This window comes from Fringilla coelebs (assembly GCF_963513975.1).
Source record: "Fringilla coelebs genome assembly, chromosome: 2".
In the NCBI taxonomy this organism is placed as follows: Eukaryota; Metazoa; Chordata; class Aves; order Passeriformes; family Fringillidae; genus Fringilla; species Fringilla coelebs.
In genome coordinates this window covers 56,669,280-56,813,458 of record NC_140029.1, presented here as the reverse complement: position 1 = coordinate 56,813,458, position 144,179 = coordinate 56,669,280, and the positions used below count along the sequence as shown (strand labels likewise).

The 144,179-nt window shown below is 37.8% G+C and overlaps 1 protein-coding gene across 1 annotated transcript; it reads left to right on the top strand.

The window, feature by feature from the left end:
• The first annotated feature begins 33,423 nt into the window (after positions 1-33,423).
• Positions 33,424-128,855, top strand: TDRD3 (tudor domain containing 3). The gene is made up of 14 exons (XM_084227179.1): positions 33,424-33,630; positions 74,543-74,627; positions 78,393-78,458; positions 81,950-82,110; positions 84,216-84,357; positions 89,454-89,525; positions 89,994-90,143; positions 90,815-90,955; positions 91,891-92,047; positions 92,685-92,810; positions 100,854-101,692; positions 103,615-103,740; positions 123,294-123,430; positions 126,748-128,855. The coding sequence occupies exons 1-13, from the start codon at positions 33,590-33,592 to the stop codon at positions 123,411-123,413; spliced, it is 2,226 nt and encodes a 741-aa protein (XP_084083305.1). The 5' UTR covers positions 33,424-33,589; the 3' UTR covers positions 123,414-123,430; positions 126,748-128,855.
• Positions 128,856-144,179: the final 15,324 nt, after the last annotated feature.

Genomic DNA, 144,179 nt, shown 5'->3' with positions numbered 1-144,179 from the left:
TTTAATTTAATTATCTGCTCGCACCTTTTGTATCCTTGTGTTCATTTATCTTAAATTAATTGTATCAATTTTCTGTTCTCCCTCTGCACCTGAAATTTTACGCTGGTTATGTATCCTTTTTATTTATCTCTCAATATCTTTTTCAATCCTGTTTTTATTTGCTATGGTCTTTTTCTCACTGTAGTGCACATATTGTTGGATAATACGTACCACCCTTGGATATGCTGTAATTGCTTTCTGAACAGTTTCCATTTCCTCCGTGTCCTTCCCTCCTCCCACACCTCCCATTAGGTGCTTAACCCACTGGATTGCCTTCAGCACTTCCCCATTCTTCTATGTTCAAAGTCCTTGGGGGTTTTTTATTCCTCTTGAAGGTTCAGTCTGCAGTAATGAATCCAACTGGATTATGGTCATTAGTGAGTCCTCCACCTCTGTCTCCTAACAGCTGCACAGTTGAAAGTCAGAACTTTGGTCTTTTTTGCCACCTTTTAATACATTGAGGATATAGTACATGGCTGTTGCTTGATTTATTTCTCTCATTGTGTCCCTGTTCCTGTGTGTCTGGGTAGCTGAAATCTCCTCTTATTAGTTTTGACATTTTTCTGTATCTCATATGCTTCTTGTTCTTTCTGATCCTATTTTTTTCTGGTTTATATCCAGTCTGTACTGCCACCCTATTGCCTCGAATTTTGAGCTATGATGATCCTTTCAAACAGCCACAAAAACTTTTGGCTTCTTCAAAGTTTTTGCCTGTTGGAAAGAAAGAGTTTTGAACCAAGCCATTACTACCTGAGCAGTGCCTGCCTTAGCAGGGCACACTCCCCTGCCTGCAGCTCCCTCTCACAGTGCTCTCAGTGGTCTGGCCCCAAATCAAACAATTAAGCACATGCTCAAGTTCAATCACATGAGGAGCAGCATTAACCCACCAGGACTACTTACGTGCTTAGGGCTGGCACAGGACTAAACTCTGTGCTAAATCAAAATGTTGGAGCTGTGATTTTCATGCGGCTTGGCTAATGAAGGCTGTACGTCCTGGCATGTGAAAGGTGCACAGTAACTCATTCTGGTAGACATGGGGGTGTGGAGGCAGAGAATTCTATCCCACATCTACGTCTCAATAGCAAGAGTGTCTGTGTGCACTTGTACACACACACGCACAATTGCAGGGAGCACAGCACTGTGTTTGAGAATATCAAGCACATTCTAAAAGCAAATGTCAAGAATCTAGGCCTTATTCATTGCCTGTGGATGCAGTAAAAAATTCCCATTGACTTTAGCAGGCGCAGTTTAGGGACTAAAACCAACGCTGCGACAGCATTTATCAAACAGCTCCATACCATGGACATGTCTCTTACTGCAGTCTGACTCTACTATGCCTTACACTGTATGCACAAAGTTTACAGAGAGCTGTAGGTTGACTTAGTTTCCTTCTTCTGGGTTATGTTAATGCCTGAAAAAATATTTATTTAAGCAATTATAAATCATCTAATTTTTCTAACCTTTATCCTATCTCCTGCTCAGAGCCTTTAAACACTACAGTGATAATCCTACTGAGCACTTAGATAATTATGTACCACTGCTTTCTGTCATAGATGGTTTAGCAAATAGTGGGCTTTTCTATGGTATCTTAGTTGCAGGGTGAGCATTGTCAAAATTAATACCCATATGAGACAAGGATATTTATTCTAATCTGTATCTTGTAGTTTTCAATAATGTTTTAAAGAAAATTAAATCACCTCTGAAAACTGAATTCTCAGGGTGAAATTGCATATTGTCATAGCCATGATGTGTCACATTCATTTTGTTACAAATGAATATATCAGCTTAGATTTATTTTAGCATGGCTTATGCTTTCCAAATTCAAGTTTTAAAGGTTCACTCTGAATAGTCTTTCAGCAAAATGCATCTGGAGAGACAGTTGGATCTCATTTATAAGCCTCTCTCCCTTTCTGCCTTATGCCATAATAAATGTTCTCAACTATAAGATTTTAGATGAGATCAATTGTACTTCCCTCTTATCCCCTTTTCTACTGGCAATTAAAAAAAAAAGATTATTTCTTTTTCACAGCTTTTAAAAAGGGAGGACTTACTGGATTCCTTTTTAAAAGTAGATAATTTAATAATCCTGAATTACTGCTGGAATTCCATCTGTAGGTTGGCATTTATTACAACAAGCAAAACTTAGAGGACTGCTCACATCACAGCTTCTTTCTTTCACTGCCAAGAACTATTTGCCATATCAAACAAATTTGCTTCCAAACTTTTCTTTTTTAATGTGTTGTAGTTTTTAATAGTTATCCTTGACAGGTGACTGCACAAAATGAAGTCTTAAAATGAATGAAAAGCTCCAGATTCAAAGTATTAATTTTTAATACTTCTGGATTGGGGAAAACTTTTAAATCTTTATCTTTGGATTAAATTGCTTAAGATATATACTATTCTTTTTAAAGTGAAGCAATTTACATCTCATGGCATAGTGAATAAGAAAATCCAGATGCAGACATTTAATGTTTGCCAGTCCTAATAAGGTTTTAACAAAGAGGAGGAAACATCAGATCTTTTGAGACTCACCAAAAGAGATTTCATGTCCAGAGAGGTCACTCAGAAGCTCGCTGTGGTGTGTCTGACTGGGATGGAGTTCATGTTCTTGCAGCAGCCTGTAGGGCCCTGTGCTTTTCATCTGTGGCTAAACCAGCACAGATCACACACCAGTGTGTTGGCTATGGCTGAGAAGTGCTCCTGCAGCAGCAAGGCCCTCTCTTGTTCCTTGTCTCTCAGCTGCTCCCCATTTCCCCAAAGGTGAGTAGGCTGAGGCGGGGCAGGAGGTTGGGAGGGGACACAGATCAGGAGCAGCCAGCCCCAACCGACCAAACTGACCAAATCAAAATGGAAAACAATGAAAGCCCACATTTTTCTGTGATTCCTGTGTAATCCCACAAAAACTTGTGGAAGCGTTGTAACAAAACAAAATAGCCAAGAATGGAAGGTGACATAAAAAGCAGACAGATACCCACAATATTTGCTTTGCTGCTCAAATACCAATGCCCGACATATATATTTCTCAACTTCCAATATTGCCATTTTGTGGTAAGATACATCAATAAAGTGTGAAATGCTAGCAAAGTAATGAAAGATTTTATAAAGGCAATCCAAAAATATATCCCTCATTGGCAGCAATGTGTCTATGCTTAGTATGTGATGCCATCACACGCTTTTTAAATTAATAGTTAACCATAACTCAACATATAACCACATAACTCAACATATTCTCTAAAAGAAAACTGGAGGGGAAAAATCTCTATTATATGACCACAGGGTTCATTTTCTCAGGCCTTCAGGAGTCTGAATGCTCTTTAGCCCTTCTAGCAAATATCCACAATTCTGTTTGCACATTCATTCCAGGAGAACTCTGCCCAAGCAAGTGAGGCTCCTGAAAGTGATTTTGTCAAGTTCTGACAATATGTTAGCTAAGAGTTAGAGTGCAGTGCCACTTTATGATGAATTAGGAGGTGACAGCAGCTTTCTAAGGGAAAGTCTGAGGTTTAGCTACACAATGAGCTTTCTGAGATATACAGACATACAGCATAGCAATGGCAGAAGGGGACAATCAACTTCCTTCATTCCTAGGTCAAAGCACTTTCCCTCTGCTCGTATAAATAAAGAATCTCTCTCTTGCAGTTGAGTACCATAATGGAAAAACATCTCAGTGTTTTTCCCTAATCACATAAATCAGTATAATATACATCCCTCTTGGCTGAAATGTCAACTTTCTGCAAAATCCAATCTATTTCATGTTTCTGATCATAATACAAAATTAATTGAATTTCATCTCAATGAGACTGCAGGTGTGGAATTACTCCCATCTAAATAGAACCACAGTCACAGTTTTTGAGGCAGACTCATCAGAAATCAATGTCATAGAGGTAATGGTGGTGTAATAGCATCCAGCAGGTGGCCTAGAGAAGGAGCTGCAAGGCATGGGGGAAACTACTAAATTGCCATCCTCTTTGGTAAGAAGAAAAGATGAAGAGAAAACAGGGAAGAGGAATCTTGCAGCAAGTGTGTTTCTGTTGAAAAACTACTTCCAGCAGTTCTATTAAATTTGCTACCAGTAGTTGCAGTAAATGCAAGTGCTAGAGAGACCATGAGGAGTGTGTGTGTGGGGGGAGACAGGACTGTCTTTTAAAGAAATTCCTTACATTTAAGTGATGTTAAATAGAATTTAGTGTAAGAAGGTATAGAAGCAATTTCCACTGAGCAGATCAGGAAAATACTCCTTGATAAAATCTAACAACACATTTCCCTAATTTCCTCCCATGCAAGGAGGGAAATGGCTTGGCATCTCTTGATAAAAAGATGAATGAGTGTGAGCGTTGAGTGTTCTCAAGGTCATTAGTCATTTTTAAAGAAAGATTCAAATATGGTTTAATTGTTAAGAGAAGGTAGAAACACTTATGCCATCTCTTCTGCCTGGTGTTTGCATGCAACTGATATGCTTAATGCTCAGGGGGGTTAAATGGGTGAGTGTCCAGCTGGGGGGTTACTCCCACAGGGAGAGCAGGGCACAGGAGCTGGCTCTGTGCACAGGCTGTCTCTTCAGACAGAGCGTTGCATGATCACAACTGCACTGCTTCCAGGGTCAGCACTAGTAAGTCAAAAGCAGTTTTAGCTACTTCTCCATGGCTGATTGATCAATTCATGACTCCTACAAGCCCGAGCCTGCTCTTTAGAGTGAACCGAGAGTCCTGGGGTGCCGGTTTCAGCGGCAATTAACTGTCCCTCAGCAGAACCAGCCGGGCTCATTTGCTCTGGCTCAGTCCCAGCAACCCGCTGAGCACCACAGGGCCAACCTCATGGCTTTGCATCATTCCTCCCAGGGCACTGAATTCCAGGAGGCTTATTAACTCCCTCAGCAGCACTTTGGGAGCAGACAGCCAGCTCAGATCTGCGGCCGTGCGCCAGAAACCATTGATCAGAGGGTGCTACAGGGCACAGCAAGGAGTCTGAGTCTCTTCTGTACTCAGCTCCATCTCATGCTGAATGCTGGCTGACTTCAGAGGCGCTTCTTCAGTATCCCAGCACTGTATTTCCTACTAATCATATTTTGGGGGATCGGCATTAGCGTGTCTTGATTTACCCCAGATAACAGAGAATTCAGCTGTAATATTTTTGGAGCTTACCTCATAGGCAGATGGAAGAGAGAATTTTTCCCAGGGTGGTTGTTGCGTGGCTTTGTGACCCTATAGTGATCTCAGCCCTAAAGCCTATCAAGTGGGAAATACAGCTGGATTGTGTTAACTGTACGTAGGCCACACAGCCCAGTATTAAGGCTGTGCTATTTAATCTTAATATTTAAGAAGCCTGCTGCTATTATCAGAGATTGCATATAAGAATCACCTCCAGGAGTGATCAAAGGCACATCTGAGGTGGACACAGAGCAGATAAAAGAATTGTCCCACCCTCCTTTTAGATTCTGCACACTCTGCAAGAGGAGGCAAGAACTGTCTGAGCTGGGTGTGACAAATAAAAAATCTGCTTTCCATTAGGTGGATGCAGGTGTTAAAAAAATTAGGTAAGGTACTGTATCAGCTATTCTATGCAGCCCCTGCAAACATCAAAGATCTGTAGGCCAAGAAGTAAAAGTGTATCCTTCTATTGCTTTTTTCTCCTGCCTTGTGTTAAGGGAATAATCCTTTCGTGTCCTGCCAGCTCATGAAAGCACAAAGAATGAATTTATGTGCTTGTGAAAAAAACCCTTCTGATAATACTTTCTGAAACCTTAAAATGAGCTCCCAAATTGGTCTTTTATGTGAGTAAGTGCTGTCAAAGTTACAGAAGTGCTTTCTGGAGCAACTCTTGTGTAGAAACCTGTCGTAGTAAACACTCTCTTATTTCTGTTGCTTAGTTTTTATGTTGTTATGTGCAATAGGGAAGGTAATAAGAAAAGCAAAAGAATAGCTACTAGAACAATTATGACATTTAAGAAAAAGGGAAAACAGCAGTGAAAATGTAGCTAAGGAAGCTTATTTAGTTGCCATATTTTCTAGAAAATATCCAGTCTATGCATTACTCTGTGAAAGCAGTCACAACAGCTGAATCATTGTCAGAAAATCCCTATTACTGTGGGAAAAAATGGGAACAAAATAGTTGTATTAAACTGAGACACAAACCCAATTTCTTTCCCAATACAGGACTAGAAAAAAAAATCCCACTTTTTTTTTGTCTCAGCCTCACAGCAGGATTTGACTCATAGTTGGGAATAATTTGACAATCTAAATCCAATAAGCATCAACTTGCTGATTTATTTGCAACAGTATTTTTAATTTGTTTGTTGCATTATCTCTGTTTTAGTTTAATAAGTAATGGTCTTTACATCTTAATGTGTTTATGAAATCTTTATATTGCAATCTAAATTTCTTCTAATTTACAATAAGGAAAACTGTAGAGAGTCATTTGTTCTTTCAAGCTGTATCTGTTTCAGCATGTCAAGACTGAAATATAACAGCTATAGTATTTGTGTACCCATTATTTCTCATCCTTATAATGAAAATGTTCAAAAAGAAAGGAACCGAGAGAAAGGAATTCTCAGTCTGGGGAGAAGAGAAAAAGTTTTCAGTGAAAAATAAGATATCAGAGCTAACACAGATGGCCTTGGGGAAAATCCCCTCTCACAGAAAATAGACAATGTATTGGAGTTGCTGAGATGACAGTGTTTGATTTGACAGGGTACATAGAACCAGAATCACAGAATGATTTGGGTTGGAAAGGGACCCTAAGGATGCCATGGGCAGGGGCGCCTTCCACTAAATCAGGTTTCTCAGGGACCAATCCAACCTGGCCTTGAACACTTGCAGGGATGGGGCATCCATAGCTTCCCTGGCCAACCTGTCCACTGCCTCATCACCCTCACAGGAGAGAATTTCTTTTTCACATCTAATCGCAATCCTTCTTCTTTTAGTTTAAAATCATTAAAACCATTTCCCCTTGTCCCATCAATACCAGCCCATGTAAAACTCACCATTCCTCTTTTTCAGAATACCCTTCAGGTACTGGAAGGTGCTATAAGGTCTCAGAGCATTCTCTTCTCCAGGCAGAACAGCCTCAGCTCTCTCAGCCTGTACTCATAGTAGAGATACTCCAGCCTTCTGACAATCTTTGTGGCCTTCCTGTGAATCCTCTCTAACAGGTCCACACCTTTCTGAGGACTCCAGATTTGGACATGGTATTCCAAGAGGGCTTCTTGCAAGGGCAGAGCAGATATTTCAGCAAAGTTGCACAGAAAACATAGATGTAGAAATGGACTTTTCCCAACAGCTAGTAGGAGTTTGTAACCATTAGCTAGTAGGAGTTTGTAACCATTAACTAAGGCAGGTAAGTATTAATGACAGCTAGGGTGCATGCTACTTACCCGCAGTGGATATCTCTGAGAAATGTGCCTTTATGTATTGTGTGCAAGGTGAGGCACAGGGGGGATTCCTTGCAGTTAGTGCCAGCTGACTGATGGCTCTCTGCCTGCTGGTGCCATCAGGAGTGACCTCTCACCATCTGGATAATGAACTGGGTTTTAGAGAATTGCCCCGAGGCTTCTCAGTGTCAGTCCTTATTACTGACAAGTGAACTCGCTACAAGTGAATCAGCTGCTAGCCAGGCTTGGCCAGTTTGGACCTCAAAAGGTCCGACAGTGCTGCTGGTGCTCACTGGCAGCACTGCATGGAAAAGCTCACGCAGAAGCCATGGAAACGGTGGAAACCTGTTACAGAGCACGGCAGCCACAAGTCCTCATGATGAGGGAGGTTCCCTCCTGTTTCCTTCAGCATGGCCCTTGGCTTTTGTTTTGGGTTTTGTTGTTGGTTTTGGGGTATTGTTTTTTTTTTGTGAGGGGGTGAGGGGGGGATGGTTTTTACACTTAAGGCATTGCTCAAGCTAAAAAAAAAATAAAATCCATAGCTGTCCAGTATTGGAGAGCATCAAATATATTTCAGCATTGGCTATTTGAGTACCCTGAAGAATGATTTAAAGAGAGAAATAACTAAGTGAAGAGAACGTCCAGGAGAAGGTCGTTCAAGGAATGACCACAAGGAAACCTCTTACCTTTTCTGAAGATGCGTTTCTAGAACCTGTTACTCCGGTAAAGTGTTTTTGTTTGCTTTCTCACAGCAGGGCTAAAGGTTGATCAGTTGATGATCTCTGCAGAAGCTTTACCTGTCTTCATCTTCCTCTAAACCAAGACTATTGAAATAATGTATCTGATAGTAGTTTCTCAGTATACAGGAGCGGTTAGTCAGTTGTTATTACAGACCAAAGAAATGTAATTAAAGTCAAACTGAAACAAAGGAAAAGCTGAAAGCTGAGTGCTCCATTAACCTGACATGCTAACCCAGATCCTGAATGCAATCTTAAAATTAAAAAGTATCATTTGTCTGGCTGCAATTATATTTGACTAATAGCAGAAATTTATTCTTGGTCTCATTCATTTTGGATTATCCCTATTTGTAAAATGAGCAATTGAAAGGACCTTGATCAAGGAGTATTTTTAAATTGTTTGCTTTTTAATGAGAGAAGAGAGATCAAACAGTAAGCTAGCTGTACCTCAGAGAAATGAATGTGTTAAGGGAGTGCAATTATTAAGGAGATTTTATCTGTGGAGAGGAGAGAAATCTGAAACTGCTCGTTCAGATTCCAGTCTACTTCACCTGTGCCACTTAGTGAGGCAAAAGCTTGACTTTAAATTTGTACTCAGTAGGAAATCTGCATTAATATAAGCTGACTAAAAGTGGGGGAATTTTCTGTTTTCTTTATTGTTTATTATAAATTTTGTTTGGGTTAGATTTAATAAATTGCTTCTGTGCAAACAGCTAACACATACATTCAGATAAAAAGAGCAGAATATTCTCAGTGTTTCACTGACAAGTGCAGTTAGGTAGCCCATTAGCACTTTTATCATGTGAGTGATAAAAGAGCCCTGGTAGGTCAAAATGCAGATTTCACCATTTGATGCTCCCATGGCAGAGCATCAAATGGTGAAATCTGCATTTGACCTAACAGGGCTCTGAGTCACTCACCCCGAGAGAGAGCTTCGTATTCCCCTCAACCACTCTTGCACACAGCTTTAATATCAGTCCTCTGCATAGCACACTCATACTGTTTGTTATATTTTATGAGTAAACCTTCCAGCCACGGGAATTTACAATTAAAATAATCTTCACGTTGAGGACATTTCTGATACTAGCTCTGTCCCTCATTATCCTACTTCTCTTTAAGCCTCTTAGATGTGAAACTGAAATGGTTAGTTATATGTGGTAAAACAAGGAAAATCTATTTTTATTTTCAGATGATGAAACTTTCTGGTGCATTGGCTGGGACTAAACTTGAGGGTGGTAAATTTTCAGCATGGTACGTAGGGAGTTAGCGACACGACTCATTAACATTAATTCCCATCTGTAAATAATTTTGAAATACTTTAACCAGCAGGGGAGCTATTTCATCTTTTATACTTAGCTGATTGTAAAAATGTATGCTGAAACCATCTGGCCTTAGTGTTTTGTTGGACTTCAAGCTTTTAATAGCCAGTCTGATTTCTTTCGCTGAATTGGGGTTTTCTAATCCCTGGCTCAATTCTCCTTCCAAACTAGGCAATACCGTGTTGCTATTTGTTTGTCAATCAATCCCTATCTCACCAATTGAGATGAATAACAGAGTTGCTATAAAAACTTAGGAAGGCTTTGGGCCTAATTCTCATTCATGCTAAAGTTACTTTACACTACTCTGGTTGCTCATTTACTGGGTGTAAATGCAATTTACTGCCTGAGCAATATAAAGCGACTGTAACATAAATGAAAATCAGGTCCCCTATGTTCAGAGCAGCTAACAAATTCAAATTGCTGAGTACTATTTTCCCACAGGAGCTAGTGTGCTAGAATTTCAATGCATATAAAGAATGCAACAAGCCAATTAAAAATGAAGATATTAAACGAGAAATTGAATGGTTATTTCTAAGGTCTGTTTGGAGAAAGTTGATCCAAACAATGAGACTGACTTAGCCCTGGCTGTTTCAAATATGCCAACTTCATCTAAAGTTCAGCCCTGAGTGGTGCTTGGAGATTTGCCACAGTACATAGAACAGACTATTCTTATTACTTAGAGAAGGAGGACTACATTTCAGAGGTGCATGCAGGGCTCCCTGACTAACCTGATAGCATTTCCCTCCCAGGGACTGTCACTGAGATTCAACTCTTGTCAACTACTGATGCACAATAGTGTGCTTTGGTAATGGTTGAATGAGGGGATAATGGCAGAAATGTGCTTACAACAAATGCAAAAGCAGGCACTGTTACCTCACTGCTTTCCCCACTTCTGAAGTCATGGTTTTTATTGCCTAAAATCTTTTAAAAATGGGCTTCCTTATAGTGCTCTGTAATGATAGTGATGGTCTGAGCCAATGCTGGTGGTCCATAGGAAGGAAGATATTTGATGGCATGTAGACTGTGGAGTGGGCTATTCCAGTTTAGACAGAGGTCAGTCATCCCCACGTTCTCCTTACACCTCTTACCCCTCTCTTACACCTGCGTATTCATATCAGCATGAACATCCACTTTGATGTGAAGTTCATATTCCTGTCCCTCTCCTCTTCTTTTGGTCTGCTGAAGACTCTTCAATAACCCACATACTAGTAAGGAGGTGTTCCACTGAGAAAATCACAGGCACAAGAAGACCAATTTGTGATTTGGTAATACATGAATCTGTATATGCCATAATTGTCCTCTTTGTTCTGTTCAGTACTTCAGACCTATAAATCTGTGCCTATTCTTCTCCCACCAGCTGCTAACCAGCTGATTTCAATCCTACCTTCACATTGCTGAATAGCACAGGGGATATAGTGTATATATCATCTTATACAAAGGTTAATAGCCTTCTGTTGTTGCTAAATAGCAGCCTGGTTGTGTAAGCTGGGGCTGTGTGAAGGTGTGCACACCACAGTCCAGATCCTTCCTTTGCTTCAGCAGCATTCTCACATACCGCGCTGTCTTTGCAGTACTCCTCATGATGAACAGCTCCTGAGGCTGGATTCTGTGAAGGAAAACCCACGTGGTTCTTGTCCTGAAGTAGCAGGTGTGTTCCTGTTGCACAAATAAACATCAACAAGCTTGGTCCATTTAAGAATTACTTTTGTACTTTTCTAAGGAAGACCTGTGCCTAAAATTACTTCACTGATTTTTAAATGAAATGCAAAATTCAGCCTATTGCTCCTATAAGGAGATGACAGGCTTTGTGCTTATAGCTGCTAATAAACAGAAACCTCTTATTCTTTGACACTGAGCATTGTGATTTACACCATTCTAATTGATAGTGGAATATTTTCCTAGTTCTCAGTTCAGATAAATCAGTGTAAGAAGTAAAATATTTTTGAGATGTTGCTCCTTCTATCGTAACTTTCCATTTTGCTGTGAGGAAAAAAAGATCTATGTTAAGTGTTTTAGAGCTAAGTTGATCATCATATATTACTTAGGCAGTTATGATTAGTTTTGCAAATGTTAAAATGCTATAACATTATTTAATGTTGTTGTGAATGTAGGAATTTGTAGTGCCATCTATTGTTGGAAGATATAGACTTGTAAAAGTTGATTTGCATATTCTATGGTAAAGGAGCATTAAAAATTTAATGTTTTACTGAGTTTTATTGCAAAATTATATAGTTTATGTAATTGTGTATTTGGAATGTTTGTACTTTGCATTCTTTGAAATTTGTCAGTCTTCACAAAGAATATCTCCGAGTTTTATTTTCATTACTATCTTGCATTTGAAACCAGACTCTATTTCAGTTTTAGATGCTGAGTAAAAGCTTGTAGTGATTTACTGTACAATAGGAAAGAAACCAAATTTTTGCTTGTTGAATGCAGTTTATTTTGATTGGAAGATTCTTCAAAAGTGCACAGTAATTCAAGCCTGACTGTTGTCATTCCTAAGCAGTGCTGGGGTCTGTTCCACCAATTGAGAAACACAGGTCCACTCTCAGGCTCTTTCCTTCGCATCTTTGTGGTGTTTGAAAAGTAGTCCTGACCTTTACTTAGAGCAGAGTGATGCGAGGCATGCAAGATGTCTGTGCTGGAGGGGCTGAGGGGCTCCAAATAGACCTCAGAACAATTAAAATGCCATTCCTACCTTTCACCATTGATGGAAAAGGAAACCTCTGATGAGCAAAGCTGAAAGAGCAGATGTAGAGACAGGGAATTTCTCACTCTCAGCACGCTAGCGAGCTGTTGCCTTGGGAGTTGCAGCAGTAATTTTTTTCCTGAGGGAAAGGTGAGACCTGTTTCCTACCACTGTCAGAAGCCCTGAAGAATTGCTACAGCATATCTGGAGCTCTGTGGTCTCTGGCTGCCACAACAGGGGATATTTGTCTTGGTGACATTTGAATGATGATTTCTCAGTGTTATTTTCCTGTATTGCAACTGTTTGCTGCATCGCCACACTCCATAGGAATAATCTTTGTCAAAACAGGGCCAGTTTTACTCCAGGAGTGTTAATCTGCCTTGGAAATGCCTCTAAGCCACACACTTCATCACCTGGCTTTTGGGGGCACTCCTGCTTTTTGGCTGCTGTTACTGTACAACAAATAGCAAAAAGATTTTATCTGTGTGAAGGCAGTGACTATCTACATCAATAGGTACATCTGCAGGATGCTGACATGGTTAGAAAGAATGCAGTCCAGCTAAACCCCTTTTTAAACGAGGCTAAAAGTCAGTTATGTTGCCCACAGCCATCCATTCCAACTTGGTCTAATCTCTTACTCAGTCTAATTTGGTGATGGTGCATTCCTGCCTGTCACTTCATCCTCCACTGCAATCCCCACATAGGCAGACATTCCTTTGGCTCAGCCCCAATCCCCTCAATATACCCTGATTTTCAGACGTGAGCACGTCATGACCTATGCAGCATTGTGCAGCTCAGCATACAAGGACCATGTGGAAAACCAGAGAAGCAAAGCCTAAATAAAGGCTTGTGGACAAAGGAGTCACCCAAGAGGGAAGAGAGCACTGACTTCCAGATAAGGCTTCTCAAACAGGAATGCTTACATTAAACTGGTTTTGTTTAAAAATACCAGCAACATTCAGAGCAAGGACCAAATCTTCCTCCCTGTGTTCCAGCAGAATGCCGAGAACACTTCCTGCTTTAGCATAAGAAGATCAGGCAGTTTGTGTTTTTTCTTTTTGAATATGTTGTCTTCATAAGAACAGAAATGTAAACTTTGAAAAGTTGTTTTATTTCTTTACCACTGACAGAATTATTTTTAACAGTTAAAAATAATAATGCAAGAAGAAATAGCTATATCACAGAATGATCAAAATAACTCTAACTGAAAAATATTCTATTTCTGAGGCAAAATGGCTTTCTTATGACAAATCAGCATTGCTGTTTTGCTTGGGGAAGTCACTTCATGAGAAAAACATAACATTTAAATATAGAATGATTTACTTTTAAATTACAAACTGTATGTTTTAGCTTTAAATGAACGTGCAATAATCCTTCATCTCCTCACAAATATATTTTTGTTTTTCCTTCAGTTTGTAACTCACAAAATATAACATTTTGGAAATAACACCCTTCTTTTCTCTTACAGCTCTATAATAAGAAGAATAGCAAGACACAATTCCACAGAGATATAGCTTGAGAAGTTGAGCTGTTTGAGACCTTTCAGATTGTTTTATTTTCCCCTGAAATTGATTTTGCAATCAGAAATGTCTTTGTTGTAATCTTGTTTATTTTTGAAAAATGTACATGGAATCCTATTTTCCTGAATATGGTGCAAAATAAGAAACAGATCTTTCCTCTGATAACATTTTACTCTGAATTCTCTTGTTTGTATTGCTCTCTGACTTAATTCTCTTGCTGTTTCCTGTGTTTTCCTTCTGGTGTACACATATGCACACATAGTAATTTCAACTCTGGTCATCTATTAACACTTAATCTGAACTTAGAACACAAATCCTATGAGGAGCAGCTGAGGATTTTGGGTTTGTCTAGTTTGGAGTGAAGGAGGCTGAGGGGTGACCTCATTGCTCTCTGGAGCAGCTTCCTGCAGAGGGGAAGTGGAGAGGGATGTTTTGATTGCTTCTCCCTCTGACCAAATGATAGGAAAGAAAGGAATAGTTTCAACCTGCACCACAGGAGGTTCAGACTGGATTAAGAAGCATTTCTTCATGAGAGGGAGGTCAAACACTGGAACAGGCTTCCTAGAGAAGTGGCCCATGCCCCAAGCCTGTCAGTCTTTAAGAGGTATTTGGACTATGCCCTTAATAGCATGCTTTAACTTTTGGTCAGTCCTGGACTGGTTAGTCAGCTGGACTGGATGATTATCCTATTCTAAGGTTCCATTGCACTCTGCCATCAGTAAAACAGTCAGAAATTGTACTGCTTCATTGTTTGCCTTAAATGAAATAGCTGGCCCTGCTAACCACATAAGCTTTCTAAAATCTCTGGTCCTGTATCAGCTAAAGACCTAAGAATTATAAGCCATTCAGCTTCCTGCATAACAGCTGAATTGTGACAAAACATTAAATTTAAGCTTTTCAGTTGAGATATTTGCCTTCCTTATGTTTTTATGGCACTTGGGGCAACCGACAAGATCAAGACTTGAGTGTGTACAATGAAGATTAATAACAAGTTATGTCGTGCCAAGTTTCAGAAAGAAAAGACTCTCACAGGCAAAAAAGAGTTATTAAACATGAAATAAAAAACCATGAGAGTACTCTAACTCCAAATTCAGAACCTTTTTGAAGAAGCTCATCTACAAACTTTAACTTCATTTTTAGCATTATGTTGAAATTTTTTGCTTTGGTTTGTAGCAATAGATGAGCCACTGTCATAAACATAGAGAAACTGTTTTTAAAAAAAATAAAATCTTATAAATGGCAGCAGGCAATTTAAGAAGTATAATTCCCAACTGTTTTGATGAAAAACATCTTAGCAGATTTTCAGTTGCAAAGTATTTTAATACCATTCTGAAATTGGATAGAAGTTAGATTGAGTTGATTCTTCACTCAGAATAAAATTACAAGTCTATAAGCACATTCTAGATCTGCTAGCTCAAATAATTAGGTGTCACAAGGCAAAACACAAGTCAGTGAGGAAGCTGAGTTTTATGGATCAGCTGTGTTCATAACCTCTGTGGGGGCAATCCATTTGACTGAACACTGCATGTGTATGAGATCCATTAGAAACACTTCCAGATACTCTAAATACATTTTGGAATGTTTAAAGGTACTTAATATAGATGTTGAAATATCTAATACCATTTGCAGTATTCCTTGTATTATACAGATACAGCTCATATTGGTTCCAAAGTTCAACCATAGCACCTCTTACATACTGATTTCCAAATTTAAGAGCCCTGTTTATATTTGTCAATATCTGACATCTTGAATTGTCAGAATGCCAGCTGAAGACATGTATGTATTCATGCTTGATTGGAGGAGATAATGGCAGAGAGCCTGAGCTGTAGAAAGAAAGAGAAAGGTACAGAAGACTGCCTTGGCTCTGCTTGGCAAGTATGATGCCCCAGCAGGGACTCCTGGATAAGACATTAATGTCATTATGGTTATGTATTCTTATATTTGTGCATACATCTCACAGATTGAAAATATGCACAAAGAACTGGAATTAGTTTTCAAACATTATTTGGGGTAATTTGAATTAATTTCCAACCCTTCTCTGTAAATAAAAATGAGAAATGAGGAAAACTACTAAGAATAACTTTTGAGAAATTAAAAAATTATAAGGCATATATACATGTCTTTTGCTGGAATGTCCAGTTTTACCCACAAAGTGGCAGGCAAAATCTTTCATGTGCTTAGCTTGAGAACATGAAGTTACATGCCCATATTTTTCTAGAATTGGGACTTTTTGAATACTCTCATTTGATACAGATCAAATTAGAGATGCTACAAAGATGATACACTAGAATGGTAGATTAGCCATGACTAACAATCTCCTACCCTGCTGCTCTCTCCCTGCTCCTCCTCAGTGGGACAGGATTAAAAAATAAGAAGAAAACAACCCATGGGTTAAGATGAGGGCAAGGAGATTGCTCACCAATGACTGTTGTGGGCAAAACAGACTTGATTGAGAAAATTAGTTAAAATTAACAATTAAAATAGAGTAGGATAATAAGAAAAATAAACAAAAACTAAAGCATTTTCCCACCACCCTCATCCCCCCTCTTCTCAGGCTCCACATCATTCTTTCATTCCCAACTTGCTCCTTCCCCAAGCCCAGTGCTGAAAGAATGTGGATTGCACCCAGGCCATAAGAACTATGCTTTCTCACACCCTCCACCACTTAGTTTACCTCTTCATCTGCCCTTCCATGGACTGCAGTCCTTCAGGGTAAACCTGCTTCTCCATGGACTCTTCAGGGGCTGCAGACTCTAAAGAGAATAGGATCTGAGGCTTTTGCAAGGGTTTGAAGATAAAAACTCTGATATAACTTTTTATGTGAGCAAAGCTACAGATGGTGGTGCCATTTTGTGGCCATCACCGTGGGTCTAGTTTTCAAGAGGGATATAAATTAATGGAGGTGGGAGAATTTTAACACATTGACTCACTGGTATACTTGGCATTCCTTATGGTGCTATGGTTTTATTTGCACACATGAAGTTTTTTTGTTTGTTTTAAAAAAATGAAGACAGAAATTATGGGCAATGAATGACTGTCTAACTCTAGTCTTGGGCAGACCCATAGCAAGGAAAGGTATTACGGAAACCCAGGTAGAAAGACACTTCCACCTCTGAGAAAAGAAAATATGTTGAAAATTGGAAAAGGAGATGCTTACCAGACAAAGGACTTACATAAATGCCCATGAGTAAACAATTCTAAAGATGGCCAGTGTCAGAGCACACATTGTTCATTGGAAGAGGATGTTTCTGCAAGGTCAGCAATGGCCATTTGTTCAGTGTGGGATGGTTGTGACTATGCTGCTCTTTTGTCTATTGACTTTCTAAGTCAGTTTGGAGAAGTATTTTAACCAGCAATATGGTGGGACATAAGTGCCTAAGGATCAGAATCAGACTGAGATTTCTTTAGCTACAAGGAGAGATTGTCTTTGTTGCTTCTCCATTAATTTCTTTTAATATGTTAAAGTGCCTCCTGAAATCCATGCACTGGCCCTTGTGGAATATCAGTGTTATCCTCCCTTTCCTCTTTCATAGTATGCAGCCATAATGCTGCCCTCACTGGGCATGTGACAAGGGATACCTGCTGTAGTTATATTCTACAAAAGAGAGGATAAGATGATATTGTGAGCTATCTGCCAGGTTGTAGAATTTAATTTGCAAGACCAAACTTCCACAATATTGTGTTTATGTTGCAGTGCCATTTTCTGTTTAATAGAAACATTCAGAATGCTCTAGTTCCATCTGTTATAAATAGTGAAAGCTGATAAACACTCTGCAAACACAAGATGCAGCTTTGTGGCAAATTATGTTTAGTACAGCCCCCAAACATAAAACAAGATTTATAATTTTTGCATCGCTCTTTTTTTTTATATTTTAATTTACTCTACAGTAATTACTCCAGAGCTTTAAGTAGATGCATAAATAACACTCAAAGCTTTAAATTAAGTTATGGTGTGAGAAGATAGGGACAAGTATATGCAACACACATATACACATTTCACACCTTCAGTTGTAATGCAGTTAAAAGTCTTGTTATGGCTGCAGAATCTTTGATAAAACTACTTACAAATACATTTTTTATCATATCAATAGATTTGAAAGGCAAAGGCAAGTCCACACACTGTTATCCATTGTATGGAAAAAAAATAAAATTTCAATTTTCAATTAAGAAAATGGAGATGAACCAAATGAGTAGGAATAGAATTGCAAAGGGTTCTGAGAGGAATAGCCAAGAAAAAACTACTGTTGTTCCCTGCCCTCAGAAGAAATTGTGTAGCAACAGAGTGAGTGAGTCACTGAGCAAGACTGTTAGATGATGTGGGTGAGCTGTTGTAGCAAAAGAAGGATCCTGATAATGCTATTTGGGTCTGATCACTTTATCACCTGCCAAGAATGAAAACCAAACCATTATACACAGTTAAAGAAAAACTAACTTACAATGTGAAACACCTCAGTCTACAAAAACACTTGAAAAGACAGAATTTAAGTAAGTTTATGTTTTCCTTTGCTCAGGCTGGATTCCAGCAGGTGACTGATGCATCCACTCAAAAAGTGGAAGAAGGATTTTTTGCTTGTTTTATTTTTGAAGCCAAGATATTTCAAAGCAATTAACTGGAGAAACCTTACTGCAGCCACTACTAGTCATTAAGAATAGTGAATATTTCATCTGCTGCAGAAAATGTTTGTTTTTCCAGTCAAGTTGCCCAACTTTGACTTAGCTGCCCTTTCCAGGACATTTCATACCACTTAAAACTTCTGGCTGTTTGACCAGATGATCCTATAGACTGGACCTTTTGACAGCTGAGGTAAAACAGCAGCTTTTGGAAAGAGCAGTAAAAAGTTCTGAGATTAGTTTTACACATCCATCTCCTCAGTTATAATTGATCTTGGAGTAATTAACTGGAGGCATATTTTTTAAGACAAGAAGTATATTTCAGAAAACAATTTTTTCCCAGGGTGTCATCCCCTGTGCAAGAAATTTCTTCCATATCACAGCCTTAGCTGAGCAACCCATACTGCACATATATTCACAGTATGATATTCTCTTTCCCCCATTGTTTGAAGTATTGACTTCTCCTGTCAACACAGGGACACTGCTTTGATGTGACCCTCAAACTGGAGAGGAAAACAGCAAAGAAAATGTGTATATTCACAACCTACTGGCCAATGCAGCTGTTGTTTAAACCATTAACACATTTATTTCTCTTTTTTTCCTGCAATAGAGTATGCTTGGTTTCTGCAATAAAAGTGCAGCATTTTAGGAGTCACATGAAAAGTGGAGATTTCCTTGGCCCTTATTATTTGTCTGTCAGTGCTCCAGGAAAGCCAAGACCCTTGTGCCCAAACATTCTGTCAGCATCCTGTTATAGGGACCCTTCACTGAGCAACCTGCTGGATCTGAGGGTGGTTTGAGTGACTTATTCAGGGACACACACAGAGACCATAACAGAGACTCCTCAATGAGTCTTCCCTCTGTTCCAGTATTTTCCCTCTGCTGGTGATTGCCAGCACCTATGAAGGATTCACACCAATAGTTTACAGAATAATACACTGTGTTAATATAAAACTGTGACAGGTCAAGGTTCAAGTACTGTTTGTGATTTGACTGCAGAAACATATTCAAAGCAATGCACAGACAAACTCTAATCCCCAGTAAAACTGTTCAGTACACACAGAATGTGGTTCTTACCTGTCCCTACAAGAGGACAGGTTCAGCCCATCAACTGATCCCAGCAGTTACTATGGAGTCTTCCCTAAATTTTTCCCACTCTCAATGTATTTTTGTAGTATTTCTTTATGTTTAGGTGGAGCTTGAATAACTCTAGTCATACAGACGTTTGTTACTGATTGGTGCAAAATTCCCTTGCTTCACTCTTCAAGGTATAGCCAATAAAATTTAGACACTTGCTCCGTGAGAGGTGGTCATACCTTGGGGCAGGTAACTTTGGGATGGAGCTGTGTGTTGTATTTAATTAGGCTGTAATGAACCAAGTTCATCTGAGGAGAGCAAATTCTCCAGAGCTGCTGGCTTGGCAGCAAGACACCTTCTTCACTCTCCCCTGACTGACAGCTGCTGTGGGGTTTATCAGCTGCACAGTGCCATCGAATTCACTTCCCTGCAAGGGTTTCCACAGAGCCTTGGCCACCGGGTTTCCACTCTGCTCCTCCCTCATTCCATCCCCCTCAGCAGGTGCTTATGGCTGCAGATTGTGTGTGTGGGGAATCTTGGTGGAATAGGTTTTGAGCATGATGACTGCACTCCATCCAGGGCATAGCAGCTGCATTTTGCCATGTAATTTCTGTACTGTTACAACTTCTGTTAGGATGTGAATATAACGTCTCTGTTGCCTCTAATTTTACCCCCAGTCATCTTTCCATGTAAGGCATATCAAATCAGAACATATAATCAGAAAGTGTCCTTAATCTGGAATACAATAAAGTGTCAAGAAAAAAAGATTTCTTTCAAACAGACAAACCTACAAAAAAGGCAGGCCACTTATCCCTCTGGCCATTATTTCTTTAAATTCTGGTTTTAAGTGTGCATTCTTCTTATTCTTTCTTTGTGACCCTTCTCATAAGGACAGGCATTTTCTTATCTTCTTCTTCCTGGAGTCAAGTTAATTTAATTTACTGATCATATCAAAGACCTTATTCCTATGTATGTGTATTTCACTGGATTAGTTTAACTGGGTGTAAAAGAATGTTAAGTAAAGATAATAGGATGATTCTTTTGAACACAACAGGTACAAATTAAGTTGTTAACTATATTATATACCTTGCATTGCTTATCATGTCTGATAAGCAAACTCAATAACATTTAGCTTTGTCACAGCATGTAGCTTCATCAAGAACATAAGTCTTTGTACCAATTTTTAGTTGCAATGAAAACAAAAAAGAGAGCTGCTTATTCAGAAATTGGTTTTGCCCATGGTTCTTCTCAATCATCTGCTTCTTCTCAATCATCTGCTCTACAATTGCCTTGGGGAAAGGTCAGTGTTTTATGCAGGGGCTACCTACCATATTGCTGGAAATTATGGCATGGTCTAGCATGAGGAACTAAAACTTGTCTATTTTGTAAAACTGGAATTTATGCTACTTTATCATATCAGGCTGTGGTGTTAAGTGAAGTAATTTAGTTCATGCAGGAGAGACAGGGATGGCCAAGACAAGCACAACAGACGGTTGGATGAGGTGGACATTCAGCTGTTGTTTGATGAATAGCATTTTGTTTGTATGAACCAGCACCCTGAGAAAAATCTCTGTTCCTGTCAAAGACTATATAAAGTCTTGTGCAAAGAAAGGTCTGTATTTCAAGCCTAAATTACAGCATACCTTCAGTTACGCCACTGAGTTAGGCCAGCAGACCTAATTAATTAGTCACAGACTTAGTCATGTAAACTGGAAAGAACCTTTCTCCAGAACAGATTTGCTCTGATCCACCCTTCAGAGTAAGTCTGGCAGGTTGATCAGAACACTCAGTTGAGCTTTGAGTATTTCTAAGGATGGTGGTTCCTAATGGTGGAGATAGCTGTGGCTGCTTCTCCTCAGTAGGAGTAATTGCTTTTTCCTCTTAATATTTTACCAGAAATTCTTTGTAGCAGCTCTCACTCTTCCTCATGCTTTCACTCTGCACCTTCAAGGAGAGTTCAGCTTCATCTTCCCTACACTCCCCAATGGGCTTGGTAGAAAATGACTTCCTAAGCCTGTTCCAGGCTAAACAAACTCAGTTCTTTTAAGCTAGTCCTAGTAAGTCATGTACTTCAGGTTTTAATCACTGAGAATAGATAAATGGTTTATCCAAACTTGTGCATTGAACATCGTATAGAGTTCAGCCCTTGGATTCAAGTCCTAGACATATAGCAAATTTATCTTTGTGTTCAGGAGACAGAGGAGCCAAAACAAATTACAAGATTTATCTTAGATGCATGTAAATTGGCAGGATAACCTAATATCTAAAGTGTCTGAATTAATTGCTGTGATCCTTAGATAAATTAACAAAGGTGCTTATATATGGCATCACTTCAGAGAGGAGTAAGGAATAACATTATTTTCTTCTGTCTAATCTTTAAAAATATACACCAAATGCTTGTAGTTTCTTCAGAATCTTTTTCAGTTTGGTAAGGTTTGGAAATCCATACCTTAAAGCCAGAAGAAGTTAATGAATTGCATTTAATAAGTTTAGGCAACAGAAAAGTCAGGGGTTATGTGATTTGTTTGAACAGTGGGATGAGACAGATCAGAGAACTATGGAATCACTAAGACAACATTAAAAAGTTCTGTAGCTGGAAGAAAAATTCAAGCTAATATATAATGTACATCATTTTAGCATGAGAGCAATTTACAATCAAAACAACTTACCTTGGGAATTAAGGAATTTATCACAATGTGAAGCCTTTAAATTATGACTGTGTGTCTTTCTAAGAGACATTCTCCAGTGCAGTCAGAAATTATGGGTCAAGAATTACCAGGTGAAGTATTGTGACCTCTATTATGCAATAACTCAGAGTAAACTGTCTGCACAGTTATTTCAAGTTTTAAGTCTGTGGACCTATAAAATGGAATCAAAGTGATGTGCTCCAAGGTCAATCCCCAATGGCTTCCTAGACTGGAAGAAACCCTTTTCGTCTGTGTTAGGTACTGCCATCCCCTCCATTTTACAAATTTCTTATCACCTGCATTCATTATTGCAACATCTGTTCCAAAAGATGGATGTCTTCTTTTGGTATTTCAACTTGGGTTGTATCTCCTATTGCAATTACCTAGATTTATTTTAGGGCAGTTTCTGACCACTAAGCATAATGAAAATGAAACCCATTAAATAATCTTGGTGGATTAGAATCCTTAATAACATTTCACTTTCAGATCCTTTGAAATTACATATTAAGTTCATCTAGGGCATATGAAAATCTACAAAACAAACAAAACCGATGCATATAACTTCAGAAGAGAATAGTGTTCCAAATCTAGGAAATAATTTGTCTCTCTATTATTGGAGACTTGTGGAAGCAGAGAAACATTTAAATCACCCATAGAAAGCTCAAAGGGCAATTATGAGCTAAAACTTCTGCACTCCATCTTTCAGTTCCTAGTCAGAAAAGCATTAGGTTTCAATTTGACATGGTTTTCTCTAGAAAGCCATCTCTTCTCCAATGGAACTCCTCCTGCTTTGCAGAACTGGGCTCTTTGTTCCTGGAGCTGTTCCTTCACTACCGTACCATGTGCATTCTTCTACCTCCTTACGCAACAGATAGCTGTGAATCTCCAATCTACTATCCTAAACCCTTTTTTAAAACAACCATAGAAATAAGCTTTCCTTCAGTAAATGACCCTTCCTAAGCTTTCCAAAAGCAACAGCTAAGTTGAGAAACCTGAAATAAATTGCATACATGTTCTGTAGAAATCCTCTAAACAAATAAAACTGAGACACTTTATAGCAGTAATAATTTCTTACTTGCAAGTGTTTCAGAAGACTCCCACAGCAGCAGGTGTTAAGGAAGTATCCATCTGTTCTTGTTTCTCTGCACAGAAGTACATTGAATAGATAAGAGTTTCTAAATGTTCAGGGTTGTCATTAAAATGGGTTAGCTGTGATCGTCACTTAAGGCATTCCTGATATTGAAATTAAAATGAAGACAATCTCTGGCTCTGTTGCAATTTGAAAATGCGATCAATGGTTCCCTGAAGAAACATCCTGTCAACTGAGTGCTTTTTAAATTATCTTCTGAAAACCACTTCAGTATTCCTGTGACTGAACTGGAAATGCTGTATCAGCAACATTACTGTTCTCTGAAAATATGGATCAAACCCCAGCTGTTGCAGATATGTTAATTGATGAATAAAGTTAAAAGATCTGAAGCCTTTATACTACACTTGAAACTTATGTTTCTATTTAAATATTGAAGGCTTTTCAGCTTTCTCCTCCAAATGCAAAAAAATTACTTGAGTCACTTCTAAGGAAGGCTTCAGAATCTCTAAACATGAATGCTACAGTATAAAGACCAGAGGACTGAAGCTTCATTAACATAGCAGGAAAATCAGCATGAGAAAGGGGAGATGGCAAACAAGCTGTGAAAAACAACACGTCAGTTTTTCTGGAGTTCCTTTGGACAGAAAATATACTGGGCAATAGTGTGAATGAATCTATGAAACAGCTATAAAACTTCTACACACTCCAAGGTGTTTTTATGCCTTAATTATTATATAAGGTACCACACTGTCCTATATTCAGATCAGAAAATGGATCTTGGCAAGCAGTGTGAAAGTGGTACTCCCTATCTGCTCTTTCAGCATTGTACCCCATTCAACCCTAGGAAAAAAAAAGAAAGTTTTTGCATGTAACACGTGTAAAAATTATAAAGTCTTTATAATTAAAGCTTTGCACTAGTTTGCGATTTGCAAAGTCTAGTAGCTTCCACCTAAGAAAACACTAGGAGTACCTTGCTTACCAAAGTTTGATCTGTTCATTATGTTTTCCCTTTATATATTACTCTGATTCCTTCTCCTCTCAAGAAAGCACATTGCTTTAAGTCATTTTACTATTTGTATGTGAATTACTTGGTCTGGATACTTGGTAGGCAAATACTCTCATACCTCGATGGAGCAGTTCTGGTAGTGTCAACCACAACTGTTTACAGCTGAATCTTTTTCCAAAGCTTCTGGATCTCAGCTTTGCAATCATCAGTTAAAAAAAAATAAAATATACAGACCTTTGCATCTCCCAAAGAATCCCCTCAAACAAGTAATAACTGGCCAGCCTTCAGCTGGCATGGGATCTTTCCAGATTTTTAGTCCAACCCTAAATGTAGTTATAAATATAAACTTCACATTGAATTTTTGAGATTTATGCAATCTTTTTTTATTCCTTGGTTGTTATCTTTACTGTGATTGTTGGATTTACAAAACCGTGAGTAGAGGAAACAGGGTGTTTCTTTTAGAAAATAGTTTGTTTGCAATGTTATAGCTGAAAAGTGGTTAAGTTTTGAGAACAGCATTGTTATTCAGGAAAAAAAACCAAACAAATGGCAAACAAGAAACAACCCACCCGACCACGATATGGACAACAGAGCATGTGATATACTAATTTGTTTGATGGAAAAGTATAGATTGTGTGCTAGGATTGCTCTGGCACTCGGCATTTTGCTAAGCCACCTGCCAGGTTAAGCCACTCTAATCACGTAACCATGGCAATACTGCTGGCGTCAGCGTGAAGAACTGATTTGTGCAGCCAGTAAGGACTGGGCACCTTAATGCACTAACCGGAGCTGTTAGGAACTGTTTGGAAATAAATATGTAAAATAGGAATAAAAGGTTCTTTTAGATTGTTCAGTGTTTTGCTTCAGGCAATATTTGTTAACAGCAGGCCGCCGTGTTTATCGGGCTAAGAGAACATGGTTGTGAGCACTGAAATAGATAACAAACTGTTGGTAAATAACTGCTGGTTGATTCTCCTCTGCTGCTTTGCTTTTTGTGCTTTGATGGGAAACAACTGCTTCAGTTTTAGCAGGAAGGGCTGGCCTATCCTTGTTCTCTGTTGAGGTAAAGTGGTCCCTTACAGCAGTAATCACACAAAATCTGAAAATAAGAGAAACCAAACAAAATTTGAAAGTTTTAATTAGTTCTATAAAGATGGTCAGAGAGTCGGTCAAAGTGTTGCTACCTCTTCTTCCTATCCCTCGATTGTTTTCCAAATGCTTTTCCCTGTCCCTCTCCCATTTGCCTTTCATATGCCCCTCAGTTATGTGTTTTCCTAACACCTTTAATTTGCAGCTACACTGCTCCACAAGTAATGGGTTTGTTTTTTTTCCAGAGAGGCAATGATCTGATGATATACTGTCTCCAGCATCAATGCTGGCTTAATTAAATTCTACCCCCATGTCAAATAAGGAGCAGGACTGTAATGTGAATCAGACCAGAAAAGGGATCCACTTCAAAGTAAAAACTTCAGGATCCCTTCTCCAATTTCCAATTTCCCTTTTTTCAGCCAGGTGCCTGGTTCAGCAGCAGCCCCACAAGCATAAGCATATGTAAACATAATTAAAGGAATGCCTCAGTGAATTTTATAGAGGGTGGAACAGAGTACTGATTATTTCTGATTTTGTGGCCAGATGAGAGAAAAAGATAAACTCATAAAATCTCTACTCACTCTCCATGCCAAAAGCCTCATTTGCAGGAGAAGAAAAAGGGAGTCCTTAGTGACCTCTCTACAGATTTTTATGCTGTGTGCACTTTGGTTTGCTTATAGTAGCATTACTTGATGTATTATTTCAATGATAAATTATTTTAATTCACAGCATCTTATTTTACTGGTCTGAATCCCAGTTGACACAGGTAGGCCAAATTGTTGCTCTGTGCTGTGGCCCAGTTGTTGCCAATTTTTCTTCATTCTCTCAGTTTTTTATGGTCCTCCTCCACAACTTTTTCTTCTAATCTCTCATTCCTCCATTTTTTCCCCTTTTGGTAATTTTTCATGGTGATTGCCAGTTTTCAGTGGTTCACTAATCACTAATGCCAAACAGCACTGTGATTTCTGGAGTGTATTTGTGCCCCCCAGACTGGCAACTGTTGGACTCTGTACAGGACAGCCGCTGCATTAACATATATATATTCGCTTTTGTACTAAATCACAATTTTTTGTAGGCTATGAAAAAAGTGAAGTTATGATTTTGTACTGAAATAAAGGAATGAACACTTTAAAAACAACTGTGGAAGAAGGAGTGCACTTGAGGATATGAGGCTATGAATATTTTTAAGTCCCTGAAACTCTTCACTTTGCTCTTATGGCCCTGTTTCTGTATGGACTCCATTTGAAATGTCTTAACTAGTTAGGATAAATATGCAAGTCGGGGAAGTTCCAAGTGTATCCTTGCAAATAGTGAAGAATTGTTCAGAGCTCTATTATTTCTGTTTCTTTCCATCCTTCATCTTTGAGAACAGCAAAATTTAATCAAAAAGTTAGCTGAAATATAGTTGGAAAAAGAAAATGTTGCTTTTAATAACTTAAAATATGTAAGGCTGCTTTAAGGATGATTCTGTAATTTTGTAATTCCCTTCATAATAATGCAGTTACTCAGAAAATAGGGCCCAGTTCCTTCTTGAAAGAAGATTAAAAACCTACCATGAAGATCAGATGATTCACATTCTTTTGGTTTGTTGTGTTTTGCTAATAGGCAGGAAAGAAGGAGCACAAAGGACAGAGCAACCAAAATCAACAGATACAGAAGAGATACATAAATAAGAATTAGTAGATAAAGGAACTGAATCACTCATAAGTTAAGGTCAGCAAACAGCATGCCCAGTTATTGCACTTGATTGTTAGAAGCATTGATTTTGCTGCTCCTTGAAAGTTCTTAAGAAATTTAGTTATTTTTCCAAACTGTACTGCTTTGGGCCTGCAGACTACAGGGGAAGAGCAGTGGTAGGCAGAAGCTGCCACATCTGAATAAGAAAGATGCCAAACACAGTATATTTTCACTGCCAGGAAATAACAAAGAAGCATTCTTGCCTGTTTAGTGGGTATTAAATCATGGATAGAAAGTCAACTGCTTATCTGGAGCTGGCATAGATTTCCAATAACTCGCTTTTCCTCAAGCACAAACATATGACAACACTTGAGGAAAACCACAGAGTGAATCTTTTATAATCCAAAAAATAATCTTTTTAGATTTCCATGAGAAAACAGCACTTATTTATTCAGTCTTTTTCTCTCACCTTGCAATTAAGTCAAGTGCTGACACAGATTACTGGGTAATTTATGCCCCAAACTGTTCAACAGAGATGATGGCTTCTAGTATTGTGGATATACAAAATAAAACCTTTATGACTTTTAATAGCAAACCCAATATATAGAATTCTTACGCAGCCACATAAACGTGGTGTAGAGGTAATAGGTAGTGCATGTAATAGGTGGTCACTGTAGTCACTGCTTTTCTGCACAGCTGTGCTCTCCAGTCTAATCTGTGTTTATAGTTAAGGACATATCCTGTTTGTGTACTATGCAGGATGATGGTGTCTGTGCCTGTGTGGCTCTGACAGGCTGATCTACAGCTTCCATTACCGTGATGTTTGGGGTGTTGCTGTCCTACCCTAGAGAATGTGGCTTAGTTTTAACAGAGATGCCCACATGGCTTGACAGGCAACCCTACAATGTTCCATCCATCCCCACCCTGCAGGTTCTTTACATCCTGCTGAAAGCTCCCTGACACTGCATGAGGTGTCCTCTTGCATGGCACTTACTCCGCAAAGCTTTAGCCTCCACAGTAAAAGTGCTGTCCCTAACTTGTCTACTCACATGTAGGCCACAATTTCTCAGCATGCAGCCAGCCCTTCATGAGCAGCTCTGCCCAGTAGTGCTCTGGTCAGTAAGCACTGACCTTAATTTTACTGAGACTAGCTTTCAACTTGAAAGCTGGGGAAGCATGAGGGAAGCAGAAGCCTGCAGAGAGGACCACACATTCCCTACCTGCTCTTTTCCTATTTGAGGGCATTGTTCTCTCCTGTACACTGAGGGACTGCATGGCCAGCAGCTGGCCTCCAGCAGTGTCTCCATTGTCACTGAGCTTTGTTCACTTGCACCATGTGTACTGATTTCAGACACCACCTGACAGCCAATGGGCTGCTAACTTCTCGACATTCTTGGCTCTGGGATAGGAGCCCTCAGGAAGCAGCAAGCATGGGTTGTCCCACAAAAGAAGGAAGCCAGGAGCTGAAGGCAATAGCAAAGCAGGTAGGGCAATGATCCCAGCCAGAAGGGCACAATCCTACAGTACCTGAGCAGGTGCCATACTGGGGATCAGGGTGAGGCAGTATTCAATGTTCAGTGGTCTGCAGTGGTGAAGCAGGTGTGAGATCAAGTCAGCAAATCAACCCAGTGGTTCAGGATCAGCAAGGCACAGGCAGAGCTAAGACAAGTCTCAAGGATGGAAGCCTGAGCTTCACTGTGGCTCCCAAGCAAAGAGCAGGAGCTTCCATGAGGCTTCCCATAGTTCCTCCTCACACAGCTCTGTCTCCAGCATCCTGATCCAAGGCTACAGCTGCACCACATCAGAGCTGCAATGGAGGATGGGCAACCTAGCCCCAAGGAGTGGGGAAGAGGCTGCAGAGCCTCTTGGTGCACTCAAAACCCTGACAACAACATGCTTATTTCCAGATTTTCATCCAGTCCAGAAGGTATCAGTCTCTTAAAAGTAATCTTGTTAGAGACAAGGCACAGCTGTTCAGGGCTGGGATGTTTACTGCAGCCCAGTAAAGTCTGCAAAGCCATATGCTGTTTGATCCTCTGCTCCCTGGCAATTTACCAAGTCAGTGTCCAGAGGGGCAATAGGTTGAGCTCTGCCAGAACGGCTGACAAATACCAGCCCTTCTGCTGGCCCACGAAGGGCCCTGAAAGCATCATAATTATATGGAATTATATTCTGCAGTATTTACTGATTCATCATACCCTAGTGATCATTGCAGTGGCTCATCTGCACTTTGAGGTCTGAACTGCAGAGATTTTGATAGGCAGTCATGCACAGAGCTAACAACAGCACCACTGTGCCATATAAATGCCCCTATCCTGACAGCCACAGTGCCTCGCTGAGTGTGATGCTGTCTTTTTGACTGACATAATGCCAGTGTGAACAATACCTTTAAGATGTCTGACATACACTTAGTGATTTGCAGGAGAAAGTGGGGAGTGTGGTAAAACTGAAGGGTTCCAGAAGAGGGTAGTCACGTGGCAAAATCAATTAGACCAGCCTGACAAAAATGTTAGCCTTGGCCTTTAGTGGAAATTATCTCTCCTTGCAACACGCCTTTAATGGCAGTCTGTGGCTATAAGTGATGGTATTATGTCCAAGACTTCATAATCCTTTACCACTTCCATGAAGGATATGTACTTGCTGTTTGTCTTTCCTCCATCCTGCTCCTTTCCAAGCCTCTCTCCTTCCTCTCCCCCATGAAGAAAATCTTTACTTCTGTAACTTTCCCTTCTCTTTAGTCTGTGAAAAGTCCATCTCTTCTCCAGCTGCCATATAAGAGAGACTAAGTGCTGAGTACTGTCCTTCAGATAAAACACACACAGTATTTCAGCTGACAGGCAACAATACATGTAGGAAAGCTAATCCTTCTGATTACAGTCATATCAGTTCAGGACCCAGTCCATCACAGGACATGGAGAAGTAACCACTTCTGTTGAAACTCCAGCACACTTCTAGCAATACAGTGACCAGAAGGAAAGGCCCTTTACATTCAGTGCCCAGTAACTTTCAGCTACAGATCCAGAATAAGGATCATCTGCTTTTGTGTTCAGTAAGCAGACCTGTTCCCTTCAGATAATGTAATGAAGAAAGAATATTCCACAGAAGACAAAATAAAAATTAAGACCTTTCTGCTGCTGTGGGGACCTCCTATTAGACCTGGTGTTCAGGGTCTTCATCCCAATGTTGCTGCTTTCAGCACACCACGTTGGGTTGAATGATGCCATAACTCAGGAGGAGTGTTACAGGTTTCTGCTCTTGCCCGTTTCTGGAAAGTGCAGCCAAAAGTTTCAGCTCCCCAGTTTTGTGAGCCTCCTGCTAACCAAGAGGACTGAGCCCGGAACTGGCAAGAGATGAAGGAAGTAAGGATGAATCAATCCAATGAATCAAGAAACTTGCAGGGCTGCTTCAAAAACTGGCTCTTGCTGTCTTGTGCTGTTTGCTAGTTCTGTCTGTTAGAGCTGTCTCACCAGAGGTGCTCAATAGACCAATCTTTCCAGGTTTTTAAAATTACAGAACATTGTGAAATCACCTCTTTGGCATAGATTAAATTGTCCCAGGGCACATGGGCAGCAGTCAAAACAGAACTGCATTTTAGGCAGTTTGGACAGAAGAAGCCCACGTGAATTTTGTGGACAGTGATGCACAAATTCATCTGGAGCAACAAACATTTTCCAGAGAAAGCTCTGAAGGCACAGAGCCCCTGACAGGAGTGCAGGGGTTTAGGTCAGTCCCTGTACAGCCCCAGGTACTCTGGTGCTCATTACCTTCAGCAGCATTATCTATTCTAAAGGTGATCAATAGAGAGAATATGCTCTAAGATTGTTTTATCACAAACAGTTGGTACAGAGGGTCTTATCTGTGGGTTTCTGACTGCCTGGCAGGCACTGCATCACCTTCTGTTTTACAGTGGAACTAATTGCTCACCTCAGTGCAGCACAGCCAACAGCAGCTACAAACTACAAAGCTCAGGCAGTGCCCTCTGTGAGCAGAGAAACACCCACTAATGGGGACTTCTCCTGCACAAAAGGAGGCATATGTGGATACATATACACACAGACATCTCAGCTTGCATATAATTAAGTTGTTAGAGCAGATGCCTGCAGACCTTTAAGAAGGACAGCACCTACATTTTTTTTATAATTGATGGCATTTAGTGCCGTGAGGTGCAACAGCTAGCCCTATGCCAGCATAAACTGCTGGTATAATTGCCTAGTGATTTTAATGAAGATTTAAGTAAGCAAAACCTTCCATGTCTTAAACTAACACAAGGCAATGCATAAAGTCTGCAATTCTCATTACCTTCTTCTAGGTCATTCTCCATCCCTTACTAATTGGTTCTATGGGCATCCCATTTTGAGTTACAATGTTTACAACCTTTTCTTGATAATCTAATGAGCAGACAGGTCAGACTCCAAATGCAAGGTGGTTTTATTCCCATTTCTTTTGCATAGTAAGTTCTGTACTGAAAACACACCTATCTGCTAGTGCTTTTCCATGTCAGTGGCTGCTACTGTTGCAACACAGGTGTGACCTGGGCGCTGACATTTCAGTGTGACTCTTCTGCTTTACAGTATTCCTTGTTACTAATTCAAGAGTTCCTTTGGTACAGTAGGTCTGATTCAAGGCTCCCGGGTTAGCTAGCTCTCCTTGACATTATTCCTTTTGCAGCTCATGTTCACCTGGAGCCTTGACATGATATAGGACTGCACAACCTCTGATAATCCACTTTCCCAATTAATAATGCTCCTTCTGCTAATTTTTTGTTGATATTTAATGACCACCACAAAGATTAACAGTTTCATATGGCTATATTCATTATTTTGAGATTTTGCTGGCAAAAATCACATGTTAGTCTTCCATTTTTAAACTGCCTCTTTTTTTTAGATTTTATTCTAGGCTTATGTTAAGGCTCATGACCAGGAAAGCTTCAATGATATATGCAGCATTATGCATTGTCCAGTTGAACTTGAATAATATAGGTTTTGTTTCCTCCATCTGTGTCAAGCTTTTAGTAATTATCCGCTTAAAGATATATTTGCCTTCTTAAAAACAGCAGCCACACAGGACACCATACCTACTTATGACAAAAATCTTTGTCCTAGAGTATATAACCTACAGACACAAAAGAAAATATCACGAATTAGCAGCACAGAGCATTGTGTGCAAAAATCCTGAGTGATTTGTACTCAGTATAGCAAAGAGAGGTTTTCAGGTGGATCAAATAATGAAACAACAACAAAAAAAAGAACAACAAAAAAACCCTTCAACAAAAGCAAAATTGAAATTATAAGCTTTGACTTGAAGATGCTGCATACAAACTGAAACATCTTAAGGATGAAAATAACCCATGAAGAAAAGTCCACCTTTAATAGACAAACACAGCAAGCAGACAAGTTTTAACACCTCAGTGCTGAAAAAACCACCTGGCATTGATAGGTTACAGAAGTAGCTGGACGTGATGCGCTAATGCAAATGGTCAGTGTTTTCTGCAGAGCAGCTGATCTCTCCTGCAGGTAGAAACCCTGAGCACCAAGGTCTTGATAAGCATTTTCTTAACTCCTGATCTGCTCATGTTCGCCTTCTGGCCTTCTCTGGATGATGGGAACACAGAGTAAGCAGGGGGATATTGCTCCCACCCTGCCTGTCACTGGCACCCGAGGGCACTGGGCACTAGTAACAGCAATAATGAAGTAGCGCTATTCTGTTAAATAGCAGTATAATTCCTTTTAAAAAGGCAAATTATAAAAAACCCCCAAACGTTCATATCGGTGCCTAGCATTTTAGGGCAAATCATTAAAGAAAAAAAACCTCAAACAACAAACCGCCAAATATAAAAGAAACACAGGAACCGGTCTGTCACAAAGAATCATTATTGTTGGGAAAGATTATTAACAATGAGCCCAACTACTCGTTAATGAGCATTGCCAAGTCTACCACTAAAACATGACAGCTTTTCTGAACGCTTGCAGGGACGGTGATTCCACCACTTCCCTGGGCAGCCTGTTCCAACGCTTCACTCTTTCTGTGAAGAGGCCATCGTTTCCTGGCCATTTGCGCTCATCCTACCACTTGTTACTTGGTAAAAGAGGCCGACTCCCACATGGCCACAAGCTCCTTTCAGGAAGGTGTCAAGAGCTGGAAGGTCGCCCCGAGCCTTCTCTTCTCCAGGCTAAACATGCCCAGCTCCCGCAGCTGCTCCTCATGCGGCGTGCGCTCCAGACCCTTCTAAAAATCCCTCCTCACCCGCAACACGCATTTTGAGGAGCGCCTTTTCGAGAACAACGCTACTGTCAATAATATAATCAATAGAGGAAACGCGTTTAAACAAACCCTTCCCCGCCACTACACGGCGGCAGGCCCGAGCCGCAGGAACGGGACAGGCGCTCCCCGCTGCGCTGCCCTCACTCCTTCCCTTCCCCACCATGGCGGCACCAGCTTCCAGGCAGCCGCCGGTCGCGGGCTTTGTTCGTCTCTGCCTGCGCCGCCTCCGCCCCTTCCTTCCCTCCGCTCCCTCCCTCCCCCCTTCCCTCCCTCCCCCTGGCCGGCCCGAGCGCCCGGAGAGGCCCGCGGGGCGGGGGAACGAGCGGGCCCCGCATCCCTCCTACCCCTCCGAGCGAGTGCCGGGGGTCTCCGCAGCGCCCGCCGGCCCCGAGTGCTGCGGGCGAGCGGCGGGGGAGGCGCCATGGCCGACCGGGCGCGGGCGGCACTCTCCGAGTCGGGCTGGTAAGTGGGGCCGAGCTCGGCCGCACCGCCGCCTCCGCCTCCGGGGGTGACTCCGAGCGGCGGGGCGGGGTGGGCAGTGCCCCGTGTTTGAGGCGTACGGTGCGGGGGGCGTCCCCGCCCCAGCTGCGCTCGGAGCCCGTCGGTGGCGGGCAGGGGGCTGTGCTGCCCCCGGTGCGCTCGGGGCCTGGCACTGGCTCGCCCTGCAGAGGAGCTCCCGGCCCGTCCCGCCGGCCCTGCTGGAGGCCTGGCGCCCCTATCCCGGGGCCACCCCGAGCTCCCTCGGGATCGGCGGCGGCCTCCTCGCCTGCCCCGGGACCGGCCGCGCCCGGAGGCCTGGCGGCTGCCCGTAGTGCTGGGGCTGGTAATTGCACGGTGCGCCCCTTCAGCAAGGGAGGCAAGATGAAAAAGTGGAGCTAAGGTAGGGTAAATGAACCACACGTGAGGCTTGAACTCGGATACTTGTGTTTTCTATGGAGTCCCAGTCGCTGGGCACGCAATATCCATTTTGGAACAACGTTTTTCAAGGAGTTGTGCTTTTCAAATACTAGCTGCAAATGCTTATTTGCTAGCCTAGAGGTGAGGTTGCATTGTAGGAAGTTTTTGTTTTGGTTTGGGGCTTTTTCATTTGTTTGTTTGATTCCTTTTGTTGAAGTGATTCACTTATTAGTCAATGCTGACTTTTCTCCATTACTACTCGGAAAGTCTTTCACCAAGCCTAAAGCTTAGTGCTACCTGCTAAAGCACAAAGCAACTTACGGAAAGTTATTTCCAATGGCGTGTTGAGGATATTTCTGTTTTACTGTTTACATTAGTGGTTGTCCTGGATTGTGGTTTCCATCTTATGTCTAAGATGGAAAAGGTTAAAGTGGGTAGCCTGTGATTTAGAATAGAACAGGATAATTTACTTAGAAGGGACCTATGACAATCATCTAGTCAAGTTGCTGATGATTTCAGGGCTGACCAAATCTTGGTATGTTATTAAGGGCACTAGCCAAATGCCTCAAACATTTGACTGGCTTGGGACATTAACTGCCACCATAGGAAACCTCTTCCAGTGTTTGACCATGCCCTCAGTAAAGAAATGCTTCCTTATGTCCTGTTTGAGCCCTCCCTGACACAGCTTTCAACCATCCCTGTTCATCTTATCACTGGATCCAGGCAAAAGATCAGCGCCTCCCTCTCCACACAGTCTGTAGAAAGAGGCCAATGAGGCTTGCCCCTCAGCCTCCTGTTCTCCAGTGCAGACAAGCCAAGGTCTTCAGCTGCTCCTCTCAGAACATGCCATCAGCTTTGTTGCCCTCCTCCATATTTCAGGATCTTCACATAGTTTTCCAATTGTGTGCACAGGTAAGGCCACGCCAGTGCTGAATACAGTGGGATAATCATCTCCTTTAACCCCCAGTCATGCTGTGTTTGTTGGGCCAGCTTTTGCTACTTTGTGGTAATAGTAACCAAGGACAGTAATTAGGTGTCCTTTGGTATGCTTCATGGATAAGTGTATCAAGATGCAGAAATATTGTTCAAAGTGGTTCTGGGGTGCACAATCCTGTGACTCCTGGCTATTGCTGAATTGAAATAATCATAACTATTTCTGCTACTTTTTATAGCATTAGCTTATTTCACGGGAATTTTGGACTCTGACATGAAACTTGCCCCTATCCTCTTCTGTACTTACACCTCTCCAAAAGTGCAAAAGTTTTCCATAAAAGTAGTTTAATTTTCTTAGTTTGCTTTTCTTGATTTCTATTGCCTATTCAAAATTTTTTCACAGTTTTCGGCCCTTGAGCTGTTTTACTGCCTTTTCAGCTGAATGAGTGCCATTGGTAAATGGCTTTCAGGTTTTTGGCAGTACAAATATGAGGTGCCTCTGAAACAGTCTGTCCCTCTGCAGTGCCCTCCTTGGGGTGTAGACTCTTGAATGGTTGTCAAGAGTTGTTATTCTTGCAGTTCTGTAGGGTGGGAGCCAGAGGCTGAAAGTTGAAGGGGCAAGTAATGGCTCATTATCAGGACCACTGGAATTATGCCTTGACCTAGTTGCATTAGGAAGAGTAATATAAAGGAGAGAGGAATTAGTACATATATTTTTGAGGAATGTGAGGTGGAGTGGAAAAAGAAATAATAATTTGGCAATCTTGCTTAGCTGTGTTCACGCACTTTAAAAAAAGAGGAGTAACCTGAACATCCATGCTTCTAACTGCTTTGCTGTTGCTCTTACTTATGATTTTTCTCATATTATTAGATCTTAGAGTTATTTAACACATCTGTGAGTGAGCCTTCAGTGGTGTTTAATGTAGTATTATGTGTTGGACTATACTGGTGATTAAATAGTGTTTTGTACCAAATTGGTGGTTACTGTTGCTGTCACCTGATGTCAGAATGATTAGTTTTCTAGTACAAAAGCAAAACTGAATTTATGTGTTAAAATCTGTCCCCACTTAAACTGCAGAAGCATTGCATGGCACGTCAAGTAAAAAAAAAAAGGTTGTCCTTGCTTAGCTTAAAATCTGCTAGTTTGTAAAATACTGCCTATATGATTGGATTTTACAGTAAGTTTCTTAAACCTTACAAGGTTAGAGAGTTAAGGTAGACATTTATGTCAGTTTCTTCAACTAGTGTTTTACCTTTTATGATTCTGAATTAAAAATAGTTATTTTTCAACTAGAACAGTAATTATATATATATATATATTTCCCTCCTCCAACCAGGTATTGCCAGAATAATCTGCTATAAAATTGTCTTTGAATTTGTAATGTTTGTCTTCAGTCTATCAATTACATTTTTGTCAGCTTCTGAAAGGTAAAGTAGCCCTACCTAGTAAACATAACAGTGGTAGGTAAAGCTGGGAGACTTTTTTTTCTTTTTTTGGTGATGGTGGTGTTTTATGAAAATGAGTAAAAAGCCCCTGTACTTTGTTGTGCAGAATTGTAGTTTTTCTGAAGAGAGATCCCTGCAGCTCTCATTGGAAGTCTGAATTTTTCAGTGCTAGTTCTTTTTGTTATGCGCTGAACTGTTCCTTGGAATGAGATATTGGCTCCAGCTAGGGGAGAGATAAGGTGTTTGTATTACATGTCAGTGAAAAAGATATTCTGTCTTGGAACAGAAGTTCTGTATTAACTCTTTATTTAATTATCAAACATCAGGAAGGCCAAGTGGCAGAATTACCCTTTTGTATTGTTATAATTACATGAATGAATTTCAGAACCAGTTTTCCAGTGTTCTTATTAAAATATGGGCCTTAGTTGGGCATGAATTAGTGAATCCAGTTTTATTACTAGAAGTGAAGTCCAAAAGAACTGCTGAATACATCCCCTTATATAAACAATGAGTCGTAAAGTACTTCTTACTGGCTTGCAACAGAATTTTTTGTAGTGTACTTTTTTAGTTTGTTTGTTTGTTTTATAAATTTCCTGGGTGGCATTTCACAAGAGAATATGAAAAGCCAAGACCTCTACAGTGTTCCTAGATCTTTGCAGAACTTGGGAATTTATTACATAGAAATGCCAACATATTGTCAAAAATGAAAAATATGCCATGGCTTACAGCAGATTTAGCCTGTGGTTCACAGATCTTGGGTCTGGTGATTGATCTCTGTAGGAAAGCAAGAGGTGCAAACTGGATAAGTAAAGATTTTTTTAATATACAGTAAATTTACTTGTGAGTTCTTTGGCAACTAGTGGAGATGTTTTTCATTGCACTGTGTGATGCCATAGAAATTAGTGACTCTATGGCAAAAAATACCACCTCGTAAAGTGTAATGCATTTTGAAGATTATGTAAACAAAGCTGTGACTATGAAAAGTTACTCCCAGAGATGCAGGGAAAATGGAATTGTACTAGATGTTTGGAAACAAAAGAATAGTGCTTAACAATCCCTGAGAAAACCTTTATATTAATGTCATTGCGGTTGTATATTCTTTGTAAGTGAAAAATATCAAGTTGATGTACAACAGACTTTTAAACTGAGTTTTTGGTATTTTAGCAAGTGAGTGATGTGCTGCATACAGGCTAACTTGGGTTTAAGATTGGTTTGTTCACATGTGTCCTCTTGTAGGACTAATCATCTGGTATGATCCAAGCTCTAAAGCAAAAGTAGGTGTATGCCTGGAAACACGAGGAAGTTCTCAAAGGGATGAATCTAACACAACTTTCTAAGAGCACAGCAGGCATTTGGCAAAGTAGTCAGTTCCAGAATTCTGCAAGATGATCTGCTTTTCCCTTATGTTTTTTTCCTATTCTGATAAAACGATTTTGGAAATCACAGCTGAAATTGGTTCCTGCATATTGAGCAAGCTCAGGCAGGAGACAAGATTTTCCTTTGACACAAGCATAACACACATCTTGTGTTTCACAGGAGAGATGCATCTGTTTTGAGATTCTTGAGACTTCTTTTGTGATGTGCAAAATCTTGTGAAGTTTGGTTGGTACTATAAAATCTCAAAATGTCAGTACAAAACAAAATGCCACATCAATGCATTTTTTTATTTATTCAGGTGTATCCTTTACGGGCTGATCTGATCAGTTTGCATTCCTGCTGGGTCACCAGTAATGGGTAGTAAGAACCTGAATTCTTCATGTCATTTTCACTCTGGAGGAGTGCAAAAAGTCCAGCATTTTGCATTCTGTTATGGGAAGCAACCCCTAGAAACTGATTCAGAGGCTATTTTTTTCCTTCTTTTTAAAGAAAATACCAGGTGTTTGAAAAATAACTGTTACTAGCAGGAATTGTTACAACTACAATAAACAAATCTAAGGCTATAATTAAAGTTGAAAAAAAGGATGGGTAAAATAAGGAGATGGAAGGAGGTAGGGGACTAACATTTGGAACACCACAGTTTGCAGAAGAGAAAACTGAAGGGGCTCAACTTGGTGAGATTTATATAATCTGCAGGCAGAACATAAAATTAAAGTGGATCTCTTACTCACCAAATCCTACACAGTTATTGCTCACTGAATGCTGCAATGCTAGAATTGGAAAGCATTACTGAAGTCAGTAGCAGATTGGTTTAAAAGTGGGTGAAATTTTTGACTAAGGACCTCAACCAAAGCTTATGTGCTGAAGAGACAAATGGTTATCCTGTGGGTTAGTATGGTTGGTTAAAAGGTGAGAAATGAGGTAGATAAATGATTGCTTCATGTTGGAACAATGTTAGAAGTAGGTTTCTGCTCGGATTAAGGGGTTCATTATATTAAAAAATATTCTTAAGGAGTGACAGTACTATGGCACTGTAGGAGTTTGTTGATCTTTGGGGATTGGTAAAATCTGAATTTATCGGGTACTTGCAGCAAACTCTTCCAAAGCCATTGCCCAGTTCTTTCACATGTAAGTGTAGTTCAGTTCTGGTGAATGCCAAATGATGCTCATACAGGGGAATATAATGCAAATCTGTCTACATAGTGATAAGCTCTAAATTTGCTCCTGTTACATATATACATACATAAGAAGGGCAGTGGTCAGACAGCTGTTGGGAATTGTTCACAAAGAATTAAATCATTGTTAGGTCATTATGTTCATCAGTGGTGTTTCAAAATCATTAACAGTGTGCATTAATGTAATCATCCCAGCACAGCAAGGGTTTAATAGATACTGAAGAAGTGGATAAGAGGTGTGGAAGATACTCTGTGCTGAGAAACAGAACAATACGGGGAGAGATGATACTGATCTATAAAATCCATAGATCATAAAGAAATGAGTGGAAAGCAAGAGTAGCTGCTTTTCTTAGGATGAGAATTAGGCCATGTGGTGAATTAAACTTACTACCTGATGAAAATTAGAGTAGCTTGTCAAGCAATGTGTAATAAATTGTGGAACCTATTTGCCACAGGATATTGTGGAGCAGAAAGTGTGAGCGAGTTAAAATTGTAATTAGGCAAAGCCAGGTAGGGATAGTTGCATTGAATACTGAACTCTACAGTGAAGTTGGACTACCAGCTCTAAAATGGCTGATAGCCAGGAGTTACTGTGGACACTTTATGTCTAGATATTTGCTGTGTTTTGCATTCTTGACCTGGATCATCTGTCTCTGGCCGCCCTTGACAAAAATGGGACCGTGTTAGACAGCCCTAGACTGCATAAGTTAAAACACCATTTATGTTCTTATTTTATATTGTAAGGTAAGTGTCCTCATGCCATAGTTCTGAAGAAAAGGATTTTCTCGTCTTGATTGGAGATGAAGGCAGAGGGAGTGAGGATTTGGAGAGAAATTAACTGAACTGTTGGAAACGACTGAAAAGGCAAAGCAAGTGTGACAGTCCCCTATGTACTCCATCTCAGCTGTGATTTCCACTGCCTTGCTGCAGCTCACTCTTCTGGTTTTCATCAGGTGCTGGGAGAGACTCTCCCTGCATTTTTTTATGTGAGGTCTTGAATCGATTTATGCACTGTCTTGGGGAACACAGACTTCACCTGCTGGTTTCTCTGCTAGGAAGCTCAAGTACTAATATAAGGTGTCCTTGATTTATAGAATTGTTGCAACTTAGAATGGAGTTGTTGCTGCTGTGAAAAAAAAGAAAAGGAGGAAAGAAAAAAGCTTACTCTACTTGCAACAGATCTAAAGTTAAAGACCTTTAAATTGCTGCAGTTCTCTTTTTAACGCCTGCCTTTTCAGCGTCCTGACTTTTCTTGGTATACTGTGTCTCACATTGATTCTTTCCAATCAATGCGTTCCCTGGAAATGTGTAGGTTTCCCATAGCTCCATAGCTAGTCTCCTTTTCGGAGTTCTTGGAATTTTGAATGTATTGAGTCTTGTTTCAGAGGTTATTTACTTAGCATTGTGATTCTTAGGCTTATCCTTCTTTATGGGATGCAAATACTTTGTTAGGGGAAGTGTTACTTAATGAGTTTGACTCAGTGGCATTCCAGTTTCCTTCTTTCTACATCTTTTTGTGTTTAATATGAGGTCTTTGAAGAGCTCATATTAAACACTGCACATTATCTCCTGTCTGCTGAGTTTCATAAGACTTTCTATAAATTTTTTCTGCTGTTAAACTAGTTTATGTCATCACAAAAGCAGGGTGATGGGGTGGAGCTTGTTACACGATTGAGATTTATTGTTCTGGCTCGATTTGCCTTTTCCCTCTGAGAAATTTTGTTTCGCAGTGTAGTGTTAATGGGACTTTGGTTTGAGGGAAGGATAGAATTAGCAGCATGCTTGATTATTATTTGCCTTTTCCAGCAAACCCGAATGAACTTCCCAATGGAAGGGTGAATTAATAAAAGCAGCAGTGTGTTTAAGAAGTCTAAACTTTTCTGAAGGTCAGTATCTTACCATTTGAGCAAAAGTAGGTTCTTTTAAACTTACATTTTGTGGTAATTTAAATTGTTAGTCAGAAAGCCAGTGTCATCTGGAATGTGGAAATTTGAGGCATTTGGAGTAGATGTTGCATAGAGATGAACCGGGTCTCAGGAGAAAGACCTTTGCAAAGTCTTTGTGTTCTGAAATCATGTTATAAGACTCTTGAGACAGATTTTTTTTTTTTTTTAATCTCTTCCATTTCTGTGTGCTCACACTCCCCAGACAGTGAGTGCTTGAGCAGCAAGCTGGTGGGAGGGTAGCGGGTGATCTTGGAATAAGGTACTGTTACTGTTCATACTGATAGCAGAGTAATATTCATTAGGATTTTCTGTGCATATATTTTGTGCGTTACTGATGGTTAAAATACAGCTTTAATGTAAATAACACACATAGGAGTACATAGAAGTAAGAAGCTGTCCTGAAGTTTTAGTTAGAGAGAATTACACTTTGAAACATTGGATATTATATATCCTATACATGTTATTTTTTTCTGTGATTGTCATAGCAATAGGATTAAAATAAATTTAAGACTGATTCTCCAAGCTGTGCATATTGTTTGTACTTTCAGGAATAGTACATTTTCTACTCCTCTGGAGCAAAAGGAGCATATTTAATTCCAGTAAGACTCATTCTAATAGAGCTGACAGGAAGAAGAAAAGGCTCTCCAGGGGATGAATAGTATATGCATGTTTCTAATCACTTTTTATGTACTTAATGTAATGCATAGTCATCAGGTGTCAGATTTTAGGAAGACTGGACAGCTCTAGGACTGATGTACAACCTTTGTGCTTCTTTGCACATTTAAGGAAAAAGAAAGTGGTTTAAATAATCTTTGTACCACTGGTAAGTAATTGAAGCATGATGGGTGTTCTTGTATTGGCATCATTTTGAACCCTTGACTTTGGGAAATGTAGCCTAGGTTTTGGAAATGAGAGTGAGGGCATTAACTGACAGCAAGTGAAGACTTACTGGGGAACAGACTGCTCAACTCACTTCTTTGTGAGGGAGTGCTGTCTGGGGGCAGTGGTCAAGACTGGCTTCTTCTTTCTTCTTGTTTGTCTGCTAGTGCTTCAGGAGCAGCTCGAGCTTCTAGTGCTGTGTCATATCCAAAAAAAAAGCTGTTGAAGAAAGCCAGAGTAGAAAAAGCCATGTGTGTTAAGACAGCTTCAAGATACTCTGTGGCGTGGCAGCTGTGTCTTTGGCACGGCACCAGCCTTAGTATATTTGTGTTCAACTTAGTGCTTTAGGGTGGCTGCCAGCATTTTCTTGGGAAAATGTGAGTGAGAAAGTGTTCACAGCTTGTATCTGAGAAGAAAAGAAAAAAAGAATTTTAAGAATTTTGTTACATGAGCAAAGTAAACCCTCCACAGTGTTGTGACTTTTGTATGTCAAATTACTGTGGCCTGTTGGCCTGTTATGAATCATGAAGTAGCAAATCTTCTCAAGGAGCAGAAAGCTTGCAAGAGCTCTTGTCCAGCAGTTTCTGACTGCAGGGGCTGTTTCTAGCATCTGCTCTTTACAGCAGTGCTGCTTGCTGGAAGCTTATCTTATCGAAGTTTGGAGTTAGTGAGGTTATCTTGGGCATATCTCTCTGTGTTACCTGGAAAAGTTTGACATTTTTGCATCGCAGCTATTACTGTTAGATAACAGTATGCCTGGGTTATCACTAAATCTCTTCTATTAAGTAGTTGTTAGAGACTCATGTTCACATGTTTTTTTAGTCTGCTGAAGTTTCACTGTGTTATATTCTTCTACTGTTGTAAAATACAATGTGTGATCTTAGTGTTTAAATACTGACATGCAAATTGGGATACAGCATTAAATCACAGTCTAGAAGTGTGCATTATCCAGTACCCTTATGAAAGGCATTAATAATGTTATTCTCCCATTAAATGAGGATATGAAATCACTTTGCTCTGATATTGATGGCAATGAACTGAATAGGTAAAATACATCTTTCAACAGGTGGATCATCTTGTTTCATGGTATTGCTTGTTAGAAGGGCAGAAATGGAAATTACCATTTATTGTGGAAGCACATTTCCACTTCTTTTGCTTGATGTAGCTGTAATTTCTGTTAGGCTCACTGTACAGTGAGAGTGCGGGAGACTTTAAAAGGCATCTGGGCAGTTAAGTTTACTCAGAGTTTCCAAGTACGTTTTTTTTTTTTAACTTTGGTAACTGTGATACTGTGTCCAAGACAGTTTTAAATATAAAGCAAAGGTGAACTTTAAACTACTTTTTAGAATTGTAATGCTAATGAACATTACATTCTTCCTGTCAGCACACTTTCTGTTACACAGTTGAAAGTACTTTCAAGTGTGAAGTTTTCGTTTTAACTGTTATTTGTAGAAGAGCATGAGGGGGGAAAATATCAATGAAATAGCTGAAGAGAAGGTGGGTGATTTTCAAGGGTCTGGTTCTGACTGTGCAGAGTAGTGATTTCTGAATGAGGCACACTTTTTGTTGAAGTAATGAGCTGCTAAGGAATGAGGAGAGATCCTTATGTAAAAATATGATGCATCAAGCTTTTCATTGAAAACAGAATGTGTAATGAGCACAGTCATGATTCTTGGTCTTAAAACTTATTTAAAGTTGTGTTTTTAAATTCAGATGTAAGATATGCTACACAGTCATGTGTGTAATACACAGGTAGGTTTTGATAGATTAGAGAATATCAGTTCAGCTAGCCTAAGAAACAGCCTGGAATTCTGCCTTTTGGCAAATACTTGCCAAATACCTCTGCAACTTTTCACTTGAGTACTATCTTGAGTACTATCTAAAATTTTTGATAAGAAATAACTTCAGATTTGTTTATAACTATGAAAATCAGAGTAAGTGAAGGAAGTGGATGCATCATTGCTTATACTTAATATTTTAAGATAAACAGGTTTGGGTTTGTTTAATAGTTAAATCATTCTTGAATATGGAGCATAAAATTATTTCAATCAATCTTTGTGTCATTAAATAGTACTAACAGTTTGTGATAATTTCTTTGTTAATGGCCAAAGAAATCTCTCACTCTGAGTTTGGTCTGAAAAATTTCTGGCATACATTTCAGAATTTAATTTTGAAGAATTGTCTAAAATAGAATTGCTATGGAATAAACAAATGAAGAAACAAGAACTTAAAGATGTTTTTATGCTTGAGGTTAAGTTTTTTAAATCCACTAAGTTTTCAGCCTTTATCAAATAACTATTGCAGAAATTTGCAGTTGATGCTCATTTATGATTTTGGACACTTAGGGAAAAAGATTCTCTATTCATGGTTTTGAGATGGAAAAGATTTCCTTGGAGAATGCTGCTGATGGTTTACCAGTGTGTAAGTTTCTCTGGGTTTGGGAATAGGGAAGAGAAGGAGAGAGAATGTCTTTCTGAGCACTACATTAGTCTCTGTTCTGTTTTCTTAATTTATGTTTTAGCTCCTAACTAAACCATGCCATCATATGGTCACAACATGACAAAATGGAAAAAGCTTAATTTAGTCTAGAAGATTGCTATTAATGCTTTAGCTGTGCTCATGTTTTCCTCATGCTGCTGTACTAGACATGAACTTAGTGCTTTGTAACTGCATAATTCTACTCTTAAGTGTCTTGCAGTATTTTTTCTCTGTTCAGAATAATTACTGTGTTGATGTTGTTTGATTCTTATAATAATAACATAACTTTCATCTTTTAATAACCATATTAACTGTCTGTCCCTCCCCTCCCCCCAAACTTACTGACAGAACAGAAAGTAATTTTCTGTCAGATGAGGCATTTCTGTGATTGACTTGGGAAGGAAAGGAAGTGAGAGCTTGAATTAGAGGATCATTCAAAAAAAGCAGGAGAATAAAGAATATATGTTGTTTTCTGGTTACACATCATCTGGCTGGGAGGTTAGATGAATCTCAAATGCTAAATCCTTTCTCTTCTTGAGCTTGCAATGCCAAAATACTAAATTGAAAGTATTAATTAAACCAAAGAATATGAAAATAAATCTTAATAGTGAGCTACTTCAGCACCTGATTTTTACCTGTTACTTCAAAGAACATTTAGGTAAACAGTATGAAAAGGAATATAATTTGGTGTCTTACTGTGGTAGATTTTTTTACACTTCATTTATAGCAGTAGTAGTGAAGGGCAGTGCATATTTTCTCTTGCGCAAAGTGGTCTTTAAATTTTTACTAACTTTGAAAAAATGTTTTCTCTATTACAACTCTGGGCATAACTATAAACATTGTAATGAAAGAATACAGTTAATTTTTAATGAAAGAATACAGTTAGGAAAAGTATGCTCCTGATAGCATGTTTAGACTGCACTTATGGATGCTTTACTTGGTTTTGCACTAGTTCGGATGATCACCTTCACATTTTTTACAGACCTGTACTTGGATTTAGGATGAGAATACTGTTGATGACATGCTGATGTTTTAGTTGTTGCCAAGTAGTGTTTATATTGTCAGGAACTTTTCAGCTTCTCACTCCACCCTATCCACAAGGAGGCTGGTGGTCACAAGGAGTTGGGATGGGACACAGCCAGGACAGGTGATGCCAGTTGTCCCAAGGAGTATTCCATACCATATGGCATGATGGTCAGTGTATGTACTAGGGGGAAAGCTGATCAGGGTCTGCTGCTTGGGAACTGGCTGGTCCTCAGACTGTAAGTCGTGAGAAACTGCATTATGCTTAACTTATTTATATATTAATTAATTATGAATATAATTTTTATTATTTTTCTTCCTTTTGTGTCCTATTAATTTATCTTTATTTCAACCCACAAATGTTACTTTTTTTTTTCCCCCAGCTCTTTTCCCCATTCCACTGTGGATGAAGGAATGAGCGAGTGGCTGTATTATGTTTAGCTACTTGCTGGTTAAATCACAATAGTCCTTTTTTGGCACCCAGTATGGGACATAAGGGTTTGAAACAGTGGAAGATCTGACTGGAGCATGTTGAAACAAATTTGCTGCAATTGTAGAGTTATAGAATAGCTTGGGTTGGAAGGGACTTAATGATAACCTGCTTCCATTCAATCCCCTTACTATGGGCAGGGACACATTCCACTATACTCTAGATTGTATTGCTCAAAACCACATCCAGCCTGGCCTTGAACACTTGCAAGGATGAAGCATCCACAGCTTCTCTGCACAATCTCTTCCAGTGCCTCATCACAGTAAAATATTCTTTCTAATACTTCATTTTCACCTACCATTGGTTTACAGTATTGATTTGTGTGTGTAGAGCTGTGTTGTATATCGACAATACTTGCTTTAAATGTCTAAGCGTATATATATATAAGCATCTGTATGTTGTATAAGAAACAATACTGTGCTGTTGATCATCTCTGGGGGCTGGGTTGGTTTTCATTTTGTTCAATTTTGTAGCGCTGGCTCCCGGTAACATTGTGTTCGTGAGACCGCTGTGGTGCTCATGCTCGCACTGCCGCCATCTCCGAGCTTCGGGAGCCATCTACGGGAACCAGGAATAATTGCACTGTGCCCCTTTCCGCCTCAGACAGTTCTGGCTGCAGGGGACTCCTCCATCTTCCCTCTCTCCTCCAGGCTAATTGCAGTAGCTCTGGAGGAACTTTTAGTATCCTCGGCATGTTCAAACCAGCGTGTTCCTATTGCTGTGTCTCCTGAATGTGTTTCAGGTCGTTCAGGGTGAAACAACTATTTAAGAATATGACACAGACATTTGCCCCCGGGTTTGGGTAGCTATGGGTGGTAGTAGGGTGTGTGGGATGGTACAGCCTGGTACAGTGGTCACCTCTAAATTTTGCAATTTCACCCCAAACATGGGTAGGGAGCAAGTGTTTGTTTTTTTGATGAGCGTGGTGTTTATCTACCTGCTGGATTAAAACACAACACTGATTAACTGCAACTTGGATATAACCTTTGGAATACCACATAGGTGCAGTAGTATTTTTTTGGGAATACATTAACATCATTAATACATTAATTTTTAGGAATGCATTAATCTCTCTTGCTGTAGAGCTTTTCAGATTAATTGTAAACAGGTCTCTGTGTGTCTTCTTTTACATTGCAAAGTGCATGCCTTCATGCTGCTTACTTTTGAGTCATATTCTGTAAATATGCTATATATCTAGTTTTAAAGATCTGCAGAAATGGTTATTTTAACACAAAGCAGAATAAAAGTAAACAGGGCACCTTTTCAGGATTGAAAATACTGCTCTGTATCCAGAATTTTCTGTGCTGAGTTAAAATTATGCAGTAATAGTAATAGGGATTTGTGTGTTTTAAGCATTGATGACCGCAGCTGTAAAAGAAATTACTTTCTGCCTGGCATTTCACTTTTAATGTACTTCATTGTTTCAGTAGTGATCCTCATCTTTCATCCTTTTCTTCTAAGCAGATTGTAACTTCTTTTTTTTATTTGTGCCAGTTTTGATATGTAGGAGGGAGGGATGTGCCTTGGGTGTCTTGAAAAGCTAAGGTTTTTTTAGTTAGAGCACTTCAATTGATTCTTTTAGAGCAGTACCCACTGTAACAGCTATTCTTGTTGGTCATAAAATTCTGTTTTAAATGTTTTGAATAAAACTGGAAGTATTTTCTTAGCATCTTGCTTTTTGAGTCAGCAAACACTGGGCATGTTAAGCTTTTATTATTTCTGAAATTAATATGAAGTGTCTTGAAGCAGAAGTAGTCCAGGTCTTTGACACTGGTATGGAAGACATGCTTTAATAACAAAATAGCAATTAATAATGTTTCCAAGTTTCATTTTGTAGTTTTATGGTTCAGTGCTGCTTTTGTGTGGTAATAAAGTAAGATTTTACAGCTTGAATTGAGAAATATTAATAGCCTCCTTCATGAGTACAGTTGATAAGCTAAATAAGGTGATTAAAAATGATCAAATTTATACTTGGTCTACTAAAGATTGAGCCTTTTGTTATTTATATGTAAGAATATTATGTTACATATTCCAGTCTCAACAAGCCAGCTTTCAAGTATTCTTGCTGGGAAAAAAATGTAGAAAAGGTTCCTCAGAGAAAGTATTTTTGGGAATTAATTATTATAAAGATGCCAGGTTTTGCTTTTTTTGCTCAATATATAATTTAAAAAAAATGTTTACTTGGCCAGATTCTGAAGAGGCAATCCTAGTCCCAGCCCTTGCTCAGAGCAGGGCTAACTTAAGCTAGGTCACCTTGCTTAAGGTCTTGTCTAGTTGAGCTTTGAATACCTCCAAGGTGGCCTGCTCTAGTGCTTTGCCATTCTTTGGGAAAGTTTTTCTCTCTATGTCCATTTGAGATTTCCCAGGTTTCAGCCTGTGTTTCTTGCACTTTCTTATTTCACTTCACAGCACTCAGAATTGGCTTTGTCTCCTGAAGCCATGTTTAGATGGTGGGCAGGGCAACAACTTCCTTCTTTGGTCTGCTCTTCTGTGGGATGAACAATGGTGCTCTCAGTGTCTCCTCCTATGAACATGGGCTGCAGCCTCCAAAACACCTCAGTGGCCTGTCTTCAGTTTGGGGATGTTCTCTCATAATGGGGACCTCTGAAACTGGACACAATACATTAGATATGGCTTTGTGCTATGGGAAGAGAGATAATGACATGTTTTGATTTGCTGACTAGAGTCTTGCTGTTGCAGCCCAGCATGTCCTTAGGCTTTACTGCTGTATGGGGACACTGGGGACACTGGTTTGTCTTAAATTGTTCTACACTGTGAACCCACAGAGCTGCTTTCTGTTCAGCTGCTTCCTAGTCTCAGTGGTTGCAAGGAGGAGTATGGCTTGGCTCTTATTGCTGAGCTCTGTGATGTTCCTTTTGGACAAGGAATTGCTATGGTGGTATATTTTGCCCTGTTCTGTTTTTACAAGCATGTCATCTTCTACGCTCTCCCCCCACCCTCCAAAAAAAAAAAAATTGTTACTTTTTTTTTTAATGAAAAGTTGTGCGTCTATCTTAAACTTTAATGTGGTCATATTAATAAATTTTTGACGTGCTTATGCCAGCACAAGCTGTGCTGATGTGAAGGGAAAAAAATGTAATGTACTTCTTCATTATAGAACATGTATCACATGGAAAGTAAGTACTCTATAATAACCATTACTAGAATGACTTTTTTTGGTCTGGCTACCTAAACTTTTGATTTCTCTAATTTCTGAAGTGGAGTGTGTGGAGACCAGCACAAAAGAGCTCTTCATTTCAAGTGGAAGTAGTATTTTGAGTTTACTTTGCTACAGGTCCAAGAAGCTTAAATCATTCTGTTCATGCACATCTTTCCTTGTTTAGTCTCTTTGGGACATGATCTTCAGCTGTTCTTACTGTGTCGATCAAAGTTTCTGTCCCAGAACTGTTTCTAATCAAGTGCAATAACTTATGTTTGTAGAGAAGCCTGAGAGTGTGACAAATGTGCATAGATGATGTCTCAGAATGTTTCCCCAGCTTTTAACTACTGGGTTTTTTTCAGTGATTTCCTCAGCTAAATGTTTTCTTTACAGTAAGCTTTTGATGAACTTCTTTTGCATGGATCTGTGCAGTGCTTTCTTGAACACGTTAAATTTTAGCAGCCACAGAATAGTGAATAACACCTTCATTTGCTATATGAAACAGCCTTTTCCCAAGTTTGCTCAATTTTTCACCTGCTAACTTAGGGATGGTGAGTAGCCAATCCCTTTTTATTGCCTTAATGTCACTTTCAACTGTAGGGATATGTTAAATACTGTCTTTGGTCTTTTTCATGGTGAAGAAACCTGGTCTTGCTAGTTAGTCTTCAAAAGAAAGGTGTTCTTTATTTTTAATATTCTTAGTTCCTATTGAGTAGAGAAGGGCAGACAGGAGGGAGAGCTTAAGAAAAGCAGATGAGGAAAAGGAGAAAGAAGAAGATGAAGAGAAGATCTCTGTCATTATAGGCGAGAGTACCAGATGACTGAGAAAATGTGATACAGTTACAGTATTATCCAACTTCCTAGCCCTCAAAGAAAGTTAATTACCAGCTTATTAAGCTAAATGTAGTGTGTGGTAAATTACGTGAAAGTTTCAAAATTGCAAGTGTGTGGCCTTTGCATAGGGCCTTTTAGCCTGTCATGTACTTGTGATTTTGGGTAGAAGAGTTGGGTGTCAGAGTGACAACAATCATTTGCAGTTCTGGGAGGTAGGACTTGGCTTGCACAGTTCTGTGAGAATTGGTGACTTGATGTGGGTATGTTCCTACGCAGAATGAAAAAGTTGAGCATTACCATGCCACCTCTCTATGAAGATGATAGACCTATTTCACTATTTGACAGAGGGTGTCACCAATTCCTACTTCTCAGCTGAGAGGTGACTATTGCTTGAGATATCTTATCTCTGCCAGTTCTTGCTTGCCTGCCTGCTCCCATTTTTCTACAGGATGAAGATGTATATTTCCCTATGTACTTTTTAGCTTAATATTGCTTCCTAAATACTGTGGCACAGACTTGATTTCATTATTTCTCAATCAGAATATTAGAGTGTAAACTTTGAAACTCTTGTATTAAATCAAGTAAATAGTCCAATTTTGAGTCATAGCATCATATGATTACTTGGCTCCACTGATGAAATGAAAACCAATTTGAAAATAAGCTTTTCAGAATTGTGGAAATCTCAAAGTGTGCTTGTCTTCAAGCTCCTAATACTAAACTAATTATTGCAGAAGTTTCCCTTTGACTTCCATGATGGGGCTGCTGCACTGCCCTTGGTACACCCCAGCACCTGTGTACGAGCATGCCTTCATTTCCTTCACGTGGCCTGTCCTACCCCAGAACACATTTGGCTTCCTCTCACGTCCCTCTGCATTTGGCAAGCACCAGCCTGTGTTATGGCTGGTTTGGAACTAGGCGAGTGCTTCAATTGACCAGTTGATTGCTCCTGCTGGAGATGGATGACAGCCAAGTTCTGTTTCCTTTTTCCACAATGCAACTGCTAATTTGTATGTCTTGCTTCTACCAGGCAGCTGATTTCTGGGAAACTTAGGGGAAACTTAGGTGTCTTTGAGACCTCTGTTTCTTTGTCAAATTTGGCTAGAATTGGCTTGCGTGATTAGAATTCATTTGTGTGACATGGCTGCTGGACAAACTGCATAATATATAATCATTGTTTTTCTAAGACTAATTGAACTGCATTTAAAAAACTTTTGGACTTGGTCTCTCGAACAAAAATGAATAAACTAGACTTCATGTGAAACAGTTTATCTATTTAATCTTCAAAGTGTTTGCTCCTTCCAAGCACTGAATACAAAAGGAGGGGAGAGAAATTTGGCAAAAGTGCCTGTCTCTGCCTTATGCTCGTTAGTTTAGCAGCTGGAGTGTTTCAGTCTAGGTAAAATGGATACCAGCTTAGACCCTGGGGATTTGAGACATGTATTCTGTCTGACTCCTGTGCTTTGTGAATTCGTAATACACACTGTCGTGAATAGTCATTCCTCTTTGATACCATTCCCCAATTTATATATAATCAAACTTTCTTCAGAGTTGCCTCAGGATCTCAGGCAAATTACCCCTTAGGCTTAGTGAGTCACTCTGTGGGTTTGTTTGTTTGTTTGATTAGGTTTTTTTTTTCCCCTTTGTGTGTATTTTAGCATTTAGAGCAAGTTCAACAGAAGGAAGTGACAAAGGATCAGATACCTAGCTCTGAAATTGTGGGGAGATGCTATGTTTATGTAGTGCTCTAAGATGAATTCTAATTTTTGTACACGATGATATTTGGTGTTAGAATTATCCACTGCAGTTATTCTTTGCTAGGACAACATGCAGCTGTGGTAAAATGTTTTTTAATCCCTTCATGCTTTCAGAAGCAGAAGCTAAACTCTTCATTCAAGACAGGTTGAAAGTGACCGTTTCTTGAAATATCGAGGTAGATAAAATTTCAGCAGGTGCAGGAGGGATTTTATCAGAATTTGTCCAAAATGAAAATGGCTGAGAGGGATGATGTTCTCTTATGATTTATTTTATAGAACATATATGGTTATTGGCAGATAATTATCCTACAGAACAGGAGAGATTAATTTTTGAAGGGGTCTGTTTTCATAGATTCAGCTGAACTTATCTTGATTTATTCAAAATAAGGTCCTAAGCATTATTTTAAAAATTTTATGTCTTCCTAACTCTCATGATGAGGGATCATAACTAGTCCTAAGTCCAAGCAGCTGTATTCTATTCTCCCTGGAAATCAGAATGCAGCAGTTGTGAATTTAACTTCTCTATTTATTCTGATGCATTACTTTTGCCCTCTAGCACATGCCTCAGCTGTCAGAGATCAAGAGCAGGTGTGTACTAAGGTTTTTAGCTCTTAATACTTCAGATGGAAGTAAACTGGAACTTAACTATCTGTAAAATTTGTAAGGAAAACAGAACCTAAAGTAGTTGAGCAGGGGTGGGTGTGTATTAATGAAAGATGGCCGAATTGCTGGTAATTAGAACTTTCAGTTAATCCGCAGTACACTGAACAGATAACAAGAGCATGAGTCTCCTCCTAGAATGTTTTCACATTTGCTAACATATTAGATCCAGTCAAATAACCCTAAAGCAAAAAGAGAAAAAGGAAAAGCATTTTTAAAAAGCAGCTAGTTGTCTGACCAAATGGCTGTCATTAGTTACCTGTTCATGAAAATAAACACATACCTCATGTTGCTCCATTTTTTCTGCATATTTTTTCTGAATTGTGCTGAAAAGACATCAGAGTGCAGAAAAATGAATTGTCTTAGTTGAACTAATGTTAAAAAAAATCGAGGCAAGTTTACTTTTTTTGTTATTTTCTTCTACCTTTGTTCTTCACCTTTATTTCTCCTCTGTCACTATTTTTTTTTCAGTGTCCTTTGCATTTTTGTGTACCAAAGTTTGCAGTTTTCAGTTGGAAATTAAAGAGGAATTTAAAGAGATGGTTTTGGTCAAAGGAAAGTTGGAGTGTGTAAAGGCTGCTCATGGCTGGAGGTGAACATCTCAAGCCTTAGTGCCTGGAAAACACCACTCTATATCCCAAGGCTTGCTCACAAATTACCCCATTTCACCTCACTGATAAAATAGGTGGAGCTATGAATACACTTTAGTTAGTTACGTAAGTTTTCATGATATATTGCCATTTCCCTATAGAAGATGGAGCTGGAGTTGAGTTAATTCAGACCCATTAAAATTTTCAGAATTAGGAGCAGAATGTATGAATTTAATTCATGTCAAGAATACTTGGATATGTGCTATTGTGCAGTTTTGTGTGGTGGGACTCTTCACAGTGAATTTTGTGATTGCAGTTGTTAGCACAGAGATCAGGAATTACGTCTACCCATTAATGAAACTTCAGAGGAGATACAGGTGTATGTGCAGATAGGCAAAATGTATAGCAAAGACTGGTGAACAGCCAGGTGGTGCCTGGTTGAGGAAGAAGTCTGTGAGTACAGAGGGTGTTCTCTGATCAAATTTGTATGGGCAAAGCAACTTTGAGATCAACACTGTGACTCATGGCTATTTGACCAGTCTGCATGAAAGCCAAATTTTTTGTTGTCAAGCCATTAACTTCTCTTAACTTCTCACTAGTAAGCAGAGTAATAGTCTTGCCAAAGTGTAGGCGTTGACTTGAGCTTTCAAAGATTTATGAGTAATATCAAAGAAAAGGGAACAAATTTTGTTTGTGGAGAGAGATGTGAAAATGGTCTCATGAGAAGCATTTTTTAAAATTTTATTTTTGAGCAGACAATGTCTAGATACTTAAATTAGTAAAGACAAAATAAATAGTTGGCCATAAAGGGTAAGCATAGGCTGAATGTACAGCAAGACAGAAGCCCTTGCTGAGTTGTTTAGTTAGGCATTTACAGTTTGTCAGTGGAATATAGAGAGGGGAGAGTGGGGTGCCTTCTATTGAATCTCTTTGTGAATTATATTAAAAGTGTTTTCCTATGTTCAGTGTGAATTAAAGCGCTCTGGTGTCTGACAAATATTTTGGAGGCTTTAAGGTCATGAACAAATTTTGTAGCATGCATAGCTGACTTCATGCCATTAATAAAATAATTGAATAGTGTGGGTCAGAATGGATGTTTAAAGGACATCTAGTCCAGCCCCCCCTGCCATGGGCAGGGACATCTTCAACTAGATCAGGTTGCTCAGAGCCTCATTCATGACCTTGAATGTTTCAGGGATGGGGCATCTACCAACTTCTCAGAGCAACCTGTTCTAGTGTTTCCTCACCCTCATTGTAAAAAAATTGCTTCCTTATATCTAGTTGTAATCCCACCCTCTTTTAGTTTAAAACCATTACCCCTTGTCCCATCACAATAGGACCTGCTTAAGAGCATGTCCCTATCCATTTTATAAGCCCTTTCACATATTGAAAGGCTGCAGTAAGGTTGCCCTTCACTTCTCCATTCTGAACAACCTCAGCTCTCTCAGCCTTTCCTCAGGTGAGGTTCCATCCCACTGATAACTTTTGTGTCCCTTCTCTGGAATTGCTCCAGCAGGTCTACATCCTTCCAGTGCTTGGGTCCCCATAGCTGGACGCAGCACTCCAGATGGGGTCTCAGCAGAGCAGAGGGATACAATCACCTCCTTCAACCTGCTTCATTTGATGCAGCCTGGGATACCATTGGCTTTCTGGGCTCTGAACATATGTTGCCAGCTCATGTCCAGCTTTTCATCCAGCAGCACCCCCAAGTCCTTCTCAGCAGGGCTGCTCTCAATCCCTTCATCCCCCAGCCTATATTGATACAGGGGTTGCTCCAACCCAGGTGCAGGACCATGCACTAGGCTTTGTTGAACTTCATGAGGTTCCCATGGGCTATTTTCTTGAGCTTGTCCCTCTGGATGGCATTCTGTTCCTCATGAGTGTGTGGACTGCAGTGCCCAGTTTGGTGTTACCAGAAGAGAAAAATGGTAAACCAGATGCCAAGATGCTTTTCCTGAGCACACAGAGTGAAGTGCTCTTTGTCTGCCTCCCTGTACGTTTTACTGAGTATCTCTGTAACAGTTCACTGACGCTGTCCTCGTTTTCAGACAGTGTCTGAGAAAAGACTGTTTTCCATCAGATAAGGAAGGTTAAGAAGTGAAAGGGTGCGAATTCTGACTAGGAATTAAAGCAGAGCAATGGAGAAGGCTGGAGTAAGGATTTTCAGAAGTGTAGGTTGCACATTCAGTGCACGTCTCTAAGTTCTTACCAGAATGACAACTACTCAGGCCAAAAAACCTGTTGGTGTTTCAAGCAGGGCATTCAGGGCTCATCTTTCTGATACTTTTAACTAAAATCCAACTGTGCTTAATTCTATTTTGTGAAAGGTAATGTCATCTCACCTTATGGAAGCCCTTGATGGCATGTTTAATTATTTCATGTTGTTCACTTGGATCCTGTGGTCACAATATCCTTACAAAAAAAAGTAGCAAAAAACCCCAAAACAAACAACAAACAAAAAAAAAAAAAAAGAAAAAGAAAAAAAATGTTCTAAGGGTGGCATAATATTGAAGGGCGGTATAACGATGGGCTAACTTCTTGGGCAAGTCCTCTACAAGACTGAATGTAGTAGCTGTTTCTGTCTTCCTGTTAGAGGAAAAGAGAGGAAGCACAAGTTTAGTTCCTCCTAAGAAGAACTATTTTTGACAGTCAGGAAACTAGGAGATTTCCTTGGATTCTCAGAAGAGTTTGAATGTGTCTATATATATTTTTAATTGCTGTTTATAAGGACAGAATTTTGTTTTCCCTAAGATTATGATTCTGCCTATTTTGCACAAGCTTTATCTTTTCTGACAATACTGAAAGCTCTTCTTGTAGTTGCATTCAAACAGTAGGTAAATATTAGCCTGTGCATTACAAAATGTAGCACTTGTGCTCTTGTCTTGATGCCTGTTGTCAGGAATATGTAGTCTTGGAGTTATGGTCCAACAGTAGACACAAGTTTAATTCTCTGTCCAAATTTAATTGCCTAAAATTTAGATGCCTGTGTTGAGCTGGTTACTCTTATATCTCCATTAAATTTACAGAAATAATTGCCTCCAGAAGGCCATTCATCTCTTTCTAAGCTAGGTGTCCGAGATAAGAAAGATAAATTGCTATGGTGATTGCAAATGGGGCAGTGACTCATTCCGATTCAAATATCCAGCCTACCCTCTGTGGTGAGGGTCACTGAATCTCATCAGAACTGTTCAGATGGCCCTGGTTAGTTGCAGATTGCTTTTTCCTGTTTTTAACTGTGTACATTTTATTTTTCTCTAGATGTTTTTTTAAAAATATTTATGTATTTTTGTATACATGCTGGAGGTGTCCAAAGAGGAGGAAAAAGTCTGGTGAAGGCTCTGGGGTAAAAGTCTTAAGAATGGCTGAGAGAGCTGGGGTTGTTCAGCCTGGAGAGCAGGCTCAGGAGAGACTTCATCGCTCTCTACCACTTCCCAAAAGGAGGTCCTAGCAAGGAGGGGTCAGTCTCTTCTCCCAAGTAATGAGTTGTAGGACAAGAGGAAAAACCTCAGCTTCTTCCCAGGGTAGGTTTAGGATATTAGGAAAAAATTTCTTCACAGAAAGGGTGATTAAGACTTGGAGTAGGCTGCCCAGGAAGGAGGTTGATCTCCATCCCTGGAGGTTTTTAAGAGATATGTAGATGTGGTACTCAGGGACATGTTTTAGTAGTGGACTTAGCATTGTTTCATGAATAGTTGGACTCGATCTTAAAAGTCTTTTCCAATTGAAATGAGCCTTTAAATTTTTATTTGGAGTGTAAGGCTCTCTTTGAGCATTTGAAGCTCTGGAGTTTTGGATGAGTCCCTGTTTATTTGCTTCACCTTTGGTTCTGGAGGCCCAGTTCAGAGGGACAGTGGTAGTTCATAAAACGTTCCTTTTCATCTCAGCCATTTTTATAGTAGATTTGTTTTCTAGGTTGGTTTGCCATAGTTAAGATGGATATATGATACAGTCCAGTGATTTAATTTTTTTTACCATAGCAGACAATATTAATTAGTTTTGCTTTTTAATTATAGCATCAAATGCAATATATCACTGTATATAAAATAAATGTGCTTTTCTGTGTGGCATTTCCTTGGAGGATGTGGAGGAAGGTAACAGACTAAGGACTGTGGTTTTGTATATGTGATCTTTGCAGTATTTTTGAATGCAAGGTATAATAAATATGTTGCTTCAAATGTTTTGTTGTTGATTAAAAAGACTCCAAATTTGCTTGTAAAAATATCCACTTTTTGTCTGTGAATGCTTCCCACCTCAAATTCAATTTTCCCTGCAGTACTTTTGTGAGGCAGAGATGTTGTTATTGCTCTTTTATGGATGGCAGCTGTGGCAGAGGTTTTGCTTTTCCATTGTGAGTGCAGTGGGCAGCGTGCCCATGTGAGCCAAGTGCCAGGTCCTGCTGGTGTGAGGGCTCTGCCGTGCTACCTGACCGGCAGCTGCCTAATGCTGGATGAGGCCGAGGGCTGCCAGGTGTCACACAGCACCCTGGCCTGCTGGAAACTGGTGCTGTCTCATGTGCTACTACTAGGTACCTCCACAGACAGCTCTTTAACTTGAGCACATGAAGATTTCAAGGTCTTGTTCCTGGAGTACCTTAACTTTTGGAATGTTTCTCTAATTTCTGAATAGTTCAGTTCCCCGAGGAAGCTAAAATCTTCAGTCTGAACTACAATTTTTTGCATGAATTGTTGATTACGATGAGCTGGTAAATAAATTTCTTTAGTGGAAAGTACAAAACTACAGCTATTTATACAAAGAAAACATTTTTTACAAACACAGGCTCTTTTCGTTTGTAAAAAGCATGTTAGCATTCTTTTGTGTTTAGACTTAAAGCATGACAGCTTGCTTATTGGGTTTGTCTGGCAAGGTTTTGGTAGCAGGGGGCTACAGGAGTGGCTTCTGTAAGAAGCTGCCAGAATCTTCCCCCCATGTACACAGAGCCAATGTCAGCCGGCTCCAGGACGCACCCACTGCTGGCCGAGGCCGAGCCCATCGGTGACAGTGGCAGCACCAGCATTCATCAGAGTTAGGTAGGAGGGAAAATTACTGTGACAGAGCAAATGCTCTCTGAGCATTCTCAGTCCAGAGAAAGGAGTGAGAATGTGTGACAGAAGCTGCTCTCTAAGGTAGATGCACATCAACTCAGATGCAGTTATTCTCGATCAGCAGCTAAACTTTTAAACTTAAGATCTATTGGGTGGAGGAGTGAGAGGTGTCAGGAAAGAGAATTTAGCATCCAGTAGGCAAAGGGAGGAAGAGGTGGAAGCAGGGGCTTGCTTTCCTTGAACATCGTGACTGAGATTTTTAAGGTGTATTATTTGATTTATGAAAAAGATTTTTCTTGGTGTCTGGGAGTTTTGCTTATTTATTGTTTGAACTCCTTTTCTGATGTACTAACTTAGTTTTGTCTAGGAAGTTTTTCTCAATATGTTGAGCCTCTCAGATGTGACTGCTTCTATGCTTTGCGTGTCTTGGCTTTATGGATTGAGAAATCTTAATGAGTGCTGCATCTGTGGGTAAAATTGGGATACTCTAACATCATGCTTTGCCATAGCATGATGTTATTTTCTATGTAGCAGAAGAGATGAATATTAGTATGCAGCTGCAGATCTCCAAAGCTGTTGAGGTATGCTGAAAATGAATTTGTGTTTAGTTTATACCCTTGCTGTTTTAGTAGGGTGAGAATCAAAACAGACCTTTGCTCTAATACAGCTTGGACTAACAAGTGAGCATTTTTCTTCATGGGTTGCAACAGGGCAAGTTAGAACCAGCATGTTTCATAAATCTTGATTAAAAAGCTTGACAAATGTATTTAAGAAGGTTGTGAAGCCCCTGTACTTCCAGTTAAAAGCAGGCACCTCCTGGAAGTTGACAGGGTCTCGGATTGGGGAAATAGTGCTGAATTACCTAACAATCTTAGTGTTTGTACAAGCTAAAGTATTTTTATTGCAGAAATATATTGCTTTGTTCAATGAAAGAAAGGGATGGATTTACCTTTTGTAGCTAAAGGTGGTTGTAGCTGCTTGAACTACCTGCAAGCTGCCCTTTTGATGGCAAAAGCATACCATATCTCTATAGAAAGGATTGTGACTGCCACTGAGAGGTTCTAGATAATCTTTGCCCTGAATTTCACTACTACAGATAGACAGTTTCCTTTTTTTTTCCCTGGGAAAGATATATTCATTCTTTTCTATTGTACTGGTACAGTCACCTGAATTAGTCATAGCAAAAATTTTGCTGTAAGATGCTGCCAGCAGCTACTTGGCTGCCATCCCACAACAAGAACAGACTGCATCCAAGTTCTGATGCCAAATCATGTGTAGGTTAACCTTTGTAACCCATCTCAAATCAACACGTGCTGTCTTTGGGGAATAAATCTGGTCTATTTATAGGAATACTCAGTCTGTATTCGATAGCTTGCATGCAAACTATGCAATTAAATCCTCCAGCAGTTGTTGCTGAGAGGCTTTCCCACTGTGAGGCAATGTCTGTGAGAAACTACCCTTGTAGAAAGTAAATCCTTTTTTCACCTTAAGATTCTGCATGATTGAGTCTTTGAATATGGAAGTATCAGTAAGGTGTCTTTCACTGAAATAGTGTCATGTGCAGGAACAAATCTGTTCTTGTCTGTTCACTTTCATCTGGCATGTGACATGAGTGGCAACACCTACATGAAAGATGTGACCTGTGATCTGGGACCTCATGCGAGGAGAGGACTGTGAACACTGGCACTGTAAGCTGACATCAGTGAAACTTGAGATGCCATGCTTGAATGCCAGCACTTAACACAGAGTAAAGCTCCAGCCTTTAGCAATTAGCACAGAGGGAAAGTTTAAATGACCGGTGTTCTCCAAAATCTTGAACAGTAGGACAAATCTTTTAAGGCAAAGCTTGGGGAATATTTTGTGTTGTGATTTTGTTTTTTTCCTTTCTGTAAACTTACATTAATTAGGGGTGAGAAATATGCTTTTCTTTCCAGAAGATAATTCTTTATGTCCCCTTATATTAAAGAAGCATAAGAGGGAACATGTTAAGACAGGGGTCTTAGTCAATGAAGTACTCTTCCTTTCTCATTTTGTGTCTTTGATCTATTCATCTGCATTATCTCCATCCAGGATAAAGTTAAAATTATGTGCCTGTAGTTGGGTAACAAGATTGCCTTCAAAATGCCTGCTTTTTACTTCATGTAAAATTGAATGATTCACACTTCACACTTCTGTAAATGTGATAGCAGAAGAACATTGTGAGAAAAGATTAGTGGGCTTCAGTTATTGTTACTGCTCCTGTGGTTTTTTTCCCTGTAAAAATGAGAATCTTGAAACACTCAGGCTAACATGGTGTTCTGTAAACAGTTTAATAATTTTCAATGTTTTTATACACAAACATAATAGGATGACAAGCAACTGCAAACAGGAATTTAAGAAGTAGGGCAAGACAAGTTTTGACAAGGATAAAAACAATGCTGTCTTGTTCATTTAATGAAGCTTTGGGTGGTTTTTTTAGGTACTTAAGAGAAAATGTAGCTTATATATAGCAGTCACAGTTGCTTGTGAGATGGGGGATTACTTACAGTATGAGACAATGTCTAACCTGAAGGGTTGCAAACACTTCAGCAGCAAGTGTTTAGAATTCAGAATTAACTTTGAAAAGGGTCTGGAATAGAAGAGAAACAAATGTATTTCAGTAGGCTTAATGCAGATTTTTTTGTGGGTGTAGGTAGGAGTAGTCACCTGCATATCATAAGGGTTCATGAGAAGCAGTTCTGCAGAAAAATATTTTGAGGGTTCTTTTTTTATATTTTGTTATATACATAGAAAGTATGATGCAGTATCATGCTGTTGAATGGGGTATAAAAAGCAGCTGTCCTGGTTGTTAGTTATGGTGGTTGTAAGATAAAAGGTTCTTTCAGCTTGGTCAGTGCTGTCAGGCATTACCTGGAGTTGGTGTCCAGTTTGGGTACAGCACTGCATGAAAGCTGTGTGGCTGGGGAGAAAAAGAAGTCTCAGTAGAGAACTAGAAAACAACATGACCTTCTAGGGAAAGGCTAAAAGACAGGGGTAGTTAAGTTGAAAAGGAGAAGCCTAAGAAATTCAAGTGTTCAAATATTTAAAATCTATCTCTTCTCATAGATGTCTGTAATACTTGAAGGGCAGTAATGCTTGAGGTGTGGCCCAGGAACGTACACCTAATTTCTGCACCTAATTCTGCATAATTTTCTACAAAGTACCTTTGGGTGTATTTATTTTGCTTGTATGATTAATGTGTGTCCAATCCTGAAAATAAAAATAGCATTGAGCAGATCAATTGCTGTATGACTGAAAGGCTAGAACATAAATTCTGTATCTAAGAGTGTAATAATGCTGCAGTGATATGGAGAATGGTGTACTTTCAGGGAAATGTATTTATGTTGTGGATCTTCTCTCTGAGAATATTTTGAACTACCCACTTGAAAGTTGTCAGGTCATATCTTGGTCATAAAGCCCTGGTATCTTACATGCCTTCTTGCATATTATTATAGATGATCAGCTTTTTTTTTTTTTTCTGTGGTATTGCAGTTTAAGAATAAGAACTGTGTAAACCCATGGGGAGAGGAAGATAGAAGAAGGAACGAAATAGAGATGAAAAACAGTGATTAACTCATGGATGTGTTTATGTTGGAGCTGCTTTTTCTTTGTCTGAATTTTGATTTGGTTAATGGTATTTACTTTTTCCTGCCATCCTTTCATGTTTCAAATTTTAAAATGTTTCCTTTTGTTTTGGTAGAGAACTAATTGTTGTCTTGTGGGTAGACTTGGCTTTCCTATGTAGTGGAATGCCAGAAGCATCACAGCCTCACTTTGTACCTTGTAATAATAATTTAGGATAAATACTATAATTGCTGTGTTTACCTTCATTTTATAAGCTGGAAAAACATAGTTATAAATTACATGAATTTAGAAGGCAGTACCATCAGCTTGAGTACAGGAGGAAAAGAGAAACATACTACTAAATTCATTTCAAAATGAAATAACCAAGGTGGTTCTGGAACTATGTATTGACAAATCTGTGCCTATGAAGATGCAACCCAGAATCTGACAGTAAGATAATGACTTAATTCTATGGTTTTATGCCCAATCAAGAGGGTTTTTTGGTAATTTTTATGTCATCAAGCTACTGCTGGTAATACTTAATTACTTGATAGCCTTACTTTCATCTTTCTCTGCATCCTAATTCTAATTTTGCCTTATCTTGTGCCTTGAGTAAGAGCATGATTTCTGTGGATGACAGACTTGTATCGGGTCAAGTTTTTCAGTGCTGACATCTAATTAGAGACATCAGAGATGGTGATGTTCGGGGTGCTGTGTGTCATCCAACTGTAGACTTCTATCATTTGGTTAATTAGGTGGTAGTGGGAACTCAGCCTGGGATGACTGATGGTGTTGGTAGACTGCAATGAATTGCTGTGTTCCTGCCAGGGACTGAGCAAAGTCACCTTAAAAGATCCAGCCAATTGAAATCTCCAAATATCAATTGCAAAATTGCATTCAGATTCTTAAAAGTCGTTTTTATAAGACTTAAAACTTGTAATTGGGACTCTTGGGGGAGAAGAGAACAAATCAATATTGGTAACAAAAAGACTCAATTTCCTACATTTATCTATGTGAGAGTTTCTTACACATCTGGTTTAGTGTTGGAGGAATTACTGATTCTCCATGGCTTCCCAATTAATTCTTCAGTTGATCAAAATACATGCTAAGTTTGCTGTACAGTAAATCACCACTTCATTGTTTCTGTTGTATATGCTGAGAGCTGGTCTTTTCTGTAAGAAGCTGAGGACTGTAATCTGTTGTATAATCAGCTTGGTTACACAGATATCAGGCCATACAGGTATCAGCTGTTTGCTGTATGTCTTAAAAAGGTTAGTGAGCTGGCACCTTGCACTAGAAAAGAATTGTAACATTTGAAAGCATGTGCATTGAACTTACGCTGAAGCAGCAGTGCGAACAACACCCTTCATGCTCTTGGAAGGATGGAAAGCCTAACATGCAGAGTGTTAAATGTATTCTGAACTGGGATTTGGTACCTTTGTCTCTCTTCACCAGTATTAGCAACTTTACATTTCTCTTGTAATTAAATTTAGAATGTATATATTAATTGTTATTTGTTAAAGGATCGCCAATTCTATTTATAGACGCTAAACAGCTTTTGATCTAAGGTATGAAAACACATAAAAAAACATGGACCTGAAGGGCCAACAACATAATCTATGAAATTGTGCCAGAATTCCAGTAGGTTTTAAACCAGTGGAAATAAAAATAAATGTATGTATGTAAAGCCAGCATGGAAGTAAGAATGAAGTGTGTTAGCCAAGGGCAGCATAACTTAAGGATTTTTAAAACTAAGCCTATATTTTTGCATCTTAAAATGTAGTATGTTAAATGAAATATGTTCAAGACTTAAAATTGCATTGAGTTCTTGAAATATTCTAAGATATTTCTGAAAGTTGTCCTAATTAAAGCTTCTGCTCCAAGAAGGACTCTAGATTAGATCAGCTGTAGCTTTACTTAGCTATGTGTTGGAAGATGTCTGTGGATGGAGGTTCTGCAACTAGTCAGGAGAATCTGTGCTGCACAGTGTGACCTGTAGAAGTCTGTGTTAAAATTAAGCAACTTGAAGTTTTATAATAGAAAGTTACATACAGCAACACTGTTACTTAGTAATTATTTGATTTGCTTTGTTTTATTATGTTGTGTCTTGTATTATTTTCAAAACAGATCCTAGTGTTCTTTGTGATTTGGACTGCTACTGAGCCATGACTTACTGTGCAGAATGACTACGTATTTTTCATTAATGATGACTAAATTAGAGCTCAGCATTGTACACATTGTGTGAGCTTTTTTTTCTTCTCATTGTGCATTGTTTTGTGTTTATTAATGTTGAAATTCACCTGACAGCTTATCCTATGGTCACAGACAGCAGTAAGCTATAGATTTTTGTGTCATCTAGAACTGTATAATCATCACCAATTACCACCTTGCTATCCAATCCTTTGCCTTAAAATTTGTGGTATTCTTTGCAAACCAGAAGAATATATCCAGTGTTAACTAATCCTCTGGAAGAAAGACCCTTACTTTCCCATGTTTTAGTATGTGAGAGAGGATTTTTCTCTCTTCTTGTGCCTTAATTTCTTTTTTAAGAACTTTTGGTGAAGGATTGTGCCAAAACTATTTCAGGAAGTCTTTCTACCCTCTCCTCCTTGCATCCTTCTGCTCTCCACTCTTCATCTTTTAGAGAAGTCTAATAGCTGCGAGTGGGACATCTTCTATCTGCCAGAAATACTGTCTTCCCCTAAAGCCCAAAAGGTTCTCACGAGGCTTCAAATTCTAGTCTTGTTATAGCTTATGTGAGTTTGCTCATGTGTGTCTATGTAAATCCTCGGATTTCATGTGATTAACATGTCTGATGTTCTCTTGTTGTCCATTCTTCTGGTAGAGGTGTTAATTTAAAACATGTCAGCAGTTCTGCATTTTGGCTGCTGTAGAGCTATTAGGTAAACACTTGCTGATCCTGGTGGGGTTTGCTGTCACTGCTGTGTACATTCTAAGGCCTTTTATATTGTAATATCAATTTCAGAAACTTGCTTAGATATGTATTTGAATGAGAACTTTAGTTTGGAGAACTTCCAAATCTCTTTAGAGATTTAGTTTAGAAAGAATAATAAAAAAACCCCCAAACAACCAAAAACCCAAAGAAAACCAATTTACATAGTATAACTGGATTTTATCAATCCTTTTGGCACTCATTCATTTGTCATCCTTGTCACCTGTCAGGATTTTTCTATCTGCTTTGAAAAGTCTTTATTATTAACTTTTATCAAATGAATCCTCCAGAATATTTTGTTCAGTCTTTCTTTTGACTTCCGTTTTGTTTGGTTGATATAATTAATCTCCCTTTTTCCTTTGAAAAATGTCCTTTAATATTTTGGTTTTAAATATAAAATCCAGTACCTCTTTACTGCTTTGTCTAAGCTATCAATAATAATGGCCTTTGAATAAAGTTCTCTGGGAAGTCACAAAAAACTGTAACATGTTTATTTCATCATGAAATAATAATTCCTTACTGTTTAAATATAATTTTTTATTATTATCAAAGTTTCTTATTTGTCCTGGGCTTTTGATAGTTTTTTGAACTTGTTTAACTAACTCATTCACTCAAAGATTCTGTATATAACTATATGGTGAAGTGAGAGCTGTATACCTTTTTGATCTTCACCATAAAAGAGTGTGTAGCCACTGAAGCAGAATAGGGATCTCAGTTTGACTCAGGCACTCCTTGACTTACATACACGGTGGTGAAATAAGTAACTCCTGTGCATGCATTCTGATGTGATTGATGATTATGGCTGCATTATGGAACTTGGTTGGTTACTTCCAGCAGAGAAAGTTATGCTCTGTGTCTGCTGTGTTAATGCAGGGCTCAAGAAGTGGAAATAAAGTAATGAGTGAGATGGGCAAAAGTTCCTTCTAGACTGATGCTAAGCAGCTGGTGATTTCATCTTCTGTTTGGGGGAAATTCTGTTTGCCTTTTTCCTTTCAATCTCCTTCATTCCCCACTTCCTAACTAGTGCTTTGGATTTTGCTGTCTTTAATATAAAAAAATGTATAGCTTGTCAGATACATTTTGAATTTAAATTACCTGTCAAAGTATTTATCAGTAGCTTTTGCAGTTGTTTTAAGGTGGAAAATTTAGTGACTCTACTTATGTAGTAGTTACCTTTGCATATACTCACAGTGCTGCTATGCAATTTAAAACTATATCACAAATAAGACCTAGAATTGCAGCAGTACAGTTTTTAAAAACCTATCACATGAAGATTGGAGATCTCAATTTGTAGCTTTTTTCCTGATATTTGGTGATTTCTCACGCTGTTTAAAGATGCCAGTGAAGAGATAAACATTACATCACTCAGTGAAGTCCATCTAATTGGAGCTTTTTGAAAACATAAGGAAGTAAACTTATTGTGCAGCCCTTTCAGAGAGCGCTCTGCTTAGTAGTTCCTTGTCAGTTCAAGACAGGCTTTTCCACGCGCATTTCTCCCTTTCTCAGTTGTTTGCTTGTAGAAGAACTGTAGACATCCTGAAACCGGCTTCTTGTAGACCTGTGAGACATTCTCTGGTTTCCAGGATTTCTGATTCTGGGTCAGGGCTTTGCAAGTGATTATTTTGAATTCTTTTGTTGGGAACTGGAATTCTAAAGGAAGGTTGATTCTGGTTTTCAGTTGTGTGTGCATAGCTTAGGTAAAGCACGTGGTGAATGAAGTATATTGCATTTGCAAAAGAGCAGGTGGAGAGTGTGAGATTTTTGATGGTGAGGTTATTAGAGATGTGTAATATGGTTGTAAAGATAAACAAGCTTTATGTTTTGTTCAAGAACCAAACTTTCCCTTTTTTATTTTATTGTGAAATACTTGTTAAAGATGTGCTGCCAGCCTCATACTCTAAATATTCCCAGCAGTAGGAATTATATAGAAGAAAACAGACTTAAAAAGAGCACAAATCACACTATGGGAGGTGCGACTGTAAAGACTTCACTAATGCAGCTCTTCAAATGTCTTAAAATTCATGTTCTGTGTGCAAAACTTGATTGCAGAGTATGCTTAAAACTTGCTTTTGATACTTCATGTTTGGAACAGAGTAATTTCAGAGAGGCTGTGGGGGGAATGCCAAAGTAATACAAGTTCTAGTAATTAAAAAGAGAAGGGTGGTGTGTGGGGTGGATTTCGAGAGGTGTGAGAGTGACTGACTGTCAGGCGAACCCAATAATAGACTCACAGTTCTCCTTGCATGTCAAACATTAAAGATTAATTCTAAAACTATCACTGTTTATTCCAGCTTTTGTATGACAATAGTACTTGTCCTTTGGAAATGGATAAGAAGCTGGTTTGAATAAAGGTGATTAAAAAATCATAATAGAAATATGGCTTGGAAGCCCTTGAGGGATTGCTGGGGTGCTCTCTGCCTCTGACACCAAGCAGAAACCTCCTTACCACCAAATCCTGTCTCAGGACTTAATGACCCAGGGATAAGGCAGCTCTCTCCAGTGTTACTCCACAGGAGAAACGGAAAAAGCTCCTTGTTAGGGAGAGCAGTTCCATCTGGGCTCTTTGCCTCTCTAGTGTTGGTAGGGGGGCAAGGAATTGGCTCCACATCAAGATGGGGTAGGCTGGTTGAGGAGCAGGAGGTTCCTGAAGGAGAAACACAGTGGGTGCTTCTGTTGGGCCTCACTCTCAGCTGCTGGACTACTGTTGCTTCTGCAGTGAAATAGTATTTGTAGTGCTTGATATTGAATATGTTTGGAACTGTCGTGCTTCGAAGTTATTGGTCTTTATCCCATTCCTGCTGAAAGTGTCAGGTAGAAGAAAGCCAAGAAGAAGCTAATGCATGGGTGTTGTTTAAGTACTGCACTTTTGGGTTTTGTTTTCATTTTGGTTTTTCTCCTTTGCCTTAGCACTGTGTAAGACCCATGTCTGGCTGGGCTGTTTGGGTCCGATCTGGCTAGCCATGGACCCTTACACAGACGAAAGCTAAAGACAAACTGCTCTTCTCCCCGTGGGAATGAATGTCCTCTGTTTATTGTCTTGAGAACGACCAGATGGAAAAACCTGCATGGGAAGAGAGTGTTGGCTTATGGGGGGGACGCTTTTAACCCGGGGGCATGGGGGGCGGAGGAAGAGCACCATGACCAGTGGGATACCAGTAAGGAGTGGCGAGGGGAGGAATGACCAGGGAGAGACCACAGCGGGGTACTGGGGTGGGTGGGGGAAACACCGTGTGATAGCAGAGGGAGATAACAAACCACCTGATGTAACAAACTATTCCGTGCAATGTAAAGACTGCTCAGTGCACATCTCCAATCACCTAGTGCTAAACAGCAACTAAATAAACTATTTAGTGCAATACACAGCACTGAACAGTTGCTGTGCTTTCTTAAGGTCAGGATTTTACTGTCAAAATAGATTTTAGTGCCAATTAATGGATTTGCTTTCTCACATTAAAAAAAAAAGGTGGGGACAGTAATGACAGTCATTCTGCTTTTATTATGTAATGTAAAAAATGCCAACCTTTTTTATTTGATCTAAAAATACATTGACTTTCTTAGTTCATGTTTTTTATTGAAAGTCAAATGTCATAGACATCTGAGAGAGGTTTAGGCCTTAAGTTTTGTCAGCTGAACATCTGAGAACATGAGCTTGTGAATGTATATTTTATGAGTTCCTTTCTGGAGTTTCAGCTTGGCTTGGGTTGGAGACTGCACTTAAGGAAGTGGTGTATTCCCAGGAGTGAAAAATTAGGTAGCTGAGATGCAAGTTTAACTGCCTGGGGAACCGAGATGATGTAGTGGCTGTGCACCAGTTTTAGAAGTGTCAGTAATATATTAAAGATAGGCTTAAATACTTTGGTGCCTCTTCACCTACATGCTTACCGAGTTGTAACCAAAATTCTGTATTTCTCAGTGTGCTTTTTGAATTATTCAAATTGGCTTTTGCTAGCATAAGCGCACTTAAAACTTAGTGGATTTTTAATAGTGATACAATACAGTCCATTCTGTTATTTTTAAATTTTGGGTTTGCATCTTTAAGAAGTGAAATAGAGAAACAGTTTAGATTAAGTTCCTGTGAGGCAATTATCAAAGTAGTTTGACAGTGCTAGGAGGAATGGCTATGGATGGTGCCCTGTCAAAACCTGAGGCTACTTGCAAACATCTTTTGGGTCATGCTTGATTTGATGCTATCATGAAAAACCTGGGTGAAGTACTAAGCTCAAACATAAGATAAAGCTCCTTAAAACTGCAAAACTGCTCAGGTCAGGGTTCAGTGTTGTTAACAAACTGAAAAAGTAATAAGAAAACAAAAATGCAGAATAATAATTGGTGTATGTACAAAACACATGAGGAAGATACACCAAATGTATGAAACAAGAACAAGATGTAGGAAATAAATCTTTAAATGCAATTGCAAAATGAAGCAGCATTTCTTGGTGTGAGAATATTGATAGTAAAATTGCCAAGAAGGCCACTTGAATCTAGGTTTGTTATTCCTTGCAGATATTTGCCTTGTGGATAAAGGAACAATTGACTCTAATTTTGTCCATTTAGTTCTTTAAACTAAAAGGTCGGAAGCTGAAGGGAAGAACAGTGTCAGTTGCTTCCCAGTAATAGTTACACAGGTTAAAAGGAAAAACTTTATTGGCGATCTGATTTTTGTATTTGGATAAATATGTCTTAAAATGTGGTTTGTTTTTCTTTTTTAAACAGCTGTAGTGGGTAGCCCCTTAGTGAAATTTCTAACATTTTATGTAATTCTTTTACACAACTGAAATTCAGCAAAACATTTTGAAGCCCTATTAAGAGAACGCCCAAGTTTTTGAAATAGCTGGTGTGCAGTTTTTCTGTTATGGAGCAACACTGACATCCAGTGGTGGTCTTGTACTACTGCGGTCTTTTAAGATGCTCTTTGCTTAATTGCTTCAAGTGTTCTCTTTTCTATTGAGGTGTTATCAAGTAAGAAAATTTGAAAGCTTTCTGCAGTTTTTTTTTACCTTTGAAAACCTTACCGTTTAATGGCATGATTGTATAAATCTGATTTGGTAGCAAAGGAACATTCTGATTTTTGCATAAACACAATGAAAATAACTATATAAAATTTACTATAAAACTCAAACATTGATTTGTGTGGCTGGCACTGAATTAGAAATGGTAGTGCAGTTTGTGTTTGATGCTAATATCACAGTGATTCTGGAAGAGTTGGGAATCTGAAATGGATAAATTGTATAGAACATACTTATTTATATTAATTTTCCTTATTTGCTTCTTCCCTTAAAGAAAGCTTCTTCTTAATAAGATGTTAATTCTAGAGATGGTAGAAGAAAATTACAGAGGACTTACAGAAAAATGATGTGATAGAAAAAGGATGGAAGATTAAAGATTTGTGTTTGTGCATGAACTGTTAATTACAAAGAGAGAAAAGATGCTTTTCAAGAAAGCTGCTCATGACAAATAAATATTATTAGGAGAGTTGTTTACCTGGTGGATTTAATTAGAGAATAAGGCTCTCATTTAAAACCTTTCTCTGTGCGTGTGTATACGTGTGTGTTTGTCTGCAGATGGAGTGTTTGGTCCAGCAGTATAGAGCAGACCAAAAATGCATCTTGCTTTGATACTGCCAATTTCTTCAGTGTTTCAGACATAGGTAATAGGGTAGCAGTACACAAATCTGTCTATTCAGGCCACATCAGGTCTAATTTGTTGTTTTATGAAGTAAAGCAGAATGTAAAGTGAGATAAGTAGAAGCATAGGCAAGATTGGTACTATGGTTATATCCCATAGCAGTGGGAAATAGTGAAGAGGAGAATGCATACCTATAATGTACAAAAGTGGGTTATTAAATTGATGTTATACTTGATATGAAGGAACACTAGGAAAACAACTCTGTCTGTCACTGATGTAATTTTTTTTTGTGTATTACAAAGGAAGAATTACTGAAATCTGTTTTCCATAGAAAGTTGTTGAGAACATTTTGACAGAAAAATTGCAGATTTGGATTTATATGTGAATGATTCATGTAGAAAATGCTGATTCATTACTAATGGCTTTGTTTTAATGTCTCATTTGAGGGTGGGAATGCAGGTACTTTCTAGGAGATGTTTTTTCTGACAAAAGCTGTTGCTAAGAGGATTGTACTGCTTCATGTCTCAGATGAATGAAGCTGGAGTGGGGGGAGGAATAGGTGAGATATCCCTCAGGTTTCAGCAAGCATAATGCAAAAGAATTGCAGCAGAAATATTTATTTTCCTTTCTGTTCTGATCTCCTTTCTCTTGAGAATGTTTCACAAATAACCATCTCAACCATTTGTGGAAGCTTCATACCCATTTGGTTGAAAACTCTGATTTTTTTTTTTCCTTCTAATTTGTATTAATATTTCAAGGCCACAGAATCCCTGTGTGACTCCTGCAGCATTATTTACTAAAATTCCCTTGAAAGCAATGTAGTTGTTTTCATAACTTCAATATGTGGCTTTTAAGATTGTTTTAAAACATGTAAGAAAGAAGTGTAGTGAGTACTTTATTTCTTGGGAACTAAAGGCAATTTTAGTGTGTCTTAGTCTGGTTATCAGTCCTGTTGGTGTGAGGTTATGTTGTGGGGTGTGTGTTGTGGGGTTTTTTGGGTGTCATTGTAAGATGTCAGTGGTCAGCCACTGGCTTGCCTTGGGCTTCTTGGAGAGCTTTGTGGAGCTTGGATGCTGCTCCCTATGCTTTTCACCCATTTATTTTACTTTTTTATTTATTTGCTGCTTCACATTAAGCAGAAGTGCTTAATTCTGAAATGTTTGTTTACGGAAGGAAAAAAGGGAAGTTTGTTGATTGTGGCAGCAGCATTTCTGTGCCAGGTTATTCCCAGTGTCTCCTTGATTTATAAAGTAAAGTTGGCGGAGACAGCTTGGAATGGAGGTGTGGAGAGCAAGAGTTGATAGACACTGCTTGTACAGCACCAGGTACACAGCCAGGTAGATCTTGGGAATTGGGGGATTTATGGGCACTTCCAGCAGTGTGATCTGGTTCATGCGTGGCTTGGGATTGCTTCCAGCCGCTTGGCAATAGGAATTGTGTTGGATTAATGTAATAGGATCACACTGTAGGTCACCTTTTGTTACCTAAGGTCATGATATTTTGCAAAACGGGCAGAACAGGTAATGCAGATGATGTGAGGCACTTGAGTGAATATAATAGAGACACAGAGCTGAAGGGATATTCTCTTTGACTCCAGAGCAGGTTTTTACTGGTTTTGGTTTTGTTCAGGGTCAGGTTTTTTTTTTTTTTTCTTCCTTGATCTAATACAGAGAACAAAGAATTGAGTGGCCTTATGCTGTAAAGGTCCTACGTTCAGCATATTGCATGCCTTCATTAAGAACAGATAGAAAAAGGGAATCTTACTCCTTCAGAGTCAGGAAAAAGCTCAGACTTTATAATCCTTATGTTGTCGGGGAAAGGATTATGCCATCTAAAGAGATAGCTTTATCTATTTTAACTCCCTTTTCATACTTGAATGAGGTAGATGTATTTTATTCTGTATAAATAAATTTATTTTAAAATCAATTTAATAAAAATACTTATGTTTATTTTCTTAAATAATTTGTGCCTGTAGCAGGAAATATTCAAAGCTAAAGCTTAGTTCTTATAGGAGACTGTACAAATAGGAGAGAATAAAATAATTTATTTAAAATAAGATTCTTTAATTTTTTAAAGAAAATGTAAACATGTTTGGTGTACTCATTGCTATATGAAGTAGTCTGTATAAGAATGTTATTATGGCAAAATGGAAAAGACGGACTTGATATACACTGGTTTCTAGCTTCTGTTACAGCAGGAAAGATCTGTGCTTTGGCTGAATCTGGTGTGCAATGTCTCCTGGTTGCAATTTGCTTCCTGGCCAATTTCTGACCATTTTTTACTAAATCTATAGTTTTGTATCATGTTGCACAGAAACAGCACCTGACACATTCCTGGAAAGCTCTTTTTTTTCTCTGTTGAAGTTCTTTAGCAAAATTTGGCTGACAGAATTATTGATTTGATTTTTTTTCTTGAAAGTAATTTTGATCCTGATCTTTTACATTTACCTAATTTATATTTTCATATAATAAGCATCTATAATAACCAAACCAACCAACCCCAAACTATAAAGTATCCCCCCTTCATTGATACTCTCAGATTTAGTTTTTTTGAAAACTCTTAAAAAACCAAGTCAGTTAGGTTTTTGCTAAAAAGCTTTGATGTTTGCTTAAATCAACCTAACAGATGTCCTCAGTAGTATTTTATGATTGGTGTCCCTGTGAGGTTGGCAGAGATTTTGGTCAGATAGGCAATGTTTTTGCTAAGTTCTGTTGCTTAAATTAGCATGAGTCAAAAATTAGTGGTCTTTTCTCATGAGGTTCTCTTTATCCTTCTGTCTCAAAAGCTTTACTAAATAGTAAGACAGGCTAAACTGAAAATTAATATGTAAATTTATACATAAAAAATTATAAACTGAAAATTTTGATTAAACTAGAGTGCTATTTTGACAGCTGCGATTCAGTCTTATTCACTTTGAGGTGCAAAAGTAAAACACGACTCAGCAGTGAATTTTGTAATAGAAGAATTAATCTTGTCCTATATAAAGAAAGTTTAAGTGTAGGTCAGATTCTTGTTTACTCATTCTTTAAAAATGTTTTTTTCTTGCCAGAAAATGGTAGCGCTTATGTTGAAGTACTCGGCTTAAATAACTCTAAGAGAGTTGCAGCCCCTCTAGCTTTAGTAGAATGAAGAATAACTTCATTTGCATTTGGAACAGTAAAAGAAAAATCCTTCCATGACTTAGCCAACAGTCTAAAACTCAGCTTACGGATTTTGTACTTCCTCAGCCCCTGCTGTTCAGCTTATGTTCAGTTTTATTCTGAAGATGGCAGAAGGCAAACTGGTGGAGTTTGATGCTGCTCTTTCTAGGAAGTCTGTTGGTGTAATTAAGCCACAGTTAAAGCCTCGAGAGCAGGATAGTCTGGTTGTATCTGTTTCCCCTGGCACAGAGTGGGAATGCTGTTCTGCTTTACCTTCTGACTCCAGCTAATGAGAGCTGCTAATGCACAGGAGTTGCACAAATCTTCCCATATCATAGTACTGAAGCTTAGAATTACTCAGCTGGGAAATCCTGTATTCCCATGCAAGGCAACACATCTTGCTGCCTTATTCTTCTCAAGCATTTGTCCTTTATTAAAAAAAAAAGGATTGTTTCTTCTTATGCTTCTTTATATATGTATGCTTTTTTTGCTGTCTGAATTTTTTCATTATTGGCTTTTCTTCTTCTTGGTGATAGTGGGCTAGAGACTCAGGATTTGCTAGATTCCATTGTCTGACATGAACAGATAAATCCCATCAAGTGTCTGGGTTAGAGCACAGCTGGGAGCAGTAATTAGTCTTGGAACACTGGCAGGACTGGAAAGGGCAATGTTAAAGTCACCAGGGCTGGAATCAAAAAGGTCTGTCAAGTGTACTTCCCTTCAAGTATTTTTTGCATTGTTTGTATGTCATACTGTGCATGTTATTTTCTTCAAAACAAAGTATTTCTTGAAGCACCCAGGAATATTTATTTTTAGTATTTTTAGAGTATGTTACTCTTTGTTTCTTAAATCATTATTTTATTATTTGGGAAAAGATGATTTCTTGGTGAGTAGTTATTTAAATGTTGAGGAAGAACTGTGTTTCAGACTGGGTGTCTATCAATTATGTAATGGTTGCTGTGATGTATTGGAATAAAATGAAGAGGTGTGCAGAAGAAGGCGGGTTGCCAGCTACATAAAATTGAAAACTGGAACTGCAAATGGCTCAGAGTAGGCAAAGTGAACAACAAATGTCACAATTCTGATCACTCAAGTTAAAATTGTCCTTTTTTAAAGGTTTTTTTGAAAGTTAGGTCAGCCCTTTAAAATGGATTCAGGTAATCAGGTGTTCAAAACTTATTGTATACTTACAGAATTTTTGCAGAAAGATACTGATCCAGTGCTACCACCATCTGTGTAAGGAAATGACTTTCATTAAGTAATTTTTCATGTGTTTTTGAATCTATGCTTCACCAGTACAAAGGATAGGAACTAAAGACAATCTCATAGACAGAAGAAATGTTTGTCTCATTGATACATCATGTGATATTCTATTTTTTTTCTTTAACAGGTGTCTTTCAGATGAAGGAATTGAAGCTTGCTTAAGTTCATCTGAAAAAATTGATACAAATGATATTATCCTAGTTGCCCTTAATGTAAGTTATGGTAGTGAAAATGTTTTTTCTGAGAAATCATGCTAAAAATGATAAATGTAATGGCTCAAATATAGGTTTGTGTGTCTAATTAAGTGTGCTGTTGTCAGTGTGATTTATGTAAAGGACAGAGTACTTACCTCTCTCCTTGCCTGTATGAATTGTGAGTTTTATTTGGAAAGAACATCTATTCCAAACTGCAAAACATGTAGGAGAAAAAACGAACAGATTTAGCTGTACGAAAATATTTTTTTTGTTTATGAAATGTAAAACTAAAGTCCAGCTACAAGCAGTAATACAACCGGAAGTGCTATGTAATGACATAAGTATGAAATTTTAGTATAAGTTTGTTGGGATGAATAAAGCAACCTTACTTTGACTTCTGGACATGATACTCCTTAAAGCACATACAGGCTACATATCCAGTGTTGTCTACATATTTATGTAACTAAAACCTGTTTTTTTTTTCTTTACTATAGAAATCTGGATTAGTACTCATAATTTTGGCAAAAAATTAACAAGGAATGTACAAGATAGAGCAACATCTTCAAAGCAATATACCATAATATTTTTAAGGATATGGGAAAAGTGTGCGTGTAAATCCCTGTGTTTCAGAATTCTAGTATATACATTGCTGGTAAACATTAATAAGTCTGCTGCTTTTTTTAGTTCATGTATTTGCTATTTTCTTTTAACATGTTTTATCAAATCCATGCTCAGATGTTTTCAATGGTTTAATATAGACTGTATTTTATTTTGTTTAATATAAATTTTGTAATAACTATATGTAGTTTCAAGGGGGAAAACAATGTAGTCGAGTGCTTAAGAGAAACGTATTCTTCCTTGATGAAATTAGAAATAATAAAATAATGAAATTATGTGAGAGTGGTTGGGGATTATTTTGTCCACGCTCAAGTTTTAACCACTTGATGGTTTTAGATGATTTTCTGAAAAAGAGGGTCCACTCTGCTCTGCTTTCACTTATTCCTTAAGGCATGTGTTCAGTCACTCATGTATGCAGGCACCAGTTCATGTAAGGAATATGAAAAGAATTAAAGCAAAATTGTAATGCAGAGATGCAAAGAATATAATACAAAACATGCAGAAGGGAAGCATTTGATTCCTGCACCAGAGCAGCATGTCCATATGTTTGAGAATGCATTGCTGCTTTATACAAAACCCAAATAAAGTATTTGTGAGTTGCTGGGTACTGCCCTGCATGTAATCATGTGCTCGAATGAGTACTGACATGATCATTTGTGACTGTGTTGGTATTTCAGGTTTGTTTAATAGATAATAAAAATAAACCAGAAATGTTGCACAAGTACTCCAAAGCCAGAATTAATGGCTTATCACTTTTAATCATTAAGTCAGTTCTTTTTGTCCCCAGAAGATTAACTTGTCTGTTGAGTAAGTAGAGAGTAGCAATGTGTCTTTAATGGCAGGATAGCAGTGAATTTGTGTTCCACTTCTTACAAATTCTTCCTTGACTGCTAGAGGCACCTTTCAGGCAGAAGAAATGCAGAAGTCAGCTGACCTTTTTTACCTTTTTTGAACGTATGTGTGTGAATTGCTTAAATGAGTATGAAGTAGACGTAAATGTATCTTCAGCCCTTCAAATGTTTTTGTCTAAGAACTTAAAAAGTATTTGTAAAAGTTGTCTACCCTTCCTGCTACTCTGATGTAGAGCTGGAGATTTCAGCAAGGCCAAGTTCTGCCTGAGCAGCCCAGTAGCCTTCTGTGTTGGGGTGACTGCATCAGTGGTCAAGGGAAGGGCTACAGATTTATCATTTATCTGTCCTTTGGTAAAGCCTTTGACACAGTCCCTGAGAATATCCTTCTCTCCAAACTGGAGAAAGATAGATTTAATGAACGGACTGTTAGAGGCATAAGAAAGTAGTTGGACAGTCCCATCCAGAGGGTAGTGGTCAATGGCTCAGAGTCCCAATGGACATCAGTGACAAGTGGTGTCCCTCAGGGATCTGTATTGGGACCAGTGTCACTAAATAGCTTCATTAATTACACAGATGAAGTGTCCAAGTACACTCTCAGCAAATTTTCAGATGACATCAATCTGAGTGGTGCAGTTGTCACACCTGAAGGACAGGATGCCATCCAGAGGGACCCTGGACAAGCTAGAGAAGTGGGTGCATGGGAATCTTGTGAGATTTAACAGGACCAAGTGCAAGGTGCTGCTCCTCGGTTGGGGAAGCACCAGTATCAACTCAGGCTGGGGATGAACAGATGGAGAGCAGCCCTGCTGAGAAGGACTTGGGGGTGCTGCTGGATGAGAGGCTGGACATGACCCAGCCATGGGCACTCACAGCCCAGAACAGAAAGTCAAACGTGTGCTGGGCTGTGTCCAAAGCAGGGTCAGGGAGGGGATTCTACTCTGCTCTGGTGAGACTCTACTTGCAATGCTGTACCAGGCTCTGGGGTCCTGGTACAGCATTGGTTCGTGTCCTGTTGGAGGGACATGAACCTGTTATAGCAAGTCCAGAGGAGTGACACCAGGATGATCAGAGAGGTGGACCAGCTCTCCAGTGAGTAAAGGCTTGGGATTGTTCAGCCTGGAAAAGAAAAGTTTTAGGGGTGACCTAATTGTGGCTTTCCAGTGCCTGAAGGAAGCTTATGAGAGAGATGGAGAGAGAGACTTTTTACAAGGATGTGGTGAAAGAACAAGGGGGGAATGGCTTCAATCTGAAAGTAGGTTTGGGCTGGAGGAAGTTCTTTACTGTGTGGGTGGTGAGGCATTAGAATAGATTGCTCAGAGAAGTTATGGATACCCCATCCCTGGAAGTGTTAAGGGTGTGTTGGATGGGCTCTGAGCAATATTGTCTTAGTGGAAGGTAGGTGTACCCTGCCCATAGAAGGGGAGTTGGAATTAGGTGTTCTTTAGGGTCCCTTTCAACTCAAACAATCCTAGAATGATTTGATGGTATGGATATGGAACACACAGGAACCATTTAAAGGAGCCTGTGTGCTATTCAGAGACACACGACTGACAGATGAGTTTCCCCAGTTGTGAAAAACTTAGATTTTCTCAGACTGAAAAACTGAATGTGCTTCCTTGTCATTACCTGGCTATCTTGTGCAACAGAGAGAGGGTTGGGCATTTATTTCCTCTATATACTCAGTAAATATGCCAAAAGTGCATTCTTATGATTGTTTTCTAATTTGTGATTTTCCCATGTTTCTCACTGAAAACCAGAATAAATTAATTGTTTACAGTATTTCAGATACTAAAATACAGTCCTGCTCAGTTTTAGATCAGGGTGCCAGAACAGTAGGCCATTGACATATATTAATGGCAAAATATTGTTCAAGTTCATGTCGTAATTACATTTAGCACATTTTCTTTTGAAAGAGTTGTTTATGATCGTAATAAGTAAGGATTTGTGCATGTAAAAAGACAGGAACTAAAAATACTTTTCTCTAAGTGCCAGATGGAGAGCAAAGATGGATGTTTTACCTCTGTGAAACCTCACAGTTATGTTTAACCATTAAGCATTGCATAGCCATTTGGTTTTGTTTATTTAAAAGCATTTAAATCAATGTAGAAAATGTAATTAAAACAAGAATATAATTTAAAATTCAAGAGGATTTCTTCTGTAAACTCTTGAGTTGTTGAATTTTTTATCCCACAAAGGAGTGAATTTCTGTTGAATAAATAGTTGTCATTATGGAAAAAACTATATTCTTATTCCTATGTTTTTTTTAAGTGCATATTTTCAGTTAATATTGTTTTGTCTTCTGTAATAATTTCAGACAGATTTAAGAACGATTGGCAAGAAATTCCTCCCCACTGACATCAATGGTGGAAAGGTGGAAAAGGTAGACAATATTTTTACTTCACTTTTCTGTGTTCTGTTATTTCTGTGTTATGACAGCCTTCTGTGGCACGTTTGTCTGATTTTGTCATTTCTTCACATACAAAAATCCCCAATATTTGAATCTATTATAGTGTAAAAATGTGAACCTAAACTCCATGAAAGAGAACTTTCCGGGTTTTATTTCACGACTTCGAAATGATTAAGTAAAATTCTGAACAATCCCGGCAATTTCATTTGCTGCTGGAAAGTCATTTAACTTGTTTGGTCTTGACGTTGTATCAGCATTTCATTATTTCTCCTCATTATCCTGAGAGGGCAACAAAGCAGGTCAGAAATAAATCAAAGTAGTGGTTTGATTCTGATACGCAGTGATGCATGTTAATGCTGGGTTACTTGCCTGCTGACATCCATGGCTATAGCTGTGCACTTCATTTTCCTATGGTTGTGAATCCCACAAGTCATGTGGATAAAACATGTTAGATGGGATAACACTTTGTGCACTAGAGAAGAGTATTATACTTGAAACTTGTGCGTCCTAGGTTTTAATGCATATTGTGTGTTTAGGTAAAAATGAAATTTGTCCTCTTCTGTTGAAATTCAGACAGTGGTAAGTTAAGGTGGGTTTGTTTAAAGAAAGCCAGAATGATTGATGAGAGAGGCTGCTGAGAGCTGTTTGGATTTGTTTATTTTGTTGTCTAAATGGAGTAGTCACTGCTGCAAGCCCAGACTTCTACAAGAAAAAAGCACAAACATTATTGCAATTTATGCAAAGCACACTTGAGAGAGAGTCCATTGCAGTATCATAGATATTAGCTAGGCAGCAGTCAGTATATGCAGCATATTACTTAGTAAACTAACTTTATGGGAAGAGTTTTAAATCTATCTATGTTCATAGATCTTTAGGAAATTATTCTAAAAAAACCCCAAACCAGACACTTGCAAACCATTTCCTGGAGGGTGATAATCCTTCAGGTTTTGGGAAGAATTACACAGAAAAAAAATCTAGTTGAGAAGGACTCCTATTTATAATTTTTAGGTCAAGCTATTAGATAGTATGCTGAATCTTTGCTTTCTTGACAGTAATTTCCTTTTTTTGAGTCAAATAAGGCGAATCTGACTCCTTAATCAGCGCTGCTGTTTAGCTTTCAATGTCTGCAAATACATTATGTTATAGAGCTATGTGTTTACAAAAAAAATACATTCGCTTTATGGGAGAGGAACAACTTCTTAGTATAATTGTAGCGATGATATTTTCTGAAAAATCCTTTCTTTAGGATTTTTTCTCCTGAGAAGCTGAGAGGCCTCAAGAACAAAATGTAAACAATGATTATCTGCTGCTGTGGAATGCAACAGGTGGATCTATGATCGGTCTTATGTGGTTGTTTCTAATTAATGGCCAATCACAGTCCAGCTAGCTCAGACTGTCTTGGTCAGACACAAGCGTTTATCATTTTTTTTTTCTATTCTTAGCCAGCCTTCTGATGAAATCCTTTCTTCTATTCTTTTAGTATAGTTTTAATATAATATATATCATAAAATAATAAATCAAGCCTTCTGAAACATAGAGTCAACAGTCTCATCTCTTCTCTCAGCCTGAGACCCCTGCGAAAACTGTCACATATAATCTCTCCATAGAAAGTAGTAATTTGTTGTTCAGAAATGTTTCAGTTGAAAAGAGAAATTATGTGCTACTATTCTTCCTCTCAGCCAAGACTAATATCAGTATTATTTATTTATATCTTGAGAACCTATCATGTATTTCTGTCTAGTATGGAAAATAACTTTATTTCATTAAAAAATAACTTTTTATGCCTATTGTATAATAGGCAAATAGTTGCATAAAAGCTGGGAGAGTCCTAGTATGAAACATGGTTATTTGACCACTATAGATGGTTATCTTCAACTTCAGTCATTAATACACAGAGCTATTTCACTCATTCATTTAATATCTGTGTTTTGTATGAGTTAGAAAAAAATCAATATTACCAGCATTAACCACAAGATGGCCACATTTGCATAGCATGTGGGAAAACTGAATCCTTCCATTTCTGTCTAGATGACTATACACCATAGAGATCCGTTAAGTATTCTTGAAGGAATTGAAGTGCAAAGAAGACTATAAAGTTACAGCATATAATTTAATAGCTGTTACATTTAAGGTGCTATTGGTTTTCTTTTGAGAACTTGTGTCATTACAATGGAAACATTAGCTGCAGAAGAAGCATTCAGAAAGGATTAAGGTTGTGGTCTCAGAATTCCTTTCTAAGTACTGGCAAATTGATGGTAAACAGTTGAAAACATAAGGTGCCAGCAATTTAATTCCTGTTAAACATTACTCATATGCTTCCCCATTTCTGTTTCATTGTTTTTTTGATAATGGATTTTTGCTTCCTACAGCCTTTTAATTTTTTTTTCAAAATTATGATTGGATTTGTGGTTCTATTTAATACTGATTTGCATTTTAAAAAGCCTCTTTCAGTGAGAGTGTTTGCTGCATCAGATCTTCTACTGCCATCATAGTAAAGCTATTGTGCTCCTGTTCTCTTATTTATTAATTTCTCTTCTTTTTATATATACTTACCTACTGGTTATCTGCTGTCATTTTGTGTTCTTCTGGCTACCTATTCTGTTTCTTCAAGGTTAGAAGCTGATGAACTGTGCACTTCTTCATCTTTTGCTGTCATTTAGCAGCTAGAGATCAGTTGAGCAGCCACAGACATTTTTTTTCAGAGAAATTAAAATGACTTAGCTATAGCTGAAATGTGGTAAATGGTTGAGCTTATTGATTTGGGCTTGGGTTTTTCAGGTGGATTTATTTTGCTTTTTTTTGGTGGTTTTTGTTTGCAGTGGTGTTTTTTGGAGGGGTTTTTGTGGGTTTTTTTGGTGGTTTTTTTGTTTGTTTGTTTTATTTGTTTGTTTTTTTCTTTAGTTCTTTTTAGTTATAATTTTTATTGTGTGTAATATAGATTGTGGTGTGTCTAGTAGGGTATCCATTTTTACATAATCAGTAGTCAAGTGACGTCCCTTCAGTTATGTTTTGATTGGACCATTGTTCAAGGAAGCTATGTTTCTGCTTGGAGTTTACAAAGCAGTTGTACTTGAAATTTCCTCTTGATCGAAACAGAGAGTCTTCTAAGCTGGTTCTTTTGTTCTTTAGAAGACTTTGTCAGTGACACCCTGCAGTGAAATCTTATCTGGACTTCATGCTATGTTCGAAGTGACAGTATCTGTGTTTTTGTTTGTTTGCCTCCTACACTGTTTTCATTCACTTTTATTTTATAATCGGTATCTCAGAGATGTGTGAAGCATCACAACTGTTTCTCTGTAAAACCCATTTTTATCACAGAGTACATGAGTGATAGAAATTCAACATGACTGCCTGATCAAATTACACTTTTCTTTGCCTGGGGGCATCTGTTGGTATGTCTAGATATTGCAGTGTGTTTGCTAAACAGTGCTAACAATTTTGTCTTTTCCGTTTGACTTATCTAGCTGGAAGGGCCATGTGTCCTGCAAATACAGAAAATTCGCAATGTTGCTGCACCAAAGGATAATGAAGAATCTCAGGCTGCTCCCAGAATGTTACGTTTACAGATGACTGATGGACACACAAGCTGCACAGCTATAGAATACAGTAGCATGTCAAAAATAAGGTGAACAGCTTACTTTTCCATGTTTTCCTTTGCTACTTAAATGTCCTTGAAATAATGGAAGTGTCCTTAGTAATTAATGAAAATATTGCTCTGCAAAAGAGGCTTCCTTTTTGGATTTATTTATAAAGGAGAAATTTAAATTCAGCATGCAAAGGTACATATGAATGTAAGTTACAGTTCTGTTTATGCTGAACTACATAATGGAAGAAAGTGGTTTTTTGCCATCTACTGAGTTGTAGTTTCACAACACATAGCATTTTTGGGTTGTGTGTTAACTTGAGTGAAATTCCCAATTTTCAGTAGTAGCAGATCTTTTGCCTTACATTTGTAGCAGGACTGCCACAGGCTTGACACTCCTAACCCAGTGCAACCAATGCTGCTCAACCCTGGGCAGGTCTTTAACTTGGATATTTCTTCAGTTAAAAGTGAAGGGTAAGGGAGGTGATTACTGCTGAACATGGCAATGTTTTGCGTGCGTGCTTCGTTATGGAGGTGCTAAAAACAATCTCTGGTGTTTTGTCTGCAGAGTCATGGTGTGCTCTGCTCACTTCTAGCTTAGGTAACTTAGGTTTAAAAAAATAAACCCTTCTTCTTCTATCGTTCTCTGCTAGCCGCAGCAGTTAGATATAGATATATACTTAATTTTTGAATGTCATCTTTAAGTGTTAAACTGTTCCTTCTGAGCAGGAGCTAGCTTGCAGTTCAGAGTGATGCTGTCAGAACATTTAATGATATTTTAGTTTTAGCTTGTGCCAGCAGAACTTGGAATAGCATATTCCAATGCGAATATAAAGAGGGCAGTAAAGGAAGGCAAACAGACTCCTGTGTAAGTAGATTCTAGATCACAAAATGTTTGAAGATGAATACCCAGTACAGTTGGGTAAGATATAATTTGAAAGCTTTTTGATAAAATCTCAAAAATGTTAGAGAACTCATCACTCTAGTAATGTTGTGAACGCCTCTTTTTACGTAACATTTAAAGATTTAATTTGTGTTATATGTAATTTAATTTTTTCAGGTCTGATGTTTGACTATTAATCTGCAATAATATCGTGTTTCAGTACATAGTGTTACTTAAATTGTGATTTTCATTTATTTTTCTTTTATATTATAGGTTTTTCAGGACTATAGTTTCCATTTACCCCTTTCCCCTTGCCTCATTTTAATTTTTCCTCAGTATTTCTTTCATGTCTATTATCTGATTGTCCATTTTTTTGCCTTTATCAGAACAATGCAAAAATCCATTAACATTGCTACGGTTAAATGGCACTGGTACTGTAATTGGCTGACTCCGTGATTATTTTCCTCACTGTGTGGTATGGGCCTGTGATTGCAACAGTAGCTCTAGCATATTTTAAAGAGATTATTGTTTCTCAGTTAAAAGGTTTTAACTGGCTGTGTCCTCTTTCTCACAAGAAGAAGCAGTTTCCAGATTGCCTTGCTTGTCATATCTTTCAATTGCATGTTGGAAGTACATGATTCTTTTATGCTTCTGCTGTTGCTTTTCCTAGGGTAGAGTCACATGAGAAGAAGATAAGGTGGCACCATGTAGGAGCTGGTGATAGAAAGTATTCATATGTTTTAAAATTGTGGAGTAGTGAGAGAAGAAGCACTATGAGATGCATGGGTTTTATATTTATTCTAGTATACTCCTAGCTCTTAACAATGTGTAAAAAGGTTCCTTTCTATCCACTCTGTGTCTACTAAGTTAAATGTCTAAAAAAAAAAGAGATGATTAACTATTTGGAAATCCTCTCTTAACTGCGAGTACAAGAAACCTGCCTCAAATCAGTTGTTTAAGAATATCATCTGATAATTGAAACAAATCATAACCTTAGTTCGGCATTGTGAAATTAGACATTAGCCAAATAGACAATTTGCCAGTATTCATCTCTGTTAGAATCTAATTTGCAGTGTGGCATTTTTGTGTAATGTGTGGAAAGTGTTTCAATAAAGCTGTTGAAAAGTACTGTGCTTTTTGATGCTAATTTTTTATTATGGCATATGAAAATGTTGGAATTATAATAAGAGTAGTTTTTATATGTTTTTTATGACAGAATATTAATAAATCTGTTTGAATTTTTTGACTTTGTTTCTGCCTCTAGCCTGAACACTCCACCTGGAACAAAAATTAGGCTTTCAGGAATTGTTGAAGTGAGAAATGGATTCTTGCTGTTGGATGACAGTAACACAGCTGTTCTTGGAGGTGAAGTGGAGCATCTTATAGAAAAGTGGGAATTACAAAGGGTGAGGTAACACCACTGGAAATGCTTGTCTTACAGGTTGCATATTACATTTAAAAATGTCAAGCTTATTCTGTTGACTGTGAACTTTTATATAATAAGCTTTTAGAACTGTACTGTCCAAATAGTTTTAGGGCTGCAGCCAAAAGTATGCAAATAGGTCTTATGTATAATGTTGCACATTAAAAAATTACAAGTGATATTTGCATGGGAACCGATTCCTTTCTGCAGGGATTGAAATATTAATCAAATATATTAAATTTATGTTGGTAAATAGTGATGGGTGGTATTATGTTGGTAAATAGTCATGGCTTTCTTAAACATTGTGTTTGGTACCAAAATACTATGGAGTTCTGCCTTTTACAGTTACTGTCTGCAGACTGTGTCTTTTTGAGGCAAAAATAATAGAATAATGTACAGAAAGCATTGAAGTTGGTAACCTTTGGAATGAGCCTTGTACTCCAAATTTCATCAGTACTTTAGGTAAATTGTGGTTACAAAGTCAAATTGGAGATTTAAAATTCTTCCAACAAGGTGTAAATATGTGTAAGCTCCTTTACTCTGGTTTCTGTCCCAGCAGAACAAAAGTAGCTGCAGGAATATTTTTTCATACATTTTCTCACAAATAGGTGGAAGTTCCTAGGGCAAGAGTTGTAACCCTACAGCCATTAGTCCCAAATATTTGCCAGGTTAACTATTGCTACTGCAACCATGCACATCTCTGTATTTTTGCATCCACATCTCTGAAACAGAGTACCTGCTTATGAACATAATGGTTAGTTCTCTATGAAGTAGTCATTTTATTGTTGTTCCTGCTAAGTTGGGCTCAGTAATTTTTGTTAGAGCCAGCCTTCTTTGGTGAACTTAATAGATTCCAGCAAACTGATTTGAATTATTTGAAATTAATTTGAATTATAGAGTTATGCGTTCTAGTAGATCCTGTTTGTCATCCTTCAGCCTTTATAGCTAAAAATAAGGGCTTTTTTACAACACAAAAGCATTCCTGGTTTTAAATGAAGCTTTCAAAATAAAGAAGGCTTCGGCAGAACCCCATCCCATTTTATGATTTTTTTCTTACTTAGCAATAAGTGTTGTGAGTTCTCTCTTCAGTTAAAGAAGGTAGATGGTGCAGAAGAGAGAGAGGACAGAGCTAACACTTTCTTAAGAATTCACAAGACAAGAATAGAACTGGTTTGCTTTCTTGTCTGTTTTCATATTTCTTCTACCTCGACTTCAACAGATAAATTTTGCTTTATACTTAATGAATGGTTTTTGAAATCAGTATCAATAAATAACTTGGAACAGAATCTATTTACATAAATAAAAAAGCAAAGAATTTTATAACCAAAGGCATGCTGCTGACAACAACTTCTAGCACTTGTTAGCCAGCTCTCTTGGCTGTATGCAGTATGTGTAACAGAGTGGTAGCTGTCACTGATTTGCTCTGGTAAGATACAGAAAGTTAACTATTGCCTGCTGCAATAGTTAAGGTTCTCAAACTTTTGGAGTTTGCCAGAGTATTTTCTTTTTCGTTTTGACCAGCTCACAGCACATGAACGTGGCCATGTCAGAAAAGCTGTGGGTGACAAGGAATCAGTTTGGACAGGTGAACCATGACCACTGGAAATTGTAGTTCCAGTTCTATATCCAGACTGACAGCTAGACAGATAGGGCTCAAACAAATCTGTAGAAGCCAGATGCTACATGGTAGCAGTTTCCCTATGAACTCGATGCTTCAATCCTGTTCAGAAGGGTTTGTAGAAGAGTACAGCTGACAAATAAGCATAATTGCTAAAATACCTAAGAGGTGATAAAGATATTGCCACTCATTGTCTAATCTTGACATGGCAGCTTAAATGCTGAATTGTATTGCATAAAAAGACATAAAACTTTTATTTGTGAAACCATTTCAAATTACTTGTTTTGAAGCTAGTTTTTTATTTTTGATGGCAGTTTTATATTTTCTCTCCACTAGGAAGTCTAAGATGTGTTAATTTGGCTTCCTCTGTAGATCATGAAATAGGGGTTTTATACTTATTATAAAGTTAGTGCTATTAAGCCAAATAACATGAAACTTTAGAATAAAAGTTGTCTATTCTGTCTTAAGGTAGTGCCCTTGCACCCACTTGTCAGCTTCTACTAGTTCAATTGCATTGCTGTTTTGTTCTATTCAGAGCAGTGTTTGAAATTGCTTTCAGGAGGAATCAAGTTTTAGTAATAAAAGACTCATAATGCAATGTAGTGTATGTGGAATGAATGCAGTATTACCACACTGTGTAAGGAATAAGTGTGCCTTTCCTTGTAGACTCAATTTTATCATAAGGTAAATTCTTGCCTGGAAATTTCAGGTCATTTTAAGTGTCCCTATTTAAGAGACAGTAAATAAAAGAGGAAGGAGTGTAAATGAGATTGTTTCTTTGAGATTTGCTTTTCTAGACTATTTGGAAGTATAAGGTAAAGTGTCATGGACATCTTTAAGAAAAAACACAGTTCCAAATAATTATTGCTTTGTGGTGTTTCTCGTGTTCTGATGGTGACTGGTGTTCCAAACACGAAGGGTCAGCATGTGTATGATATTGCTGGTACCCTTCTTATGAGGGAAGAGTATTTTGTATTGCTATTAAACAAAACACCAGACAATATATAAGTGAAGTCTGAAGCAAATCTGCTGAAATGATTGGTGAGACTATTTGGTATGTTCCTAAATTTTTAACACTTAGAATTGCAGATCATCTAAAAGTAAAGCTGTTTAGTATATTTCAAGATTTTTCTGTTTTGGTGAAGGTGAGGTTACCTCATGGGAAAAGGAAGTAGTTTTAGGTATACTTCAAAATACTTGTATAAAGAAAGGCAAAGGTACAATAGTACATAATATCTAGCAGTCTCATATTGTAAACCTTAGTTTCTTAAGAGATTCTTAAGAGATTCTCTAGGAAATATGTTTTTAGTGTCATGATGCAAATAGCGCAAAATGGGTAAAAGAAGTGCACTATATGTATTTAGAACAAAGTTTATTGTAAATGATAGTTACTGCTGGGTTTTGAGGAAATTAAATTGTAAATTAAAAAAGATTGTGTGTGTTGCCAGTTTGCTTTTTATTTGGTTCTATTTGAAACTTTGTTTCTAAAGCAGCTGCTCTCACTTCTCAGCAGAGAGTGCTCCTTGAGAAGGTTTCATTAGAATTCTTTCATTATGGATAACAGTTTTGTGCACTAAATTGTTATGATTCAAAATTTATGTAGGTAGATGCTGTCAAATAGCCAGTCAATCTATAAGGGCTTTTTTGCCATTTGCCCAGTTGCACATTTGAGCAGTAGATTGGAACAGTCTTTTTCTTCTATGTGATTTATTGATTCTGATTTGGGAAAAAAAAGAAAAAAAGTGTAAATTTAGCTTGCTCTTCCTGATTATAGGACATGAGGAATTAATCTGATGCTTGACTTCTTGTCTGGCCTATAATTATTTCTTTTAATTATAATTTGATTCAGTATGGGAGTTCATTCCAAAATTGCTTGCATTTCTCTAGGTACAAACAAACAAGTGAACAGATAGAAATCCCAGAATAAGTGCAGGGTTTATTGCACTTGGAGTGCCTGCTCTGGGGAAGTGAAGTGGCTTGGCCATGTAATCCTTGTTGTACCTTTTGCTTCAGTTAATAGGTACAGGGAGGTGTGAGCATGCTGCAGTGATCAGCCCTTGGTTGGCTCGTATTTCTACGGCAGCATTTTAAGTGAACTGCTTGAAACTAAAGCACAAAAATTTTATGATTTCTGCACTTCTAAGTGCTTTTTTTGAATAATTTATTGAATACTTTATCAGTGTTTCTTGCTCTAAGGTATGAGAAAAAAGATTATTCTTTTTCTTCAACCTTGAAAGGAATTAATAGCTACAAATTATTTAGAAAACAGTCTTTGGCTCCTGAATTAAAGTAGTTAACTTGAAAGGAGTGGACCAAAAGCTTTAATTTGGGTATGTATTAGCTAAATTATTCTGTAACTTTGTTATCAGAGAATTTCTTAAACTTAGTGGCCTAAAGCATTTTCGTGTTTATATTCCATTTCTCACATGATGGATTTAAATTGATTCTACATCCGGGTAATAAATATATAGGTAAATGTCATATATAGCCTTAAGTAATTAAAGCTGTCTCAGACAACATGGAATGTATGTAGTCATGCATGAATGTCCGTTGGGCGAAAAGGACAGTAAGAAATGAAGCTGATAAAAGAGATACATTATAGGAAATGCAATTCTGGTGCATTTTAACAGCATTGAGTACTTGTTCTTTTTTTTTCTTAGTAGCACAGCATTTTGTTTCCAGCAGTGGCAAAAAGGAGATTGTTTTTAGGGAGAGATCACAGTCTGAGCACTTACATGGCATACAGAATTGCTGTATTATATCAGAGGGTACAATTCTGATTAATCCTTTCTGTGTTTGCTTGTGCATGGGATCAAGAATTTCACATAATGGTTGAGGATGGAGGTCATCTGGCTCAATCAAGAACACTGTCATGGCAGCTTTTGAGTATCTCTAAGGATGGGGACTCCCCAGCCTCCCTGTCTCAGTCACCTTCATAGTCAAAAAAGTGTTTTGTGATGGAGGGAACCTCCTATGTTTCAGTTTCTGCCCACTGTCTCTGTCATCTTACTGGACACCACTGTAAAGAGCCTGTCTCCATCATGCAGATTGATAAGGTCCCCCTGAACCTTCCTTTCTCTAGTCTGAATCCCTTTTTAAAGCTGCTGTGTGCCTTTACAATCGCTACTGGCTGCAATTTCATTGGACATTGTATGAAAAAACATCTGCTGCCTATTTGTGTTCTGCTTTATTCTATTAGTGTAGATTTTGTTATATAACTGAATTTTCTACATGTGCTTTATGTGCCTTAGTAATTATTCAAAATTCCATAATTTTCTTTGTTCCTCTGCTTCTTCTCCAACGCTCTTCTTAACTTAGGTGACCCAAGATTTAAAAATACCAATTTCTTTTCTGCTGAAAATAGCCATATTGCAAGTTTCATGTTCTTTCTGAAATAGAGATATTTATCTTATAATCTGTTTTCTGTTTGCAATTTATTAATTATCAATTTTCTTTTACAGAGTTTGGCAAAACACAATAGGAACAACATTGGAACAGAAGGTGGCCCTCCTCCTTTTGTACCTTTTGGGCAGGTATAGTGTACTAATCTTTGTCACTTCATAAAAGTACCTCTGTTATGATATCTGTGTACCTTGTTCCAGTTACATAAAGCCTGTTAAAACACTTAAGATCTCAATACCTTGGATGTAAAAAATGTGCCTGTTAAAAAAAAAACCCAAAACTGTGTTAATCCTGTCTCCTTCTTGTGCCAGTTTCCAGTAACATTTTTCCTCTAACTTTCAAACTTTATTTAGTGTGTGGAGCCTTTGATTTTGCTGGTGAGATCATGTAGGCACTTATGCAGTCCCTTTTTAAATGCCAAGGAATTTGGCAAGGATCAACAAATTTCCAAGAATCGTTGTGATTGCATCATGATGTCTAGCTACATGATCATATTCTTTATCTGAGGGCCTGCTACTCTAATGGAATAAAACTTGGGTGGGTGTTTTTCAAATGAGAGCAGGCAGAAGAATAATTAAACATATCTTTTGCATTTTCAGAAATGTGCATCTTATGTGCAAGTGGATAGCAGAGATCTTGATCGCAGAAAGACTCTGCAAATGACAAATACTGTAAAACCTGTTGCGGACAATGATGAATTTGAAAAGCAGAGAACAGCTGCTATTGCAGAAGTAGCAAAGAGCAAAGAGGTTAGAATGCATGTGTTGCAGCATTTTACTTACTCTGATCTTTTCTTGTCAAGTATTTATTTCTTAAATGACAAATGCTTTCTGATGTTTGCCTGCATATAATTCTACTCCTGTATCTTTAAAAAGATGAATCAGGTTTCGAGTCCTTTTGAATTGATGGCTATGTTCTTATTTTAATAAAGCTAATAAATGTATCATGTTTTATTTTAGATATGATTTTGCTACCACTACTAAAATATGAGGGGTGTACAATTTTGCTAATAAGATTTAAGTAATAAATACAGGTTATCAATTTTCATCTGTTCTTTTTAATTCCCAAAACCCCATAATTTGCTGAACTCAGCCTGAAAAAATAGCTAGGAAATTTAGTTCTAATGTGTCAGGTTTTTATGTTCTCCTTTGGTCTTCTTTTTAGTTTATTTCTCAAAGTGCTTGGTAAGTTGTAACAGCTAGAATTGTGTACCCTTTTTACAACCTCATTTGGGCACAGGGGAAAAAAATTCCTGACTAATAAATTCATCTTTTTCTCTGTGTGTGTAAATTAGTGCTTTATTTGTTGACTCAGAGCATAATCAAAAAAACCCACTGCAACAAAAGTTTTTACTTTTTCTACTAGCTAAATATTTTCATTATTTCTGTTTGCTGAAATGTTATTTTGTGCTTATCTAAAGACCAAGACATTTGGAGGAGGTGGTGGTAGTAGCAGAAGCAATCTCATTGTGAGTGCTGGAGGGAATCGAAACAGGGAACTGTTCCAGAAAGAGAAGATAGCAAAACCAGAGGGGAAGAATGAAGGTGTCTACCGAGAACTGGTAAGATGGAAGACTTTAATGGAGTCTTGAATGTGTAAGATTAAAAACAAACCCCCAAATATAACAAGAAAAAGATCAAAATACCTTGAGGAATGATGACTTTCCTTTCAATTAATTTTGAGGTCTGCTTAGAATACTTATGGTGCTTTTGTATCTTACTGAGATAGTTAGGAGTTTCACTGTGATTCTGGGCTAAACATTATTCAGTAAAATTTAAGTATGTATCTCAGGGGTTAGATTCCATTAGGCTTGGGATTTTGTGGTTTTTTTGTAGGGTCTTGATATGACTATTTTTGAACCTGTAGACAGAGTGTTATATTCATGGGGTTCCAGTTAAGAAGTAAATGGGCAGCTGTTGAAGTAAATGGGTAACTGCTATGATTTTGGTGCAGGTGCAATGCTATTTTCTGTACTAAGTGCTCTTTGATTCCTGTTTTGATTTTTTGTCATCATGCTCTATACAGTTTGGAATAATGGAGCCTGCCTTTCTGCACAAGTAAATTGTTTGCATTTCTTTGCTTTCTTCTGTAAAACCTCTAGGCAATTATGTTTTATCCATATTTTAAGCAGTAACTGGGTTTTGCATTGTCTGCAAAAGCTTTGAAGGGGTTCAAATTGGAACAGATGGCTAGTTTTGATACCTATATTATTTTGAGATATTTCTTTTAGTTTTCATATAGACTAGGAGAATTTGTGCTTGAAGGCCTGTAGTAGTAGAACTGGAAAATAATGAATTAAAAATCATACTACTAAAAAAAAATCCCTTGATTACCTGGTTCTTTTGAGCTTATATGCAAAGGTTTTATATAAAACTAAAATATTTATAACAAACCAGAAATATTAGTTCAATTAAAAATAAAGGAAAAATTAATGTAAAATCTGGTGTGTTTATAGAGTGTTGTATTTATTACTTTTGTGTGTACCTTTTATTTCAGGTTGATGAGAAGGCTCTAAAACACATAACAGAGATGGGTTTTAGCAAAGAAGCAGCAAGGCAGGCACTTATGGATAACAGTAACAGCCTAGAGGCAGCATTAAATTTTCTTCTGAACAACAGTAAACAGAAACCCATTCAGGGACCACCACCTAGAGGTAAATCTTGCAAAGAGATGTTTTAAAACTGTTTACAAGCCAAAGAATTTGTGTATGGTGGATTACTAATGTAGTTATAGAAGGGCATATTTGCATGTTTTCTTCCTGCAAGTTAGAATGCATTGCAAACCTGAAAGCAAATCCCTAAGGAAGGCTTCTGTGTGTTATATTCTTGTCAAAATTTTTGTATTGGAAGTTAGATGTTTAATTAGGTTTCAATGGGAAATGTGTATCATAGAATCACAGAAGAACTTGGGTTGGAAGGGACATTAAAGATCATCTTATTCCACTTCCCTCACACCCACATCCCAGACAGAGAGGCCACCCACTAGACCAGGTTGCTCAGAGCCCCATTCAACCTGGACTTGAACACTTCCAAGGACAATGCATCCACTGTTTCTCTGGACAGCCTGTTCCAGTGCCTCATCACCCTGATAGTAAAGAATTTTTTCATCACATCCAATCTAAATCTCTCCAGTTTGTAGCTTAAAATTGTTCTCCCTTGTCCTATCACTGCCTTTCTGTTACAGAATTTTTTAAAGACAGAAAAAACAAACATTCTGTGAATCAGATGAGAGCATGTGTGTGTTTTTAAATTTTTTATTGCACATTCAGAAAAAGCCTTTAATGCTTGCAGGTAAGGGGAAGGGTCGAGGCCGAATAAGACCTGAAGATGAAGAAGAGCTAGGAAATGCCAGACCATCTGCACCAAGCACACTGTTTGATTTCTTGGAATCCAAAATGGGTACTCTAACAGTAGAGGGTGAGTTACTGAAATTAATGTATCTGGAACAAATATTGGATAGTGTAGGTAGAATTATTTTTTCTAACTCTGTCATCCAAAAGTTGATTCCTAGAACTTCTTCCACAGTCAGTCATTAAAAAAACAAGGAGTGCTTGCAGAATTATTCTTCTCCAGAAAGGTCAAATAAGTTGCTCAGTGGTGGTTAGATGTCTAAAAGTCAGTAATTTGAAATGACCACAATTTGTTAATCTGACTGGATTCTTCCTGAATCACGAATCTTTATTTATGACATCATAAGTGTTCACTGTATTTATGAAAAAGTGAAATATTCAAAGAAAATAACTTTTAAATACACCAGCATTCTGCATTAGCTGATGCAATTTTGTAAACTGGTCAGGTAATGAATATAACCACATTTTCAGAAAGCAGATATAGAGAATGATATTTGAGATATTTCTTGGCAACTCATTTTACTTACAAAAGATGCAGTGGATTTTTTACAATGACCAGAAATGAAAACAATGGGAGTATTTTTGGCTTACACACATTGATTTTTCTTTGGATACATTTTGTGCTTCTATTGAGATATTACAGAAGGCTTTTATGTTTGTCTCAAAGACATTTAAAGGAAAATAAAATAAATAATCCCTGTGAGTTATATAAATTTCTTGTTGTCAGTGTTTTTGTAGTAAGTAGGTAATAGTAGTTTATCAAGACTCTTGAAATGAGTGCGTTGCTTTTTCAAAATGGTATTACTGATGGCTTAGGGGTACTTATATGATCCTTTGGATTTAGTGCATGTGTGTAGACAGTAAAGCATAGTGTTATGTGAGTAAAAAAACAGATATATTTATTACATTTACTTCAGTTTATAATCTTCAATATTGTGTTTTAAAGATAAATGCACATCGCTTTTATAAAGTTTTTTCCCCTTAAATGAAAATAAAAAGATTCCATAAATGTCATAAGAAGAAAACATAATTCTATTAAAACTTTTTAAAGGTTTTATACTCCTTGAGCTGCTGAATCTTCTGGCATATTTCCTAGCATGACACACAGGGTTTTTTGTTTTTATGGTTTTTATCACTATGTTGGTTTTTCTCACTTTATCTGAGTAATCAATATGTAATCCACTGTACTATTCCTGAACCATAATTTCCTGAAAAAAACCCAAACCAAAGTTGTTAGCATTTTTGAAGAGTTCAGAAAGTGTTCTGATTATTTTGTGAAATTCTTTTCAATCTTTTTGCCTTTTTTTTTTCCTGAAAAAAATAGGTGTTGTACTTTGTAGGGCTTTGAAGTGGTTGCTTAGTTTCATGTTCTTAGCTTTTATTTTCCTTACTGAGTATAGCCCTTAGGATTGCATCTCTGTTTCTGTGCCAGGTTTTAGTTTTGCTTGCAGAGTCTTTTAAATTGATATTTCAAGAAATACATAGGCATATGTTTTTCTTACTTTCAAAAGCGATTTTTTCCTTGCCAAATTTGAGAAAAACTCTGCAGTTTGATGAATTCAAACACACCCTTAAAATCCTATATTGAATGTTAATTTCCTCCAGTTTATTGCCTCTACCTTTGAAAAGAATTTCAGTTAAATTCTTAATTGTTGGTTGTCTTAAGTTCCATCCAAACTGAGATGACAGGAGTTTTAAAAGTATTTGCTGAGTGATCTATCTGCAGTGACCATACTCAGCACTGTGAACTCTTCAGTCATGAAATCTGCATAAAAATGTCTGCAGTAAACAGGATATATATATAACTAATACCTCCTAAATTTAATTTGATCCTGTCATCTATGAACAGTAGGGAAACATAGTTTCACTTAGAATTAGAAAAGTATTGGTCAGAATTGAAAGGCACATTGGACAAACTGATCGAAACAACTCAAATATGTAATGTTACAAAGCTGAGAATGTCTCTTCATTGATTTTCCTGCACAGTGATACACTAAGGGGTGCTCAGGCTGACAGGTTTCTCTCCATTTATATTCACCAAACACTGTGCTTTACTACATATAAAAGAAGATAGATTGTTCTGCAGTATTCCTGGCACCTTGCTGTCGTGCATGGTCTCTAAAATCTCGTATTGTTGTTTAGGTATTGAGATGGAAGGGGGTTTGTATAGGGACAGTGGTTTTGAATAACTGAGCAAGTCCCTGCTATTAAATGTTTGTGTATGATCAGGAGCAGATAATTACCTGGAATGGTCATATTTATCATTATTGCAAGCACTAAAGTCTATACACTTCAGAGTATAATTCCTTCTAAATGACTGGGAGTTGATGTAAAATCGAAAAAACAAAAGGCAGCTTTGCTGAACTGAGCTAAATATTTTTTAATCCTGTACTATACCAAATTTTCTTCAAAATCTTATGTGATCTGGGGAGAGAAAGTGTCTGAAAAAAAGAATTGTTTCTCTTTTCAAGTATGCAGAAGATTGATTTGCTTTGTGCATCCCTCCTTGTTTTTCTTATCTACTGTTTCTAATTACACCTGAAACCTTAGTAGTGTGGAGAATTTCTAAATTCACTTCTGGATGGGTGGTTCTATTGCTGAACAGGAACTGAAGAACTGTTGTTGAATTTTCTCCTTTGATTTGGTACTTTTTTGTACTTGCATTTAGATGAAGTAGAAAAACATTTATGAGTTGAAATACCTTTGTATTTTTTAGGAGGTACTTATATTCCTTTTAAAAGTTAAGACAGCACATTAAGTTTCTTGTTGTTTGCTGTTGGTTTTTTTTTTTTGAAGAAGTACTTATTAGTTACAAGAAAACATGTCAGTGTTTTGCCCAATACTGATATCTTGTGATGTTTTTATGTTTTATCTCCTCTTTTCCATTAAGGAAAAATTGTTTTAAGTAATTACAGCTATCAAAATTATTAAATACCTGACTCCATGATTTGCTACCTCTTTAATTGTAAAACACGACATACTAAACATACTTTATTTAAATGAAATGCAAAGAATTAAACATATCCTTAACTTTAAACTGCATGTGTATTTATTTATTTATTTATCTATGTATTTATTTATTTATTTCTGTGAATAGTTGGTGGCACCTACAGAAGTATTTCTATGTTGAAATTAAGTAGTTTGAATTTTGGCAAGAGAAACCTCCTGACTGCAAGAGATAGCACAAATAGAAGACAAAATTGCTTTCAGTTAGCTGCCTATGCTTGCACTTGGTTGATTTCTGCTACTGAACACAAAAGATTTTTTCCATTAATCTCTTTATTGTTTTCTTTTGTTATGAGGAACAACTCATCTATCTTTGCCAGCTTAAATAAGTAAACACAAGGATTATCAGAGAGAGTAAGATGATACCAAGAGCTCTGGCTATAGTATTAATGAATTATGAACTTTATTTTTTATCTAGTCCCAAATAAGTTAAAGGTTTGGAATAATTTGGTAATGCAATATATTGTAATTAAAAATATTTGTTTCATTTTGTGGTGACACAATTTATTTGAATATCTGGGAGTGAGGGTGCTTGGAGGGGAAAAATGAGTCTGACATTTTGGAGTTAAAAGAAATTTGTAACATTTGAAATCTGCCATGCAGTAGCCATATTTTCAACAAGCACAGAATGCTATGGACAAGAGATCCAAATTGAATAATAGTCATATTTCTTATTCAGCTTTCTAAAAATTGAACTTTAGTCAGAGCTAATTGTGACTATCAAGAAAATAATTTCTATTTGTTGTATTGGTATGTTAGCATTGATGATATATGTTACAAGGCTTGTACTTTTATTTTCTCTTTAAATGTAAAAGGGACAAATATAGTAAATGTCCTACATTTTAAAGAATAATAAAAAAATTATCAGTTTTTGTTAGAGTCCTTTAATCCAGTTAGTTAAAGTTTGTAGTGAATACAATGCAGAATGTTTGGATTTTTTTGTTCACTTCTTTATTATAACTCTTCTCAGCTTGTATTTGCTTTGTTTCAACAGAAACATTCACTCAGGTCCCTGTTCCTCAGTGTTGCTACATTTTAGAAAGAATTATATTGATATTTATTTAACTTGACAAAGCTATTGGGTAATGGGAATTTTACTTCATGATGTGAAGTGTGTGCAAATGTATCACTAATTATCTTCTAGTTTTTAAATCTTTTGGCCAGTACATGATAGAACATGTCCTGGAGGTAGCTGTCTCAAAGATATACTTCCATACAGTTACATAAAAGTATTATTCAGTCTGAAAGGAGAAACCCAAAATATTGCCACCAGTATGGGAGGGCCACGCTTGTCGAATTTAGCCACATTATTAAACATGATAAAATCCACAGGAGAGGACCACAGGAAACTGTCCTCTTCAAATCCCATTGTGCATTGAGCAGTGCTTTATAAATTGTGTTGGCTGGGATTTCCAAGTGCAGCAGGTCCTGCTGGTTCCTTGTAATCAGGGGAATGTGATTGGTCCTGTAGAGTTCTCTTGCGTCATCACATACAAAAGCCAAAATGAGCGAGTGAGAGGTTCCAGACTGACAAGCGCTACTTGTCATCTCAAAGCTTCTGAGTAGATGACAAGAAGCTTATCATTAATTTTTAATTTTTTTTTTCCAGACCATGTTCCCAAACCTCTGGTTGCAACAGTGATGACTGGGTTAACCTATCCCACTGTTTGAGAGTAGCTTACTACATCTTCTTGTTAAATGCCGAATTAATATTTGTTATACCCCTGTATACTTTTCCGGGAACAATTGCTAAGGGTTTGTTGGAGTTGGGGCAGGAAGTAGAAGCAGTTGTGGTAGACAACTTGTGAATGGGATCCCTTGATGCTTTTTTTGATCCCTATTTCTCATAAAATCTCTTCATTTTTTTGGTGATCAGACCAGACAGCACAAATACATGAAGAACCAGTACTATTCTCATCTCCTGGCTTTTTTTGTTGACTATTGTTGACAAAGTAACATTTATTGTTACTTGGCAGTTTCCATTTGCAAGTGACTTGTGCTTGAGTGTCAATCAATCAGTTACTGTGTCCTGCTCATTTAAGGCTGCTGTGTATGGTGCAGTCCCCAGGGAAGCTTTTAGCACGAGAACTTCACCCCTGTAGAAAATATAAGTTTATTGGATTTTGCATACCTTAAGCTTAAACTAAAAAAACTCAGGTGTTTTGTGTCAGTCTTTGTCACAGTAAAGAGATATAGGAAAAAATAGCCATGTTCACTCTTTTGAAATTCTCTGGTCACTTTACCTGCTGTCTAACATGTAGCATTTTTTTAACTTTCCACTACTATTTAAAAAAAAGAAATCTGTAATCAAAGGATGCAATACACTTTCAAATCAGCTTGTTGTTTTTATGTTATGATCACATTATCTTGTGTAGACAATAGCTAAAATTACTCTTTACATGCTATGAAATTGAATAGAAATCTCAGTAAACTCTTTTGAATTACAGAAGAATATATCTATGTTTTGAGTTTTCCTTGAGGCTTAACTAAACTGTAACTGCTTTGCATGCATTTTTGTATGGAGTCCTTGTACCTTGTATGTACTAAGTACTGTCACTACCCATCTCAGCTCAGGAAATGTTTATTCATTTAGAAAAAGGGCAAAGGACAGCCCTTAAGAAGAAACGTTTTGGGTTTAAGTCAAACCTAATATCCTGCCACCTAGGAAAGTATTACCATGGCTAATCTAGTCATGACCCATTCCTGTTTTTTTTTTTTTTTTCCGTTGGAACAGTGACTTTAAATTAATTTAATGTTACAGAATATCAAATAAGATGATTTATAAGTTAATTAGGTTAGAGTTTTATACATATTTTTCTGTATTGGTGTGTACAAGGCAGTAAACATTCAGGGGTCATCAAACTGTTCAGTCATTTTGTGTGTAATTAACATTAGGAATAGACCTAACAGCTTATGTTGGGCATAGGAAGGGTGGAAGCCTGAGCATTTTACTACCAGAAGAGAAGAGAACAAAGACTGTTAATTAATTAATTTGGAAGTTGAAACTTTCTAGATGATAGGAAGTCTGTAAGACTGGTATTATATAGAAGTGGAAAAGTGTAGTGAAGCTATTTAGTGAAAAGTTGCAGATATAAAGTAAAAAAAACCAGTATTTTCATGTCGCATTTGTAAAAAAGAAATAAATAGGTACTTAATTTAAAGGTATTATTCTACCAAAAGGATTAATTATACGAGATTTAAAGTCATCTTTGCATTTTTAAAAAGAAAATGCATATTTATGAAACTCTTGTTTCTGAGTAGTATATATTTACATATAATGTATTAAAAATGTGATGGGTTTCAGAGTAATATATTATAGAGTAAGATGCATTTTTACCAAGATCATGTTCAAACTAAGCCTTATATTTGCTTATGCTGTGTTAAGAAAAAAAACAACACTAGGTAATTTTAGTAAAGCAAATGTGACTTCTATAAGTTATGCTACATCAAATATATATGAAAATTGAGCTAGATTCTTATTGGGCAATTTAGTGAATTAAATTGATAAAAATTCTGTGAGCTACTACTAATCATGTGATGCTTGAAAGGTTTTTTTATAAAAAAATACCAGGTAGAATTTTCATTTTAATTTTAATTTGCCATCTTGCATGTAATTATGAAAGTTGATACATTTGCTGTCAGGTATCAGTGTTCATTGTTTCTAGTGGTAGCATTCCGTTTCATGGGAATGTGTGAGAGCCTGACTGCAAAGTCCCACCAGGCCCATGCCCATGCCAGGCTCATGGACGCAAGCAAGAAAATGACCCCTTTGGAACCGCCCATGTGGCACAAAATTGCTCATGTAAACACAAATCCCTTTAATGGGTTTATGTTTTCCTTTTCCATCAGGTTTAAAGTCTGCTAGCAGATCTCATACCCAGGCACCAACATGCACACACCCATGTGAGTCTGTCCTGGCCAGGAAACCCCTGACCTGTGGTACCCACTTCACATCTGATCCAGCTTGTTGGCTGCTACTGCCTGGAGCTGATAGGAGGGTTACATGAATGTACTTTCCACAGGTCTGGCCACTGTGTGAGCCCAGACCTGGGGTCTCCCTGGCAGATGGCCTTCGAGACCCATGGTTTCTCCAGTGTTCATGGTCTCTCTCACTGTTCCTTGTCCCAGTTACCAGTTTATCCTCCCTCAAATTTGCTGGTTTGGAAACATGTCCCCCACATACACAGCAGAGAATTTAGAAAGAGAATTTAATAAGGAGATGAGACAGGTTACAGTGATCACATGCAGGACCAGAAACCTACTTACTTGCCGCTCTCCCGTTTATTCTCATTTCTTCTTTCTTTTCCCCTGGGTTCATCTTCATTTCTCCCTTCCTTTTCCTCTCCACCTAAACAACCCATTAAAAATTTCATGTTTGCCTAAAAAGCTCATAATTCCATAAAAAGTTCCACAGATATCCACAGCTCCCTTCCTCTCCAGCAGACCATAGCATGTTTCCTCTCTTTACTTATATTCATGATAATCTTGTCTTTATTCTCATCAGTTAAGAGCTTCTGGTTGAAGCTCTTAAAGGTGATGCTTGAGAAGGTCCTGTTATGGCTCACTGATCAGAGTCTCCAGAGTCCTGGGCTTTGCTACTATTCTTGTTATCTACATTTTTCCAGCTCTGTTCATTTTATCACTTCTGATTCTTGCCTTTTTTCTTTTATCCTGAATAACTGTTAACAAGGTATTTTTACGGAAAGTTTCAATTCAGATTAGAAGTATTCCTTTTTCCTCCTCATTTTCCCCTCTCCTCCTTTTACCATCTTGGAATTCTGTTTTTCTGTCTTAAATGGCTCTTATTCAAGTGGGTTGTTGATGTCCATAGGGAGGAATGAGTAATCTGGAAATTTATGCCTGGTTTTTCTCTTGCTCATAGGTGGTTTGGTTCTCAGTATAGGCCAGAGCAGTGTATATTTTCTGATAACTAGGAATTGCAGTTCAAATGTGTCTGGTAAATTCTCTGTGTACCGTGCCATTTCCATGTCGCAAAAGTGCATACATTTCTGAAGGATGCTGTTGCTTTATCAGAGTCTGAAACAGTATTTCTAAAATGTATTTGTGTGAAATATGTTAATTGAAATAATTTTTTTCTTTGTAGAACCAAAATTGCAATTTCAGCCAACACATCAAGTACAGCACAAAGTTATGAATACAGAACAGAATGGCATCAAAGAGAATCATTCAAGACACGTTTCTCGCAATGACATGAGACAGCCAAGGAATGAGAAACCCCCTCGTTTTCAAAAGGATTTTCAGAATTCAAGGCAGGCTTTGGAAAGTGGTGGGTTACCAAGAAACAGAGGCCCTGAAAGGCACAGCTCTTTGGAACACTGGACAGATGAAAAAAATAAAAGTGACAGACATTATCCTAGAAATGATAGGTCAAAGGATTTGGGTTATCCCATAACCACTCACCAGAGTGATATTACTTTCAAAAAAAGGGATAACAACATGCAAAACAGAGTAGGAAAAGGAGTGTCTTTCTCAGAATTCAAGGAAAATTCTGCTTCTCAAGATGTGACAGACAACAATAACCAGAAACGTGGGAAAAGGGAAAACCAAACACACAATCCCGAAAATTTTTGTGATAGGAAGGCACGAACAATAAATAGTGAAGCCTTTATGGTAAAACGTGAGCAACATTTTGGTGTTAATAATGATTACCAAAATCCAAGTAGGACTGATCATTTTAGTGCTGTACCAAATGGAGATACTGAGCATCATCAGAAAGGAAGACGAGTAGGACCTATCAAATCGTCAGGACCCACTGTGATCCCATCTTTTGATGATAAAATGTTGTATTACAACACTGGTCCCAAAAAAAGAACTGGGCCCATCAAACCAGAGAAAATACTGGAACCATCGAGTCACATGGAGTATGGAAAAAGTTGGAGACCAGGGGATGAATGCTTTGCTCTTTATTGGGAAGACAACAAGGTATGCCTTTGCCAAATGAGAACTATCTCGAGTTGTACCTCTAATGTTCTCTTATGCACGTGTGGGAGATATTTAGCACACTACCACAGAGACATGGCCTTTGTTTGTAGGTGTGTAGTGTATTTCTTGCCTAGCTCTGTGCTCTGTTTTTTATATTTATGACGTATGTCACTTGTATTCACTGCACACAATTTTCAAGTCTCTAAATCAAGTCCTTGTTTCTGTCATGTATGTGGAGTTTAGGATGTCTTAAGCACCTTACTAAAGCATTTAAGTGCCAGAAATTTGAAGGGATGAAAGTGGATCTAGGTGCCCATATTCTTTGCTGAGGAACAAAACCAGGATGCTGTGCTATCTAGAATATCTATGTGTAATACCTTTTTCTGGAACAAATCAGCACTCAACCTTTGGCAGCACAAAGAAAGAATTAAGTCTGCAGGAATGGGGCTGTAAAAAACCTCCCAGTTTTCTTTCAATCCTTACAGAACAAAAACAACAAAAAGCTTAATTTTGATTAGACTTGTATGCTATCAGCTAAAGAATTTGTGGACAAATTAATTAAAGGTGCATGATATATTTGTACTACTGATTTTTAAAAATTTAAATACTTTATTCTCAGTTCTTTTCCCCCATTAATAAGATTTTTCTTGCAGAACATTTTGCTTTCGTCTCCTTTGCCAATAATGTTTTAGGCTGTTTTCTTTGATTTGTCATCACCCATTCAAGAGTTGTCTGCCACTCTTCATAGGTAGTTTCTTTGGGTTTTGCCCCTTTCTGATAATCTGAGAACTACCTTAAATATTGTTGTTCTTTAAGTACATTTTATTCACAACTTTTTTGCTTTTTAAGAATTTTTTATGTTTACTTTTCTTTTCTTCTTTTTTTGTTTTTTTTTTTTTTTTTTTTGGTCTGCATTAGCTCAGCAGCATTTTTTTTTTTCTCTTTTTGGCTGATATGACTAAAACCAATGATAAGCCATGCAGGATTTTTGGTAGTGACAACATCTAGGCAGTTGACTCCCTTAAATAGGAATATGTAGCTTGAGTGGATGGATTAGTGTGACATATAATGGTGTATTACTGAATTGTTTCCTATTTTCAGAGTACTTGCTTTACTCTGAAATGAGATCTTGAAATTTTTGAAAGTACAAACCTTGCAAGATAAATACATATGACATAATTCTAGGCTGTTATGTATTCAGCAGATTAGAAGGTGTGTTTTGGGCAGTAATTGGTTTCTTGGTAGTTTAAGTAAATGCTGCTACTCAATTCTAAGACAATTCTGAAATGTGGTGATAAAATACAGTACTGAGCTTAACCATGATAGGAGGCAGTGATTTTTTTGTGTTCAGTCAGATAAAATTGATTTAATACCTTCAAGAAAGCTACATTTGCATAAATGTAAAGAAAACAAGTTTTGTGTTTAGAAAAAGGACTTTATGAAGAGGCAGTTTCATCATATTTTCATCATATTTTTATCATGTTTTATTGTGTGATAACATAGGTAGACAGGTACACACATGCGAGCCATATCAGTATACGACTAATAAGCACTTACAGATGTATATTTTAAGTAAACATCTTACAGTAGCATTTCTCTGTATTCAGCAGTATTTGTGTTAGTGATTAATTTGTTCTGCTTTCAGGGAGATGAAAACAGGTCTTTTAAATGCTCAGTCTACTTAAATAAGCTGTGTATCTTCTGAATGAGTACTCTAAATACATTCTGCCATGTCCTTGGAGTCTGCTATGTGGAATTTTAAGATATCTCCTTTCACATCTGGTACAAATTTAAAACAAAATATAATGCTGACTAAGGCTAAGTATGTATATAGACACAGACACATAAATGAAAAGGAAGTTGTTAAGTATTTGTGGTCTTTCTGGTTGTATTTTGTGACCTTTGAAAATTTCTCTTTTAAGTTCTACCGGGCAGAAATTGAAGCTCTCCATTCTTCTGGGACAACTGCAGTTGTTAAATTCAGTGATTATGGAAATTATGAAGAGGTGCTTCTCAGCAACATCAGGCCTGTTCATGCAGACACATGGGTATGTGATAACAAATTGTATTAAAAAATATAAACTACATAGTCTGTACAAAATATGTAACTCTTAACTAATTAATGCCTACTCACGCAAAGAATGCTACCTACATGTGTAGAAAAATAGTTGCAAAGTACACGCACAAAATCTCTGCTTTTACTTGTCTATATGAAAGCTGATAGACATGTATTATGATGTGGTATTCTTCCTGTATAATAAATTTCAATTGTATCGTTTGGAAATGCATAATTGATCTGTCAACCAAACAGTTTTATGCATGTTTTCTCTCTTAAAAGTTGTTACTTACTCTATTCAACCCAATTTTTTGTTTTATTTCATGTACATTGTATGTTGTTCTGTAAGGGTTAGGAAACAGTCATTTAAAACATATGTTCTGAAACTTTTCACTACATGTGTATGTATGACTAAAAATACACATCTGTATCCCTTTATTTTGTATCATGATTTTATTCTTGTTTCAATGATTTCTTCTTTGCCAAATATTGTAGTGGTCATGTATGCATCAAAATCTGTTTTATGAAATTTAGAATGTATTAGCCTTATGGAAGTTGGAAATTTTAAAAGGCTTTATTAGTGAATATCATGGAAGCAGAGATACGTTTCAATTAAAAAAAGTATCAGGAATGCACAATTCTTTGCTGTTTACTCTTAATATAAAAGGCTGCACAAAAAATACACATCTGCATATTGACTCCTTAATGATGAGTTGACTGTGCTTATTTTAAGTTCTTACTTTGGGGTCATAGAACCATGTTACTACTGCTGCGGAGGCTGAACAGTCAGCTCCTGTTTCCCAGTGGTCTTTTAACATGTATTGTTGCCTGTAGCTCTCCGATGCCTCTGAGATGGCCTTTTTGTACTTAAAAAGATACCTGAAACTCCTCCCAGCTGATGCATTGCTGTTTGTATGAAAATTTACCCTTTATCCTGCCTTCTTTTGTTCTGCTAGCTGACCTGTAAGATGCTAGTTACTCACTGTATGATTGTATGATTTTAACCCTTTTTCTGGCTTAATAATTGGACTTCTCTTAATTTGATTACAGTTTTGAGGAGTGGCTTTTATTTTACTTTAAGCCACTGAATATTACCTCTCACAGTCTAAGAACTTGGCCTAGTATTATGACTAAGTTGATCCTGGTAGTGAGGTGCCATTTCCTACTTGATCCTAGTAGTGAGGTGGTCATTTTCCCTGCCTCTTCTGCCTGTGTCTGACCATGTGTTCTTCCTCATCCCTCTCCTCCCACACTGTATTGTCAGTCATGTGGCCAAAGGATGACATTGAATGAAATGGACCACATTTTTGTTCCCGCAGGTTGTCTTACTTTATTTCAGAGTTAGTTTGTTAAAGCTGATACACGGGTGGGGCAATGTATGGAGAGGCAATACTGACAGTAAGTACCGTAGTCCTGACATCATGCTGCATCCTGATTGAGTCATTGAGGCTTCCTCTGTTATTACTGGAGACAAAATAGGAATTTTCAAGGACTTTTAATTAATTCAAAAGTGAAAAATACCTTTTTCAAGGTTGTTTTTTCTCTCAAGGTAGCCTAGTTACATAAATTCAAACAATGACATTTCAGATCATTACAGTTACACAAGATAAATGCCAATCATCTTCACAGTAAACATCATTTTAATGAGTTGTTTTCTGACAAATTACTCTTTTGTTGCTACAAGGTCCTTGCAGCTACAGGATATTTGCAGAAGAAAGTTGATTAGGACCTACCTCTTCACTTCTTTGTTTTTGGGTGCTAAGCATAATCCTCATTATGCATTTGCAGTTCTTAATCACCCATTGATACTCAGCTTTGTCTTTTAAGCTGAACACTGTTGGCCATTTTTCTTTGTCTCAGTGTTCTTATTATATATAAATCTGGATAGCATGCACAAATGCAAAATAAAGTTATAATGCTGCTTAGTTCTTTGACTTAAGAGTCAAGTAACTTGGGTGTATTTCCTCCTTACAAGAGAACAAAACAGATTTTACACTGACTTCAGTAATTACCTTTCTTTCACTGATCAATGGTATTGGTCCCAAGGAACATGTATTACTGGAAATATTATGCTGATTTTTATTTCAGTTGTTCCAGATAATTTCCAGATAGCTAAGTAAAGTCCCTCTTGCAGGTGCTTGGGTCCATCAGTGCTAGTCACTTTTTAAACATCACCCCCTAAGGGCACTGGAACAGGCAATTCCCAAAAGTCAGAAGTCAAGCAGGCGAGGCAGAAGGCTGGCTTGGCTGAACAGCAATCTTCTCTTGGAAATATAGCAAAAAGAAAGGTGTATGCCCAGTGGAAGCAGAGTCAGGTGGCACAGGAGGAATACAGAGATTCTGCTTGCCACTGTACGGAGAAAATTTATGCAGCTGAAATTCAATTGGAGTTGAAGCTGCCAAAAATGTGGGGGGCAATACAAAAGAGGGTTTTTTCAAATATATTAATGGCAATAGGCAGTGTAAACATAACATCAGCCTCTTACAGGATGAGGTAGGGTCTCACAAACAAGGACAGGGACAAGGCAGAGGTGTTTAAGGTGTTCTTTGCCTCCATCTTCAACACGGGTGATGGACCAAGGGAGTCTCAGTGCCCTGAGCTGAAGAACCATGACTGCAAGAATCATCAGCTCCCAGTTTACTCTGGAATTGTATGGGATCTGCTCATTCAGCTGGATCTGTACAAATCTATGGAGCCTGATGGCATTCACCCTAGAATCCTCAAAGAACTGGCCGATGTAATCACAAAACCTCTTGCAATGATTTTTGAGTGGTCTTGGTAATCTGGAGAGGTCCCAGCTGACTGGAAGCTGGCCAGCGCTATGCCAATTCTCAAAAAGGTCAAGGAGGACCCTGAAAACTACAGACCTCTCAGTCTCACTTTGGTGCCTGGTGAAATAGTGGAAAAAATTATTCTGGGAGGTATTGGAAAACACCTGGACGACAATGCACTCATGAGTCACAGCCAACACAGCTTTGTGTTAGGAAAGTCCCACTTGTCAAACCTGATTTCCTTCTATGACAGGGTAACCCACCTAGCTGACCTAGGAAAGCCAGTTGATGTAATTTTTTTGTATTTCAGTAAAGCTTTTGATGAGGTCTCTCACAGTATGCTCCTGGAAAAAATGTCCAGCCCACATCTTGATAATCACATTATATGGTGGGTGAGCAGCTGGCTCTCAGGTCAGGTGCAAAGGGTTGTAGTGAACAGGGTGACATCAGAGTTTTGGTGACTGGTCACTAGTGGGGTTCTGCAGACTTAATACTCAGCCCCTGTACCCTTTAACATATTCATTAACAACTTAGGTCTCAAAGGAGTGAGTTTGCCAATAACACCAAATTGGGAGTAGCTCGACTCCCTCAAGGGCAGAGATGCTCTTCAGAGAGACCCAGACAAATCGGAGGGCTGGGCAGTCGCCAAATGTGTGAGGTTTAACAAGGACAAGTGCTGGATTTTGCACCTTGGATGATAGTGTGGGTACACTAGGTAATGGGAGGCTGGAAGCAGTGCTGCAGAAAGGGACCTGGGGGGTCCTGTCAGAGGCAAGTTGAGTCATCACTGTGCTCTGGCAGCCAGGAGGGCCAGCTGTGTCCTGGGGGGCATCAGATACAGCATCATCAACCCCTCAAAGGAGGGGATTGTCCCACTCTGCTCTGCACTGGTGTGGCCTCACGTCGAGTGCTGTGTGCAGTTTGGGACACCACCATATAGGAAAGACATTATGCTATTTGAGAGCATCCAGAGGAGGGCAGAGAGCATGGTGAAGGGCATTGAGGGGAAGCCTTGTAGGGAGCAGCTGAGGTAATTTGGTTTGTTCAGCCCGGAGGAGACTGAGGGCAGACCTCGTTGGGGTCTTCAACATCTTTATGAGGAGAAAGTACCTATCTCTTCACTCTTGTGACCAGTGAAGTGACAGTCACTCTTGTGACAGGACCCAAGGAAGTGGCATGAAATGGCGTGATTCAGGGGAGGATATCAGGAAAAGATTTTACACACAGAACACTAGAACAGGCTCCCCAGGGAAGTGGTCGCAGCACCAAGCCTGACAGAGTTAAAGAAGCATTTGCACAATGCACTCATGCACATGGTGTGATTCTTGGGATGTCCTGTGCAGGGCCAGGAGTTGGACTTGATGATCATTGTCGGTCCCTTCCATTCAGCATATTCTCTGTATACACAATTCTTGGTCTTAGCTGTCTGTACTGAAAACTTGTAGAAATACACTATATGTGAGTTCTAATTCAGACTCCTTTTTGAAAGAGTTGCTGATACTGAGAGAAGATTTAGTGAACTCTATCAAGGCATAAATTTAGCCTGTGTCTTAAAAGTGATTATTCTTTATTGTTTGCTTCAGTACTGTTTGTTTAGTACTCATGTTGAATTTAAATTTTTGTCCAACAAATACAAGCAGATGAAAGTATACCACTGGGAGGAAGAGAAAAAAGCAAAGCAAAATGTTGCTTGGCTAGTCACTTGAAAGAACAGTCAAAGTACCACAGTGATCTTATTTTGTTGACATTACATATTATTTAAGAACCTCAGCTTCTGGTCTGCTTTTGGCAACCTTTATAAGTGATTTTTCGTTTTTTTGGTGAGTTTTTTGCTTTGTTTTGTTTTCTCTTCTTGACCGTAGATTAACTCTGCCTCATATTCTCAGAATACATTGTGCTTATCACCTTAATGAAAAAAGTATAATAATTGATTGTGTACTGTCCATTATGCAGTTTGCTCAGGAGTCTGTCTGACACCTTACATGCAGCTATTTCTCCTTCTGATGGCTAGAAGTAGAAGATAAAGCTGAATTTTACATTAGATAAACCAAAAAGGTAGTGGGGATTTTTTTTCAATAATCACATACAATACCAAGATAAATACACTTAAGAACACTAGAACTGCTTATTGTTTTTCTTAGTGCCTGAAAAATATGTCCTAGGAATGCAATTCTTAGATATTTTTAATACTAAAACTGCATTTGGGTTCCACTATTCTAGAGTTCTTATAAGTGTCCTGTATGTAACACGACAATATTGTATTCCACTAGTTTCCTCAATGTAGCAGGGGTCACTTAAAGTATTTTAATCTAAATAAAAAAAAAAGTCACTGAAATGCTATTGTAGAAGTAAGAACTGCTTGTTTTTTCTTCTAAATGATGTAAAATTATACTAACAACTGAAAAGCATTGAAAGGACCTTCCTGAATCACTTAATAATTTGTTCTGTGGAAAAAAAATAAAGTCAAGATAATACTTTAAACTCTAAGTCTTAATTTTATTCTCTATTTTGTGGGATATTTTTCCCTTAATAAATTATGAAAATGTACAGTCTAAGTGTTTATCTTGTGACATTTTCCCCAAAGCCAAGTAAGTCTTTGCTTTGTCTTCCATTCTCTGTTTCCTAAGTAATGTCATAGGCTTTTTTCCACCCTATTTACATTGCAATTACCTTTTTTTGTTTTCTACTGCTGTATGAAGGAAATAAACATTGTAGTGTTCCGTATGTATGTATGTAGTTTCACTTATATATGTTATGGCCTTAACTGCTTGTTCTCTAAACAAGATGGAATTCTTACAGATTCTTTGCTTACAATTATTCTAATTCCTTAAGAATTCTAATTATAAAGCCTGTAGTTTAGCTTAGTTTCCTCTTCCTGCAGTATCTTGCACTGTATTTTTGCATAAAGAAAAAAGAATGCAAAAATTATTATTAAGGCATAAATATTATACATATTCCTGGTTTCTTTAGAGTTTCTTTTGTTCTGTGGAGACTGAAAATCCTCTTTGCAGGTTTTCTCAGCTCATTCCTCCAGTAAGGAATGAGCTGAGGAAGGAAAATAACAGGATCTTGGATTGCAGTTAATTTTTGTAAGCAGACAGTTCAGAGTTCAAGTTTGATAACATTGTGTCTTGTCACAGAGCTTTAAGAGCTTTTGTGTCTGTTGAATTACCTGAAACTGTAATTCAGGGCTTGATCATAGCTTTCCATTTCAGGTAAGTGAAGAGGTAAACTCCTCTTAGTTTTCTGCAGGTGTTTGAACCTCCCCCAGCAGTGTAAAGAGCAGTGCTGAAAACTACTAAATGGTAAAGGTTTACAGCTGCTTTTTTAAGCTGGAGAAGACTTTTGCCTACCTGTTTTATGGAGGTGTTAAACCCATTGAAATGTCTTTATGAAAGGCTAATAACTACTTGAAGGATTGGGTGCTGTTTCTTTATGCCTCTTAGGCCTGGATGTCCTTGGCATCACACTGTGGTCTTTTTGTGTGATGTGTAAAGCAGGAAATCTTTCCCACTGAATAATTAAGCAGGTGCAGTAGATAAATGTGTCCTGGTTGGATCTCTTATATAGGTTCTGTCCTCAGTGACTGCACAAAACCCAAGGCTGGTAAAAGAGAGTGGTACAGTCTACTTAATTAGTTCTAAGATTCCTGTAGAAAAAATGTCCCTGAGTATTGCATCAGAGAAGACTTTGATGTCTTTAATTCTTTGGCTTCTGTACTGTTAGGAAAATCTCTAGAATAATTTTACAGTTCCAAATAATTCAGTGACTCAGTTCATTAAATGAAGGATGAGTGTTTTGGACTACTCATCTTCCTGAATGATGGTGGGCATTTGTTGAAATTAATCTAAAACATTACTAGTGTGACATTAGTTTCCACAAAAGGCTGGTTTTTGGCTTTAAGAAAGCACTTGAGGTGTAGGCAGTAATTCTGTTGGGATGTGCCTTTCTTTCCATCTTGTCAAGATATGGTGATTTCCCTGTCCTCCTAGGCTGAGAAATTGCTTTTCATAGTCTACCTTAAACTTTTTTTTTCTTACCTGAGACTTTTTGTACTCAGTGGAAATATTGCCTTAAATTCCATTGTGTCTTTTACAGTACATCATCATACATGCCCTAGACACAGTTAACCTTCAGGTTCTCTCAGGATAATTCTTTATGTAATTATTTATTTTCCCAGCCTTCTTTTAAGGGGAATTATTTTGAGACAAACTTTTTGGAAACAACTTACCCTGATCAAGTGCTAGTAAATGTTTTTATTTAGCACCTTATCCTCTGAGAAGCTACATGGTTTTTCAGACTTTAACTTGTTGTACACATGTTGGAATATAGATAGATGTTCACAATTTAGCTATTCCTCTGAAAGTTATCAGCCTGTGGTGGTGTTCACAGGAGTCCTGGGACGAGAGAAGAGACGAGAATCTTGACTCCATGTTTCAGAAGGCTGATTTATTATTTTATGATCTATATTATATTAAAACTATACTAAAAGAATACAAGAAAGGATTTCATCAGAAGGCTTGAAAGGAAAGGAATGGAATGATAAAATCTTGTGACTGACCAGAGAGTCTGAGGCAGCTGGACTGTGATTGGCCAATAATTAGAAACAACCACATGAGACCAATCAAAGATACACCTGTTGCATTCCACAGCAGCAGATTATTGTTTACATTTAGTTTCTGAGGCCTCTCAGCTTCTCAGGAGAAAAAATCCTAGCAAAAGGATTTTTCATAAAATATGTCTGTGACACTAGCCCTTACGTGAAACATGGAAACTGACATTGAAAGGTGGTTAAAGAACAGCATTTTACTTTTTAATAAACTAAAAGGAGGCAAATTTCAATTGAGGAGGTAATTTCTGCCAAGTGGGCATAAACCAGGGGTTTCAATTTTATGGTTGTATCATTAGGCATTGTAAAATATATTTGAGTCTTCACCTTGAGCATTTCATATTCATCAGACTAGGAAATATTGTTACTAATATTCCCAGCTCTACAATTCAGATTAAGGACATATTTTTCTTGGTGTTTACAATTATTGAAAACAGTCGTGACAGTTAAAGCAGGACTCTTGGAACATTACACTGTTCTTCTCCTTGTCCTCTTGTTATTAACTGTAATTGCATATAATGAGTTCATTATTTGGAGACTGCATATGGGCTCCTTCCTTGGGTTATTTTGAGACTGTTCCTGACTAAAGATCTTCCTTTAAACTGAGTTGAAATTTTGTTTTGAGATAGCAAAGCTTTACTTGGTTTAAGTATTGTCTTTGATCCTGCTCTAGTGTGATTAAAGTTCTTCAGAATCTCATTTTCAGAATTCTGAAAGATTCTTTTTTGGATTTCTCTGTATTGCCTGTGTTGAGATTGAATGTGTTGAGTAAAAGAAGTTAGTTTTGTAAAAATATCTGGACTGTTCTTGCCATCACTGTTTCTATCCCGATTTCCCTGTCTTCTTTGCTTTCCCGTGTTCTGAGTTTGTCCACATTTCACTGATTAATTAAAAGGATTTTAATTAAAGAGAAAATGAGAGGAATTGGTGTAGTATTCCTGACTTGTTACTTTCTAAGGAAGGGAGACATGGTACTGTTGGTTTGGTATTGCAGAGGAGAAGTGATGATGAATATAATCTGTGGAGTATGTGGGGTATGTGTGTGCAATTCCAGATCTTAATCATTCATATGTATACAGCACATGTTCAATAGCTATGTTACTTACTGTATGAAGTTTCCTTATACAGGGATGGTTAATATCTGGAATGCTTGAGCGTTTTTCTTCCTTGTTTGATGACCTGCAGGTGTTATCAGTAATAATATCTAGAAAAATAAGTCTTTTATAAGAACTAAAAAAAGAAGTTTACTGTGAAGGCAGGTTTTTTTCAGCAAGGTGATTTGTTTTTCTTCATAAATGCTAGAACATAGGAAACTACTCTTTTAGGCTGTTTTCTAGGGGGATAAGGGGAGAAGGAGGGAGGTTGGGGGAGTTGAATTGTATGTTTTTTTGTGGGTTCTATTTTTTAGTGTTGAAGAGATCTTTGCCAAAGGGGAACATGTTTCTCTAATGAGAGTGAGTTGGTTAATATAAAAGCAATAAATATATGATGGATATAGAGAGGGACTTTTTATCCATGTTTTGTGTATTTAACAAGTATGTCACACATATTGAACGTCAAACATGATAGGATCATCTAACTTTCCAACTTGGAACATCTGCTTATGCAGGCAGATATCAGGGACTATCTCATTGCTCAGTTCAGATTCTCCTATGCTTATGAAGCTTATTTATAATTGGTCTTTTCTTTTTGTGGGGCTTTTTTGTTTTGGTGTTTTGTTTTTTCTTCCTTTGGTACCTAATTGGAAGTGTGGCTTCTGACTTCTTCGTGAAAATCTTGCGAGCTTATTTCGTGCAGGTTCAAGTTTTGCAGAAAAGGTTTGCATAGTTATGTAATAGTTTGAATTTATTCCTTCATCTATTGAATTTGAATGCCTATTTGAATTTATTCCTTCATCTCTCTTCTGATGTAGTCATTTTTGTTCTTCCTCTAGACAATATGTTCTCATATAGGACATTCACTGTGGTTCACAAGGCAAATAGGAGCAAATGAAAGCACTCGTGTTTAGTTATTGCCATACTCTTTGTTCCTATCTTGACAGAGCTCCCCTCGCATCCTGTTTCAATGTAGGACAAGAATGTTCTTGAATGTTTTACAACTGACAGTAAAATTTTACAAGATGCAGATGCAGACTTGTGGGGTTTCTCTTCTTGCTTGCATTCCTTCCTGGCGTATTCCAGTCTCGCTTCTTTTCCCTGTACGGATAATCAGCCTCTTTTTGATGATGTCAGACACACGTTAGGTTACAGCAGCAATCCTCACAGCTGGGCATTTTGAGGCCCAGCTGATGGAAATCCCATCATAAGTCACAGAGTTTCATCAGTGTCCGGGGAGAGGGGTGAAGCTGAGTCCCCATTGAGAGAGCTGAATCTTCCACAAGTTCAGGCCAGTTGAAGGAGAGAGCTATTCAATAGAAGTTCATCACTCAGCCTGGAAATGGACTTCCTTCCATATCAAAGTGGGAAGGGAAATACTTGTGAATGTGAGTAAATTGGTTCTATGGGGTTATTATGCAGTAGTTTTACTTTTACACATGGAAAGTTTTTTAGGTGTTATTTTTTTAATTTACTTTGTTCCTAACTTACTGTGTAAATGTAAAAATTATTGAAGATTGGATATTACAGTTTTAGGATAATAAAATTGCTTAGGTTGGAAAAGGCCTTGAAGATCATCAAGTAAAATCATTAGTCTAGCATTGTCAAGTCCACCACGAAACCATATCCCTAAATTCCACATCTACAGGTCTTCTAAATACTTCTGGAGATGGTGGCTCAGCCACTTCCCTGGACAGTCTGCTCCAAGGCCTGACCAAGGCTTTTGTGAAGATATTTTTCTTTATATCCCATCTAAACCTCCCATAGCACAACTTGAGGTGATTTCCTCTTGTTACTTGGCAGAGGAGCCTGACCCCCACCTTGCTACAACCTCCTTCAAAGTAACTGTGGGTAATGATAAGGTCTCCCCTCAGCCTCATTTTTTCCAGCCTAAGCACACCCCCAGCTGCTTAGGCTACTCCTCATAGGACTTGTGCTCCAGACCTTTCACCAGCCCTGTTGCCCTTCTCTGCACGTGTTCCAGCCCCTCAATGTCTTTCTTGGAATGCAGGGCCCAGAACTGGAAAAAGCACTCAAGGTGTGGCCTCACCAGTGCCCAGTACGGGGGACAATCACTGCCATGGTCCTGCTGGCCACACTATTGCTCATAGAGGCCAGGATGCCATTGGCCCTCTTGTCCACCTGGGCACAGTTGGATCATGTTCAGCCACTATCAGCCAGCAGCCCCCAGGGTGCCTTTTCCACTGGGCAGCTTTCCAGCCACTCTGCCTCCAGCCTGTGGAGCTGCCTGGGGCTCTTGTGACCCAAGTGCAGGACCTGGCACTTGGCCTTGTTGAACCTCTTAAAGTTTGCCTCAGCCGATTGATCCAGCCCGTTCAGATCCTTTGTTGAGTCCTCCTACCCTCCAGCAGATCAACGCTCCCACAGAACTTGGGGTCATCTGCAGATGACTGAGTGTCATCTGAGACTGACTGAGGGTGCACTTGGATCCTCTCCAGATCACTGATAAATATATAAAGCAGAACTGGTCCCGATACTGAGCCCTGGGGAACACCATTTGTGACCAGCCACCAACTGTTCTGTCCTGTAGCAGTATAAAAAGTTCCTAATGTCTTTAAGCATATTTTGCCCATCATCTTTTGAACCCGTTGTAGAACTTGCAGGATGATATGGTCAATTTTTTTAAAGTCATGGTTTTTAGCTAAAATATAGGTGCAACTCCGCAAATTTTATTTTAAAATGTAAAGCATACAAGTGGAGAGGTCCTGACTTTCAAGTTAAGATGCTCTCTTTTTTATGGGTCTCTTCTGTGTTGTCTTATGGGCAGATTCTGTTTCAAGACTTTTAAATTGCTGCATCCCTGCACTACCTAATGCAGTTTTGTTTTAGTTTTTAATTAGGCATTGGTTTATATATATTTCTTTTGAATTTTCTGTATATTTATGGAAATAAATTTTGCCATGTTTAACTTTCTAATTTTTTTGTGTGCGGTCAGTCATTCACAAATCAATTCACACAGGTGTTTGTTTACTAAATATACACCTCTGTCTCTGTGTGGACTTCGGGATTTGTATGTCAAATTCTGTCATGGGTGACGCTGTGCACACGGCCTTCTTTTTCATATAAAATGTGACAAAAACTCTCTTATTCCCTGTTAAGATTTGATAGTGATTTTGTGTCCTAACAGGAAAGCATTAGATAATTTCTCATGGCATCACTGAGTACTTTCTTTCTAAAATTTATGTTGGCAGGACTTTCTGTTTACATGCTAAAACAGGTTCAGCCAATACAGCAAATACTTCCCCCTCCCTTCCACCCTTCTGTGGACTTGTATGGTTTTTCTCACAAGTGCACTTTGTGCAGAGGAAATGAGTGTTGATTTTTTTCCCCCAGTCTATGCAAGTATTCATTTTTGCTGTAGTTTAGGACTGTCTGTATTATCAGCCTGGGAAAAACACTTCCAGTCTGTGGCTTTTTTCTTGATGAATGGATAAATGATGTGTCCATTGGTTCTATGTTATTTTACATAGCATGTCTCACTTTAGTGTATCAACTTTTCTTTTAGAAATTGAAAGTAAACCTTTAAATATTTATAGTTTGATATTGATATTGCTCAGTGAAGAAACTTTTCACTGGTGAAAGGGATATGGTCTGAATGGCTTAAATATGTACTTGTAATGAATTTTTAAAATCCATTCTTTTTCCTGTGTTGAGAACACAGTGACAAATTTTCAGGAAAGCACGTCTATTTCCACACACACTGCACAGTAAGAGTTGCATGTTTATTTCCATGTGTGCCAGAGGGAATGACTGCAAGTATGAATAAACTGTGCAATACACTTAAGGGGAACCAATAAGCCAGCACGATATATGTGGGATAATCATGCCCCAGGCTTACATTATCATAGTTTAATGGAAATGTATTTGAAAAATTGTCTATGTAGAAAACAAGTAACTGCTTAGTTTCCACAGTTGAAACAATGAAGTACAAAGAAATGTTTGACTCCAAGTTAATTATTTAAGCCATTGTTGCTTTTAGTTGTCTCAGATTGTGTGTAATTATTTTCTTTGCTTATCCATTTATTTTCCATTTCTTGATTTTTTTCTGAAAAATCTACTAATTTTCTGCTGCTTTCTTTCTAATGTTTATTACTTCACTTGAAACTCAGGATGTGTATGGTTTTAGCAGAATAATTTAAAAATTAGCTGGTTTTGAAGCTCAGGTTCTCTATATTTTCATCAGAAGAAACATGAGATAATTCTAATTAAAATTTATAGAGTATATTAAATTTTTCAGGATTACCAAATCATTTTATAATGAATCTAGTATCTTTAATTGATGTATAATAAGGCATTATTTGAAAAATTGCTGGTTCTGAGAGTACTTTATAGAATTTTACAAAAACTGGCCAAGAAAATACAAATTTTTCTGAGGTTTGGTTAATGAAAGTCAACAGAAAAAATTTATTGTCATTAAATTATTTCAGGTGTTAAAGAGAAGACTACTCAGGGAAGGGTCATCTTGAAGTTATTATTTGGAACACGGGAAAACAACAGTTATTATGGCATAATTTCATGCCACTTAGTTTTACATACCATAGTTAGGAGCATATTTGCTTGTGGCCCATCTGTGTTCAGTGGAGAAGAAGACATATCCTCATAAGGATAATTTCCTTTTTCTAAGTGTAAATAAGGGTAACAGTGGGTATATGTTTTATTGGTTTTCTATTTATTTTTTAAATGCCATTACAGCAGGTTTGTTGTAAGGTGGTCAGTAGCTGTCTTGCATTAGGGAAATATTAAATGGTTTTCTCTCTTGGATAAAAGGCTTTGTACAGAGCTTATTTGTGTAGTACATCAAAATGTCATAGAGTTTCAGAAGCAGTGAAGGAGAAAGACATCACTAGTATAGTAGATTAAAACATTTTGTAAAGGGGTAGGGATTATTCTGGCTGCATATAGAATGGCAACAAACAGTAATTGTGTAGTTGCAGTTCAAAATCACAGGGTGTTTTTAGTAAATCATACAGTACCACACAGCAACTCAATTTTATCCATTTGAGGACAATTAAATTTCCGAATAGTTGCCATGATACATTTGACATTTCCATTTCTGCCGCTACTATACATAATTTTACTAGAGTGAAGCTGGTGCTAAAAACTTCAACAAAGCTATTGATGCCTGAGACACAAAAGTCAAACCAGAGTTACCTATGGAGGACTGTACATGCGGCAAAAATGGGTTTATACTCACATATCTGTACTAATTACCTAAGGCTTGCAAAGTCCTGTATGCAGCAAGATTCTTATTGGATCATGAGGTTCAAGTAGGAGAACTTGTATACCCTTTAGATCCTTTACAATTGCTTGTCCTGCATGTTCTTTACAGGCAGAAGATAAGGCAATAATAGGGCTAAGAGTTTATATTAATGATCTGATGTCAGTGAGGAGTCAGCTGTGTGCAGATCTAGCAGCATAACCTCGAACCCCACTTGCTCTTCTCATCATATTTTAACTCAGGAATTTGTATGCCCATAGGCCCAGTCTAATATACATGTGTTGGCCACTGTGGGAAAAAAAAGTGAGCATCTGCAGGGTTATATTACTCTGTGAAAGGAACTGATATTTTAGGTAAGAAGCCTATCTTGCAAAGAAAATTGATGGAGAACAAATATGCTGAATTATTCTGTAATAGACACTTCAAAAAACAGTCAGTACTTGGTTAAGACCCTTGAAAAATCGACATTAGTCATACTTCCTCTTTTACTTAAAATTTTTACACCTCATTTGATAGTAATTTTTGAAATTATGGCCTAAAGCCACTCTAAAGTTGTATAACAAACCCTTTCCCCCCCCACAAAATCCTGCTTTATTCTTAGTTATTACAGAATTCAAAGAATCCATTAAAGTATTCAGATAAAGTAGAAGTTCCAGAGAATACTGTAAACACTTAAGCAAATTTTTTTTTCCTTGCAAATATAGGATATTTAATATATTGAATATAAAATAATTAAAAATTAATTACATTTAGCTATTTCTCGAATACTTGTGCATTTCTCAGTGTGGCCATAGTAGGAGTTTACTCTGCTTTCTCTTTTTGATTCATCTGGATAATCTTGCAGTCTGTTTTTGATTGATCCGAGCACTGGTAAGTAGAAAATGCAGAAACTGAAACAAGTATTCAAGGAGCTCAACACTGGATGATTAGGCAAAAGAAGCAAAATCTGAGAAAGGAATTTAACCAAAAAAAAAGAGATCACTTGGTGTTTTAACAGCAGGAGACAGCTGTTGCCTGAAGAGTGGGCAGTGCAAAGAGGCATTAAATCTGGATCAGGAAATGGAATTTGAACTGCACATGAAAGAAAAAGTCATTTTACAAGAAAGCCAACACTTTCTTTGTACTGAACCAGCAAGTTCCCCATGCATTCAGTGTGTGGGTGAAGTTAAAACTACAGCTTAACTGAAACAGAGGCTTGACACTACCTAAATGGAAAATACCTTCTGCTTTCTTTGCCTTCTGTCTCCTCTTTGTTCCACAGTCCCTGGCCCCACACTGCTTCTACATGCTGCTTCTTCATGCCTCCCTGCACAGGCTTGGGTGTTCATCCCTTAATAGCCCACAGAGAGCTATAATTGAAAAGCTTCAGCAGAAGGCCCCAGTGAATGGAGCAGAATTTTCTATCTGTAAGCAGTAATAGACAGAGGTAACTACTTTGTAAGTGGCAAAAGTGCAGGAGCTGATCAGCTGTGACTTGCAACTGCTTCCTAAATATGTGTGAGCACAGCATTCAGCACAGCTTTTGTGTCAATGCATAAGTTCTGTCTGGTTCTTTAATGTAATCCTTCTATTCATTCTCAGAAGTTATCTATGTATGAAATATTCACTTCAAATGACTGTGTTTTAAAAATAAGTCTCTAAACAGTTCTTTTCAATGCAATGAAAGAAGTCTCGCAGTTGAAATTCAGAGAGAAAGCTTTTAATGAAGTATAAATTTACTCTGCTCTAATATTGTTCATTTGAAGAATAAATTGGTTGGTGAAGTATGTTAAATGCTGGATTTATAACTGTGTTCTACAACTATGAAATCCATTCACTTTTTAATGTAAAAGTTATGACCCCCCAGTGGTCCCTTCTAACCTTTTTCTTTACATAAAAAAGTCAATGGATTTCATAAACTTGTCTGGACGGAAGTTACTTGCTGATTCACTCAGCTCAGCTGTGTGGTACAAGCTTGTGGTGGTACAAGCTGAGTGGAGAGCTTGTGGTGGTACAAGCTCTTCAGAGTATATGGGTCCAAAATATCAGCACTGGCTGTGGCATATCTTCCCATTTTACCCTTTAGTTGTCACTGTTCTTATGAGATGGAAAAAAGCCATCAAAACTAAAAGCAGGTTTTTACTGCAAAACTGAATGGAAGATGAATTTTAAAATTACTTATCTATCCCTGTTTGTCCTCTTTTTTTAACTACCTGAAGAATGCTGGCATGTTCCATCCTCTCTCTCTTCATTCTAATCTGTTAGTGCAGAAATAATTCTTTGTGCATTTCATTGTTTTCATTGTGAACCTTTCCTTGCTTTTTCCTATGGGTCTGCCAGTTTCTCCTGTCTTTAGCAGTTGTGCTTAGTGCTATCATTTAATCTCAATGTTCATTGTCCGAGGCAGGCATTGTGTAAGTACTAACAGAGTCCTTGATCCTGGAATTTTAGATAAATAATGAAAAATAAGCTGAATTATGGAGTTAATAAAATACATAAGTTTTTAGAGCGGTGTACTAACATAAAGCCTCTACTGATAATAGAAGGAGAATGAAGATGCTCTGAGAGATTTGTGGTCACCTTTACTTTATAAAATGTAATCTAGATCTTGGATAAGAATAATTTAGAATAAGTCCAAGCAACTGATAAATTGTAAGCAAGCTGTGAGAAAGATTGGAAAAGTAGAGTTGGTAGCAAGATGTGTGACCTAACTGCAGTTATAATGGAAGAAGTATAGACAGATAAAATTTTTTAGTTGAAGAACAGGAAAAACAAGGAAGTGAGCTAAAGATACACATAGTTTTAACTACAAAGAGTGCATGCTGTTCCAGAAAATGGCAGTTTTTAGTAGGGTGGAGAAATTTTAGAATAAAGTGAGATAAAAGTCCATAAAATGGTATTAATTTGTTTCTTAAGGTAGTAAGAAAATTCCTTAAAATAGAAAAAAGGATAAGCAAGCTGTGCCTGCTTTGCTTGAACAAGACTCAGAGTAAAATCTTAACAATGTAGGGAGGGTGTCCAGAGGAGGGAGCCAGGCTCTACTCGGTGGTTCAGCCAGTAGAACAAGAGGCAGTGAGCAGAAATTGAAACACAGGAAGTTCCATTTGAATATGAGGAAGAACTTCATTATTGTGCAGGTGACCACACACTGGAACAGATTGTCCAGAGAAGTGGCGGACTCTTCCTCACTGGAGATATTCAAGAAGTGTCTGGACACAGTCCTGTGCTGTGTGCTCTGGGATGACCCTGTCTGAGCAGGAGGCTGGACCAGATGACCCCCCAGTGGTTCCTTCTAACCTTTATCTGTTCTGTAATTCTGTGGAAATAAAATGGCAATAAATGGGGAAAGTTCAGCAGTAGTGAATTGAGGGTCAATAATTAAGAAATGATGACAGAAAAGAAATTCAGTTACTTGTAAAGTAAGAAATTTTTAATGAAGATATGACTTGGCAAATTGTTATTTTGGAGAGCATTAGATCCATTTAGGATCAAATGTGAATAGCTAAGATCCAAGGAATGACAATGTATCATCTGACTAGAAGATGACAGAATTCAGCAGGACAATCAGTAACTGTGTGGTGCCACTGTGCATAGAAAGGAATCAGGGAACACTTGAAAGGTGTTCTGTAACTCATTTTTTATTACAATTTTCTGCATTGCTCACATCCATGTTATTTAGAGCCTCAAGAAAGTGAATGTGATTTCACATTTCACTCTTGCCTATTGCAATAAAATTTCTTTATTTGGAATGCATGCATGTGAAGCTTTTTATTCACTATGTAGAGACAATTACACCAAAATAGAAGTGTATAAGACAAATACTGGTTTTAATTTGGCTTTACTGAGTTCAAAGGATCAACAACATTAAATTTGAGATTTGATGAAGATTTGCTGCTGTAGAAATTTACTCTGGTGTGCTTACCCTCAAAAAGAGGTTGGCTGTTACAGTTGAGATGGTATACACTGAACTATTTAATTTCTGTGCTATTTTCAGCTATTCATGTTTCTCAGAGTATACGGAAAGGTATTTAGACCACTTCAGGCATTTAGCTTACTTTTTAACATTTGCTGCTAGTGCAGCTTGCATTGTCAGTGATGGGAGATGGTCTCATGTACTAAGTTAAGTGTCTGAACAAGGGCTAGCAATATTGCAAACTGTGTGGGCTTTTGTGTTAGACATCTAATACTCTTTTGATTGTTTTTGGATAATCAGTGTCTCTGAACCTCTTTATATGAGGGAATTTACAGTACTATAGGTGGGAAGAGAAGTACACTGAGAAAGGTTTTATGTCAGAACTCTGTTTCTTGGCCTTCAGCTACAGTGAAACTAAGAGATATAAACAGTTACGCTGTATTTAGTGCTGAAAATCTGTTTTCTTCCACAGTTGTTTCAGGCTCTCTGTAGTAATGCTTAATCTGGAAATATAGCTGTGACCACATATGTGCCCTCGAAATAGGACACCTTACCATGAGGAATGTGGTTCTTCGTAACTGTTACTTTAAAAATGCATGTTTATTCATATTTATGCTAATTCAGAAAGAGAGGTGTCTTGAGTAAGATCTCACTTTTCACAACAGAAAGAAACTTAAAGTGTAGGTTTTCCTTTCTGTTGCTTAAAGTGAAATATTTTCCTGCTCTGACTTGTTTAATCTGTTATGTGCATGCTGCACTCTGACAGTTCCTGGGTGTTGGAATTGTTGATAAACTTCTAATGAATCATTCAACGCTCTTGCTTTGTGTTGCTTTATGTTCCTGTGTTGTGAATAAAAGGGATTGAGAGTTACATATCCAGTACTTTTTCCCAAAAGCTAATTTCTTCCAGCAAGTTCCCGCCAGACCTGGTGTCTGCTACAGTATAAAGATATTAAAGAAATGAAATCAAACCTGTTTTTCTGAGACAGCATTTGACAATCATACTCATTCTTGGGAGCTTTTTAATTTTTTCAGCCTATAATTTTTTCTTTGATATAAACTCTTAGACTCTTAAATTTTTTCTCTCTTCAATGTGCATCACAGTCAGATATTCCACTAGATCAATGTTTTTCCATGTGATATTTCTCAACCAAAATAAATATGTAGTCATTTTAATCTTTGTAAGTCGTTCTCCAGTATCTCAATTATTTCAAAATTTATTATTTTTTCACCTCTGAATACTTTGTGAATATCTCTCTGGTTTGAAGATGTCTAGGTGTAACTGAATATTGCAAAGACATTTACTTCCCCTCTCATTATTCAGAGCATATATTTATTATTGCTGCACATAGAAAATACGTCTCTAAATTGTTCACTCTGCTTGTAGGTTTTTTTCATTATTATTGCATCATAGATTTTTATTTAGTGTTTCAGATGTGTGTATTAAGCAGGCATATTTCCAGATGCCGTTCCTTGTAATTCTATTTCCTAACTCTTTTATTTCATTCCACACACATTTGTGAACTCCTGAAAGTTGATATTTCTCTTGATCTGGCAGGTTATTGAGATTATTTTGCTTCTTGAGTTTGTTGCCTGTGTATGACTCTTGGAAAATAATTTTTATTTAATATATATGATTTTTTTCTTCCCTGCAAATATATGATAACTTCTTTGATAACTTCTGTTGCCCTGGGGATTGAGTTTTGAGATTTGCCAACTTGAATTTGTTAGCTTTCCCAGGTTTGAAAAGCCCACTTCCATCCCTCGCTTATTTTAGTAAGTGGTCATCAGCACAGAAGCAGCAGTTGCTATGTGTGCATGGATTCACCCTTCCATGTATGTGTCTGTATGTGGTGTGTGTTTGTATGTGTGCAAATACCAACTCATGTATAATGCATTTTCCACCTCTTTCGTTTAAAACAATGCTATTTACCCACAGGAGGAGGAAGAAGAAACGTATGAGCAAACTCTAGAATTCCGCAGAGGAGGCGATGGTCAGCCACGGCGGTCCACACGACCCACTCAGCAATTTTATCAACCCCCTCGAGCTAGAAACTGATTAATAAGAAAAGAAAGGTAAATATAAGGTACCAGTGCTTTATATATTGGTTTCGATTTCAAGATAAACAAATCTGGAATGTTCTATATTTTTCTTAGGGATATTGGTATATTTATGATAGAAGTTGGATATCTCTGTTTCTCTGAATTTTGTTCTTAGAAGGATTTAATATATCTGTGGGAAGAGAGAAAGCAATAAAAACACTTCAACAAATAGCTTTTGGCTTTTGCTTTATGTCAAGACTCATCTCAGCAAGCTTTTTCCTGATGCTTTTTCACCTGAGAGCAGCAGCAGCAAGATTCTCTGACTCACATACATTTGAACCAAGTTTATTTGAAGCAAGTGTCTACAGTCCCTGCTGAACTCAGGACTGTCTAGCTCTGTCCAAGGTCCCATATTCTCATTTTTATAAGCCCTTTATGTGAATAAATATCCTTTCTGGCGTTTTGCTTGCATGAGAAGGAGAAATATAAAATCTGTGAGTTCCCCATTAAATAGGGAGGTGCAGAGACAATGAATATTTATGATACTCTGAATCTTGAGGATATACTTGCACCTATACTTTATTAATTACAGAAATTAAGGGATTATGTATCTTCCTTAGAAAAGACACCTGCTACATACATTAATACATTTTAAAAGGTCAACCAGATTAAGCAGTTACAGTAATTTCACTGAACAAATCTTGTAAACTGTGCTGCTTTCATTTCACTGGTTGATCTTCTAAATCCTTAATTTACAAAATATGGTCAAAAGTCTATCCTGACTAAAGAAAGCTTTGATAAGTCACATAATATTAGATGTGCACCCATAGTATGTCTCTTTCTTGAATCTGATTTTTTTTTTACTGGCCAGTTTGTTTTTACCAATCTCTTTTTTGTTCTTTTCATTGCTCCAGTCTTCCACATTTTGTTGGCTTAACACATGCAGCTGATCTTTGTACCTTTTGGTATTTCTGACATGCAAGATATGATTCTACTTTTTAGAGTATGTGTTAAAATGTATTTGTCATTTACGGCAGTACTAGCAATGTAAGAGAGGTGCTAATTGTTCTATTTTTGCCAGTATAACTTTAATTTCTTTTTTAAGTACTTGTATCAATCACTATTAGTAAATATGTCCTGAGACACTTCATGCAGAAATTATTCTGGAATATGCACTGAGCAGAGTTTTAACCAGCACAGTTGGCCCTGAGCAGTGTCAGAGTGATCAGCTGAATGAGAGATGTGAAGTGTACACAGCAGTCAAAGCCAGGGAATATTTTGTTTCTCAGGTAATATTTTTGGTATTTCTCTAATTTTACAGTATAAATCTGGAAAACTCTGCTTAGCTTTGGTCAGCTATGAGGCACCAGGGAGAGTGGTGGTAATTCCTGTATCTCAAGAACAAGTTACTTGTTGGCGGATGAGGAACAACCTTTCTAAGGCACAGATGATTTTTCCTTGCAGGTGTTCCTGTGCTTTATTTTAAAGATTATAATGGGCTCCTGATTTTAATAGATGGCAGATCTGGTATCAAAACTTGCCTGGCACAGAAAATAAGTCTTCACAGCTTTTCCTTTCTATTGGGTTTTCCCAAAAATAAGTGGTTGGTGTAATAAATTCTTCACTGAGAAGAATTTTAAATGGAGGTGGAAAGTCAAACCCAGTCCTTTTCTAAATTGTTTTCAGCTTACCTGGACTTTTACAACAACATAGCTTTAATGTCTTGACATGTAAAAGTTCAGGAATATTAAATGTCACTTCCTAGAAGTGGATTTCTATATGGATTCTGCCTCCTTTTCATTTCTTAGATCTTTTGAAAGCATGGAATACTGTTCTTATTTCAAGTTTTTAATAACCCGTTAAATGAAAACAAGATTTATTGGGGAAGTTTTAAGGGATCCAGTGAGACATAATTTTTGCACAACTTTCCACTGCAGGATGCTTTACCTCTTCAACAGATCTTTTATTAGTGACACCTTTATATATTGAAAGGGAGTATCTCTTTATTATGTTAAATAACTTAATGTCTTTTTCCTAAAGAGATGGAAAACCATTGGTGATGATTATTTTATGAAATAAATTGGTAAATTCAATAGAATTTTAATGTTATAGTTTGTAACATTTAAAATTCCAAGGTATCTTGTTCTCAAAGGGAACTTAAACAATACTAAAACTGGAGTTTGCTGGCTATATTTGTATTGCGTATGATAGGGATGTATCAAAGATGAAGCATGAGGTCCATACAGTCAAAGTGTCAATTCATACCCAAAACCTTTTAGATCTACCTGTGTAATCTTATATCACTTGACAAGGAGCTCTCAGTAGTGCAGTGGTGCAGCAGTGCAGAAATGAGGCTGTACTGCCTCATTAGTGTTCAGTACACTCATTCGGGTGTTGAATTTGGGCGTGCGCATCTGGAACTAGTATTACCAAATAATCAGTTCAAAATCTTTGTCTGTACTGCAGGGGGTCTTATTGCAGTATTTCTAAAGGGATCTAAAGGGATCTTATTGCAGTATTTCAGTACTTGAAAAGGGAACTTTGAAAAAGATGGAGAGGGACAAACACTGCAGATTTGTGTTGACCTGGTGATTTTTATGAAGACAGATAGTTAAAGTAGAAGTATGGGATAGTCAGTATCTCACTGTGGTTACAGTTGACCTAGACATTATCATTTATTAATATCCAGCAGTGTGTGGTGGAGAACACTAAGTCAGAATTTTAAGTCAGAGGGAATTTTATGTGGGTATGAGTCAAATACAAAGTTTAACAGGTCAGTAAAATAAAATAGTCCTTCTAGAGAGTCAAGATACAAGAATTAGAATCCAACAATAATCAAAATACATCCTGAGGTTACATTTTCTATGTAGAATGTCTTAATAGTCTGAAATAGAAGAGGAGCAAATAATCAGAAATGAGTGTTTTGAAGGGTCAGACCTTTTGGAGGAGATTGAAAGAACCTATGAGTGTGTACCTCTTAAGTGCTTGGTCCTTATATACTTTTTGGGTCTTTACTCCATGACAGAACTAATCAACACCTTGTCACATTTGCTATAAAATCTTTATTGAAGTCCTTAACAATGGAGAAATTGTGGTTTTGTGAGAGAGAAGTCTTAACCAGAAAGTGTTCTTTGTATTAGACCAATCATATTTATTGCATTGAAGTGCAGCCTTCTGATTTATTCTTTTAAAGAATTGTGTCTCTGTAAGTACTGAAAAGCAGATAATCATTCTTCTGGAGGAAGAAAATGAAGTGACAGTGAAGCCTATGTTGCACAGATCCCAGGGATGGGGGGTACTTATGGCTTCTTGAGTGCCAATACTTTTTGTCCTTATCTGTTGTATTTTAGATTTTTCATTTAGAAACCTTCTTGGAGTCGGGGGGAATTCACTGGCAGCTCCCAACTTGCTGAACACTTCTTCTAGAAGAAATTCTGGGGTTTTCCAAGCAGCAGGATGGAACAAAGAAAGCTCATGTGAGCAGAAGGAATTTGGACCTGACACCACAAAAGACTTTTTTAAAGTTCTTAGTTAAATGATGCTGAATACTTTTTACGTATGAAAGAGGCAAATTGTCATTGCTACCATCAATAAAACCACAGTGCACTATTCTATTCTTTGCCTTGTATTCTTTTTACTGAGCCTCCATTGTTAGTTAACATAATAATGTATCGTGATTTTTTCTTAATTTTGAACTGATTTTACTTCTAATATTGCTTCTAGTAAAATAAAATTAAAACATATTTTCTCAAAAGCTGACAGGGTTGGGCATTTAATTTAGATTTTTGGTTAGTATTAGTGAAACATGTTAAAAAAATTTCAGCTAATTGTATGGTAAAATTCTGAATAGGCGTTTGACTATGTTTTTTGTGTTTATTTTCCAAAATTGCTGAAAGACAAGTTATAGATTTGCTTATTGTGTTTTTCACAATCCGTGACCAGAGGGTCAAACAGGAGGAAGAAAGAAAATAATCAGTTTCAATAGTAATTTTCTAAATAATTTGAGATAAATATTTTCTTTATAGGAATATTTATATTAAAGAAATAGGAACATTTCTAAAAAGGTACAGAAAAGTCATTTAAACAAAAAGTACTGAAAGATGCACATTGGTATTTTAGGCATAAATATGTGTATAAATGCACACGTGTAAGCTGTTGGATAGTAGGTACTTTCTTGTAATTTTAAACTATGCTTTCATTGCTTCATACTACTAGAATTTTTTCAATTGTCATTGATGTTTGAAAGATTTATGTCAAACTACATTTCATTCTAAGCGGTATCTTTGAATCTTATGTGATTATGACAAACAGTTGAAATTTCACTATTTGTTTAGCTGAGAAGCACTCAAAATCTAGGTAACCTGGAAATCCCTTCTAAGTTTTATGCTGATCATTTAAGACTGAAATAGCACATGTGTTTTGAGGTAGTTTTGTAAAGATAGAATTATACCTGAGAGATGTATTGATGGTATAAATTGCACAGTTAATTCTGCTGAATTTCTCTCTGAGTGCTCAAACAAAACTGTTCGAATAGAACCTTGTTTATTTGGATGTTAAGAAGTTTTATATTGAGGATGTAATTGAATGTATCTGCAGTACAGAATTTGGATTATTGTGTGAATGCAGTCAAATCTTACCAACCACATAAATTTTTGCAGAATAGTAAGCAGCCAAATGTTTTGCTGTCCTAATGGTCTAATCCTAATGTCCTAATCCTAAGCATCTTCTTCATAATTACAATGAACCTTACACCTTACTAATAATTCTAAAGAATTTTGGAAGTTTTAAACATGAGCCGTACAGTGTTAAAGTTCCTCACTATCAACTAATGCACAACAAGTTTTATGAAGTTTGTTAGATTTACATTAGAAACCACTTTCCAAATAGTATGAAACATCCTGGTCAGTTCTGCTAAATTGTACCAGCAAATAAATAAACTGTAGATCTAATACATTGCATGTTGGATACTTTACTTCCAGAATTATAGCTAAGACCACTGACAAAGCTACTCAGCTTCATTAAGAAATGCAGCCATAGCATTGTTTTAAAAAGCAGTTTTGACTTTCCTTTGCAAATAGGATGTGCATTAAACAAGCTCTATGGTCAGTGTACCAAAGCAACTTCTGAAATTAAAATAACTTTTAATTTCACAATAACTTTTTTTTCTTTTGAGCTTTCATTCTTGCTGTGAACTAAATCATAAAATAAAGAAAACTACAGTCTGATTTAGTGAACGTTAAAAAATAATGCCTAGTTATGAAATTTTAAGACTCTACAAATACAAAGCAGCATTACTCTCTAGTGGCTGTGGCATTCTGAGATTATGACATGTATGTGCAGCTGTAGGCAAATGAAATGTCCTTGAGAATGTTGTTTTTCTTTGTGAAATAGTAAAGAGTATTTCCTGGTCTTTTTACTGGGGCTGTGAATCTAGAAAGCCAGAGCAAACAGCTCCAGAGTCTTCTTGAAAAGTCATATAGTCTTTGTATGTTTTATGATATCTTTCTGCTTTGGCTTCAGTTGAAATAATATATGCTGAAAGTTCTACCTTTTAGGATCGGAAGAACTGTTGTTTGAATAGTTAAAAACTTATTGCATCAACCTGTTTTGGAAAGCAAGAATTCATATATTTATGCTTATTGATTTCTGTATCTGGAAACAACATGACAATAAACTAGGTAGGTATACAAATTATATTTTAGATTTGCATAGTCCAACAAAACAAAAAATACAATAATTTGCCAGTCATACTGTAGTAAAATTTGCATGCACAAGAACAACATTAATTTATTTAGCTTTTTTGTTCAGAAGAAATTACTGTGTCTAGGTAGGTCTTCAAAACTGATGTGAAAGTTAACTTCCAGTTCATCAAAAGCAACAGCAAAAGAAAGCTCCTGAACTTTGTGTGGCCACATTTGTGTGGTGAAAGGGAAAAAGGTGATAAGGGGCACTAGATCCTGGTCATGCACACTATTTATTTACTAGCTTGATTTGTGGCTCTGTATTGGAGTGTTCTTGGCTAGCTTTTGCTAAGACAAACCTGCCACAAAGGAAGTTTGCCCTTTGTACAGTGGACATGAACCAACCTGTGCTTCTTGACCTGTGAACCAGTAGATCCCTGGTTCATGCTCTGCTTTGCTAGGATTATAGATAGGGCTTTTGGGAATTTCTGTGTTAAAATTAGGATTGCAATTCAAATGAGGTGTTTTTCTTGCCTTGGACTTGTGTATAACATCTTTACTGAATGAAAAAAAAATCAGAATTTCTTGTTTAAATTATTCTAAAAGTTATATGCCAAGTTGGAAATACTATCATTGACTAGGATTTTTTTCCTCCTTTATATTCTTAAGAGATAAAATAATTTTGAAACAAAAAGTGGAAATGGTATGGTTTTATCTTACAGGTTTTCAGAATTTTGTATTAAAATCTGATTGAAATTGTCATGTTTGCATTTAAAATTCTTCCTTGGTCTAACATTTTCTGATAGATACTCACATGTATATTTTAATATAGTTTTTCATCACTAGCAGATACTCTCTTTTTAAGTCTTTGGCATCAACTATGCAAAGCATTTTGAGGATTGCTTGTCAAGTTCACTTATCCAAGAAACACTGTTGGAATTTTCTCTGCAGAATCTCTTGGCTTGAGCCTTATGGAGATGAAACTTGTTGGGAATATGGCTTTCCAAGGCAGTATTAACAACACATATTTTCATTGGATTGCAAAGTGTTGGTATCACAGGGAAGACAACTCTTATCCGTAAGATGTACTTGGCATTAGATACATGAAGATTTAGCTTGACATAAATCTGAGGGGATATTTGCAAGAGAACTCAACAAACAGCCAAAGTAGGTAATGAATGTTGGTAGCTGAAATAATCTGGTAATGTGGAGTGTACAGTCCCTTTTCAGCATTATGGTTGGAAGCAGCTTCGCAGAGAAAAATCTCCAGTGCTTTTATGCAGACAGGAATATATAATTTGGAGTGATTCTCTATAGATACGTTCTTGAAGAACAGTTCTATTTCAGCTGTCTTTTCATTGCATTACTTGATCCAGCTCTAGTAAAATGCTGTAACTTTCTTGAGAGTAGTGTGAGCCTGAATAATGAATGACCAATTGCACAATTAAGTTCAGTTTAGCTTTCTGCTTGCTATACAACTATTGGTGTATTCTGTTGGGTTTTTTTTTTTTATGTTTTTGAGCCTCTTACTGTAGGAGAGCAGCTAAACCATGGAAGGTACTCCAAACTTGTAGGTACTGACCTTCTCATAGCATGGTATGCACATGAGAAGCTTTGTAGTGCTATCTTTAAAAACAATGGTAAAGACTCATAAATATTCTTATTTTTAGTATTTGCTTCATATCACTTGCTTTACATTGGCCTGTTCTGGCTTTAAATTGCAATTTTTTTTCTGAGAATGATTCAAAATAATGTAAAGGAATAGAAATTATATCAATATTTAATTTTCCCACAAAACGGAGAGGCCATAAAAAGTCAGTTTCCATGCAAGCACATGGGCTGTTGATGGACAAAATTATGTCCTGGAAATTATGATGTTATGAGTGAAACCAAAATCTAGTATATATTGAAAAAAATGTTACATGTATTCAAGTAAACCGGAACTGTGGGGAGGAAAATGATTAGGTGCATAAGACCAACAGAAAACTATGGAGTGTGTAAAAAAATTTGGCAGTTCTGTGGAAAATCTTTATAGTCATTTCATAGTGCCTTGCAATTTTTCATGCAACTTGACTATTTCTATCATAAAATGAATGCATAGGTAAGGTTTGTGCAGAAGATATTAATGTAATTTTCAGACTGTTTAGTTTGTCATGGGATCTTGAATGCTTTGCATTTATACCATGTGTTTCTAAACTGCAAATGTTAAAGAAAATAAATAATATTTTATATTTGTTTTATAGTCAAAATAATCCCAGGCATATTTTGTTAGTCATTTGATGAATGGCTGTGCCTCTGCTAAAACAGCTATAATCTAAATTGACTACACACAGATTTAAGTCTCATTCTAACTGTATTTGTGATGAATATTTTTCTGTAGCTGTTTCACAAAGGAACTTGTTTACAATAATAATAAAAGTGAAAAGCAGAATAAAGAAGGAATGCTTATCATTTTGATAGGCCGTGAAGGAAACTGTGAGGTTTTGTTCACTGCGGGACTAGGATAGCGTATACAAAACCCATGTTCCGTGTACTATTTGAATGCAAAATAGCTTTCTTCAAAATTGATATTTTAATTTTTTTCCCTCAGTCTGCTTACTAAAAAAATATTTTAGCCTGATGTTATTCATGGGATAAGACAGGTGATCTACTCTGACATTTCACTGCTCTTGCTGTATCAGTGTTGTGATCAAATGCTCCCAATAATAGATATTCTTGATGGCCAGGTACTAAGTGTGGTTTTTATTTCAATTTATTGCAGTAAAGTGTTTATCAAAACTTGAATTAACTTTGTACATGGTAAAGATCAGACATGCTGTATTGACTTTCATCACAAGTAGGAGCTCAGTTTCAGTGTATTTCAGCTGCAGAAATGACAATAGAATTCAGTTGTGCTGCTCCATTTTGGTTAGTTCTGTTTGATCTCTCATTTTCAAAAAGAAAATAAATTCTTACAGCTGTTCATAAACCACTGAAAGGGACTGACTTTAAAACAAGAAGCTGATGCCTATTACTTCTTTAGAAGGAAACAGAAAATTGCAAGAGTTGTGAAATGTGAAAACTTGCCATGCATATCAGCTAAGAATCTTTTTGCTCTGCATATGTGGAATTGGACAATTTTTTTTCCAAAATAATGAAGATCTGAACAATTCCTATATAGAATAATTGTATTTGAAAACAATTTATTCCTGTATTTCAGTCTCTGTATCGTTTGATGAACCTGGCTTTCATTGCCTCTGGCACTTTATCTTTCTCACAGCACTTTGCAAGAAGCCAGGTAATGATTAGGAGTATCAGATGAATATTGATAGAGAAGTTAAGATACTGATGTTGGTGTGTGAGTTCCTCCAAACTTAATGTGAGAAGCTGTACCTTGGAAGATGTGAAAGGAGCTGTGACACTGTGGTTAAATAGATGTAAAAGGTGAATGTTGTATCATTGATGCATCATTAATGTGTTGCAAAGTTCAGTTGTGCACACCAGAACAAGGACAAGACAGGTGGAAAAATAAATGATGATATGGTAACATTTTTTTCTAAATAGAGTTTTGCCATGGGCTGAAGAGTACTGAGTCTCTTGAAATGCAGATACTAATGTGCAGAATGCACAGTATTTATAGAAAGAACCTCAGATTTAAGATGGTTTGAATTTGTCATCCATATCACTACCATTTTTTTGACTCCCCTGTTTTGCAGTAATGTGATTTTTTTTGAGGCATGTGTTAAGGTCTTCAACAGTTTGCCTGGCGTGCTGGTGAGATGCTGTTGCTTTCTAGTAGGCCAATAAAACCAGTCTGCCACAAAATTATTTATTTTTTCTTTTCATTGGTGGTAAGAGATAGCATTAGCTATATATTATTGTTCCCTTGGTATAACTGGAGGCCACTTTTTTAGTAAGGGCAGCCCATGTAGTCTCTTTTGAACGAAGTGTGGGTCTTATGCTGAAGGCCAGCCAATCTGTGTAAATGAATTTATGTGCTCATCTGACCAAAGCCTTGACGGTCTCCTTCTGTAATTTTTCTACCACCTGCGGTGGAGAAAACATTAATGAATGATGAGTCACTCTGTTTCTTTGTTATGTGCAATTATGGTCTGTTTAGGCAACAAGTTCCCATGGAGTCCATATATCTCTCCAGAAAATGTGTGTCAAGTGTTTGGGCCACAATGTTCACTTGGGCCATTTCTGCTCTGCAATATGTAAGCTGTTAACCACTGCATTTTTTTTTTTGCTTTTTCCTAAGTAACATAACACCTACAACTTTAGCTTAGTGTAGTACAGAATACTAATGATACTTGGTTTAGATTTTGTATGTTGGTATTTTTGTGAAAAAAAAAAAAAAATTACTGTTTCACAGGGAAAATATTCTGCTTTGGGATGGACTGGGCAGGAGTAATACTACTGTGTACTTATGTCTCAGATCCTTTCATCAAAGGCTGCTTATCACTGCTATTTAGCATTTTAATATCGTATTTTTAAGGCAATTTTCACTTTGATCACCTAGGATGTAGAGTTTTATCCAGATATATTTTCAGCATAGCAAATAGCACTCTCCTGAGTCCTTTTCATATGAGGTCTTTGTTAATTTTTTTTTAATGGACATTGATTAACTTATCCCTTTGATAAAGTTCCTTAGCTCTTGAAAGCACTTAGCTCTAATTCCCTATTACTTCTATTACCAGATTGTTCCAGAATTTAATTCCCCAGAAAGCTAAAAATCTTCTAATTACAGCCTAAAAATATTCAATTATACACACTTGTGCTTCCGTCACTGTTGACCTTCACATGATGAGAGCTCTCATCTGACCCTTGAGGTATTTTTCTGGACTGTGCTGAATGATGGTGTAGAAGAACAATATTCTGTAAATCATGCTCTGTAGCCATTTGCAGTGTGGTAGCACACTGTCACAGCAGGTTCTGTGATTCACATGGTCCTTCATGCTTATAATGCATGCAGCAATTTCTGTTCACTTGTATATATCTACACTGAATTAATTCTTTAAACTTATAGTCTTGCTTGCCCTTCTTCTAGTGGACAGGGAAAAAGACTCAGTGGTGTTACAGCAGATTAGATGGGACCTCAGGAAATGCTTGTGTAGGAAAACCTCCTACTCAGAACTGTGTCAGCTATAAGATCAAATAGAGCTCACTGCTCATTGCTCACGGCTTAATCCAGTCAGGCCTCGGAAACATTCAGGCATGTGGCCGCACAGCTTTCTGTGCAACCTCCTCCACCGTTTGACTCACTGTCCTCAGGGGAAAGAGTCTTTCCTTTACATACATGAGTCTGTCTTTTTTCAGGTGGTGGTCTTTCTTCGGGGGGTTGTCTTTTGTCCCCCTGCTGAGCATAGCTCTGGAAAGCCTGGCTCTATCTTGATAAATCTCCCTATGGGAAGTAGGTCCCCCAACAGCAGTCTTCTTTAGGCTGAACAGGCCCCTCCTCTGACCACTGCAGTAGCCCTCCACAAAACTCTTTCAAAGTTATTGATGTCTTCCTTGTATTTTCAAACCCAAAATTGTATGTGATATTCTAGTGGGGTCTAATGAGACCTGAGAAAAGGAGGATGATATCCTTTACCTACTGTTTGTGCTCCTCTTGGTACAGCTCAGAATACTGTTGGCCTCCCTTGCTGCCAGAGATACCATTGGCTCATGTCCAACTTAGTGTCTACCAATATCCACTGGTCTTTTTTTCACTGAGTCCTCCCCCAGTCTGTACAATTGGAAGGTCTTCCTTCTTGCCAGATATTGGACCTTTTATTTGCCCTTTGTTTAGTGAGATTCCTGTCAGCCCATTCGTCCAGCCTGTCTAGGTCCATCCAAATGGTAGCCCTGTCTTTGAGCATACAATTTTGTTCTCTCAGCCTGCCTCCAGTTTGGTTGCCTCCAGTGAACTTTAACATCAAGCACTCCACTGCCTCTTTCAGGCGACTGATAAAGATGTTGGACAGGACAGATTCAAGGGCAGTCCCCTGTGGTACTGCTGTTGTTAGTGGCATCCAGGCCAGTAGGTTTGTTGTCCTTCTGCAGACACATTGCATATCAGCACTCAGTGACCAGAGATCACAAAGGAACATTGGTAGGACAAAGCTCAGTTTAACAAGAGGTAATCAAGTAATTGGGGCTCAGTCTGTAATAATCAGAAGGCAAGTGAAACCTTTTGCTCAGTTTGGCAGATCTGCAGTAAGACTCTGGGGCAGGGTCTACCTGTTACTACAGCATACCATGTGCCATTTTCTATTCTAATTACAGTTTCTGTGAGTCTTTTTTTCCTATCTTAAAATGTTTTGTCTTCTTGTAAAATATTAGGAGTATCCAAACCGAGGTTATTTTAAAAATTATTCAAAGTAAGGAAAGATAAGTGTGTAATTCTGATGGAAAGAATTACTTCGATTGTTCAGTCTCTAAGCCTGGCTGCTACTATGAATTTGCTCTGACATGTTTCTAAAGTACTTTGACTCATACTGCATGTATGCCAGGTGACTGTCACTCAACAGAACACAACGGTGCTCTGCTGGCAAATCTTGAAGTTCCGTGTCAATCTGCTGATGTCTCTTGATGAGGTGTTGACCTGAGTGGTGTTTAAACTCCACCTTGAAAGAGTGAGCACACCTGATACACAAACTTGGACAGCAGCAACTGAGCCTAGGGTAGAAGAGGTTACTTATTCTGTTGCTGATGTTGTCAGTATGAAGAAAGTTTTTAAATCCTAAATATACTGTTTGGAATGGTTTGAAGTAGGGCAGGGAAGGCATCCACTGACGGGGATTTGTAATGTGATGTGGTAGGACCCAGAAGCAAAGTACTCTAGTGCTGTTGGAATACAATCTCTCAGCTAGCTACTTTTGTTTCTAATGTGGAATAGAAATGAGTGTCTTGGACAATGTCAGGACCAGGGGTTGCCTTGGGCACAAGTTTAACAAAGTCTGATGAGCATTGACTTGGCAGCAGAGAAGCCGGGCTAATTTGTCTATTCCCAGCAGTGGGACCTGAGGAACAGGGAGCTCCAAACTGCCTCCAAAGAAAGTTGAAGCTGTACAAATCATGAGGGTAGGCATATCCTGAAGTACCCATTTAATGAAAAATAAATGCTTGTTTCCTCCAGGATTTGCTCTCGATGGGTATGTTTTATTGCCAGCAGTTACTAGCAGGCACTGTAACATATATATCTGTTTATCGTAAAACTTGGAATAGACTGTGCTGGTCACAGGGTAATCTCAAAGATTGGAATATATAATTTTTTTATTAGTTTACCACATCACTTTAAGTACATCTCTTATTCTATATTTGCCTGTGGCCTGCAGAATTGAAGCATTACCTGAGGATTTATGCGAGAATAAACTTTTAAGAGCCTACATTTATTGAACCTTTTTTAGTCCAGTTCCTCCAGCTGCATATTTGAGTGTTCTAAATATGAAAGTTGTTAGCATATTTAAAACTTTACTTTGCATGGAGGTTCATACTGTGTGTTAATTTATTGTGAGCTATGATATGCTGTGAAGAGAAATAACCCAAAATACTATCTGAAAGTCAACATCTATATGTGTTTAATTGAAGGAATTATGAAGGAGAGACCTCAGCTGTGCTTGGCAAGTTCAAAAATTACTTCCAGTTTATCTAATGCCATGTAATATGAAATGAACAAGATCAAATTATAATGCTATGGTTCATTGGGTGCATTTGATTAAGATCATTGTTCATTCACCTAAGAGCTGTCATTTAATACTTATATTGTTGGAGAAATGCACAACTTGTGTGCTGCTTACCTTTCAAAAGAAGAGCTATTTCTAGAGCATAATTCCCTATGAATATCTTAGCACAGGTAAACATGAGCCTGGACTACATTGAAATATATTCTCTGCCTAATAACCTTTTCCTTCCTGAGTAGTTATATTGGTAGAAATCCTCCTACTGCAAAGTCTTATCATAATTTCAAGAGTCATTCCCTTTCCCTTATGGAAACAGATTACAGTAGTATAAACACTATGACTGTACCAGTGCAGCCAAAGCAGGGTGATTTTTATTTGTGTCCTTGTGACATGTATCTGTGTCCTCTGTCATATCAGCACCTGGGTCTGCTCTTCAGAGTGTGTTGGATGATGTTTGAAACAGGCTGGCTCACCAGCTTCAGGGAGCATTAGGAGATACCCAGTCCCAGATGGTGGGTGCCTCTGCCCTGTGGGAAGACAGGGTTTTGTGCTGCTCTGCAACACAGACAATTCCTTTTGAATACCTCTAAGTCCTAAAGGCTTTCTTTTCATAGTGCAAGAAAACTGCAGTATTAGGCTTTATGGTGTGATAGAAAAAACATACCAAAAAAGAATGTCATAATTGCAAAAAAAATCTGTCTCAAAAACGGTTTATGAACTCTGCAAATACATTTTTGAAATCATCACTTCTTACATGACAATAAAGCTTTTGCTTTCAGAAATAACATTTACTTGGGATCATGGGTTCCAGCATCAGTTTTAACACTGATTATGCACTGGTTTCATACCTTTGGTTTTGAATTGTGACTTCTCTGATACTCTGGGTAATTCTGATGTTCACTATGATTTATAGGAAAATTTTCTTCTTCCTAGGGTATAAGATTTCTCTTCCTGCTGGTATCCCTAAATTTCAGGCTTAGATATGTTAAAGATAGTTGAAATTTGGGGTTGTCCAGGATATACAGAAATATGGATTAGAAATGTTCTTATCTATATTGTAAAAGATTCTGAAAGGAGATCTGAATGGCTTTTGTACTCCTCAGCTTAAGAGAAGTCAACTTGAATGACAAGAAGCTCATGGAATTTATGTTGATCTTGATAGTGCAAAGCTCACATTTCTATGGTGCAAGATAGATAAGCAGATAAAAGACAGATAACTTTTTTCCTAAAGCAAGCAAAGAAACAAATCAATTTTTTCCTAAAGCAAGCAAAGAAACAAATCAATCCCCCAAAACCCAAAATGAAACTACATCAATTTCCTGCAATGTCCTTTTGGGTCTTCTCCTTGCTTTTTTGACTTTTAAAATATGTGTTCTAATAAAACATTTAAAATTACCTTTCTGTGCTCAAAACACAGTAAAAAGGTGTCACTGATTATGAATGTTGATAGATTGTTGATAGATATATAAGCTTATAAAACTAGAAATATGTTACCTCCGATCTTTTGCTTACAAAACGACTGCTCATATGAGAAGCACTGTATTGAGAATTTATTTTTGAATGTTTAATTAGGAAGTGCTTAATCTAAACCTAGAAAACTTGTTTCTTTTTCCCCCAAGGTACATGGAAAATTGACAAAATGTTCTTCATTCTACTGCATGTTTTGAGGGGTAAAAGAAAGTGTTAGTCATGTTCATTTGCACAGAAAGCACTTAGAGTCAGGCAAATACATACATTTTGCCTCAAACTTCTCAACACAGTGTTCTTCCCATTTCCATCTTTGAGGGAAGGGGAATTAATGGACTTTCTAAAGTCTGTAAAAAATTGATCCTAATTCTTCAGTAGTATTTGTGTGGAGAATATTTAAGCTGCTATCTCTGATGTGTGTTCTTCAAAGCACTTATGTTGATTACTTGGATTTTCAGCACCTCTTCACAATTTTGTTATTCTCTGGTAATTACTTTGAGAAACATCCAGGCAATCTTTCAAACTGAATCCCTTCAGTTCTAAATGAAAAACGTCTAAATCGAAGTTTCTCAGATTGTGCAGAAATTTAGGAATACAGCTTGTTCATTAGGGATAATTTCAAGCAGATGCTTCTTACAGCTATGGAGAGGAATATGTCTGGCAGCTGCAATTTCCTTTTTGCCTCAGATGATTTGTTTCTGTAATGGCTTTGTGAAGGCATCTCACTTTTAGAAAAAACTTCTTTGAAATGGAAGGTACAAATACATGGAAAAAAATCAATTGGATTTATTTCCAATTTCAGTTATATTTGCATTTTTTAATAAATGCAGTATGTTACGCCTCTGTCCATACTGGCTAAAATTGCATTGTATTATGTTTCAACCAGAGGTGTCCATGATTCAGTCTGTAGCCTTGGTGTGTTTGTGTCTATTGCTGTATTAGAAAGCTCCTTCCAAATCCTTGTGTATTCTATGGCTCATCTAAAAGTAGTCATTGTCATCATTTCATCAGTTAAAACACAGTAGTTGCCTTTTTTAATTGGTTTATATTTCAAGGACATTTTTTGTCCTTTGCCATCATTAATAAGGAGATTGTTGTTGATTAACAGACCTGGATTTAGGTAGCAAATTTAACAGTTTCTTTGGAAACGAGAGATAGAAGCACTGATCTACAGAGCATAATTAACTACAAGGCTACCTTGAGGGCCATCCCTTCTTCCTTCCTGCCTCCTATCCCAGGGATACAAAATTAATAGTGCAAGCCAGCACTTTGGATATTCTGACAACAAAGGAACAATCCTCAAAACATCCACATGGAACTTATTTGTCGTAGGGTGTGCAGTTTTGGGGAGAAGACCTTGACTTTTCACAGGGAAGATCTAGCATAAGTTGTTACTGACTGAGTGAAGCACTTGAACTTGAGCTCTAAACAGAGTTCTGTGAATTGCCAGGTGGAAGCAACTCTGTCAATGTGGTTGGCATTGGCTGCCCAGCCAGGGACCATGTAAGTGCAGGGTGGTTTGTGACTCCTGGTGTTGGTACAGCCCTTACCATGGGAACGCAACAGTATTTGAATGTTCCACATTCCCTGGCTGTTCCTCTTGCAGGGCAGAAGGTCCTTGTGGATGGCCACACGGCAGCCCTTACAAGAGATTTCTGGGAATTTCCTGCTTTGCACTCTCCATGTTTGTGTCGCTGGACTTGTTAGTCTGAAAGCTCAGAGGAAGCAGTGGAGGCTGACTGGCTTTGCAGAGTGTTTACCCTCCTAAAATGACATGCCTTCCTGTGAAAGGCAAGACTGGAGCAGTGGCAGTAATGGACAAAATGGCAGCACATGAATAAATACACATGATAGAATGTCTTTATGTGCAGCTGAGGTGTATACTTCTGTGTTGATGTGTCAGTTTGAGTGGTCAGTATTTACATAGGACATTTTATTTTCTTGCTGTTTTTTTTTTTTAACACTGATTCTATTTGTGAAATGATTTAAAGAAAGTTTAATTGAATGTAATTACTAGTTGTTTTTTCAGTCCTGTATTTAAGATTGTTCTCTTTTCTAGTAATAGAGCAGTAAGTCTTACTGTGAGTGTGTTTATTTTGCTTTGGTCTTATTAGTTCCAGGAACCAGATATAGTTTGGATAATTTGCAGGTTTTCTGTTACACAGAATTTTGCCTTTCTCTATATTCCTTCTCTTTCTGTTCTTAGAAGGTACTTCTTGCAGAACATTGCAGAAGTTTCTGGTTAAATGGATTGCGAGGATGAAATATATTTGCCCTATTTCCATTTTTATTGCACAAGGAATCTATTAATCTGTATTTTTATTGTTTTATAAAATAGAGTGAAATTCAACTACAAAGGTCTGCTTTTCCCATTGTCACTCTTGTTTTCATATCCAAATTGTTTCTCTGTTCCAATTTTCTTTTATATTGCAGGGAAAACCTTGCCTTTTGTTTAATATGCCTTTTCTTGTCTGCATTTGAAGGGAGATAATTTAATAAATTTTGAAGTTAGAATCAAGTCACGCAAATGGAATTGAGTAATCCTGAGAGAAGATTTGCTAAGTCGATTGTATTAATGTGACTATCCAAGTTGCTATGAGTTTCCAGACATTTAATTAGTACCTCTGGCAGCATACTCTTTTCAGCTTAGGTATCGTTTTCTGCTCTTCAATATATCTGTAGTGACTTCAGTGCTTAAAAGGTGAAGCTCAACTCCAGCTCCTCTCTTTCTCACCAGGGTTCTGCCTTTGCAGATAATTTGTTTTCTCTTTGGAAACACAACTCTTTGTGGAGCAGGGCAACCAGCAGGTATATAAATCTGCACATGGCAATTCTTGTTAGTCTGGGGAACACAGCATACTGTTTTGTGGTTAGAACAGAAAATTGAGATGTAGAGTTTCATTTGGATTGCCCTGCTGCCAAAGGTACCAGTGTGTTTCCTCCATGCAGCATGCTGGTTGGAAACTACCTGGATTCATCCTGTGCTGCAGCAAGTTGTTGTAGGGCTTTTGTGTGTAAGAGTTATGTGTACACAGAGACAGTGAAAAAAAAAGACACTGATTGTGGAACATAGTTTGAATGGTACATAAACATTGATATATATGGGGTTTAGGGTGGCAGATGTGCAGGTCAAGATCCAGTTCCCAATGTGACACACACAGAGATCACATTATTAGTAAATTTGGAGTTTAATTTGATAGAAAATAAAATACATGAATGTACAAAGAATGTACAAAGAATTTCATCAGATAGGAGTAATATTCCCAGGAATTCCTGTGAACAAAAAGTCCCCCAGAACTGGGAGATGATGCCATTACAGTTTAAAGAGCCTTATAACAATGGTGACTACTAAAGGCAGAAGTTTCTAAGAGCATTAGGAAAAAAGAAATAGAGTGAAGTTTGTGTGTGAGAGGGAGGTTCACTTTCTCATATGAATAAAGTGAGGATTACCCATGTCCTTAATGTCTGTTTGCGAGTGGAGTCAGGGTTCCTGGTGCTGGTCTTGGACTGCTTGCTTTCCATCCTTTTTTCTTTTCTCCTTCTTCCTCTCCTGACATTTTTGCTGTGTGCAAACTTCATATTTAAGTGAAAACCCCTGATTCTTATGGAGCCTTGTCAGATTTACCTGGGCTGAAAAAAGACTCTTAACCTACAAGCTGTGTTTGGGCAGTACCAAAAGAGCATAAAGGACAGTCCTGGGTTGAATCAGGAGAGTGGCATAGGGCTTCTTCCCATTGGGGGGAAAAAAAAGGTTTTGGGGAGAGGTTTTCCCATTATCTGTGAATTTTTTTCTGGGGATGGATCACCAAGAGCTACCAGCTCTTGCCATCTCCTTCTGTGTACTGACAATTGTCCGCTGACTGAGGCTATAGCATCATGCCTGAAAGGAGAAGTACATGATCATGTCTTCCCATTCCAGGTCCATCTCTGGTGTTGCCACTCCTGAGCTAACGCAGACAGCATCCAATTGATACAGAAACTGAGGAGATTGACCTCTGATCAAGTCCATCTACTCTTTACTGCTAACAGCTGCTGGTTGAGCATGCCCTTAGACATGGGTGGGCAGAGCCTCATTGTGTAACCCATGGATCTGACCTTCAGTTTCAGCCAGTGTGGCTGTGAGTCAGTCAACTGGGTGCAAGCCAGGAGCTCTGTGTTGTTACTGGTTGGTTGCAGATTTTTGTTGGGTTTGTTTGTTTGTTTTCTCCCTTTGGATGTACAGCAAGACTTAGCTCTCTTCTAGGTAAAATTTTCAAGTTTGTCAAGTTTTCCAGTTCTAATGGAGAAATGAGGACAGATTGAATGTAATTATTGCAAATTGTAATGAGTGGAACAGCCTATTGAAGAGGAAAATGCATTCTTGTCGAATCACTCAGAAATTTATTAAGAATGGAGTGATGATGGGGAGGAAATTGTCATAGGTCTGTTCCTCACAGGGATGACAGAAAGGCATTAGGGTTATGGAAAAGTGCGTATGAATCTATTGTGTGAGTCTTGGAAAGGGGAATGGCTCTGTTGACTGACAAACAGGTTCAGCTGATGGCAGTCAGCCCAGAAGAACTAACTTTCAGTCTAGAAGTTTCAGAGTTCTCCACATTAGGTGAGGAAAGCTTTGGATAAAACAATCCTTGACGTCAGAGGGGTTACAGTTAAGAAAGGGGATCTGCAGGGCCTTGTTTGATCATTTGAAGCAGAGCAGTATGCCCTAGTTGCACAGGTGGTTTGTGGTGTCCTGGGCTGCCAGCAGGTCAGGGGAGGTGATCCTGCCCCTGTGCTGAGCACACATGAGGCCACACCTGGAGTGCTCCGTTCCTGTGGCTCCCAAGTACAATACCAATGTGGATGTACTGGGGAGAGGGCAGGCAAGGGCAAAGAGGCTGATGAAGGGACTGGGGTAACTCACATATGAGTAAAGGCTGAGAGAGCTCTGATTGTTGAGCCTGGAATAGAAAAGGCTCAGGAGGATCTTGCCACTGTGTACAAAATACCTGCAGGGAGGTGCACACAGGATGTGACCAGGCTCTTTTCAGTGGTGCCCAGTGACAGAACCAGAGGCAGTGGGCCCAAACTGAAGCACAGGAGGCTCCCTCTGAACATCTGGAAATATCAGGATGACTGATCATTAGCACAGTTTGTCCAGGGAAGTTGTGGATTCTCCATCCTTGGAGATATTCAAAAGCTTCCTGGACCATGTCCTGGACAGCCAGATCTAGGCGGCTCTGATTGAGTAGGGATGTTGGGCCAGATGACTTCCAGAGATCCCTTTCAATCTCAACTACTCTGTAATTCTGTGATTTTGTGAAAAGAGAGTTATTTTCTTTGAAGATGTACTTGGTATAAATGCCCTTTTCTTCCCTTCTTCTTCTCCCTACCCCCCACCCCGGCCTTTTGTTAGAGTGGGCTAAAAAACTGCAAACTTGAAACTTTTCTTACTCTGGTTGGTGGTTAATAGGAAATAGAACCAGTTCATACTGACTAAAATGCAATCAAAGTGGCCAGAGTAATGAATAATGAGTGTGTGATGACAGGAATAGCAGCAGCTCTTGTTCTATGTAACAATTATAGCAGCAGTTCTAGTTCTGCCGAAGAGCTCCTGGGAAAGGGAGACCTTAAGTGGTTGCAAGGACACAGGAATCTGCAATATATGGGAGAGTGTTCACAGCAGTGCATAAATTAAAATCTTCCTGCTGTGATATCTATAACTAGCCCTGAAATGGATTATCCATTTAGGGATAATCATCATTAACTAATAAGAAACATGAGATTCCTAAGACTATATAACTATTCTAGTTTGGTTTGAATGAAGATAAGAAGCCTTTGTGAAAGCTGAAGGTAATTAAGTACAAGGTAACTATGTCTTGGATTTTTGCCCTGCAGGAGTGACTAAGGAGTTACTAAGGAGAGCTCCTGAACCCTGAGTCTGAAGATAGAGGTGAATTTTCTCTGAAAGTGATACAAGTGACCTTAGAACAACTGACCTTAGAAAAT

Coding starts and splice junctions, on each gene's coding strand:
- TDRD3 (XM_084227179.1), top strand. CDS start 33,590: ATGGCCGACCGGGCGCGGGCGGCACTCTCCGAGTCGGGCTG. Junction 84,358..89,453: donor AAAAGTGGGAATTACAAAGG/GTGAGGTAACAC, acceptor TTTCTTTTACAG/AGTTTGGCAAAACACAATAG. Junction 92,811..100,853: donor GGGTACTCTAACAGTAGAGG/GTGAGTTACTGA, acceptor TTTTCTTTGTAG/AACCAAAATTGCAATTTCAG.